Genomic DNA, 144,179 nt, shown 5'->3' on the forward strand with positions numbered 1-144,179 from the left:
CAACAGTGTCAAAGGCCGCAGACAAATCAAGAAGTATGAGAATAGAGTAGAGGCCGTTTGCCTTGGCCCGCAAGAGATAGTTTGAGATCTTGGTGAGGGCTGTCTCTGTAGAGTGCCATGGGCGGAAGCCAGACTGGAAAGGGTCCAGGATGGAGTTGGCTACAAGAAACTTAATACAGCGAGAATAAATGACCCGTTCTAGGACCTTAGAAAGAAAAGGAAGAAGAGAAATTGGACGATAGCTAGACAAAGAAGAGGGGCCGAGAGAGGGTTTCTTCAGAATTGGGGAAACGAGAGCATATTTGAAGTCAGAAGGGACGAAATTTATATAGTGCTGTTGAAAGCTGGGATTAATTATACATGGGGATATCCAGTATTTTTAAAATTCCAGAAGGCAGGAAGAAGATACAGGATAGAATCTGTGGAACAAGGACTGCAATTGTTAAAAGATTTGGGAATACATAAAGAAGAAGGAAAACCAGCTGGAAAATCTAAAGGACCTAGAGAAGAAGAATCAACTGGACAGTTTGGAAGATCTGGAGAAGTAGCTTTGATGGAAACATCTGGAAGAGGAGAGTTGTTGGGAGCATCTGGATTTGCTTAGGGGGGAAAAAGAAGAGATACTACAAAATGAAAAAGTTGAAATTATTATCAAAATAATGAGCACTCGGGGGGTGGGCAGAGTCTTTTTGGGCCTTGGAATGTTTCCGCCACCCCTCCCCACAGGAGCAGCTTCGGCAACCATGGCTAGAGCAAACTGCTCTAGCAAGAAGAAATGGGGAGGTAAATGGGACATGGGGGAGGTGGGAAGGAAGGGGGGAATAGGGGAGGGGATATGGGTTGCACAAATTGGAGCCATTGGAGAAGGGAGAAATTGTATTATGTTAGATAAACTAAAAATTTCAACTTTAAACACCAAAGGTCTTGGTTCTGTGATTAAAAGAAGAGTCAAAGAACTTTTGAGGGCGGACAAAGGAGATACAGTCCGTCTTCGCCTTACGCGGGGGATCCGTTCCGGATCCCTCCGTGTAAGGCGAATTCCGCCTATGCTCGAGCCCCATTGGAAACAATGGGGCTCGCGTGCAGCGGCGCGGCTGCGCACGGGGTGCAACAGGCGCGCGTGCCCATTCAATTGAATGGGACGCGCCGCCCCTTCCGCCCTGAGCGCGCCCTGCGGCTTGAGCGCGTATGCTCAAGGCCGCGTATGGCGCGCCCGCGTATGGCGCGGGCGCACTGTATCATCTTTCTTCAGGAAACACACCAACGGAAAGAGGGACAGAATGAATTGAAATTAAATTGGGCAAAATATTATGAAAAAGCATTTGGGAACTCTAAATCAAAGGGAGTGGCAATAATAATTGCAAAAAAATGTAATTTTGTAATAAATAATGTATTAAGGGATGATGAAGGAAGATATATAATAATACAGGGGGAATTAGGTGAAGATAAGTATGTATTAGTTAACACATATGTCCCAAGTGAATAACAAGAAGAATTTTACGAGAAAGTATTAAAAAAAGTGGATGATGTGCAAGAACAATATTTGGCAGGAGACTTTAATATGCAAATGGATAAGATTAAAGACAAATCTAATCCCTCAGCAAAGGATAAACATAGAACTATAACAAACTAACAAACTTAAATAAAATAATGAAAAAAAGGAATTTAAAGGTGTCTGGAGACTAGTAAAAGGGGATGAAAAGAAATATGCATATTATTCTGCTGTACATAAAACATATACTAGATAGATTACATTTTTGTTTCAAAATATATGATAAACAAAGTTTTAGATACTGAAATATCAAGTATAAAAGTAAGTGGCCATGCTTTGGTGAGTGCAGAAATTATTATTAAGAAGGATTATGAACAAATAAAGAGGTGGAGGTTAAATACCAAGATATTGAATTATAAAGATATAGTAGATAAAATTGGAAAGGAATGGCAAGAAACATGGGATATAAATAATAAAGATGTGACAAAGATTTGTTATGGGATACGATGAAGGCAATAACGAGGAATATGTATAAAAGAATCACATAACCTTCGAAAAAGACAGGATGAAAGAAAAAAGAAATTAGAAACATAGAACAATTAGAGAATAAATATATAGTTAATAGAAATAAACAGATTTATGTGGAATTAAGGGCAAAAAGGAAGGAATTGCAAAAGATAGAAATAGATGAAGTACAAGAAAATTTGATTTATTTAAGAAGGGAATATTTCAAATATAGTAATAAAAACTCAAAAATGCTGGCCAGGTCCAAACAGAAAAAGAAAATGGAAAGTATGATAAACACAGTGAAGGACAGATCTGGGACGATGTGTAGACTGATGAAAGAAAAAATAAAGATTTTTGAAGAATTTTATAAAGATTTATATCAAGCAGGAAAAAAACCATTAGATAAAATAGAAAATTATGTAGAAGAAAATTGGAGACAAACAATAAAGGTGGACGATAAAGAACTACTGGAACAACCCATTGAAAAGGTAGAGATAATTGAGGTAATTAGAAAATTAAAAAATGGGAAAAGTCCAGGAATGGATGGTTTGGGACCTGAATATTATAAAGTGTTTGAAAATATATTAATCCCAAAGGACGGCAGGGAACCGTCTAACTAAAAGATTGTATGTACAGCGCTGTGTAAATTTACAGCGCTTTATAAATAAAGGTTAATAATAATAATTATTATTATTATTATTATATAATGGAATACTACATGGGTCCCACAGGGCTCTGTCCTGGGCCCACTGCTATTCAACTTCTTTATTAATGACTTGGAGGACAAAATTGGGGGCCTACTTATCAAATTTGCAGATAACACCAAATTAGGAGCAGTAGCTAATACTCCATAGGACAGGATCAAAATTCAAGATGACCTGAATAGACTGGAAAGCTGGGCCAAAGCTAACAAAATGAAGTTCAACACAGAGAAATGTAAGGTACTGCACTTAGGGCGGAAAAATGAAAGGCACAGATACAGGATGGGCAACACCTGTCTGAATGAAACTACGTGTGAAAGGGATCTAGGAGTCCAAGTTGACCATAATTTGAATATGAGTCAACAGTGCAATGTGGCAGCTAACAAGGCCAATGCGATTTTAGGCTGCATCAATAGAAGTATAGTGTCTAGATCAAGGGAAGTAATAGTGCCATTGTATTCTGCTTTGGTCAGGCCCCACCTGGAATACTGTCTCCAGTTCTGGGCACCACAATTAAAAAAGGATGTGGAGAAACTGGAGCGTGTCCAAAGGAGGGCAACTAAAATGGTGAAAGGTCTGGAAACCATGCCCTATGAGGAACGACTGAGGGAGCTGGGGATGTTTAGCCTGGAGAAGAGAAGGTTAAGAAGTGATATGATAGCCCTGTTTAAATATTTGAAGGGATGTCATATTGAAGAAGGAGCAAGCTTGTTTTCTGCAACTCCAGAGACTAGGACCCGGAGCAATGGAAGGAAGCTCCAGGAAAAGAGATTCCACCTCAACATCAGGAGGAACTTCTTGACAGTAAGGGCTGTTTGACAGTGGAACACACTCCTTCCTCGGAGTGTAGTGGAGTCTCTCTCCTTGGAGGTCTTCAAGCAGAGGCTGGACGGCCATCTGTCGGGGATGCTTTGATTGTGATTTCCTGCATGGCAGAATGGGGTTGGACTGGATGGCCCTTGTGGTCTCTTCCAACTCTACGATTCTATGATTCTATGAATAGTTACTAAATGTATATTGTAATGGAGGAAAAAGAAGGAGATTAAATAAACAATTTTGGTACGAATCTCAGAAAAAAGGAAGGTTAGGCCTCCCTAATATAAAAGGATATTGTGAAGCCAACCACATAAGATATGTAATAGAAGGTATGTTGGATATACCAGATTTGGATTGGTTAGAAATGGTGGGAAAAGAGAGAGATATGAAAATAGAGAAAATTTTCCTTAAAGAAATTAGTAGGAAAGAAATTAAAGAAATTGAAAACCCATTTATGAAAAATATATTAGCAATTTGGAATAAATATAAAAAAGGATTAATGAATGAAAACTCAATGATAACACCAATAATAATGGAAAAATCTTTCCCAAAAATTTAAAAGACTAATTAGACAAAGAATTAAAGGAAAGGAAAATAGATAAAAAGGAAAATTGGATGGAATTAAAAATAGGAAAAGAAAATATAAAAGAAAAATTTAGGGGAATAAATATGTCTTGGTTACATTTTATGCAAATAGAACAATGGTTTAAAAATTGGAAGAAAAAATATAGAAAAAAGAAAATATAGACAATTTGAACAAATAGTTCAGAAAGGAAAAGAAATGGAGGAAAATGAAAATATGAAAGGTATAACTAGTAAAATTTATAAAATATTAATGGAGAATAAAAGGGAAAAATTAAATCAAACTATTTTAAAAGAAGTATGGGAAGATGAATTAGGATGTAAAATTTGTGATAATGAATGGAATAAGATTTGGGAACAAAGACATTTGAAAAATTTATTGGTGCGAATTAAGGAAAATTATAATAAATTGATTTGGAAATGGTATTTGACACCAGTGAGACTACATAATATAAATAAAGATAATTCAAAATATTGTTGGAGAGGCTGTCAGGAAGTAGGATCATATCTACATATAAAGTGGTGGCAATGTAAATATGTACAAAAATTTGGGCAATAGTAATATTAGAGATAGAAAATGTTATGAATATAAAGATAGATAGAAAACCAAACACAGTATTGTTATCAATATACAATAAAGTAGAATGGAAAGAAGAAAAAACCTTGTGACAAATTTCTTGACTGCTCCACGATTAATTATAGCAAGAAATTGGAAAACAAAACTAAATGTGAAATTGGAGGATTGGTATAAAGAAGTTTGGAAGTTAGCAATTAATGACAAATTAACATGTAAATTGAAAGTAAAAAAAGGATTATGGAAAAGAAATGGTTTTGATGAAATAAGGAAACAAATTATTGAAAATGTACTAAGAAAAGAAGATGGGAAATTACCTCCACAGGAGGAATTAAAATTTTGGATGGAGTATAAAGATGGGAATGGCTCTGGGGGGGAAAGGGGTGCACTGAGGGGATATTTAGGGGTTTTGTAAAAAAAAGATTAAGATATAAATGTACATATATGTATGGAAGGTAGATTAAATCTGTTTTGTTTTGTAAAATCTCAAAAATACTAAATAAATAATAAAAAAGAGATACAACTATTAACATCCCATCTGTATTATATAGGAAATGTTTTATTCCCTTGTTAACCTATTCATCCTCACTATGATGACACTGGTGTAGGAGATGGTTACTAAAGGATTATGTAAAGTCAAAGACTTTCATGGCCGGCATCCATAGTTTTTTGTGGGTTTTTCAGGCTATGTGGCCATATTCTAGCAGAGTTTCTTTCTGACGTTTCGCCAGCATCTGTGGCTGGCATCTTCAGAGAATGCTTTGCCTGGAAAAATTGGGTGTATATATACTGTGTGAGCCTTGGAATGCAGGGGTGATTTGCATGTGTATTGTTCTGTGCTGATGGCTGACCTCAGCCTGGGAGGCTAATGCAAACGAGGATTAACTTCTGCTAATTGGTGATCAATTATCTGCTGGGAAAGCCCCTGGCTCTGAATGGTTTCCCGTTTGCATTTGCTGAGTCCTTATTTTGCTATTCTTCAGGACTGGCAGCCAAAGTTTGTTTAAGGGTTTCTTCTTTCCGGTGGAAATTATCCAGATGTTTGTGGATCTCAATGGCTTCCTTGTGCATCCTGACATGGTAGTGGTTGGCATGGTCCACTGGTGGCGCAGTGGTTAAATGCCTGTACTGCAGCCATTCACTCAAAACCACAAGGTTGCGAGTTCAAGACCAGCAAAAGGGCCCAAGCTCGACTCAGGCTTGCATCCTTCCGAGGTCACTAAAATGAGTACCCAGACTGTTGGGGGCAAATTAGCTTACTTGCTAATTAGCTTACTTGCTGTTCACCGCTATGATCCTTGGAATAGCTGTATATAAATAAAATAAATTATTATTATTATCAGTGTTTTCAAACAGTATTTTATGCCCAGGATGGTTAGTGACATGTTCTGCTACTGCTGATTTTTCTGGCTGGCCCAGTCTGCAGTGTCTCTCGTGTTCCTTGATTCTTGTTTGTACACTGCGTTTGGTGCTCCCTATGTAGACTTGTCCACAGCTGCATGGTATGCAGTAAACCCCTGCAGCTGTGAGCAGGTCCCTCTGGTCCTTGGCTGAGCAAAGCATTTGCTGGAATTTCTTCATCGGTTTGTAAATCATTTGAAGGTTGTGCTTCCTCACCACTTTGCCTATTCTGTCTGTGACTCCTTTGATGTATGGTAAAAACACCTTCCCTTTGGGTGGCTGCTTGTCTTCACTTCTCTGGGTATTCCTGGGCCTGGCAGCCCTTCTGATGTATGACCTGGAATAACCATTGGCCTGTAGAGCCCGGTCCAGGTGCTTCAGTTCATCTTCCAAGAAGTGGGGTTCACAGATGCGTTTTGCTCGGTCTACCAGTGTTTTGATTGTGCTTCTTTTTTGTCCTGGGTGATGGCTGAAGGATTATGCTTTTAATCAAATATGATCAAGTTATATTCTAAATATATTGTCAACCTTCCCGACTTAATTACATAATGGAATCTTTTAGGATCTATTTGTCTAAGCTATGAACATATATGTCTATATTTTGATGGACTATAATGCATTAGGATGTCATGCATTATTTGTATTAATGTCTTGAACTATCTGTGATTGCTAATTTTGGCTGTTTGTAAGAACTGGTCATGTGTCATAAATAAACTTCATTCATTCATTCATTCATTCATATACAGAATTATGAATTGTATAATAATATTTGATGAAGGAATTTTAATTATAAAAAATTTAATTAAAAAAATGATGGAGACATGGCCATTAAAGTGGTGTCCAACTCCATTCTTTCTACAGTATAGATCATGGGTCGGCAACCTGCGGCCCGCGGGCCGGATCCGGCCCGCGGAGGCTTTTTAGCCGGCCCGCGGCATCAGCTGCCGCCGCCGCTGCCACTGAATGCGGCTTTTTGCCTCTATGGGCGCCGCCATTTTTTCTCCCAAAATGGCGGCGAAGTCTCGCGCGACCTTCCCTGAGGTCGCGTGAGACTTCACCACCATTTTGGGAGAAAAAATGGCGGCGCCCATAGCGGTGAAGTCTCGCGTGACCACAGAAAAGGTCACGCGAGACTTCTCTGCTATGGGCAGTGGGCCTTTAGGAGACCCGCTGCCGCCCCAGGAGTCCCCCAACGGGGCTCCGGAGGCGGCAGCGGGCCTTTAAGAGACCCGCTGCCGCCGCTGGAGTCCCCCAACGGGGCTCCAGAGGCGGCAGCGGGCCTTTAGGAGATCCGCTGCCACTGCTGGAGTCCTCAAACGGGGCTCCGGAGGCGGCAGCGGGCCTTTAGGAGACCCGCTGCCGCCGCTGGAGTCCCCAAACGGGGCTCCGGAGGCGGCAGCGGGCCTTTAAGAGACCCGCTGCCGCCCCTGGCTTCCCCAAATGGGGCTCCGGAGGCGGCAGCGGGCCTTTAGGAGATCCGCTGCCGCCGCTGGAGTCCCCAAACGGGGCTCTGGAGGCGGCAGCGGGCCTTTAAGAGACCCGCTGCCGCCGCTGGAGTCCCCAAACGGGGCTCCGGAGGCAGCAGCGAGCCTTTAGGAGACCCGCTGCTGCCCCAGGAGTCCCCAAACGGGGCTCCGGAGGCGGCAGCGAGCCTTTAGGAGACCCGCTGCTGCCGCTGGAGTCCCCAAACGTGGCTCCGGAGGCGGCAGCGGGCCTTTAAGAGACCCGCTGCCGCCCCTGGCGTCCCCAAACGGGGCTCCGGAGGTGGCAGCGGGCCTTTAGGAGGCCCGCTGCCGTCCCTTGAGTCCTCCAAGAGGCCTCCGGCGGAGGCAGGGGGTCTCCGAGGGGCCCGCTGCCGCCCCTGGAGTCCTCCAAGAGGCCTCCAGCGGCGGCAGGGGGTCTCCGAGGGGCCCGCTGCCGTCCCTGGAGTCCTCCAAGAGGCCTCCGGCGGCGGCAGGGGGTCTCTTAGAGGCCCGCTGCCGTCCCTGGAGTCTTCCAGTGCTGGCGGGCCCCACCGGCTTTTTTGCCAGCCTCTGATGGGGCCTGGGGCCCTGTCAGGGGCCGGCAAAGAGGGGGAGGCCTCCAGCGCTGGCAGCCCCCGCTGGCTTTTCTGCTGGCCTCTGACGGGGCCTGGGGCCCCGTCAGGGGCCGGCAAAGATGGGGAGGCCTGGCCCCTGGAGGGTGGAAGCTCCGCCCCGGCACATGGCCCCGCCCCTCGAGGGTGGAAGCTCTACCCCCGGCTTCGGCCCCCCAGTCGCCTGAGGGAAAGCAACCCGGCCCCCGGCTCAAAAAGGTTGCCTACCCCTGGTATAGATGCAGCCCTGGGGTCTAGCACTCTTTGCAGAAGAGCAGGAGGGGAATATGGAAAGAGCCATTCCTCAAATATTTCAGATGAAGGTGGTTTGGGGCAGAAGCGAAGCAGAAAAGCCTCCACTAGACCTACAACTACAGATTTCGGGGGTCTCATTGGCTCAGAGATGGAGACCCTCGTCTCTGGGGAAAGGGGGGCAGGAGCCCTCTCATGTGACCTGGCCTCCCTCTCTTGCCTGGAATTCCCTGCATGGTTTCATATTGATGTTCCTGGGCCTCCAAGTAATTTCTGACTTATGGCCACTCGAAGGTGCAGGGCTTTCTGGGGCTGGGAGTGTGTGGGTCTCCCAGTGGGTTTCCATGGCTGAGCTGGGAATCAGACCCTTGTCTCCAGAGTCAAACTCCCACACTCAAACCCTTCTGCTACACTGGCTCTCACTTTCATATTTATTCATTCTTGCTGCCTTCAAGTAGTTTCTGACTCACCTTACAATGAGGTTTTCTTGGCAAGAGTTGTTCAGAGGAGGTTTGCCATTACCGTCCTCTGAGGCTGAGAGTGTATGACTTGCCCAAGGTCATACACTGGGTTCAATGGCTGAGATGGGAGCCGAACCCTGGCCTCCAGAGTCATAGTCTCACACTCAAACCACCATGCCATGTTGGCTTTCTTTCTATTTTCCAAAGACCCCTGTTCTTTTAAACTGATTTTCATACAATGCACTTTTTTCAGTGTTGCATTATTTTAGCTTTATTCTCTTTGAAACTGTATTGTAAGCAACCTTGAAAGGGGAGGGACTAAAATGGTGAAAAGTCCAGAAACATGCCTTATGCCCTATGAATTGGCTCGGTTCTTGAAAACTCAGGCAGCCAATCTTTCCTTGATTGAATCTATTCGCATGGAATGGGCTCTTCCTTTTTTCTTACTTCCTTCAACTTTGCCTACTATTATAATTTTTAAAAACAAGTCCCATCATCTCATGATATGTCCAAAGGAAGACAACCTCAGTTTGGTCATCTTCACTTCTAATGAGAGTCTGGGCTAGATTTGCTCTAAGCCCCATTCATTTGTTTTCTTAGCTGACCATGGTATCCACAGAAATCTTCTCGAGCAAAGCATTTTGAATGAGTTGATTTTCATTCTCTTGGTTTTTCCTCACTGTCCATCTTTCATAACCGTTGATGGAAATGGGAAATACTATGGCCTGGATTATCCTGACTTTGGTATATAATTATATCTATTTATGCTTTAGGATGTTATTCCTTCGTGGCTGCCTTTCCCAGTCCTGGGGATTTGAAGGGACGGCACATTGCTGCCTCTTTCCTAGCCAGATTAGGGCTGCAGCAACTGCAAGCAATGGCCCTGATCTGGCCTTTCCCAGGTGCCATAAGCAGCTCCTTTTTGCACCCTCGAAAGGGTGCCATAGCCACGCTGCCACAGCTTGGCAACACTCTTTGGCACCAGAGGAGCACCATGATGCCACGCGTCGTATGGAGCAGCATGTGGCGTCATGGTGCCCTGAGTCAGAGTCAGCGCATGTGTCATCTGGAACAGGGAAAAGGATCATCCTAAAATAATAATAAATAAATAATAGAACTTTATTTATATACTGCTTTTCCAATGATCAAAGCGGTGTACAACAAGAATATAGGTACATACAGGTTAAAAATATAAAATCCACAAATCTCAATATACATAAAAACACACAGCCAAAAATCTTTTCAGTCAATGATGTGCAAGTCTATCAAGAATAGTGACTACAGAGAGTCAGATGGATATGCCAGTCGGAATAAATGTGTCTTCAGAGCCTTTTTAAAGGCATCCAAAGTGGAGCAAGCTCAGATTTCATCAGGAAGATTATTCCAGAGAGTAGGTGCTGTCGATGTGTATGACCTCTTGTGAGTTGTTGACACCCTCACTCTTGGACATTCTAATAAAAATTTCCCTGATGTTCTGAGAGTGCGGGGCGGATTGTGTGGGAGAAGGCACTCCTTCAAGTAGCTTTGGCCCAAGCCATGTAGGGCTTTATAGGTAATAACCGACACTTTGTATTGGGCCCGGAAGCTAATGGGCAGCCAGTGAAGAGATTTTAGTATCGGGGTTATATGGTCTGCCCTAGATGTTCCAGCGAACAGCCTGGCTGCCGCATTTTGCATTAACTGAAGCTTCCGGACCTGGAAGCCCCATGTAGAGCGCATTACAGAAATCTAACTGAGAGGTTACCAGTGCGTGTACTACCGTTTCAAGGTCCTTTTGGTCCAAACAGGGATGGGTGTATCAGCCGAAGCTGGTACCAAGCACTCTTGGCCATTGCATCCACCTGGGATGACAGTTGTAGGGATGAGTCCAAGAGTACTCCCAAACTGCGAACTTTGCCCTTTAGGGGGAGAATAACCCCGTCTAGGACTGGATGACAAATTTCCCTGCCTGGACTTGGGCACTAGTACCTCTGTTTTCTCTAGATTCAGCCTGAGTCTGTTTTCCCTCATCCAGCCCATTACTGACTCCAGGCAGGCATCCAGAGGAGAGATGCCATCCTTAGTCACTGTATCAGTCGGAGACATGGAGAAATAGAGCTGGGTGTCATCAGCGTACTGATAATACCGAGCTCCATGTCTCCGGATGATCTCTTCCAGCGGTTTCATGTAAATGTTAAACAGCATGGGGGATAAAATGGCGCCCTGTGGGACGCCCGATGTTAGCTCCCTTTTACGGGAGCAGCAATCCCCCAGCCTCACCATCTGGGACCTTCCCGAGAGATAGGATCGGAACCACTGGAGCGCAGTGCCTCCGATACCCAATTCCCCCAGGCGTCCCAGAAGGATACCATGGTCGATGGTATCAAAAGCCACTGAGATGTCCAAGAGCACCAACAAGGTCACATCTAAGGTCACGACTAAGGCGACCATAGCAGTCTCAACTCCGTATCCCTCCCTGAAACCTGAAGATGTCACTTATTCTCTTGGCATCAGGGTAAGTGCAACACAGGCAGCCATGGGCCTCTGCGGAAAGGCTCTGCCAGGTAAAAGCAGGGCACAAGGCCCATTTGGTTGGCACTTGCCAATGCACCCACAACCACAGAGGGACTTCTCACTTGCTCACTCTGCTGGTCTCCTTTGCCAGCCTAGGAAGGCAATGAATGAATTTTACTATGAAAATTAAATGGATACTGATAAAGACAGAATGGGTAAAGATGTAAGACTGGATACCTGGCTCCTCCAAACAAATTCAAGGCTCCAAGGCCAGAGGAATGACATCCAAGATCATTAAAAGAACTGGCAGAAGTAATCTCAGAGCCACATGCAATAATCTTTGAGATTTCTGGGAGAAGAAGAGAGGCCGGCTCTTCTTCTCAGCTCTGCTTTGGACCAGTCTAAGCGGCTGCAGTCCAGAAATAAAGGCCTAGCATCCCCATCAGAGGCAGGACTATGGCTCTCCATCTCTAGAAGGATGGCTGGGCACTAGAACTGTATTGCGCTGTGCTTTTAAGCTGTAAACAGCTTTCAGTCCCAGTTTTGGGAGAAAAGGGGATATAAGTTAAAATGGATTCACCTCATAGGTGAGAAGGATATGCTTAGGCTTCATTAAAAGAGGTTTAGTACCAATGATATCAATAACATGAAAATAATGGGGATACGTTCTTTCACCACAAAAAACAGAGGAGGGGTTCTGTTGTGGAAAACTGATAAAACACTGCAAGTTCTTCCACTTGACTCACAGCAAACCCGGTCTGACAGAATCAGAAAGGAGGGGACCAAAGATGAATTTGCAAAACACAGATTGTTTATTTTAGACAGCTGTCACTCTGGGAGGAATTCACATTCCAACAAAGATCCCAGAGCCCCGAATAAAGAAAAATGGCTCCTTTATATAGGATAGAAACAAAGAACTCTAGCTGGCATATCCCATTGGATATGGTAAAAGTTAAACATATAGGATTTTCGTACAATCAGGGTACAGATACATGAATACATTAAAGGTACATTTTAGCCACATTCCATTAGCCTATTAGTCTTATCTGTCTTTGCCCCCCTTCTAGTCCTTGCGGAGATATCTCTTCTCCAGGATTCATGTCTCTCTGCTAACTTCAACTAACAACAATCTCCAGAACCTCGAGGTCAGAGCCTTGGGTCACTCTGAGCTCTTATGTCTTAAATCTTACTCTTTTGCCTGCATTCCTGGGCCTCTCAAATTCATTCCAATGCATGTACCTTTATTTCTACAAACTACATTTATATGCATACTAAATATGAAACTTTAAAAATCTTCTATCTCAGTTCAACACGTTTCATCAAACATTTTATTTAAACTAACAATATGCAGGCATGAAATAAAAAGAAAACATTTTCATTCTTCTGAAGAGCATGAAAATTTTAAATAGTCAAATATCTTTAATGCCGATCTTCCATGTTTGGTGGAGTTGTGTAGAAATTCGGAAATTTTGGAGAGAGATTCACAAGACAATTCAGCAGATATTTGAGATAAAATTTGCAATGAACCCCAAACTATGGCGCGTAACAGACGCGCCTAAAGGGCGTATTAGGGTTAGGAAGGGGCGTATTTGTCAGGGGTTAAAGTTAGCACACTGGAAATGCTTAGATGTGTGTGTGTGTCTGACCATGAACAGCTAGCACCGAGAAAGACAAGGCTGATCAAGCACAGCTGATGCTCATAGGCTCAAGGACACCCTGGTGCCTGTGTGCACCTATGCCTGGATGATGAAACATCTGTCTGTATTGCACAGTGGGACACTTTACACTGTGGGACAGGAAGTGACTGAGTTTGGGAGACCACATGGTCTAAAGGCTATATAAACTCAGGAGCTTCCAGTGATTGTTTGTGGGTTGTAGTAGCAGTTGGTATTCGTGTGATCTGTATTATAGTGATTTGGTAAGCACTCGGTAAATAAAGAAGCACTTCAGGAGACTTGGCTTGTCTGGTCGTTTATCAGCAGGAGCCTGAGTCAGGGTTTGCTGGAGAGTTCCCAAAGCCTCTGCATTCTTCAGTTCCTGGAAGACATCCAGCTGCTGTTATCTCAACTGAGGGCTGTGAACCACATTTCTGAATTTGCCAGTCATACTCTGCTGTATGCCAGCATTGGCTATATGGCTCAGATGAGTTGCTGACATTATTTGGGTTGCGAAGGGGTGTCACTTCCTCATGCCCCTCAACCCTAGTACGGGCCGAGTCCGTACAAAATGGCGGCGCCCGTACACACGGGGGCCACCATTTTGACATCGTGGATGCGTAGCGTCCAGACGTCGCATGGCAGAAGTGACACCGCGAGTGCGCGACCAGTGCCTCACAGCGCCACTTCCGGGGCACAAAAAGAAGCACCATTTTGGCTCTTCTTTCTTGCTGCGCCCAGGAACCGCACAGTTAGGTTGCTGCGGCTCCCGGATGCAGTAACCAGTGGCGGCAGCAGACCGCCGCTTTTAGCCGGTCTGCAACACACCTATATTTGCTTAATATGACATCAATTCTGAATGTACAAGATGAAAGGAGGTTCTGGAGAATTATACTTTATTTAGTCACTGCGGCGAGGGTCTCAATAGCTAGACCCTGGAAATCTGAAAAATGTCCCACATGGGACCTCTGGATGAGGAAAGTAAACGAATACAGAGAGTTGGATAAGATTTCATGTCAGGTAAAAGAGCAAGATATGGTGGAAAGAAAATTGGGAAAAAGTCCTGAAAATTTGAGAATTGAAATGGAACATAAAAACAAACTTATTAGAGACTTAATAGCGGAATCTTCCTCTCTCTTTACTGTTTTCCCCCCTCTTTTTAAAAAATTGGACAGTAATGTCATTCCCCCTCCTTTTCGCTTATTCATATAACCCCTTTTTCTTTACTGCTGCAGGTTTGTTATCTGTAGAAACAACACCTCCGATAAAGCATCCTACTTAGAACCAGAGCTGAGGAGCTAAAAATTTAATTTGTATTACTACAATGTTAGTACATTGCCTCTTTTGAGGGGGAAAGAAAAAGTCAAAGAAGAGGGTTTTTTATTTTTGAATGTACGCTTAAATATATAATTTTTTTTATTTCCTCTCTGTACATGTTGCTTAATACATAGCAATATAGATGGTTCTCTACCCTTTTACTTTATAGGAGAAAGTACTCTTGAACAAATCCAGTGAATTAATAGGAAGATGATTTGTAATTAACAATGTAAAGTGAACAGAATGTAAATTTTTCTTTGTGTATTTCGAACTACATTGCAATTCTTTTTAACTTTATATGATTGAACAATAAAGACTATTTTAAAAAAAATTCCAACTGTCCTGTGAATTGGTTGATGGTTGTGAATGAAACCTTTTCCATACTCAAAGCATTTAAATGGCTTTTCTGTTGTGCGACTTTTTTGATGACAACTGTGGAATGCCTTCTGAATATACACTTTCCCACGTTTCAGGCATTGTGATGGTTTCTCTCCAGTGTGAATTTGTTGATAATGACGGAATTTTGTCTTCTGAGTGAAGCTTTTTCCACATAAAGGTAAAGGTAGTCCCTACTGATAAAGTTGTCAAGTTGTGTTTGACGGTAAGTAGCAGTCCTCATGTCCGTTACTAAGGCCTGTTACGGACGGGCGTAAAGTATGTCCCCAGGTCGTACTAGGGTTAGGAAAAGGCATGCTTTACGTATGCCTCTAACCCTAGTACATCCTGGGTACTTATAAAATGGCAGCGCCCGTTCTACACGGGCACCACCATCTTGACATAATAGACATGTAGCGTCCGCACGTCGTGCAGTGGAAGTGACAAAGCAAGTGCATGATTAGCAACTTGCGGCGACACTTCCGGGGAGCAAAATGAAGCCCCATTTTGGGGCTTCTTTTTGCTGCGTCCAGGAACCGCGTGGTTTGACCACTGCAGTTCCCAGATGCAGCAACCGGCGGTGCCGGCAGGCCGCCGATTTTGGGTGGACTTAATGCGCCTAAGTCAAAGAGCCAGCGTTGTCAGAAACTACTCTGTGATCATGTGGCAAGCATGTTTGCAAGGAATGCTGTTTACCTGCATTTAAAGGGTTTTTCTCCTGTGTGAGTTTTTTGGTGACGAGTAAAGACTCTTTTCACAAACCTTTTCCACACTCCAGGCATTTAAATGGTTCCTTTTCTTTGTGAGTTGCCTGGTGATGAGTGAGTTGTGTCTTCACAATGAAACATTTCCCACACTCTAGACATTTAAACGGTTTCTCTCCTGTGTGAGTTTTTTGATGATATGTGAGTTGTGTCTTCCCATTGAAGCCTTTTCCACACTCCAGGCATTTAAAGGGTTTCTCTCCTGTGTGAGTTGCTTGGTGAGAAGAGAGGTGTGTCTTCCGAGCGAAACCTTTTCCACACTCCAGGCATTTAAATGGTTTCTCTCCTGTGTGAATTACTTGGTGACGAGTGAGGTCTCTCTTCTGAACAAAACCTTTTCCACATTCCAGGCATTTAAAGGGCTTCTCTCCTGTGTGAGTTGTTTGATGACAAGAGAGATGTGTCTTCTGAGCAAAACCTTTTCCACACTCCAGGCATTGAAAGGGTTTCTCTCCTGTGTGAGTTACTTGGTGACGAGTGAGGTCTGCCTTCTGAATGAAACCTTTTCCACATTCCAGGCATTTAAATGGTTTTTCTCCTGTGTGAGTTGCTTGGTGAAAAGAGAGACGTGTCTTCTGAGTGAAACCTTTTCCACACTCCAGGCATTTAAAGGGTTTCTCTCCTGTGTGAGTTGCTTGGTGAAAAGAGAGGTGTGTCTTCTGAGTGAAACCTTTTCCACACTCCAGGCATTTAAAGGGTTTCTCTCCTGTGTGAATTACTTGGTGACAAGTGAGTTGTGTCTTCCAAGTGAAGCCTTTTCCACACTCCAGGCATTTACATGGTTTCTCTCCCGTGTGAGTTTTTTGATGAAATGTGAGTTGTGTATTCCGAGCGAAGCCTTTTCCACATTCCAGGCATTTAAAGGGTTTCTCTCCTGTGTGAGTTGTTTGATGACAAGAGAGGGATGCCTTCTGAGCAAAACCTTTTCCACACTTGAGGCATTTAAAGGGTTTCTCTCCTGTGTGAGTTGCTTGGTGAGAAGAGAGGTGTGCCTTCTGAGTAAAATCTTTTCCACACTCCAGGCATTTAAAGGGTTTCTCTCCTGTGTGAGTTACTTGGTGGCGAGTGACATGTGTCTTCCGAGTGAAGCCTTTTCCACACTCCAGGCATTTAAATGGTTTCTCTCCTGTGTGAGTTACTTGGTGGCGAGTGAGGTCTGGCTTCTGAGTGAAACCTTTTCCACATTCCAGGCATTTAAAGGGTTTCTCTCCTGTGTGAGTTGCTTGGTGAAAAGAGAGGTATGTCTTCCGAGTAAAACCTTTTCCACACTCCAGGCATTTAAAGGGTTTCTCTCCTGTGTGAGTTACTTGGTGAGAAGAGAGGTATGCCTTCTGAGCGAAACCTTTCCCACAGTCCAGGCATTTAAAGGGTTTCTCTCCTATGTGAGTTTTTTGATGATTTGTGAGTTGTGTCTTCTGAGCAAAACCTTTTCCACACTCCAGGCATTTAAAGGGTTTCTCTCCTGTGTGAGTTTTTTGATGATATTTGAGTTGTGTCTTCTGAATGAAGCCTTTTCCACACTCCAGGCATTTAAATGGTTTCTCTCCTGTGTGAGTTGCTTGATGACAAGTGAGTTGTGTCTTCTTAATGAAGCCTTTTCCACACTCCAGGCATTTAAAGGGTTTCTCTCCTGTGTGAGTTTTTTGATGATATTTGAGTTGTGTCTTCTGAATGAAGCCTTTTCCACACTCCAGGCATTTAAAGGGTTTCTCTCCTGTGTGAGTTTTTTGATGATATTTGAGTTGTGTCTTCTGAATGAAGCCTTTTCCACACTCCAGGCATTTAAAGGGTTTCTCTCCTGTGTGTGTTGCTTGGTGAGAAGAGAGGTATGCCTTCTGAGCGAAACCTTTCCCACAGTCCAGGCATTTAAAGGGTTTCTCTCCTGAGTGAGTTACTCTGTGACAAGTGAGTTGTGTCTTCCCAGTGAAGCCTTTTCCACACTCCAGGCATTTAAAGGGTTTCTTTCCTGTGTGAGTTTTTTGATGACAAGAGAGTTGTATCTTCCGATCGAAATCTTTTCCACACGCCAGGCATTTAAAGATTTTTTCCTCTGTGTAAGTTGATTGATGAGGAATGAGGGCTCTTTTCTCAATCAAACCTTGTCCACACTGTAGGGTTTTAAAACATTTCTCTCTTGTGTGAGTTTTTTGATGATCAGTAAGGGCTCTTTCCTCAATGAAACTTTTCCCACACTCCAGGCATTTGAATGGCCTCATTTTTTTGTTAAAATGTTTAACTGAAATAAAACTGGAGTTGTTTCCACACTCACCTCCTTTGATTGCTTGCCCTTTTGTCTGAATTCTCCTGCGAAGAGTAAGAGTTGCTTTAGAACTGAACCTTCTGTCATGTGCAAGGCAAAGATATTTACTTCTTTTCTTTTGTTTCTGTATTCTTCCTTGGATAGTGGTTCTCCTCTCGTTTTCTGTGGCAGTTTTTCTTTCCTTCTCTTTTACCTGTTTGCACAGGTCTCTTTGCATCAATGCTTGCCATGGCTTCTCTTTACACTCTTTCAGTTGCCCATCACTGCCTGGAAGGGAGAGAAAGTACTGCTCAGAAAAAAATGTATATCAGAAAACCTCATAAATATAGATCAGACTCCAGTACCTCTTCATTGGTTCACCTAAGAGTTAAGTTCTTTTTCATTGAAAGCAGGCATCCTTAAGGATTTTGGCTTCATAGAATCATAATGTTTTTTTTTAAAAAGAGTCATAGAGTTGGAATAGAACTAGGAACTAGTAATTTCAGTTCATCTCCTGTCTCACCCATCGTCTTAAACACAGTTATCTTGGTTTTCCTATTCTAATGTCCCTTTCCAAAGGTGAATGTGCATCACTGACACTGGCCGGTATTTCCTCAATGGCTTCTACGGCTGGGTGAACACAACTAACATTGGAAATTACAGAGCCTCATATATTTGACAGATTATCTAACTGAGTTGTCTCTTTATGTAATAAACCATTTTCTGAATTATCCAAATACAGCTGGCCCTTCTCTTACGCAGGGGATCTGTTCCGGACCACCAGCCCCACTGTACCTTATTTCTGTGCATGACAAGGGATTTAATTCTGCTGTCCATTTCCCATTGTAAGCCTCTGGACAAACAACGTCTGGATGGTTTCTGATCTTGAGTAAAATGTGCCAGGAAAGTAGGGGAACTTCTCACAAATGCAACAGATTGTGCTTGGCGGCATTAATGCAGAATCAGCATTGTGCAGCAAGTGGTCTTGCATTCATGGAGACTGGGGATTGGCTCCCAGCTCTTACATCCATCAGGTATTGTTGAAATACAGACTGATGTATTCATTTGAAGAAAGAACTTTAGAGCATCTGTCTGTGGACTTAATTTCTGGCACTTTTTCATTTCAGCAATTTTTAACTGTATGACGTATCTTAACAAGAAATTCTCAAGTCGTGTGAAAATTAGTTTGGGGAACAGCAAGATAAGGTCCCTGTAGGTACAAAACACACTACAACAGTGCTTCTCAATTATTTTCTGTCATGCCCCCCCTAGGAAGAAGAAAACATTTCGCGCCCCCCGCGCGACTGTAAATAGTATCATTTGTCTATAAAATTGTTATAAGTACACCTCTGCATAACATACCTTTACAGAGCCTCGCGCCCCCCCTGGGGGGGCCGCCCAACTATTTGAGAAGTACTGCACTACAGAAATGATCCAGTATGAGACTACTTTAAATGCCTAGGCTCAATGCTAGGGAATCCTGGGAATTTTCATTTTGTGAGACAATGAGCGTTCTCTGTCAGAGATATCCTTGGTGCCACAATAAATTACAGCTCCCAGAATTCCCTAGCATTGACCCAGGGCAGTTAAAGAACATCTGTACAACGTACAGTCGGTTTTTCATGGGCCTGTCATTTGCGGATTGAAGCATTCACAGCTGGTCCCATCGCATTCTCCCCAATGGCAGCATACACATGAGGTCTATCTGCAATTGGGAAGAATGAGACTTGAGGTCCTGGGTTTTTGCCATTCATGTGTTTTGGGGAATGTCCAGAACAGAACCCTCTCAGATATCAAGAGCCGGCTATACTAGTGTCCTAATAAACATTTTGAAAATGTTTGGAATTTCTAATCCAAAAATATCTACATCACAAAGTAGGTGCAGAGGACTATTGCTATCTTCTGGGATTGCTCAAGTCTTATTCAATACAGTAGTAGAGTAAAATGGTGCATCTAAAATAATTGGTAAAGTTTGCTGTCTGGCATGTATATGTTTTTCAACATTTTCAAGATATGAACGGTTGAATCCATGGATAAAGAATCTGTGGATCAGGAGGTCCAAGTCTACCTTCATTATCTTCAGTTTTATTTGGCCAGTCCCAAATTGTGTTCTTCCAATGAGAGCATGAGATCCCTTGCTATCTAAAGGGACCAAAGGAGAACCAGCTAAAAGTAGTTTGAGTGTTGGACTAAGATCGCTGGAGACCAGGGTACAAATGAACACCCTCTCAGCCTCAGAGAAAGGCAATGACAAACTGCCTTTGCACAAATCTTGATGAGAAACCCTATGACAGGTTCACATAGAGGTCGCTACATCAACATCAGGGCTTGGCTTTCTCCGTCTTTTGCCAAGAAGGTCTGGGAAAGAAATGGCAGCTACTTCCTCCAGATCCGGCCCTCCCCTCCCTGGAAGGCTCTCCCTCTGTATCCATTTTCAGAGGATTCAGTGGGAGGAACTGGACTAAGTGGGAGCAAGGAAGCAAGATGTGGCTGATTTCTACTTCCGCTTTCCCACTTGCCCTTAACAATCTAATCTTTCACTTCATGTTTAATGGTGGTTGGATGGGGCCACAGCGGCAATTGGAGGAGGCAAACTAGGCCCTTGGTGCAGGGGATACAGCTAGTGAAACCCTCCCCTTGCTACCCAGTGGTTTCTTGGCCAGAGAGGCCAGAGACCTAAGCAAAGCTGAAAGAAAACTACTCAGCCTGCTGTAATCTATCAAGATTGAAGAAGAACCCTCAGGGATACTTTTCAGCACTTCTAAGCTGCACAATCCCAAGAAAGAGGGAGCCTTACTCAGAGAGGACAGGGCCCCCAGAATCTCCTCCATCATTTCCCCATGAAGGGCCTTTTGGCCTGGATCCAGCAGGGCCCACTCCTCCTCTGTGAAATCCACAGCCACATCCTCAAAGGTCACCTGCAGAAAGAGAAAATTAATTCTTTCAGATTGCTCAAGAAAACTGAAATGCTTAAAAAATGCCATCCAAAGGTTCCTTACAGTGGCCACTTGTGATGGAAGCAAAGGGAAAGAACAAGATTCTGTGGGGACCAGGGAGTTTTCAAAGGGAGATAAGCACCCAATCCAGCCCTTCGTTGGCTCACTTGAGATCCTTTTCCTTACCTGATCTAGCCTCCCAGAAGGTGTTCTGAGTCCATCAGGGTGAAGAGATGTGCTTGTACACTTAGACCCAGTCCTTATTCCGCCTCCTGGCAAGAAGAGAAAAGGAAAGAGTATTTCTAAACCATCTCTCTCCTTCCAGTCTCTCCTACATGTGCAAATGCAGCATACAACATTTCCCACACCAGGCTTTATTACATTGTTTTCTGCAGACATGCCACTGTAACTGGATACTGAAACTGCCCTTCTCCTATCCTCCTTCACCATCTTTCAATCTTGCTTTTAAAAGCTAGCAACAAAGAGGATGAGGAGGAACAGGAAGGCTGGTCAAGTATAAAATGTCCTTGTAAAATATACTCCACTGTCAGAGGCTTTGAGGTATACATGTAATTTCAAAGTGCTAGTTAGCCTACATAAAGTGGTGCAATGGATAGAGTCCGGATATTTCAGACATATTTGAGAAGAAGGAATCAAAGCAGAAACTACCCTCTTAGCCCTTACTCATTGAGGAAGACATTTCTTCTCTGTACTGCGTGATCCACTTTGGCCGCTGCCTTTGACCGGATTCAAAAGGACTCTTCTCCTTCTCAGCCAACTCTTTCACAAACAAGTCCTGCAGCAGAAGCAGAAATGGGGAGGGAGGGGAAAGAGAGAATAATTTGTTAGCGCTGTGAGAAAAACTGATTCCATACACAGAAGACTGCCAGCCAGGAAAAGAAATGCCACGGCCAAGTCTGGAAGGAGCTGGAGACACAAACTCCTGCTCCTGAATAGAGTTTCACTCACGACTGCTGAGGTTCTTCAAAGAGGCATTCAATCTTAGGAGCTTTTTGCTTTACACTCTTAAAAGGGGGCTAGGGAGCTGTAAATACTATGCCTGCCTGCTGCTGCATTTTGGGGTTTGTAGTTCAGTAAGGCTTAAGAGCTCTCTGGATGAATAGTGTAAATGCCCCTTCCTAAACTCTCTGATCCGCCTTTTGACTGACCAGCAGCCCCTTTTTCTTCAGAGACATAGCTATGTAAGTCTGAAATATCAGTTTGCAAAGGGATCTTCTGGCACCTTTGAGACTAACTGCACAAAACACATTATAGCATAAGCTTTCATAGATTTGGTTTATATTCTCAAATCTACCAGAATTTATCTTACAACTTTTTTGCAGTTAATCCAAAGGTGCTACAAGATCACTTTGCATACCCTCTTTTTTGTTTACATTAAGCCTCAGTTTGTTCAAGAATTATCAAAATCCCTTCCAAAGAAATAGTGATGCCCAGAATATGGCCAGATGAAAATATCTCACCTGCTCCTCTTCCTACTCCAGATGAGCTTTACAGGACATAACCAGCACAATGAACTGGTCCTGGAGCTGAATCAATAACCAGCAAACTTGTTTCTAAAGGGAGTCATGGGTTTCCTGTAATCAAACCCAGTTAGTAATCTGGCTACAAACCGTGTCTTCCGCGTACAATACCATCCAAAATCTACAAAATAATAATAATAATAATAATAATAATAATAATAATAATATCCCCTCCAAATGTGCTCACCTGCTGCTCTCCCTGCTTCTCCTCCTCTGCCTGGCTCAGGAGGAAGCCCTCTGCCAAGGCCACTGCTTGGGAGGTTGTCTCTGCTCCACACTCTCGAACCCAGCTCCCCATCTTTGGGGGAAGGACGGCCAGGAACTGCTCCAGGATCACCAGGTCCATCATCTCAGCCTTGGTGTGTCTCTCTGGCTTCAGCCACTGATAGCAGAGATTGTGGAGATGGCTGCAAACCTTTCGGGGCCCCAAAGCCTCCTTTTGGAAGACAAACTGCCTGAAGTGCTGGTGCTGGACCTCAGAACTGAGCATCTTCTTCCCAAAGCTCCTCTGCATGGCTCTACCCAAAAGAAGCATGGAAAACAAGAGACTATGTAAACACTCTTTTACAACAAAATCCACATCCCTCAGATTCTCAATGCAGCATCCTTCCATTTGCCCTGTCCCTACTGCCTTTCCTATTCCTTTTCCTTGCCTCCTTTTAGTACATCTCTGTCAGCAGCAATCTTTCTACATTGCTTACAGACCATTTTGTTAACTGGAGTAAAGGACAAGGTGGCGCCCCATGTCAGTACACCCTGCAATGTATTTGGGCTCTCCATATTTTCAAATCTGCGGCCAACATGCTCTTAAGAGGTCCCAGGATGACCTTTGGAATCCCAGGTGTATTTCCCATGAGAAAGGAGCGGAGACTGAGGACATTTTTTTGTGGGTTTTTCGGGCTATGTGGCCATGTTCTTAAAGAGTTTCTTCCTGCCGTTTCGCCAGCATCTGTGGCTGGCATCATCAGATGCTGGTGAAATATCAGGAATAAACTCTTCTAGAACATGACCACATAGCCCGAAAAACCCACAAAAAATTATGGATGTCAGCTATGAAGGCCTTTGACTTCACACTGAGTACAGGGTTATGACCCAGGTAATGCTGCAACCAAGCTCAATAGAGACTCTGGCTGCTTCCTCAGCCCAGGCCCTTTGCCCTTTCCTCTTGCACCAGGAGACAAAGGAAAAAACAACTCTGCCCTCTGCCCTCTTCCAGCCAACAGCCCTCTCTATCCAGACATCCTGGGGCTGTCCTCATCCAGTCACTGCTTTTGCCCTGAATCCCAATGTCTTTTCCTGGGTCTTTGTTACCTTGCAAGATAGCCCACCCCTTGAGGGTAGGAGCTCAGATATCAATCTTGGTCCCAAAACCTGGCTCCCTTGTGGGCATAGAGAGAATCTCCCTCTCACTGTCTCACCCTCAGACCCCAGTCTGAACCTCTCCCAATTTCCATGGCCTCCTCTTGAGACTGGGAGTTATCACCCCTCTGCATCTCTCAAACTCCGCTCTCCAGTTTCCAGATTGCCATTTTGTTTAGCTCTCAATGCTGTTTATGTTTGAATTATTATTGTGCTTGATGGCACTCTTGCATATTTTGTAATAATAATAATAATAATAATATTGATTGATTAGCCCTTAGGCCATTTCAATATAACACAAAATAACGTTAAAACAAGTAAAACACACTATAAAACTATAGAAATTCTAAAGCAAATAAAAAGAACTAAAATGTAATAACATGGATTCTAAAATGTATATAGAGTACTGTATGGCTGTAAAACAATACATTAAAAGTACAGTACCTAAAAATGAGATATAGTGATAAAACTGATCATAAAAATCTACATCACAGGTTCAAGATACAAAAATGGATATTTCTTAATGAAACCTTCTTCATTCACCCAGACATGGAGTCCTCCTCAGTGAATTCTGCTATACACAGATGTCAATGATCCTAAAGGTACCCCGCTTCTTCCAAGCTTAGGAGAATTCCCTCAACAGTTTAAGGGATGCTCTGATAATTAGAGGCCTTAAATAATTAAAACAAAAAATCTATGGCCTGTTACAGACTGCCAAAATAAAGCTGCTTCGGGTCTCTTTGGAGGTATGCTATTTAAATGATGCATGGGTCCTAAGAGTCCAGAGGTCACGCCAAAGCCACACTCCATTCCTAAGCACTGGACTGCAGCTTTGGTGAAGCTTCCGGATTCTTAGGATGCATGCATCATTTAAACAGCATACCTCCAAAGAGACCCGAAGCAGCTTTATTTTGGCAGTCTGTAACAGGCCTATATGACTATTTAGTACCTGCTATAGCAAATTATATGGAAATCCCCTACCAGGATTTATTAAAGGATGTAAATAAAATATTCAGAGTAGATTCCATCATTGCTAAAGAAAAAGGCTTTCCTAGAGACGTGGTGATCTCTTTTATTTGGAAAAAATAAGAGGCGAACTGCTATTCCTCAGTTATGAAAACCCCATGGAAGTAGAAGGTTGTGAATTAAAAATTTTTAAAGACATCCCCAAGAGGATTTTCCAAAAAAGAGGAAATTACAAATGTATAACTTCTAATCTAAATAAATACAAGGTGCTTTATAAATGGGAGAAACTGGAAGGAATTTCTATTAAATGGAATCAAAAATAGGTTAAATTAAATTCAGCGCAGAAGGCAAAAGACTTTTGGAGGAAGCATGGGGGGAAAATAATGAATGTCAATGGAAGTGAAGATAAGAAAAATGACTCTGAGGAGGAGAGCAACGAAAAAACCTCCATTGGCTGCCCATCCGCTTCCGGGCGCAATACAAGGTGCTGGTGATGACCTATAAAGTCCTAAATGGCTTGGGCCCAGGATACCTGAAGGACCGCCTCTCCCCGTACATTCCGCCTCGCACCCTCAGAACATCTGGGCAGCAACTCCTTAGGGTTCCTGGGGCGAGGTTATCCTCCACTTCTAGGAGGTCTTTCTCCATCGCCGCCCCGGCCCTTTGGAACACGCTGCCCATAGAGCTCCGCTCAGTTACCTCCCTGGCCCAATTTAAACGGGAACTGAAGACCCACCTGTTTCAAGCCGCATTCCCCGATTAAGTCCGTATAGGCCCCCCCACCGCACAAGCCGCACGGGCAACGGTTTGGCTAACCCGGGGGCATTTGTTGTTGTTGGTTTTGTTTTTGTTTTATGTCATATTTGTAATTTTTGATGTGGCTTTTTAATGGAATTCTATGTATTTTAAATGCTGTAAACCACCCTGATCTTACGGAAGGGCGGTATACAAATAAAATGTTTATTATTATTATTATTAAGAGCAGACAAGTAACTTGAGGAGAGACGATGAGACCTCTGATGAAGACAAAGAGAACTTCTCCGATGAAGAAACTCCATTGGATGGGGCTAAAAAGGTAGATTTAAAAATTGTAAATTGGGGAGTGAATGGGACTAACATGAGAGGTAAAACAATAATTTTATCCCATTAAACTTAATTACAAATAGTATATGGATATTCTCTCATGGAATATAAAGGGACTCAACTCACTGATTAAGAGGAAAAAAATCTTTCATTATTTATCAAAATTAAAAAAAGATGTTGTTTGCCTATTGGAAACACATATAAAACAAGGTGAATTATTGAAAAATAAGAAGCTGGGCAATGAATTTATTTCATCTTCCAAAAAAAGGAAGAAGGGAATTGTTATGTATGTGAGGTCTACTATCGAAGCAAAGGAAATTTTTAACAATAATGAAGGTCATTATATTGGAGTAGAAATAAATTTACAGGGCCAAATAATTCTACTTGTAGGAGCTAATGGTCCCCAAGAGAGAAAAGATAAATTCTATCACTCCTTATATAAATTGATGTTGAATATGGAACACCCGGAGATAGTAATGATGGGAGACTGGAATGCGGTCATCAACCCAGAACTTGATAGACCCCAAAGTAATGGAAGGAAAAAAACACAAGGGAAGCTCCCCTCTTCTTTTTTTAAAATAATGGAGACTCGCACATTAGTAGATACATGGAGACACTTGTATGGAAAAGCAAGAGACTACACTTTCTTTTCCAGCAGACACAAGACTCTTTCTAGAATAGATTTTTTTCTGACCTCTAAGACAATTACAGTTCAATCTACCAAAATGGACATAGTCCCACGATCATTGTCGGACCATAACGCTATCGCTTTAAAAATCAAAAGAAAGAAAACTTCTTACAACTGGTCGCTAAATAAGAAACTTCTGCAGTCCCCTAAGATAATAGAAGAAGCCAAGGATACCCTTAAATGGTATTTTCAAGAAAATATGGGAAAGGGCACTAGAGATACAGTAGTTTGGGAAGCCTCAAAGGCAGTTCTAAGAGGCTTCTTTATAAAAACAACAACCATGCTGAATACAAAAAAAATCCAGCAAGAAAAACAGCAAGAAATACTAGATAAGATGAGAGAGAAAGAAGAGGAGCAAAATAGAAATCCTTTAAACTCTAAGATCACTACCGAGATTAAACTTTTGCAAAAACAACTTTCACTCTTGCTTACAGAAGTTAAGTTAAAATACCTTAAACTAAACAATTTTCTACACTCGAATAGACCAGGCAAATGGCTGGCTAACAGACTTAAAGAAAAGAGGGAGAAAAAAAATGATAACCAAGATCCAATATGAGGGTCATATGATTACTGACCAGAACAAAATAAAGAAAACCTTCTATAATTTTTACAAAAACTTATATAATCAACAATCAGAAAATTCTGAAAATATTGAACAATATATGTGTAAGATTAATTTGCCCCAAATAACGCCGGAACAAAAAGCTTTGCTTAACCAATCAATAACAACTGCAGGGGTTCTCCAAGCTATAAAGAACAGTAAAACAGGTAGTGCTCCAGGACCAGATGGTCTCTCCTCACAATACTATAAGACATTTCAGCAAGAGTTGTCCGAACCACTAAAAAACTTGATGAACAATTTGAAAGAAAACCACTTCCCTTCCACATGGAAAGAGGCAATGATTTCTTTAATCCCCAAGAAGAAAAAGATGTAACCCAAGTGGAAAATTATAGAGCTATTTCCCTTTTAAATAATGGCTATAAACTCTTTGCGAGCATCCTGGCAGAAAGACTAAAAAATATATATATATATATATTTCATCTGTGATTCACAAAGACCAAAAAGATATATCAGAGATAATATCAGACATTTTGTTAATTTGATTGAATATCATGAAATCAATGTAAATAAGAAATTGGCTGCCTTTTTTGATATAGAGAAGGCATTTGATAAAGTCTCTTGGAACCTCTTAAAACAGGTGATGAAAAAATTCGATCTGGGGGAAAGGTATATTAAATGGGTTGAAGGTATATATCAAGAACAATTTGCCAGAATACTCATCAATGGGGAGAAATCAGAAGTGCTACATATTACATCCTCCCCCCGACCGCCATCTTGAGGGGGAGAGGCAAGGCCTGGCCTGGAAAGACTAAGAGCCTTCCCCCCTGACCACCATCTTGAGAGGGAGAGGCGAGGCCTGGCCTGGAAAGACTAAGAGCCCTTTCCCCGACCACCATCTTGAGGGGGAGAGGCGAGGCCTGGCCTGGAAAGACTAAGAGCCCTTCCCCCGACCACCATCTTGAGGGGGAGAGGCGGGGCCTGGCCTGGAAAGACTAAGAGCCCTCCCCCCGACCACCATCTTGAGGGGGAGAGGCGGGGCCTGGCCTGGAAAGACTAAGAGCCCTCCCCCCGACCACCATCTTGAGGGGGAGAGGCGGGGCCTGGCCTGGAAAGACTAAGAGCCCTCCCCCCGACCACCATCTTGAGGGGGAGAGGCGGGGCCTGGCCTGGAAAGACTAAGAGCCCTCCCCCCGACCACCATCTTGAGGGGGAGAGGCGGGGCCTGGCCTGGAAAGACTAAGAGCCCTCCCCCCGACCACCATCTTGAGGGGGAGAGGCGGGGCCTGGCCTGGAAAGACTAAGAGCCCTCCCCCCGACCACCATCTTGAGGGGGAGAGGCGGGGCCTGGCCTGGAAAGACTAAGAGCCCTCCCCCCGACCACCATCTTGAGGGGGAGAGGCGGGGCCTGGCCTGGAAAGACTAAGAGCCCTCCCCCCGACCACCATCTTGAGGGGGAGAGGCGGGGCCTGGCCTGGAAAGACTAAGAGCCCTCCCCCCGACCACCATCTTGAGGGGGAGAGGCGGGGCCTGGCCTGGAAAGACTAAGAGCCCTCCCCCCGACCACCATCTTGAGGGGGAGAGGCGGGGCCTGGCCTGGAAAGACTAAGAGCCCTCCCCCCGACCACCATCTTGAGGGGGAGAGGCGGGGCCTGGCCTGGAAAGACTAAGAGCCCTCCCCCCGACCACCATCTTGAGGGGGAGAGGCGGGGCCTGGCCTGGAAAGACTAAGAGCCCTCCCCCCGACCACCATCTTGAGGGGGAGAGGCGGGGCCTGGCCTGGAAAGACTAAGAGCCCTCCCCCCGACCACCATCTTGAGGGGGAGAGGCGAGGCCTGGCCTGGAAAGACTAAGAGCCCTCCCCCCGACCACCATCTTGAGGGGGAGAGGCGAGGCCTGGCCTGGAAAGACTAAGAGCCCTCCCCCCGACCACCATCTTGAGGGGGAGAGGCGAGGCCTGGCCTGGAAAGACTAAGAGCCCTCCCCCCGACCACCATCTTGAGGGGGAGAGGCGAGGCCTGGCCTGGAAAGACTAAGAGCCCTCCCCCCGACCACCATCTTGAGGGGGAGAGGCGAGGCCTGGCCTGGAAAGACTAAGAGCCCTCCCCCCGACCACCATCTTGAGGGGGAGAGGCGAGGCCTGGCCTGGAAAGACTAAGAGCCCTCCCCCCGACCACCATCTTGAGGGGGAGAGGCGAGGCCTGGCCTGGAAAGACTAAGAGCCCTCCCCCCGACCACCATCTTGAGGGGGAGAGGCGAGGCCTGGCCTGGAAAGACTAAGAGCCCTCCCCCCGACCACCATCTTGAGGGGGAGAGGCGAGGCCTGGCCTGGAAAGACTAAGAGCCCTCCCCCCGACCACCATCTTGAGGGGGAGAGGCGAGGCCTGGCCTGGAAAGACTAAGAGCCCTCCCCCCGACCACCATCTTGAGGGGGAGAGGCGAGGCCTGGCCTGGAAAGACTAAGAGCCCTCCCCCCGACCACCATCTTGAGGGGGAGAGGCGAGGCCTGGCCTGGAAAGACTAAGAGCCCTCCCCCCGACCACCATCTTGAGGGGGAGAGGCGAGGCCTGGCCTGGAAAGACTAAGAGCCCTCCCCCCGACCACCATCTTGAGGGGGAGAGGCGAGGCCTGGCCTGGAAAGACTAAGAGCCCTCCCCCCGACCACCATCTTGAGGGGGAGAGGCGAGGCCTGGCCTGGAAAGACTAAGAGCCCTCCCCCCGACCACCATCTTGAGGGGGAGAGGCGAGGCCTGGCCTGGAAAGACTAAGAGCCCTCCTCCCGACCACCATCTTGAGGGGGAGAGGCGAGGCCTGGCCTGGAAAGACTAAGAGCCCTCCCCCCGACCACCATCTTGAGGGGGAGAGGCGAGGCCTGGCCTGGAAAGACTAAGAGCCCTCCCCCCGACCACCATCTTGAGGGGGAGAGGCGAGGCCTGGCCTGGAAAGACTAAGAGCCCTCCCCCTGACCACCATCTTGAGGGGGAGAGGCGAGGCCTGGCCTGGAAAGACTAAGAGCCCTTCCCCCGACCACCTTCTTGAGGGGGAGAGGCGAGGCCTGGCCTGGAAAGACTAAGAGCCCTCCCCCTGACCACCATCTTGAGGGGGAGAGGCGAGGCCTGGCCTGGAAAGACTAAGAGCCCTCCCCCCGACCACCATCTTGAGGGGGAGAGGCGAGGCCTGGCCTGGAAAGACTAAGAGCCCTTCCCCCGACCACCATCTTGAGGGGGAGAGACGAGGCCTGGCCTGGAAAGACTAAGAGCCCTTTCCCCGACCACCATCTTGAGGGGGAGAGACGAGGCCTGGCCTGGAAAGACTAAGAGCCCTCCCCCCGACCACCATCTTGAGGGGAGAGAGGCCTTGCAATTTTTTGTATTGTATTGCAATTTTTACTGTACACTGCTATGATCATTGCGGAATAGCGGTCTATAAATAAAACTTATTATTATTATTAGTAGTAGTAGTTGTAGTAGTAAGGGAACGAGGCAAGGCTGCCCGCTTTCTCCATTACTTTTCGTTCTGGTTATAGAAGTGTTAATGCAAAATATAAGAAACAACCAAAATATTAAGGGAATTCTGGTCAATGGGATAGAATACAAAATGAGAGCATTTGCATATGACCTAATGGTCACAATTAGCAACCCTATTAATGATTCACAACAAATGATAAGAGAATTTAAGAAGTTTGAAGTGGTATCTGGTTTGAAAATCAACAAGGAGAAGACGGCAATTATAACAAAAAATGTATCTTTGTCTGAGATAAGAAAGCTTGAACTAATCACAGGTTTCAGATCAACTTCTAAATTTAAATACTTAGGGATTTGGGTATTGAATAAAAATTCTGATTTATTCTCTAATAATTATGAGAAATTGTGGTATTCACTAAAAAAAGATTTAGACAATTGGAAAGATCTAAACTTGTCTCTGCTGGGAAGGATTTCAGCGGTCAAAATGAATGTGCTACCTAAGTTTATCTTCTTGTTTCAATCAGTACCAATTATTACGACAGACAAACCCTTTAGGGGATGGCAACAAGGGCTTTCAAAATTTATTTGGAAAGGCAAGAAGCAAAGAATAAAAATGAAATACCTTCAGGATGATATAGAAAGAGGAGGTCTTGCCATGCCAAACCTCAGAACCTATTTTGAAGCGACATGCCTCTTAGGGTTAAAGGATTGGATAACACTAATAATAATAATAATAATAAAATTTATTTATATCCCGCCCCTTTGAGGTCAATCAGGGCGGCTAACAGCAATAAAATACAATACATTATACATCAAAATTCCCTCCCCCCCTTAAAAAATTATTAAATCAATTATAATTAAAACCAGCAAATTAACAACATTAACACATACACATTACAAGACAAAAACAGAACAGAACAAAACAAAACAAGTAAAACAAAACAATAAACTATGGTGGCATTTCCAGGGAGGATAAGAAGAGAGTTCCTGAGGCTGGGGTTATCTATCCAGGAAAGGCCTGCCGGAAGAGATCCGTCTTGACAGCCTTTTTAAAGCTGTCTAAAGATGTCAATTGACGGATCTCGTCCGGCAGTCGTTCCATAGTCTGGGGGCGACAACAGAAAAGCCCTCTGGGAGGTAGCCGAAAGCCTAGATCTTTGAGGCTGCTGCAAATTCCTCCCAGAGGACCGGAGTGTGCGGGGAGGATTATATGGGAGGAGGCGGTCCCTGAGATAGTTTGGACCCAAGCCATTTAGGGCTTTAAAGGTGATAACCAACACCTTGTACTGGGCCCAGAAACTAATAGGCAGCCAGTGGAGGGACTTTAATAACGGAGTAATATGGTCCAACTTTCCACTAAAGGATGATGATCTACTAAATCTAGAAAATGTTAATCTGAGATTTGGATGGCATGCTTACCTCTTCTATGACAAGGAAGCGGCTAACCGAGACTTCAATAATCATTTCCTAAGAAGGCCATTGCTAAGGGTGTAGAAAAAAAATATAAGAGATTAATTTATACTAAGATGCCTTTGTGGGCCTCCCCTCATGAGGCCTTTTTCAAATACAACCCTAGAGAAGAAAGTTGGCTCCAATATAAAGATTTAGTTTCTCTAGTAAACAATATTTGTGAGTTCAAAACTTGGGAACAGCTTTCAAATCAAGGGAATGATTTATCATGGTTCTTCTATAGACAATTACGGGTAGGGTTGCCATAAGGCAGGACCTCCAAACCGGGACAAATGTAGGACAAATGTAGGGCCACATTTTCAAATGTAGGACGCGGTTTTTTTAAAAAAATGGAGGACACATGAAAAAATTGATAATTTTTTTAAAATGTGAATATAAATGCATGTTTCTTAGGCATGCTCAAAATGGAGGACATTTTGGCATTATTCCTAGACAGAAGGCTGAAATGTACTTCTCGTTCTGGCCAAACACCCCCCCCCCCAAATTCTACAAGAACATTTCCCACTTCCAAGCTAGCATTTGCAAGATCACAGGCAGTCCCTTGTGCCACTGAAAACTACATTTCTCACTCCCAAGCAGCCATAGCATTTGCAAGATCACAGGCAGTCCCTTGTGCCACTGCAAACTACATTTCCCACTCCTAAGCAGGCATAGCATTTGCAAGATCACAGGCAGTCCCTTGTGCCATTGCAAACTACATTTCCCACTCCCAAGCAGGCATAGCATTTGCAAGATCACAGGCAGTCCCTTGTGCCACTGCAAACTACATTTCCCACTCCCAAGCAGGCATAGCATTTGCAAGATCACAGGCAGTCCCTTGTGCCACTGCAAACTACATTTCCCACTCCCAAGCAGGCATAGCATTTGCAAGCTCACAGGCAGTCCTTTGTGCCTTTGAAAACTACATTTCCCACTCCCAAGCCTTCTTAGCAATTCCCCCTTCCTCCTTTTCCTTGCCCCCTCCAACCCCCCCAAACCCCTCACCCCCTCTTTTTCCCAGGTCTGTCTCAACTTAGGAGGGATTTATGGGACAGATCCAAAGCCTTTTTTCTTTTCTAATGGGGGCAAAGCCTTGAGAAGCCCTGGACCCCTGAGAAGAAGAGGAGGGGGGCTTAGAGAGAGGAAGAAAGAGAAAAAGAAGATGAGGAGGGGGAAGAAAGGAAGAAAAAGGAGAGGGGGAAGAGGAGGGGAAGAGGAGGAGAAGAAAAAAACGGAATAACAAGAAGAAGAGAAGGAGGGGAAAGAGAAAGAGAAAGAGAAAGAGAAAGAGAAAGAGGGGAAGCAGCTTGCCTGAATGCAAATTCCTCCCTGCTTGGATGTTGCCCAAATAAGGAAGCAGAGGGCTGGCCAATAGAGGCAGGGCAGTGCAGCAGACCCCGCCCCTGCTGGTTTCAGTCCTCCTGCTGCTGCTGCTCCAGACAAACTGCATAGGCAGCACTCTATAGAAGGCAGGCAGCAGCCCTGGGAGCTCAGAGTTGGGCAGCCACCCGGGAATGGGGGCGGGGCGGGACCGGGCACGCCCCCCAGGGGGCGGGAAAGTCCCGCCCACCACCGTGAAATGGCAACCCTAATTACGGGAACGCTTCCTTATGGACAAAAAACACAATGGGGTATAGGTAAAATGGATTCCGTATTAGAACAAGAATTACTATCAGATAAAGAGGCCCCTATTTCGAGACTGTATAAATGTATGCTCCGATACCAGATGGAGGAAGAGAGAATTAAAGACAACATGATTAAATGGTCTAGAAATTTTGGATTTGTAATTACACTAGATCAATGGGAAGTCACCTGGAAAAAAAGATTAAAATACACCTGTAGCCAGAGTATTAAAGAAAATTTCTATAAGATCTTCTTTCGCTGGTATCTGACTCCGGTGAGAATTAGTAAAATGTTTAATAATGGTAATAATTTATGTTGGAAGTGCGAAAAAGTCCAGGGCTCGCTTTTTCACAAGTGGTAGACATGTGAAAAGGCAATACAATTTTGGTAAATGATATATTTTGAAATCAAAAAAATTGTGAATATCAAGCTCAAATTCTCTCCTGATGTATTTTTACTTAATGTAATAGATTTTGAGTTGGAAAAAAATGTGGTAAAATACTTTTTTATATGCTATCAGCTGCAAGAATAATATATGCCCAGAACTGGAAATCGAAGATAATCCCAGCCAAAGAAGAATGGATTTATAAACTCCTAGATATGATGGAGATGGACAAGCTTTCAAGAGGTCTTAAAAATGAAAAATACAACATATTTAAAGAAGACTGGATTGATGTCCTCAACTTCCTTAAAAAGAAGTGGGGGAGAGATGTAGTGGTGGGAATAGAACCCCTGTAAGCATTGACTGTATTTGATATCTCTGTTAATTAATCATTGTCAGATCTGAACAAAAATTAGACTAACCTCGACGTCATTTATGTTTAATTTTAAAGTGGAATCTTCTGGCCTGGTGTACCCAAAAACAAAAGCTGTACAGAACTTGCTAGATGTTAAGCATGGTTATAAACCCTTATTTTTGCTTATTTGTTTAAAAGGTAATGTATGATTTAAAGTGTATGAGACTGCTAGCTAGGAAGTAATGAAAGAGGAAGGTAGTATATCTTTAATGCATCAAGCATCTTAAGCTTGGAAATTGAATAATTACTTGTTTTTATTATATATGTATGTTTTTATTTTTTAAAAAACTCAATAAAGACTATATTAAAAAAACAGTTTAAGGGATGCTGATAGTTGGTGGGGACCTTTGTCAGCACCCCCCTTTCTTTGGGTAACCCCTCTCATCCTTGGACAAACTGCAGTTGACAGGACTGCATCCTCCATCAAAGAGAAACAGCCACTGCTGTCTGCCAACATCTTATGCTTCAGGCAAGTGCTTCATTCAGCCTAAGGGTGGGATACAAACACTTAGTACTTTGCACTGACCCTCTGCTTCTACTGAGAGGCAAGAAGGAGCAGCAGACAGAGTGCTGGAAGGGAGGAATCCAGGTATAAACATCCCCAGAGCACCAATTAAAATAAATAAGCAAGGATTTATAGGGTTTTTTTTTGGGGGGGGGGTTGGGCTACGTGGCCATCTTCAGCATTCAGCATTCTCTGAAGATGCCAGGCATAGATGCTGGTGAAACGTCAGGAATAAACTCTTCCAGAACATGGCTACATAGCCTGAAAAACCCACAAAAAAACTATGGATGCCAGCCATGAAAGTCATTGACTTCACAAAACAAGGACTTCTAAGTAGGTTTTGGAAAGAACTTTGAATCCTCAAAGTGCTTGGATGACAGAATTGGGGGCATACTTATCAAATTTGCAGAAGGCACCAAATTAGGAGCAATAGCTAATACTCCAGAGGACAGGATCAAAATTCAAAATGACCTGAATAGACCAGAAAGCTGGGCCAAAGCTAACAAAATTAAATTCAACATGGAGAAATGTAAGGTACTGCACTTAGGCCGGAAAAAATAAAATGCACAGATAGAGGATGGGGGACACCTGGTTTAAGGAGACAACATGTGAAAGGGATCTAGGAGTCCAAGTAGACCACAAGTTGAACATGAGTCAACAGTGCGATGTAGCAGCTAAAAAGGCCAATGCGATTTTAGGCTGCATCAATAGAAGTATAGTGTCTAGATCAAGAGAAGTAATAGTGCCACTGTATTCTGCTCTGGTCAGGCCCCACCTGGAATATTGTGTCCAGTTCTGGGCCCCATAATTCAAAAAGGACATTGAGAAACTGGAGCATGTCCAAAGGAGGGCAACTAAAATGGTGAAAGGTATGGAAACCATGCCCTATGAGGAACGACTCAGGGAGCTGGGTATGTTTAGCCTGGAGAAAAGAAGGTTAAGAGGTGATATGATAGCCTTGTTTAAATATTTGAAGGGATGTCATACTAAGGAGGGAGCAAGCTTGTTTTCTGCTGCTCCAGAAACTAAGACCCGGAGCAATGGATGCAAACTGCAGGAAAAGAGATTCCACCTCAACATTAGGAGGAACTTCCCGACAGTTAAGGGATGTTCAACAGTGAAACAAACTCCCTTGGAGTGTAATGGATTCTCCCTCCTTGGAGGATTTTAAGCAGAGGCTGGATGGCTATCTGTCGTGGATGCTTTGATTGGGATTTCCTGCATGGCAGGGGGTTGGACTGGATGGCTTTTGTGGTCTCTTCCAACTCTATGATTCTATGCTGCCTCCAGTTAGTTAACAATCCTGAGCCTGATGGACCAATGGTCTGACTCAGTATAAAGCAAGTATAGAATCATATTCTCTATTGGTGGTGGTTGTGTGTTTTGTTGTTTTGGTATGCCTTGAGATCACTTCTGACTTATGGAGACCTTAAGGAAGACCTATCATGGGGAAAAGAGAATGTACCTCAACATTAGGAGGAGCTTCCTGACAGTAAGGGCTGTTCGACAGCGGAGCACACTCCTTCCTCGGAGTGTAGTGGAGTCTCCTTCCTTGGAGGTCTTTAAGCAGAGGCTGAATGGCCATCTGTCAGGGATGCTTTGATTGGGATTTCCTGCATGGCAGAATGGGGTTGGACTGGATGACCCTTGTGGTCTCTTCCAACTCTACGATTCAATGGCGGGGTACAGACCGCCGATTTGCGGCGGTCTGCCGCCGCCGCCAGTAGGTCCGCGGGGGAGCCGGAGCCTTCAGACGGCCCGACTCCCGCGCGGACCGAAAAAAGAAGCTCCAAAATGGAGCTTCTTTTCAAGTCGCGCTTGCGACGTAGCGAGGCGCCAGGGGCGCGCTCGCTACGTCAGAAGCGGCGCGACACGTCTGGACGCTGTGCGTCCAGTACGTAAAGATGGCGGCGCCCATGTGGAAGGGGCGCCGCCATCTTGTACGTATTCTATACGTACTAGGGTTAGGGGGGTGCGGAAGCACCGCCCCTTCCTAACCCTAGTACGTATAGAAGACGTACTAAATGGCGGTGTGTATCCCGCCTATGATTCCTTAGGATTTTGCCAAGTTTTGTTCTAAAAGGGTTTGGCCTTGCCTTCCTCTGAGGCTGAGAGAGTGTGACTTGGCAAAGGTCACCTTGTGGGCTTCCATGGCTGAAGGGAATGGGGATTCAAAGCCTGGTCTTCCAGAGCGCTAGTCCTACTCTCAAACCACTATGCTCCATTGCCTCCCTTTCTTGTGTATAGCCAAGAATATTTGGGAGGCTGGGAGTATCTTACAATACTTTGACTGAGAACAGCAAAGGTGGAATATGTAATAGACTTTAAGACCTTTTCAAAACATGCTCTACTTATTTCCAGAAGCAAAAATCCTGCTTCAGCAGAAATAGCCAGAGATGTAGATTGGCTGCTGCTAGACTGTGGAGTGACTTACTAGAGAAGATAGCCAGCTACACTCTCTGCGTTTAAAACAAGACGAAAGACCACTTTCCTCTGATAATCCTATCCAGATGGTTTTTAAATTACGAATGGGAAAGTGTTCATGGGTTGTTTTGCCATGTCTTGGTTTTATATGCTCTTTGAATTGGTAAGTGTCCAATGTGTTCTTGTTCCTGCCTTGATCCAGAGGCCCCAAGAAATATCACATGGAGGTGATGAGAGGTTTCTGGTGCTCTGGAGAGAACGTGAAGAAGTCAGCATTTGGACTACAAGTCCCAGAATCCTCAGCCAGCATCCCCATGTAGTGCTGTGGGATCATGGGAGCTTTGGCTCAATGAAGGACCTTTTCCCAACTCCCACATAGAGAACGGAAGAGGAAACAGATCTGGTTTGAAGGAACTGAAGATGCTGCCAGTTTAGTCCTGTGTGGTTTAGAGTCTGGGCCTCAGACTAAGAAGGCTCTGGTGTTATAGATAACTCTCAATTTGATAATGAAACCACGGGAACCTAGGAACCTGGGGCCTTCTCTCACAAAGCCTGAGGTCCGTGAAGAAACCAGGAATTGGCAAAGGACCCAGAAAGTTGGAAATTCCAAAGTTTTATTCTTAAAACCGGCAAAGAATAATGTCCTCAGTGGATTTCAAAATGCCAAAAACTGAGAGACCCCGAAAAAGACTCAATGGCCTAATCTTATACACAAAGAAAGGTTTTCATCACTTCTCATTGGCCAATTACAATTTAAACATACAGAATTCTTACAATCAAGACAAAGATACATGCGTATATTAAAACTATAGTTTCCACCCATTACTCCTCCCTCAGGAATTCAGCAGCCTTTTAGTAACGTTCCTTTTGAACATAAACAATGTCTCCTTATCTTAAATTGTGTGTATTATGTCTTCCTTGCTGGTGCCAACTTCCCCTACAGGTCATGAGGCACTTTTTGTGACTTTGCTCCAGTTTTCTAGGTTCACGCCTCATTTAAAAAAAATTAATTTTCTCTTAACCCAAGTGACTCCATCTTTCTATTATAACACCACTTCACTGGAGACCAGGGCTCCAATCCTCCCTCGACCAAGTCACACTCTCTCAACCTCAAAGGACGGCAATGGCAGCCCCTTCTGGGCAGCTCTTGCGGAGAAAGCTGCGCTCTCTCAGCCTGAAAGGACGGCAAGGGCAGCCCCTTCTGGGCAGCTCTTGTGGAGAAAGTCACACTCTCTCAGCCTCAAAGGACGGCAAGGGCAGCCCCTTTTGGACAGCTCTTGTGGAGAAAGCCCCACGGTGGGGCCACCATCCGTCGGAAAGGGCTTGGAGGCACAAAACAACCATATCATAGAACTGAAGAGTTGGAAGGGACCACAAGGGCCATCGAGTTCATCCCTGTTCTGCCATGCAGGAACTCTCCGTCAAAGCACTCTCTGTAAGAGATGGCCATCCAGCCTCTGTTTATTCTGCTTCCTTTCTTCTTCATGGCCTTCCTTCCGTATCGGTTGTCATTCTCTTGCCTTTTCTTTTGGGGATGAGAGGGAAGCCCTCTTTGAAGGGTTTCTGTGCCCCAGTTACTTTCATGGAAGGAAGACCGTGAAGAGGAGCAGAAGACACAGACCCTGATCCTCGTCTCCTCAAAACAAAAGGCAGACCAAGCCAACAATATCCTCATGTATCTCACAATGTCTCTATCTATCCATCTATCAATATAGCTCAAACTATCTCTCTTAGAGTATTTATGTCTCAGAATCTCTCTCTCTCATGATATCTTTATCAGAACTGATATATCTAAGAACATATACCCAAAGAGATCCCTTGAGGGGAAGTTGAAAGGCAGGCGCTTTCCTGGAGCTGAGCCTCCTTCCTCAGATGCATTTGGGTCTAAAGGCAAATATTACTCTTGGGTCCAAATGCCTCTGACTTAAATCTAGGGAAGCTCCTGCTGCTGCCCACTCCTTCCTTCCTTCCTTCCTTTCTTTGAGTCTCAAAGGGGCTGCAGGGTCTTCTTCTCTTTAGCTCCTGATTTTACAAACTGACAGAGCTCTGTCTTTGGAGTCTAAGAATAGACCTCTCTCTCTCTCTCTCTGTTTATACATAGCTACTTACCTTCTTCTTACTGGGGCCGGTCACGTGGCCGCCCCCAGCAACGCGACCTTTGCTGGCACCCGCCGGCACTTCTGCTGGCCCTGCGCGTGCCCTGCCGCCCTTTCAGGACCGCGCTCAGAGCTAAGGAGGAGGAGCTCCTCCCCTGAGGCTGAACAGCCCGCCCCTTCTGCAGGGCGGAGCCTGTGAGTGCTGGCAGGGGGCGGGGCAGTTCCAGCCCCAGTCTGCCCCCATTGGCCGGCCAGCCTCAAGAGGAGGAGCTCCTCTCTGTTTGGTCCCCCCAACGAGGGCCTTGCCTCTGCTGAGCCCTTGGTGAGCGAGGAGGAAGGCTGGGGGGCGGAAGGAAAGGGCCATTTCCTGGTGCCAAGGAGGAAGAGGAGGAGGAGGAGGAAGAGGAGGAGGAGGAGGAGGAAGAGGAGGGGGAGGGTGGGCATTTCCAGTATGAATTTTTGTATTTTTAACTGCATTTTTAGTGTATTTTTTCCAATATGTATTTTTCCCGAGTGTATTTTTGGTGCTTTTAATGCTAACAAGGCTGCCTTGTTTTAACAAGGATAGTGATGATGATGATGGTGATGATGATGATGGTGATGTTGCTATCAGTCAGCTTCAGAGGCCTGCGCTCACTGTTTCTGAAGCCAAGACAGTGTGACTTTCCAACGTCTGAAATATGCAAGACGTCATGTTAAATATAAGCCATGTTCAATGCCCAAATGTGCTGTTGTGTGTGTTTTGGAATGAGGAGGGGGTGTTTGGCCAGAAAGGGAAGTACATTTCTGCCATCTGTCTAGGAATGATGCCAAAATGTCCTCCATTTTGAGCATGCCTAAGAAACATGTGTTTATATTAATGCTTTTTTTAAAAAAATTAAGTTGTTCGCATGTCCTCCATTCTAAAAATATGTCCTACATTTGGGGTGTGTGTGTGTAAATTTTGTCCTACATTTGTCCTGGTTTGGAGCTTGACAGTTATGGCAACCCTACCCTCAGTACAATGTATATGTTCTAAATCACAGATAACAATAAACCATACACATTACGAATAACATATAAATGATGAAATAAAAGCTAATAACGACACAAGGCCCAACAGAATACAGGGAAAAATATCCAGTCATACCTGTACTGACCAACCAAAATGCACAATGTACATATACATATATAATTGTATTATATGTGTATATATATATATGTCTAAATCAATTTATAATATGGAATTATAGATGTAGAACTTATAAAGTGTGTGTGTGTGTGTATATATATATATAGAGAGAGAGAGCAGGGGTAGCTGTCTTGGCCATTGAACAAATCCTCCAGTGATCCCTTTATTGGCCAGTCGAAATGCACAATGTACATATACATATACATGTAACATCTTGCCTGATGAATGGAGCTTTATATACTTTATAAATTCTAAATCTGTAATTATATATTATATATTAATATATAATTAAATAGGTATATGGAATATACTCCAACACATTTGAGGTGTGATGCTGGAGAAGAGGGCTGAGGATCCCATGGAGAGCCAAGAAGAAGCCAAACCAATGGGTCCTAGAGCAGATCAAGCCAGAAATCTCTCTGGAAGCCAAGATGGCCAGACTGTTGGAATCTGGCTGTATTCCACCAGATATGTGTTTTCAATGTGTGGGGATGATGGGGGTTGGGATGCTTTTGCTATGGCTAGCTTAGATGTAGCATGTAGGAGCTGAGTGGTACCTGGTGGCTGTTATCTAGTGTCCTTGAAGGCCTCTCTCAGTCTTGGAATGCAAACTTTGAGCATAGAGGGATAGAAGCTACGGGGGAGTGATGGGGGATGAGTAACGGTGAGAAAGAGCTGGGGATTTTGCTGCGCAGGCTTTTGGCTGGGAGTGGAGTAGAAACACTTGGGGTTTTGTGTATTGCTTTGGCTGGGAGGGGTCAGTCTCAGCTTAAACGCTGAATGGAGTGGAATTGCTGATCTTGGAGCTATCAATAATGTTCTGTTTATTCTTCATAAAGCTGACTTGTTGATTGTCCTGGATTCTGGCCCCACATTCTGATACCAACTGAGGCTGCCTTCTTTGGCCACATCATGAGGAAGAGGCAGGGCTCACTGGGAAACAACGGAGTTTATCACACGGGAGGAATTTCTCTTAATTTTGAATGAAAAGAAAGTGGGGCCAGAACACATTCATATTTATTTGCTAGTTCAGCTAATTTACGTGAATTAGAATTGCATTCGAACTGACTTCCCATTGCCCGAAAATAACTTGCCTTTGCCCAAAATTGTGTGTGATCACCTCTCACGCAATAACGTAAAACCCCATGATTGCGTTCGGACTGACTTCCCATTGCTCGAAATTGCAAGTGGGAGTCTATCACGGAAAAACATTAAACCCCATGATTGCATTCAGATTGCCATTGGGTTATACTTCCAATTTCCCTTGTCTGATAACGTCCAATGCTAGGAAAGTTGGAGGGAAGCTGAAACAGAGGAAGGCCCCATGCCAGATGGAGGGACCCTGTGCCAAGAAAACCCCATGATATAGCCTTAGGGGCAATATAGCCTGGAACAGATTTGAAGGTGTACAACAATCATATATATATATATATATATATATATATAGAGAGAGAGAGAGAGAGAGAGAGAGAGAGAATGAATATATATGGAGAGCCCATTAGGCTAAAGGCCTTGTAAAACTACAACTCCCAGGATTCTACAGAATGGCACCACAGCACTTAAAGTACTGTCAAGCTGACTTCACATAAAATAGTTTTAGTTTTTACTTGATGATTGAGATACAACTATTAACATCCCATCTATATTATATGAGAGAAATAGATTTGAATCAAACATATAAGATTTAATAAACAAGTTAAACTTATAACATATGCTGGACTTAGTTATTTTAAACAGTATTTTTTCTGGCTCTGATAAAACTATCAAAATGGCTAAGTATTCTGTTTAATAAATAAGTAAATAACTAAATAATGAACTAGACTTGTATTATAATAGCAATTAAGTTGGACAAGAGAAGCATCAAAGACTGCACTGGAAGTCAAGGACAACTTTGCAAAGAGGGAGGCAAAGCAGTTTTTGGAGCCAACTAATAAGAGAGCTCCATCCTCATTAAATGTTAAGGACACCTTTTTTATTTGAGTTACTGAAAGTTCAAAAGGAGGGTGATTTAAAGTTCACACCAAAATCTAACTCAGCATGCCTAATAAATCGGATGAATATTGGTAAACACACCCAGGAATGTATCATGACTAATTTAAATGGTCATGAGATGTATGATGAGATATGTTCTGGGTGGAGTTTTTACATACTTGAAAAGGCGGTCTTCAAATTGATCACGTCTAGATCCGGCCAATGAAAACTGAGATAAAAATACTGTAACAGAAAATGTCTTATAAATACTGTGTAAAACCTCAGGCGGTGTGGCTCCTTGCCTGAGACACTCCTTCTTGCAAGACTGTAAGTAATAAGTTGGAAATTGCTGCTTCACTTGTTTTCTCCTGATTAATTTGATTTGGTACTTTGGTACTTAGAAAAAATCTATACCTCCCTCACATTATACAGGAAATGTTTTATATCCTTGTTAACCTGCTCATCCTCACTATGATGACACTGGTGTAGGAGACGGTTACTAAAGGATTATGCTTTTAATCAAATATGTTCAGGTTATATTCTGAATATATTGTCACCCATCCCAACTTAATTACATAATGAAATCCAGGCAAGACTTAATTACATAATAGGATCTAGTTGTCTAAACTATGAACATATATGTATATATTTTGATGGATTATAATACATTAAGATGCCATGCGTTATTTGTATTATTTGTATTAATGTCTTGAACTATCTGTGGCCTGTTACAGACTGCCAAAATAAAGCTGCTTCTGGTCTCTTTGGAGGTATGCTGTTTAAATGATGCATGCATCCTAAGAATCTGGAAGCTGCACCAAAGCTGCACTCCAGTCCTTAGGAATGGAGTGTGACTTTGGTGCGACCTCTGGACTCTTAGGACCCATGCATCATTTAAATAGCATACCTCCAAAGAGACCCAAAGCAGCTTTATTTTGGTAACAGGCCTGTGATTGCTAATTTTGGCTGTTTGTAAGAACTGGCCATGTGCCATAAATAAACTTCATTCATTCATTCATATACAGAATTATGTATTGTATAAAAAATTACTGTATGGATTTTAATTATAAAATTTTTAATTAAAAAAATGATGGAGACATGCCATTAAAGTGGTGTCCAACTCCATTCTTTCTGGGTCTAGCCCTCTTTGCAGAAGTGCAGGAGGCGAGTATGGAAAGAGCCATTCCTCAAATATTTCAGATGAAGGTGGTTTGGGGCAAAAGCAAAGCAGAAAAGCCTCCACTAGACCTACAGACTACAGATTTCAGGGGTCTCATGTGGGTCAGGGATGGAGACCCTCGTCTCTGGGGAAAGGACAGCAGGAGCCCTCTCTGTATGACCTGGCATCCCTCTCTTGCCTGGAATTCCCTGCATGGTTTCATATTGATGTTCCTGGGCATCCAAGTAATTTTGACATATGGCCACTCGAAGGTGCAGGGCTTTCTGGGGTTGGGAGTGTGTGGGTCTCCCAGTGGGTTTCCATGGCTGAGCTGGGAATCAGACCCTTGTCTCCAGAGGAGACCCTTGTCTCTTACACTCAAACCCTTCTGCCACACTGGCTCTCGCTTCCATATTTATTCGTTCTTTCTGTGGTGTGCCTTCAAGTAGTTTCTGACTCATCCTACAATGAGATTTTCTTGGCAAGAGTTGTTCAGAGGAGGTTTGCCATTGCCATCCTCTGAGGCTGAGAGCGCGTGACTTGCCAAAGGTCATACACTGGGTTCAATGGCTGAGCTGGGAGCCGAACCCTGGCCTCCAGAGTCATAGTCTCACACTCAAACCACCATGCCATGCTGGCTCTCTTTCTATTTTCCAAAGACACTTGTTCTTTTAAACTGGTTTTCATACAATGCACTTTTTTCAGTGTTGCATTATTTTAGCTCTATTCTCTTTGAAACTGTATTGTCAGCAACCTTGAAAGGGGAGTGACTAAAATGGTGAAAGGTCCAGAAACATGCCTTATGACCTATGAATTTGCTCAGTTCTTGCAAACTCAGGCAGCCAATCTTTCCTTGATTGAATCTATTCGCTTGGAATGGGCTCTTCCTTTTTTCTTACTTCCTTCAACTTTGCAAAACAAGTCCCATAATCTCATGATATATCCAAAGGAAGACAACCTCAGTTTAGTCACCTTCACTTCTAATGAGAGTCCGGGCGAGATTTGCTCTAAGCCCCATTTATTTGTTTTCTTAGCTGACCATGGTATCCACAGAAATCTTCTGGAGCAAAGCATTTTGAATGAGTTGATTTTCATTCTCTCGGTTTTTCCTCATTGTCCATCTTTCATAACCATTGATGGAAATGGGAAATATTATGGCCTGGATTATCCTGACTTTGGTATATACTTATATCTATTTATGCTTTAGGATGTTATTCCTTCGTGGCTGCTTTTCCCAGTCCTGGGGATTTGAAGGGACGGCACGATGTTGCCTCTTTCCTAGTTGGATTGGGGATGCAGCAACTGCAAGCCACAGCCCGGATCTGGCCTTTCTGGAGCGCAAAAGGAACCACAAAGGCAGCTCCTTTTTGCACCCTGGAAAGGGTGCCATAGCCACACTGCCGCAGCCTGGCAACATTCTTTGGTGCCAGAGGAGCACCATGATGCCACGCGCCATATGGAGCAGAATGTGGCGTTATGGTGCCCTGGGGCAGAGTCAGGGCGTGTGTCATCTGGAACAGGGAAAAGGATCATCCTAGGATGTCCCTTATTCTCTTAGCGTCAGGGCAAGTGCAACACAGGCAGCCATGGGCCTCTGCGGAAAGGCTCTGCCAGGTAAAAGCAGGGCACAGGGCCCATTTGGGCTGCACTTTCCAAGGCATCCACAGCCACAGAGTGAGTTCTCCTGAGGCACCTGCTCACTCTGCTGGTCTCCTTCGCCAGCCTAGGAAGGCAGTGAATGAATTTTACTATGAGAATTAAATGGATACTGATAAAGACAGAATGGGTAAAGATGTAAGGCTGGATACCTGGCTCCTCTAAACAAATTCAAGGCTCCAAGGCCAGAGGAATGACATCCAAGATCATTAAAAGAACTGGCAGAAGTAATCTCAGAGCCACATGTAATAATCTTTGATATTTCTAGGAGAATAGGAGAGGACCCAACAGACTGGAGGAGGACAAATGTTGTTCAAAGAAAAAAAAGGAGGGGGAGAACATAGACACTTACGATGAAGCAAGGTTGTTTTTTTGCTGCTCGAGACATATAGGCTCAAACAAGTGTCAAGGGTTAAAAGCCAGCAAACTAAAAAATGCTTAGATGTGTGTGTCTGACCATGAGCATGCAGCACCAGAAGGACAAGGCTAATCAGCCACAACTGATGTTCATAGGCAGAAGGTTACTCTGCTTGCCTATTGCAGAAAAGTCTGGATGGTGAAACATGTGTCTGCATTTTTGCTTGCGTCTTCAACCCTCTGGCACGGGAAGCCTCTCCTTCGACTCTGCAACCTCCCGCCGTTCGCGTACTCCAGAGCTCTGGTAATCTTTTCTTTTTGGAAGAACTGGATCCTCCCTATCCTGTAGCTTACTTTTTCAGCTTTAATTAATGTTTTGTTTAGGGGGAACCACCGCACGGAGATATTACCTCTCGGACTCTTTGTTCCTGGACTGCAGCCGCATAGACTAGTCCAGAGCAGGAGCTGAGAAGAAGAAGCCGAGAGGGGAGTGAGCCGGTTCTTCAAGACTCAGGAAGCCCTTTGGTTTAGAAGGAGAGAGTGGGCCACCACTTGGAATCATAGACTTGGAAGGGACCACAAATGCCATCCAATCCATCGTCCAAATTGATTTACAGAAATCAAGTGTCATTTGATGGCCCATGAGACTCCTTCAAACTTTATATGATGGTTTGATGGATTGATACTCCTACTATGTAGGAAGACGCAATGAAGCCCCCCTGACAGATGGCCACCCAGCCTCTGTTTCAGAACCTCTAAAGAAAGAGATTACAATACACACCAATTTAACCTGTTCCACTGTTGAATAGCCTCTGGAAATTCTTCTTCTTCCTAACGTTTAGGTGGAATCTATCTCCCAAAGTCTGAATCTAATGTCCTAGTTGTCAGGAACTGCTGAGCCCAATAGGCAATGGCAGAAAAACTGCTGGGCTCATAAACCAATTCTGGAATATAGCAGAGTAGCTGACAAATTTGCAGAAACGTGGTTCACAGTCCTCAGTGAAGATAACAGGCACTGGATGTCTTCCAGAAGTGAAGGAACTGCAAGGATCTCGGGAACTCTCCAGCAATCGCTGCTGCTCCAGCTCCAGCTGAATAAACGATTAGAGAAGCCAAGCTCCCAAAAGTGTTATCTTTATTTACAGAGTGCTAACCATAAATCACCAATGCTACTACTCAGATCAAACAAATACCAACTCCTACTCAAACCCACAAGCAATTACTGGAAGCCCTTGAGTTTATATACACACCAGACCATGCGGTCTCACAAACTCAGCCACTTCCTATCCCACACTGTAAAGTGCCCTCCTGTCCATGCAGACACATGTTTCACAATCCAGACTTTGCTGCAATAGGCAAGCAGAGTGACCTTGTGCCAATGAGCATCAGCTGTGGCTGTGAGTTTTTTGGTGATGAGTGAAGTCTCTTTTCACAATGAAACCTTTCCCACACTCCAGGCATTTAAAGAGTTTCTCTCCTGTGTGAGTGACTTGATGACGAGTGAGGTCTGTCTTCCGAGCGAAACCTTTTCCACACTCCAGGCATTTAAAGGGTTTATCTCCTGTGTGAGTTTTTTGATGATATGTGAGTTGTGTTTTCTGAGCGAAACCTTTTCCACACTCCAGGCATTTAAAGGTTTTCTGTCCTGTGTGAGTTACTTGGTGACGAGTGATGTGTGCCTTCTGAGCGAAATCTTTTCCACACTCCAGGCATTTAAAGGGTTTCTCTCCTGTGTGAATTGCTTGGTGACGCAAGAGGTGTGTCTTCCGAGGGAAGCTTTTTCCACACTCCAGACATTTAAAGGGTTTCTCTCCGGTGTGAGTTTTTTGATGATATGTGAGTTGTGTCTTCCAAGCGAAACCTTTTCCACACTCCAGGCATTTAAATGGTTTCTCTCCTGTGTGAGTTACTTGGTGACGAGTGAGGTCTGCCTTCTGAATGAAACCTTTTCCACACTCCAGGCATTGAAAGGGTTTCTCTCCTGTGTGAGTTACTTGGTGACGAGTGAGGTCTGCCTTCTGAATGAAACCTTTTCCACATTCCAGGCATTTAAATGGTTTTTCTCCTGTGTGAGTTGCTTGGTGAAAAGAGAGACGTGTCTTCTGAGTGAAACCTTTTCCACACTCCAGGCATTTGAAGAGCTTCTCTCCTGTGTGAGTTGCTTGGTGACGAGTGAGCTCTGTCTTTTGAGCGAAACCTTTCCCACATTCCAAGCATTTAAAGGGTTTATCTCCTGTGTGAGTTACTTGGTGAAAAGAGAGACGTGTCTTCCAAGTGAAGCCTTTTCCACACTCCAGGCATTTAAAGGGTTTCTCTCCTGTGTGAGTTGCTTGGTGAAAAGAGAGGTGTGTCTTCCGAGCGAAACTTTTTCCACATTCCAGGCATTTAAAGGGTTTTTCTCCTGTGTGAGTTACTTGGTGAAAAGAGAGGTGTGTCTTCCGAGCAAAACTTTTTCCACATTCCAGGCATTTAAAGGGTTTCTCTCCTGTGTGAGTTACTTGGTGACGAGTGAGGTCTCTCTTCTGAGAGAATTTTTTTCCACACTCCAGGCATTTAAAGGGCTTTTCTCCTGTGTGAGTTGCTTGGTGAAAAGAGAGGTGTGTCTTCCGAGTGAAACTTTTTCCACACTCCAGGCATTTAAATTGTTTCTCTCCTGTGTGAGTCACTTGGTGACGAGTGAGGTTTGTCTTCTGAACGAAACCTTTTCCACACTCCAGGCATTTAAATGGTTTCTCTCCTGTGTGAGTCACTTGGTGACGAATGAGGACTGGCTTCTGAGCAAAACCTTTTCCACACTCCAGGCATTTAAATGGTTTCTCTCCTGTGTGAGTCACTTGGTGACGAATGAGGACCGGCTTCTGAGCGAAACCTTTTCCACATTCCAGGCATTTAAAGGGTTTCTCTCCTGTGTGAACTGCTTGGTGAAAAGAGAGGTGTGTCTTCCGAGCGAAACCTTTTCCACACTCCAGGCATTTGAAGGGTTTCTCTCCTGTGTGAGTTACTTGGTGACGAGTGAGGACTGTCTTCTGAGCGAAACCTTTCCCACATTCCAGGCATTTGAATGGCCTCATTCTTCTGTTAACATGTTTAACTGAAATAAAACTGGAGTTGTTTGCACACTCACCACCTTTGATTGATTTCCCTTTTGTCTGGATTCTCCTGCAAAGAGTAAGAGTTGCTTTAGAACTGAAACTTCTGTCATGTGCAAGGCAAAGATATTTACTTCTTTTCTTTTGTTTCTCTATTGTTCCTTGGATAGTGGTTCTCCTCTCGTTTTCTGTGCCAGTTTTTCTTTCCTTCTCTTTTACCTGTTTGAACAGGTCTCTTTGCATCAATGCTTGCCATGGCTTCTCTTTACACTCTTTCAGTTGCCCATCACTGCCTGGAAGGGAGAGAAAGTACTGCTCAGAAAAAAATGTATATCAGAAAACCTCATAAATAGAGATGGGACTCCAGAACCTCTCCATTGGTTCTCCTAAGAGTTAAGTTCGCTTTCATGGAAAGCAGGCAGCCTTAAGGATAAGGCAGCCACTTCCTCCAGATCTGGCCCTCCCCTCCCTTGAAGGCTCTCTCTCTGTATCCATTTTCAGAGGATTCAGTGGGAAGAACTGGACTAAGTGGGAGCAAGGAAGCAAGATGTGGCTGATTTCTACTTCCACTTTCTCACTTGCCCTTAATCTAATCTTTCACTTCATGTTTAATGGTGGTTGGATGGGGCCACAGTGGCAATTGGAGGAGGCAAACCAGGCCCTTGGTGCAGGGATACAGCTAGTGAAGCCCTCCCCTCACCACCCAGTGGTTGCTTGGCCAAAGAGGCCAGAGACATAAGCACCGCTGAAAGAAAACCACTCAGCCTGCTGTAATCTTTCAAGATTGAAGAAGAACCCTCAGGGATACTTTTCAGCACTTCTAAGCTGCACAATCCCAAGAAAGAGGAAGCCTTACTCAGAGGGGACAGGGCCCCCAGAATCTCCTCCATCACTTCCCGACGAAGGGCCTTTTGGCCTGGATCCAGCAGGGCCCACTCCTCCTCTGTGAAATCCACAGCCACATCCTCAAAGGTCACCTGCAGAAAGAGAAAATTAATTCTTTCAGGTTGCTCAGGAAAACTGAAATGCTTACAGCATGCCATCCAAAGGCTCCTTACAGTGGCAACTTGTGATGGAAGCAAACGGAAAGAACAATGAGTTTTCAAACGGAGATAGGCACCCAACCCAGCCCTTCGTTGGCTCACTTGAGATCCTTTTCCTTACCTGATCTAGCCTCCCAGAAGGTGTTCTGAGTCCATCAGGGTGAAGAGATGTCCTTGTACACTTAGGTTCAGTCCTTATGCTGCCTCCTGGGAGGAAGGAAAAAAAAAAGGGAAGAGTATTTCTAACACTTCTCTCTCTTTCCAGTCCCACCTACATGTGCAAATGCAGCATACACCATTTCCCACTCCAGGCTTAACTGAATCCTGAATATCTATGCTTCTTCTGTGCTCCTTTACTATCTTCCTAGTGCCAATCTTGCTTTTAATAGTTAGCTACAAAGCGGATGAGGAAGAACAGGAAGGCTGGTCAGGCATTAAAAGTTCTTCTAAAATATACTTCACTGTCAGAGGCTTTGTTAACTTGAGGTATATGCCTGTAATTTCAAAGTGCTAGTTAGGTTATAATAATAATAATAATATGTTTTATTTATAAACCGCTATTCCAAATAGATCATAGCGGTGTACAAGAAAATTATAAAACAGTACAAGAAAAATCTACAATTAAGATACACTGTATCTTCAGGCTAGCCCCTGATGACATTGGGCCAGCCTGTTCTCTCCCTCAACGGCCGAAAGAAGACAGTTATGGAGGGAGGGCACTCAGTCTTCAGGCTAGCCCCTGATGACGCTGGGCCAGCCTGTTCTCTCCCTCAACGGCCGAAAGATGACAGTTATGGAGGGAGGGCACTCAGTCTTCAGGCTAGCCCCTGATGACGTTGGGTCAGCCTGTTCTCTCCCTCAACGGCCGAAAGATGACAGTTATGGAGGGAGGGCACTCAGTCTTCAGGCTAGCCCCTGATGACGCTGGGCCAGCCTGTTCTCTCCCTCAACGGCCGAAAGATGACAGTTATGGAGGGAGGGCACTCAGTCTTCAGGCTAGCCCCTGATGACGCTGGGCCAGCCTGTTCTCTCCCTCAACGGCCGAAAGATGACAGTTATGGAGGGAGGGCACTCAGTCTTAAAAAATATATAAAAAGGTCCAAGTGCTGCAATTGATAGAGTCTAGATATTTCAGGCATATTTGAGAGATGGAGTCAGAGAGGAAACTACCCTCTTAGCCCTTACTCCTTGAGGAGGACATTCTTTCTCCACTCAGCTCAACTCCACGTGGTGTACTGGAGCATTCTTCCTGCGTGATCCACTTTGGCTGCTGTCTTTGACTGGATTCAGAAGGACTCTTCTCCTTCTCAGCCAACTCTTTCACAAACAAGACCTGCAGCAGAAGCTGAAAAGGGGAGGGAGGGGAAAGAGAGAATAATTTGTTAGCACTGTGAGAAAAACTGATTCCATACGCAGAAGACTGCCAGCCAGGAAAAGAAATGCCACGGCCAAGTCTGGAAGCAGCTGGAGACACCAACTCCTGCTCCTGAATAGAGTTTCACTCACGACTGCTGAGGTTCTTCAAAGAGGCATTCAATCTTAGGAGCTTTTCGCTTTACTCTCTTAAAAGGGGGCTAGGGAGCTGTAAATACTATGCCTGCCTGCTGCTGCATTTTGGGGTTTGTAGTTCAGTAAGGCTTAAGAGCTCTCTGGATGAATAGTCTAAATGCCCCTTCCTAAACACTCTGATCTGCCTTTTGACTGACCAGCAGCCCCTTTTTCTTCAGAGACATAGCTATGTAAGTCTGAAATATCAGTTTGCAAAGGGATCTTCTGGCACCTTTGAGACTAATTGCACAAAAGACATTGTAGCATAAGCTTTCATAGATTTGGTTTATATTCTCAAATCTACCAGAATTTATCTTACAACTTTTTCACAGTTAATCCAAAGGTGCTACAAGATCACTTTGCATACCCACTTTTTTGTTTACATTAAGCCTCAGTTTGCTCAAGAATTATCAAAATCCCTTTCAAAGAAATAGTGATGCCCTAGAATATGGCCAGATGAAAATATCTCACCTGCTCCTCTTCCTACTCCAGACGGAGCTTTACAGGACATAACCAGCACAATGAACTGGTCCTGGAGCTGAATCAATAACCAGCAAACCTGTTTCTAAAGGGAGTCATGGGTTTCCTATAATCCTGTAAAACCATGTCTTCCACGTACAATACCATCCAAAATCTAAATCATAATCATAAACATATTCATAATATCCCCTCCAAATGTGCTCACCTGCTCCTCTCCCTGCTTCTCCTCCTCTGCCTGGCTCAGGAGGAAGCCCTCCGCCAAGGCCACTGCTTGGGAAGTTTTCTCCGCTCCACACTCTCGAACCCAGCTCCCCATCTTTGGGGGAAGGACGGCCAGGAACTGCTCCAGGATCACCAGGTCCATCATCTCAGCCTTGGTGTGTCTCTCTGGCTTCAGCCACTGACAGCAGAGATTGTGGAGCTGGCTGCAAACCTCCCGGGGCCCCAAAGCCTCCTCCTGGAAGACAAACTGCCTGAAGTGCTGGCACTGGACCTCAGAACTGAGCATCTTCTCCCCAAAGCTCCTCTGCATGGCTCTACCCAAAAGAAGCATGGAAAACGAGAGATCATGTGAATGAACTGTTCTGAAGATTCTCTTGAGAGATCTTTTACAACTAAATCCACATCGCTCATATTTTCAGTTCAGCATCTTTCCACTTGGTCTGTCCCTATTGCCTTTCCTCTTGCCCCCTTTTAGCACATCTCTGTCAGCAACAATGGTGTTGCTTTTTTATCTTTCTATATTGCTTGCAAGACATTTTGCAACCTTAAGTAAAGGACAAGGTGGCACCTCATGTCAGTACACCCTGCAATGTATTTGGGGTCTCCATATTTTCATATCTGGAGCCAACAAAGGAGAAGCCAACTCGGTCCACCTGCCCTCTGCCCTCTTCCAGCCTGGGGCTGTCCTCATCCAATCACTGCTTTTGTCCAGAATCCCAATGTCTTTTCCTAGGTCTTTGTTACCTTGCAAGGTAGCCCACACCTTGAGGGTAGGATCTCAGATATCAATCTTGGTCCCAAAACCTGGCTCCCTCGTGGGCATAGAGAGAATCTCCCTCTCATTGTCTCACCCTCAGACCACAGTCTGAACCTCTCCCAATGTCCATGGTCTCCTCTTGGGACAAGGAATTATCACCCCTCTGCACCTCTCAAACTCCACTTTCCAGTTTCCAGATTGCCATTTTGTTTCGCTCTCAATGCTGTATATGTTTGAATTCTTATCGTGTTTCATTGCACTCTTGCATATTTATTAATAAAACCTTCTTCATTCACCCAGACATGGAGCCCTCCTCAGGGAGTTCTGGTATACACAGATGTAAATGATCCTAAAGGTACCCATTCTCTTCCAAGCTTAGGAGAAATCTCTCAACATTTTAAGTGATGCTGATAGTTGGTGGGGACCTTTGTCAGTACCCCACTTTCTTTGAATAACACCTCTCTTCCTTGGAGAACCTGCAGTTGACACGACTGCATCCTCCATCAAAGAGAAAGTGCTTCTGCTATCTACTAACATTTGGTGCTTCAGGTAAATGCTTCATTCAGCCTAAGAATGGGTTACAAACCCTTAGTACTTTACACTTGTTGGGATATAGAGTTCCAAGGAAAATGTAAATGTGGGTTTTGATAGTGTCCAGGCATTAAAGGGTTTCTGTGAGCCATGGTGATTGGGCATTTAAACAGTGCATCATTGCGATGTTGATCCAACTGGCAACAACCAGAGTTCCAACTGTTAATTATCAACTGTCACTGAGTGCGATTGACACAGTGTGTGCCTCAGAGTGGGTTGTTACATGTTTGGATGGTGGATGGTGTCAATATATATAGTCTTGTATACAGTGGAATTTCTTCTATGAATAAAAGCCTCATCTGAGAGAAAATTACAGTGTCCCTTTGCTCACTGAGAAAGCGACAGGTGTTTCTCCAGCTCACAAGCTACTGACGAAGGTGGAAAATCTGGTGCCAAACGTTGAGGTGTTGCTTCACATGCTGCGCAACATCAAAAGTGTTTTAACAGCACTGGCCCACAGGTTCTACTGAGAGGCAAGAGGGCACAGCAGACAGAGCACTGGAAGGGAGGAATCCAGGTATAAACTCCCTTACGAGTGCCAATTTAAATAAATAACATAATTAAACAAGCCCCTTCTGGACACATCTTGCGGAGAAAGTCACACTCTCTCAGCCTCAAAGGAGGCCAATGGCAGCCCCTTTGGGCAGCTCTTGCGGAGAAAGCCGCCCTCTCTCAGCCTGAAAGGAGGGCAAAGGCAGCCCCTTCTGGGCAGCTCTTGCGGAGAAGCGCACGCTCTTTCAGCCTGAAAGGAGGGCAAGGGCAGCCCCTTCTGGGCAGCTCTTGCGGAGAAAGCCGCGCTCTCTCAGCCTGAAAGGAGGGCAAAGGTAGCCCCTTCTGGGCAGCTCTGAGGATCCCATGGAGAGCCAAGAAGAAACCAAACCAATGGGTCCTAGAGCAGATCAAGCCAGAAATCTCTCTGGAAGCCAAGATGGCCAGACTGTTAGAATCTGGCTGTATTCCACCAGATATATGTTTTCAGTGTGTGGGGATGATGGGGGTTGGGATGCTTTTGCTATGGCTAGCTTAGATGTAGCATGTAGGAGCTGAGTGGTACCTGGTGGCTGTTATCTAGTGTCCTTGAAGGCCTCTCTCAGTCTTGGAATGCAAACTTTGAGCATAGAGGGATAGAAGCTACGGGGGAGTGATGGGGGATGAGTAACGGTGAGAAAGAGCTGGGGATTTTGCTGCGCAGGCTTTTGGCTGGGAGTGGAGTAGAAACACTTGGGGTTTTGTGTATTGCTTTGGCTGGGAGGGGTCAGTCTCAGCTTAAACGCTGAATGGAGTGGAATTGCTGATCTTGGAGCTATCAATAATGTTCTGTTTATTCTTCATAAAGCTGACTTCATAAAGTCACCAATGTCAGAAAGGACTTGAAGACACACCACAACACACACACATCTCAATAAAGTAATAATAATAATAATAATAATAATAATAATTGGGAGACACATTAATTTTGGGAATGCAACAAAATTAGGATGTGGAGACTGGTAAAGTGCCACAGGGTCCATCAAGGCTCCTGTGGTCATGATATAGATGGGACACCAAAATCTTTTCAGTGCTTAGGGCCTCTGTGGGTCTTAATCTGGCCCCAAGTGTCACCAAATACTTATCGGGTCACAGTGCGATCCTCACCCCCAAAAAACATGGAAACGCACCCTAAACTCACCATCATTCTCAGGTGAGGCCCCTGTTGCTGTAGTTCCTTCCCATGGAATCCTAGGATTTGTAGTTTCACAAGGTCTTTAGCCTCCTCTACCAAAAGAGTTGGTGCCCCACAAAACTACACATCCCAGGATTATGCAAGATGGAGACATGACCATTAAAGTGGTCTCCAACTCCATTCTTTCTACGGTGTAGATCCAACCCTGGGGTCTACCGCTCTTTGCAGAGGTTTAGATATTTACTGTCTATTCATAGGTTCAAACACATTCTGTTGTCTTGGCCAAAGAATCATGGAGTTGGAAGAGACTCCAAGGGCCATCCATCTGACCCCATTCTGCCATGCAGGAACTCACAACCCAAGCCCTCCCTGTGAAAGATGGACGCCCAGCTGCCCTTTCAAAACAGCCTCCAAAGGAGACCTCCAACACCATCATTTTTCTTTCTTTCTTTTGTTGCATTTTTAACACTTTTGCCTGATGAAGACGTCAGTGGAGGTTTGAAAGCTTGCATCATACATTTTGTGCACTTTGGTTTGTGCTATAAAGGTATCACTGCCTTGTAGATTTTGGATGTTACTGTACTTGTGTGTATAATTTGTTAGCATAGAATGTTTTAATATGTGTGAACATTCTTGAGAAGTGTAACCCTGAAAGGTAGACCATGTGAAGAATCCTAATGACAATACTAGAAGGTCCAAAAGGTTGGAACTAACAAATAGAGTATGGGGCTATGTTCCACTGGTGACTCTGGGCAAGTCCTACTCTCAGCTCTCTCAGCCTCAAGGATAGATAGGTCAGGCAGCAAACCTCTTCAGAATAAAACCTTGTCAAGAGACCCTAGCATAGGTTTGCCTTATTATGGTCTGTTTCCAGACACAATTCAAAGTGCTTTTCTGTTATAAGACTCTGCTGCCACAGCCACTCTGCCAACTACAATTCCCCCATCCAGGCATTCCTAACACTGAACCAAAGGCAGCCTCTGCTGCCACAGCCACTCTGCAAACTACAATTCCCCCATCCAGGCATTCCTAACACTGAACCAAAGGCAGCCTCTGCTGCCACAGCCACTCTGCAAACTACAATTCCCAGATCAAGGCAGGGTTGTGATAAGTCAAAAAGGAATTGAAGGCACACAATAACAATAACAACAACAGAAGAGGAAGAAGAGGAGGCAGAAGAGGAAGAAAAAGAAGAAGAAGGGGGAAGAAGAAGAGGAGGAGGAGGAGGAGGAAGAAGAGGAGGAAAAAGAAGAAGGGGAAAGAAGAAGAGGAGGAGGAGGAAGAGGTAGAAGAGGAGGAGGAAGAGGAGGAAAAAAAGAAGGGGGAAGAAGAAGAGGGAGAAGAGGAGGCTGGATGGAGGAGACTGACTGATGAGGGGCTTTTTCTCCCTCCTCCTTCCCCTTTTCTCCTCTCCCCCAGAAGCCATAGCCACCCGCAGAGAGAAGCCCCAAAGGAGGAGGAGCAGGGAAGGCAAAGTCAGGAGAGTCCCTGGTGCCTGCCGCCTTGCCTTGCCTCTGCTGAGCCCCTGGTGAGCGAGGAGGAAGGCTGGGGGACGAGGCAGGCATTAACAAAGGTGGGCTGCCCCAGCAGAAAGCCCCCGCCATGCATCCTCTCCCTCGGCCTGGAGGCAGCCATCTTGGCTGCTGCCTGTCAGCTCCATCAGCTCCAGTGTCCAGACTCCAGCAGTGTTGCCAACAAGCCTCGAAGATATTCCCCGGCATGTTTTACCAAAATCCCCGGAATCCCCCAACATTACCCGGAATATTCAGCCAAAATCCCCGGAAGGTCCCCGTAATGTTAAAATGGCGGATCTTCTGCAAATAAACGTAACCCCAACTGAATAAAAATAATGGTAACTTATTTCAACTCTCAAAATTACCATTGAACCAAACAAACAATCTTCGGTCCTTCTAATACTTTAGAGATATTTATTTTGACATGAAGGGGCTCCAGGAAGCTTTGTGCCAAATAGAAACCTGTTGGGCTGCAACCACACTGCAGAAATAATCCAGTTTGTCACCCCTTTAATTGCCCTGGCTCAGTGCTAGGGAATCCTGGGAATTCTAGTTTTCAGAGACATTTAACCTCTCTCAGCAAACTCTGGTGTGATAACAAACTACAATTCCCAGGATTTCATAGCACTGGGCCATGGCAGTTAAAACGGTATGAAACTGGATTGTCTCTGGAGTGAAGAGGCAGCCTGAATTGGGTCCAAGACACACTGCAAAAATAATCCAGTTTGACACCCCTTTAATTGCTCTGGCTCAGTGCTAGGGAACCCTGGGAAATGTAGTTTTTGTGAGAAAGAGCTCTGGTGCCACAATAAACTACAATTCCCATGCATCTGAGGAAGGCTCATGGTGCCAACGTTTCTTTCAGTGAGTCCCAAAGGTGCTACAAGATCTACATCTCTGTCATCATCACCATTATTATTACCATTATTAAATCCAAATGCAGCTGAAGAAGTGGACTTAAGTTGGCAACACTGATGTAGACTCTTTCTCTGGGGCTGGGATCTGGAAGCATGGAGGCAATTCCCTTGTCAGACCAGGGAATACTGTTGCTGTGACATGTATGTGTGTTTATATGTGTGTGTGGGTTCGTATATATGCATATATGTGTCTGTATGTGTGTTAGTATATATATGTGTGTATGTATTTGCCCATGTGTGTGTGTGTGCATATATATATATATATATATGTATATCTGTCTCTGTGTTGTGCATATATATGTTTGTGTGTGTGTATATATATTACGTGTGTATGTGTCTCTCTGTGTGTGTATATATATATATATATATATCTGTGTGTTTGTGCATGTGTGTGTATATTTATATATATTACGTGTGTATATGTGTCTGTGTCTGTATGTGTGTGTGTGTATATATATCTGTGTGTGTTTGTGCATGTGTGTGTGTGTGTATATGTATATATATATATATATATATATATGTATATGTATATTAAATTAACGCAATTATCCTGGGTGCCTAGAAGAAGACAGAGCCCACAGTCTGAGATACCTCCAGGGGATCCAACCACCTTGAAGTCTGAAGAAGAGGCAAGGCAGCCCGAGAAGAAAGAGGGCAAGGCAGGCAGGCAGCTGGGAAGCCAAGCCAGGACTCCCTCACTCCTCCTCGCAGCAACAGGCTGCAACCCACTGTAGCCTCAGAGCCGCAGCACAAGGCAGTCAGGCAGCAGCAGCAGCAGCAGCCGCCTCCGGAGTCCCGCCTCCGCCCTGGCTGAGCTTTTCCTGAGGGAGGGGCGACCACTCTTCTCTCTGATTGGCTGAAAAAGGTTAGTGTGACTCCAGTCCAGACAGGATTGGTTGCTCTGTAGCCTCTCCCTCTCAGGGCTGGAGCTGAAAGGTCCCTGGATCTTTCCCAGAATAGAGCCAGACAGGAAAGCACTTAAAAACCCCAATTTCCAGGTAAAACCCCTGCAATTGGCAACACCCCAAGGCTGCCTCCGAGCTCTGATTGGCTCGTTCCTCCTGCCACTCAGGAGCCTGTCCACTGCCCTCCTCCGTGAGGCGGTTGGCGTTCATTGAGGGGAAATGGGCGGGGCCTGAGGGAAGGGGCGTGGCTTAGTCCCCTTGAGACTCAAGGCTCAGGCCGAGGGCAAAGATGGACAACAGACAGAAGGCGCCCCTCAATACAATTTATACGTTCTAAATAGTATATAATTACAAATCATATAAATTATGAATAACATATAAATTGTAAAATAAAATATAATGACGACACTAGACTCCCACAATACAGGGAAACAAACACACATTGTGTTATATACATATTATTATTATTATTATTATTAACCTTTATTTATGAAGCGCTGTAAATTTACACAGTGCTGTACATACAATCTTTTAGTTAGATGATTCCCTGCCCTTGGGCTTACAATCTAAAAAGACATGACACAGAAGGAGAAGGGAGTGATGGAGGGAAAGGTTAAGAGGTCCAGCAGTTCCTCTCTACCTCCAAGGCCTGGACCAAGGCAGATGGACTGGAGGGAGGGCTTGGCTTCAAAATGGAAGGTTAATCTTCATCCAGGGAAAATACATACTTTCAAGTAGGATAATACATATACAATACATAGCAATACAGGAAATGGTTCGATAAACAGGCACCAAAAAAACATCAAATAGCAAGCGACAATTATGCAATGCCTGGGAAGGCTTCTCTGAACAGGATGGTTTTCAACTCCGTTTTGAAGCTGGTAAAAGAAGTGATGGCTCTTGCTTGTGGGGGAAGAAGGTTCCAGGAGTGAGGGGCAGTGAGTGAAAAGGGGCGAATTCGAGATGGGGCAGAGGAAATCCTAGGCTGAGACAGCAGACCTTGACTACCAGAACAGAGGGCCCGAGTGGGAAGGTGAGGAGAAAGAAGGTCTGATAAGTAAGGAGGGGCAAGCCCATGGAAGGCTTTAAACGTTGACAGCAGGAGCTTATACTGAATGCGGAAAGGGAGGGGGAGCCAGTGAAGAAATGCCAACACAGGAGAGATGTGGTCAGAGCGGTGGGTGGAAGTGATGATGCGTGCAGCTGAATGCTGGACAGAGATTAAAGGACGGAGGTGAGAAAGAGGAAGTCCAGCCAGGAGGAGTTACAGTAATCCAGTCGTGAGATCACTAGGGCATGGACCAAGATCTTGGCAGTAGAGGCGGAGAGATATGGTCGGATTTTGGCAATATTGTATAAAAAGAATCTACAAGCCTTGGCTGTGGTCTGGATCTGAGGGATACACAACAGAGGAGAATCAAAGATAAAGCCAAGACTGCGGGCTTGTTGGACTGGTTGAATAGAAATGTTGTCCACAGAGACAGAAAAGGAGTGTTGAAGGGTGGGTTTAGGAGGAAAGACAAGAAGCTCCGTCTTGGACATGTTGAGCTTCAAATGCCGATGGCACATCCACTGCGAGACAGCTGTGAGGCAAGACAAAACTTGCTGTTCAAGCCTTGGAGAAAGGTCAGGGGCGGAAAGATACAACTGGGTGTCATCGGCGTACAGATGGTAGGAAAAGCCAAAAGAGCTGATGAGTTTTCCTAAGGACAGTGTATAGAGAGAAAACAGAAGGGGACCCAGAACAGAGCCCTGGGGAACTCCAACAGATAAGGGAACAGGAGAAGAAGTCTGACCGCCAGCAACCACTGCAAAAGATCTGCCAGACAAGTAAGATCTAAACCAGTCGAGAACAGAGTCTGAGAACCCAAGATCAGAGAGGATCTCAACTAGAAGACAGTGATCAACGGTGTCAAAGGCTGCAGACAGATCAAGAAGGATGAGAACAGAGTAGAGGCCATTAGCCTTGGCCTGTAAAAGGTCATTCGAGATCTTGGTGAGAGCTGTCTCTGTAGAATGCCTTGGGCGGAAGCCAGACTGAAAGGGATCGAGGATGGTGTTGGCTTCAAGAAACTCAAGACAGCGAGAATAGACAACCCGTTCCAAAACCTTAGAAAGAAAGGGAAGAAGAGAAATCAGAAGATAGCTAGACAAGGAGGAGGTGTCAAGAGAAGGTTTTTTCAGAATTGGGGAAATGAGAGCATGTTTGAAGTCCGACGGGAAGGAGCCTGTAGAGAGAGAGAGATTGAAGATATGGAGAAGCGAGGGCAGAAAGGAGGGAGCTATAGAGATTAGAAGACGAGTAGGAATTGGATCAAGAGAACAGGTTGCAGGTTTGGCAGAGTTCAGAAGTGTAGAGAGTTCATCCAAAGAAGCAGGAGAAAACACAGAAAATTTGTTAGGCGAAGGCGATAGAAGATTAAGAGCAGAAAAAGAATCAGGAGGGACTATCTCAGAGCGAATAGTGGTAATCTTAGAGATGAAATAGTTAGCAAAGTCATTAGGAGAGAATGATGAAGAGACAGGAGGAGAGGGAGGTTTAAGCAAAGTGTTGAAGGTGGAGAACAAACGCTGCGGGCTCCTCTCATTGGCGTGTACACACACACACACACACACACACAAATCCAGTGATAGCTGTATTGGCCAACCAAAAAGCACAATGTACATATACATATATAATTGTATTATATGTATATGTATATATATATGTGTGTGTGTGTGTGTGTGTGTGTGTGTGTGTGTGTGTAAATCAGTATAATATAGAATTATTGATATAGAACACATACACACACACATAGATATATATATATATATATATATACACACACACACACACACACACACACACACACACAAAAATGCAGGGGTAGCTGTGTTGGCCATTTAACAAATACAGACAAATATCCTCCAGTGATCCTTTATTGGCCAACCGAAATGCAGAATAGATTTTTGGAAGCTTTTGAAGCTCCATGGGCTTCTTCCTCAGGAAAGATGTTTCAAAGCAAACAGGAGAAGGAAAAGCAAAGGGATTGGAGATGTTAGTCAGATGCCTGGCTTTGGTTGTTTCTGTTCTTAGTAAAGATGTTATGAGGGAGAGTCCTTTACTAAGGACTGAATCAACATGAAAGCATCTGACTAACAGCACCAATTCCTTTGTTTTTCTTCGAAAAATGTTTTTCCTTGTCAAGATGAGCCTTCCCTTCCCTCTTCAGCTCCGGCCCAGGACAATGCCCAGGGGGAGAAGGAAGCCTTGCCTCTTCCCCTCTTCTTCTTCCTCTCTTCCTCCTGTTCTTCCTCCTGTTCTTCCTTCCCTCTTCCTCCTCTTCTTCTTCTTCTTCTTCTCTTCCTCCACCTCTTCTTCCCCCTCCTCCACCTCCTCCTCTTCCTCTCTTCCTCCTCTTCTTCTTCCTCTCTTCCTCCTTCTTCCTCTCTTCCTCCTTCCCCTCTTCCTCCTCTTCTTCTTTCCCTTTTCCTCCTCTTCTTCCTCCCCTCTTCCTATTCTTCCTCCTCTTCTTCTTCTGTTCTTCCTCATCCTCTTCTTGTTCCCCTCTTCCTCCTCTTATTCTTCCTCTCTTCCTCCACTTCTTCTTCCCCTGTTCCTATTCCTCCTCCTCCTCTTCTTCCTCTTCCTCCTCCGCTACTTCCTCCTCCACTACTTCCTCCTCCTCTTCTTCTTCCTCCTCCTCCTCTTCTTCCCCTCTTCCTCTTCCTCTTCTTCTTCCTCCTCCTCCTCTTCTTCCCCTCTTCCTCCTCCTCCTCTTCTTCCCCTCTTCCTCCTCCTCCTCTTCTTCTTCCCCTCCTCCTCCTCCTCCTCCTCCTTTAGTGCAGAATATGGCGGCCAGAGTAGTGTCAGGAACATCGAGGAGGGTCCATATTACTCTGGTATTAGTCCCTCCACTGGCTGCCTATTAGTTTCCGGGCCCAGTACAAGGAGTTGGTTATCACCTTTAAAGCCCTAAATGGCTTGGGTCCAAACTATCTCAGGGACTGCCTCCTCCCATATAATCCTCCCCGCACACTCCGGTCCTCTGGGAGGAATTTGCAGCAGCCTCAAAGATCTAGGCCTTCGGCTACCTCCCAGAGGGCTTTTCTGTTGTCGCCCCCAGACTGTGGAACGACTGCCGGACGAGATCCGTCAATTGACATCTTTAGACAGCTTTAAAAAGGCTGTCAAGACGGATCTCTTCCGGCAGGCCTTTCCTGGATAGATAACCCCGGCCTCAGGAACTCTCTTCTTATCCTCCCTGGAAATGCCACCATAGTTTATTGTTTCGTTTTCTTGTTTTGTTTTGTTCTGTTCTGTTTTTGTCTTGTAATGTGTATGTGTTAATGTTGTTAATTTGCTGGTTTTAATTATAATTGATTTAATAACTTTTTAAGGGGGGAGGGAAGGAGATTTTGATGTATATTGTATTGTATTTTATTACTGTTAGACGCCCTGATTGATCTCAAAGGGGCGGGATATAAATAAATTATTATTATTATTATTATTATTGTATTTTTATCTTCTTTTTCCTATTCTTTCTCCTCCTTTTCTTCTTATTCCTTCTCATTCATTTTTCTTCTCCCCCCTTCTTCCTCCTCTGCTGTTGTTGTTGTTGTTGTTGTGTGACTTCAACTCCTTTCCAACTTATGGTGACCTTGGCATGTTTCTTCGGGGGGGGGGGGGGTTGCCTTTAGCTTCCCCTGAGAGGCTGAGAGAGTGTGACTTGCTGCTCAAAGTCACCCAGTGGGTTTCCATGGCCAAGTTGGGGTTTGAACCCTGGTCTCCCATTGTCTTAGTCCAATACTCAGGCCACTACAGCATGCTGGACCCTCCACTGCACTTAAAGGTACAGCACTCAGTTGTTATTTATTGTTGTGTACCATCAAGTTGTTTTCCACATTATGGATACCTTAAAGCAAACCTATCCTGGGGTTTGCTTGGCAAGGTTTGTTCAAAGGAGTTTTGCCATGCTTTCTGCTGAGGAGGCTGAGAGAGTGTGACTTGCTTGAGCTTGAGGTCACCCAATAGGCAGGAAAATGAACCCTGGTCTGCAGAGTCCTAGCCCAACACACAAAGCTACATCCCAAACTTCTATCCAGGAAGAATGTCAAAATGCCCTCCATTTTGAGCATGCCTAAGAAGCATGCGTTTATATTAATGCTTTTTGAATTTATTATTTTTTTGTTTTGTCCTACATTGTGTCCTACATTTTTTCTACGTTTTGTCCTGGTTTGGTGGTAGCAAATTATGGCAACCCTGCCTGCCATGCAGGAATCGGTGATGCAGACTTGAGTCAATTGACTCAGACTTAAGTTGGACTCAAGTTGCTTCAGTGACTTGACTTGGACCTGACATGGCAAAAATGACACACTGACACTCGACTTGGGACTTGTATATTCTTAGTGACAGACTTGCTACTGCCATTCTTTGAGCACTTTGAGCAGCAGGCAAGAACTGCCACCAAAGTATGGAGCGCATTTCTCAGAAGGGAACAGTAAAAAGGCTATCAAGACGGAGCTTTTCCAACGGGCCTTGCCTGAGTAATTCACCCAGATACGCACCGATATGGACCTCCCTACTGATTATTTCAATATGCCCGTCTCCCTGTTTCTGACTGTTTTAATGATTTAAATTGTATTTTATTACTGTTATGCGCGAATTATTATGTATTTAAGGGAGGGAGGGGGCAGTGTAAGTTATTTTTCTACTATATGGATTTTACTACTGTTGTAAGCCGCCTCGATCATATCAGAGAGGCAGGATTATTATTATTATTATTATTATTATTATTATTATTATTAAATGTGTAGCACAGGCAGGCTGCCAAGCAGACCGCAACTAGGGTTGCCATAAGTCAGAACCTCCAAACTGGGACAAATGTAGGACAAGATTTTCAAATGTAGGACACCTTTTTTAAAAATGGAGGACACGCAAAAAATTGATGATTTTTAAAAAAATGTTAATATAAATGCATGTTTCTTAGACATGCTCAAAATGGAGGGCATTTTGGCATTATTCCTAGACAGATGGCAGAAATGTACAGTGCGCCTGCGCCATACGCAGCCTTGAGCATACGCGCTTAAGCTGCGGCGCGCGCGCGGGGCGGAAGGGGCAGCACGTCCCATTCAATTGAATGGGCACACGCGCCTGTTGCGCCCCACGTGCGCCTGCACCGCCGCGCACGAGCCCCATTGTTTCTAATGGGTCTCGAGCATAGGCGGAATTCGCCTTACGCGGAGGGATCCGGAACGGATCCCCCGCGTAAGGCGAGGACGGACTGTACTTCCTTTTCTGGATCCATTCCAAAACACACACACCAGCACATTTGGGCATTTCACATGGCTTTACTTAACATGGCTTCTTGCATATTTCAGAGGCTTATTCCATAACCAAACCCCTTGGGTTTAACACTTAGCATGGTTTAACATGGCTATGCATATTGAACATGTCAAGGTGGTTTCACAAGAAGTGGATTTGCCATTTCAGGTTTCTTGAACCAACTGTACTTCTCAGAAGTGTCTACTTGGTCAAGGGAAAGCACAAAAAATACACCAAAAACACACCTTGGAAGGTGACACTGTCTCGCCTTCAGAAAGAGTGAGCGCATGCCTCAGAAGCTGGTTGATATCAATATCACCATCAATATCAATATCACCACCAGAAGGCTGGGTTGTATATATTTAATAACAAAAATAAAATAAAAATAAGAAACCAAGGCTGGGTTTTATATATTCAAAAATAAAATAAAATAAAAAACTTTTCCCTCCCCCTGGCCCAGAGGCCTATCCTCCTCGGTCCTCCTCCTCTTCTTCCTCCCCCTCCTCCTCCTCATCGGTTGCATACTTACATTTGGCGCCAGGAAATGGTGCTTCCCCTCCCCCTGGCCCAGAGGCCTATCCTCCTCGGTCCTCCTCCTCCTTTGCATCCTCCTCTTCCTCCAAAGCTCTTGACACTGGCCAATGGTAGACTGGGGCTGCAAACTAGGCCAGCCCCTGCTCATCTGCCATTGGTCAGAAGGCTTAGGGCAGGGGTAGGCAACCTTTTTGAGCCAGGGGCCGGGTTGCTGTCCCTCAGACAACTGGAGGGCCGAAGTGGGGGGGGGAGCTTCCACCCTCCGGGGGCGGGTCCATATGCTGGGGGTGGAGCTGCCACCCTCTAGGGGCGGGGCCACATGCCAGGGGCGGAGCTTCCATCCTCTGGGGGCAGGGCTTTCTCTGCTCCCTTTCCCAATCTCCAGCTGTCTGAGAGACAGCTAGAAGTAAGGGGGGGTTGGGAGAGGGGGTGACAGGGGTGCGCCTGCTCCTGCAGCCCTTCCGTGGCCCCCAGCTGCCTCGCAGAGACAACTGAGAACCAGTAAGGGCCCGTGAGGGGCAGGAGCAAAAGGCGCGCGGCCCCTGCTCCTGTCCTCAGGCCTTGCCAGGCCTGAGGTGTCCTCCGAAGGACACCTCAGGGCTGCCAAAGCGCCGCGGGGAGGAGGAGGTGTGTACCTGCCCTCTCCTCCTCGGCCCCTTCCTTCAGCCGAACGGGCTCCAAGGGGCCCTTTCGGCCAAAGGGGAAGGCGAAACCACTCTCACTGTTAAAGCAGTTTTAGCATTGAAAGCACTGAAAATACACAGAAATGCCCTTTGGAAAGTCACACTGTCTCACCTTCAGAAAGACTGCATGTCTCCAAAACTGACATATCATCATCATCATCATCACTACCACTCTCATTGTAAAAGCAGACCTTTTAGCATTAAACGCACTGAAAATACACACTGCATTTTGGAAAATCACACTGTCTCACCTTCAAAAAGAGTATTCTTCTTCCTCCTCCTCCTCCTCCTGCTCCTTCCTTCCTCCTTTTTCCTCCTCCTCTTCGTTCCTCCCTCCCTCCCTCCTCCTCCTTCCTTCCTTCCTCCCTCCTCCTCCTCTTCCTTCCTTGTTCCTTCCTGCTCCTCCTCTTCCTTCCTCTCTCCCTCCCTCCTCCTCTTCCTCCGGGGCAAGGTGAGCGCCACCACCGGCAATCGGCAGCAGGGCTAGCCTGGGGCCAGTCCTACGGTGCCCGCAGGCCAGATCCGGCCCGCGGGCCGTAGGTTGCCGACGCCTGGCTTAGGGGATGAGTGCTGTCCTTTAAGCCCTGCGTGCGAGCGCGCAAGAGGGGCGAGCATGCGCTGCTGTGGCCACGGCTCGGGCAAGTGCCGTGGGGGGCAGCGCAGCAGCTGCGCAAGAGGAGGAGGAGCAGCAGAAGTGGCGGAGGGTGGCGCAGCCATGGAGGAGCAGGAGGAAGAGGAGGTGGGTGGCTGGCCAGTCGCGTTAGCGGCCACGACAATGGCCGCGTGAGTGCGCCCGGCCCGGAGGCTGGGCCCGGAACCAAAGCCGGGATTTAAAGCAAACCGGGCCGGGGCGGGCCCGGTGGCCCAAAAAGCGGGATTGTCCCAGGGGCCGCTGGGATATGACATCCCTAACCGCAACCCCTGTCTGAAGCCCATAGCCTAATGCAGATGCTGTTCCCTCCAAGAAATGCACCTCCTTTGTTCTGTTAAAAGTTGGCTCCCAGACTTGAGACTCAGCTTGAGACTTTGGACTTTATCACATGGAGGAAATCAGGGCTTTAAAAAGCCATTTTCCCAGGACATTATTAAAGAGGACTTATCCCAGGAAAAACCAGGAATGCTCCGTCAACAAACCATAGAGAGGGATAGTTTTTTGTGGGTTTTTCGTGCTATGTGGCCGTGTTCTAAAAGAGTTTATTCTGAACTCTTCTAGAACATGGCCACATAGCCCGAAAAACCCACAAAAAACTATGGATGTTGGCCACGAAAGCCTCAACATTCAGAGGGAAATCCTGTGAATGATTTGTTCCTGGTTCTTCCTAGGATAAATCCTCTCTAAGCACAATGTGTGGGAAAATCTTTCCCACCATCGCATGACTGTGTCAGGAATAAGACACAGAAACTCTGGCATGAAATGCTCAAATATTTTATTATTATATTATATTAATATTGTGTTATATATAAAATGCAATATATAATATCATAATGATATATAATATTTATAATAAGGCACATAAACCCTGACATGAAATGTTCAAATCTTTCCTGCCAAGTCAGCTTTCTTTCCAAAGCCTGAAAGAGTTAAAGAGAAAGAAATGGGACTCCCAGTTCCTAGAGAGGCCAGGGGGAGTGAATGTACATGTGAATGCTTGCCAATTGTGGCTGTGTGTTTGTGTGAAAAGGCTCCTTCCTGTCCTTCCTTTCTCCTTCTGGGGGGCAGCAGGTTCCTGGAGTTCAGATCCACCTCTGAGTAATGGTTAACCCCCCAAAAGAAGGTAAAGGGAAAGATGCACCACTTGGCATGAGCTGGGGAAAAGGGAGTCTTCACAGAAGAGGGGTGTCAGGTTTCCACTTCCCAAAATCTACAGACCTGGAAGATTCTAGCACTTCCATACCCCTTGAGTGGCTTTGTCCTATGTAATCCCAGGATTTGTAGTTTCAGGAGGTATTTAGACTTTGGAAAGAAAGCTGACCTGGCAGGAAATATCTGAATATTTCATGCCAGAGTTTCTGTGCCTTATTAGAAATATTATATAGAATTAATATATTATATTTATTATAATATAATATATATATTATACAGTATTATATATAATGTAATAATAAAATATTTGAACATTTATGTGCCTTATAAATATGATGTGTGCCCGTGTGTATATATAATTTAATCTATATATTATAGCAAATATAAATAATATACTGTGTGTGTGTGTGTGTGTGTGTGTATAATTTATATAATAGAATATATAATAGAATATAAGAATATATATAACCCCAGTGGTGTTCCTTGGAGTTCACTGGAGAAGGTTTAAATCCTTCGCTAAACTCCAAATCCCAGGCGTCCATAGAGTAGAGGCGTGACTGTTAAAGTGAGATCAAAGTGCTGTGATGGTGCAGTGTGGATATTTTGTTTGCTATTGTTATGTGTGCCTTCAAGTCATTCCCAACTTAACAGGGTTTTACTGGCAGGATTTGTTCAGAGGTTTGTCATTGCCTTCCCCTGAGGCTGAGAGAGTGTGACTTGCCCAAGGTCAGCCAGTGGGTTTCCATGGCAGCTTTGTATTAATTGAAGGATAGACAAAATGCAAACAAACTAATAAATGAGTAGCAGTAAACAAGATTGGCAGCTTATATGTGCAGGTAGTTCACTCTGTGTTTCAATTTTACTCATCAGCCTGTTTGGGTTTTTGTTTATTTGGCTGATTAAAAAATATAGCTTACTAAGAAATACGTTCCATTGGCTTCTGCTTGATTCACGGCAAGTAAAATGGTGAAAGGTCTAGAAACCATGTCCTATGAGGAACGACTTAAGGAGCTGCGGATGTTTAGGCTGGAGAAGAGAAGGTTAAGGGGTGATATGATAGCCCTGTTTAAATACTTGAAGGGATGTCATACTGAGGAGGGAGCTGACTTGTTTTCACTTGCTCCAGAGACTAGGACCCGGAGCAATGGATGCAAGCTACAAGAAAAGAGATTCCACCTCAACATTAGGAAGAACTTCCTGACAGTAAGGGCTGTTCGACAGTGGAACACACTCCCTCCTTGGAGTGTAGTGGAGTCTCCTTCCTTGGAGGTCTTTAAACAGAGGCTAGATGGCCATCTGTCGGGGATGATTTGATTTGGATTTCCTGCATGGCAGGGGGTTGGACTGGATGGCCCTTGTGGTCTCTTTCAACTCTATGATTCTATGATTCTAACTCTGCAAGGGATGGACAAAGCATAGCCTCATTTAACATTTTTGTTACTACCTGCTTATAAATTAAATTCGCATGTAGCCACCGTCTTGAAAATGAATCCTTGCTTTTTATATTTTGTCCTCATTGCCTTTGCATATTTGTGAGTACGTTTGGCCCTCCACATTTGTGTCTTTGACTTTCACGGATTTGATTATTTGCAGATTTGATTCGTATGTTCTCTCTAGGGATCCCAAACCCTCCAGCACAACTCTGCCAGAAATTAACCATAGAGTTGTGTTGGAGAACCTAGATGCTCCCAGAGAAAACACTTCTCTAGGCATTTTAGGTCCTCCAACATGAATCTATAGTTGATTTTGGCAGATGTTGGTCATAGAGTTGCACTGGAGGGCCTATAGTGTCCTAGAGCAGTGTCCTCATATTTGTGGTTTTCCCACATTCATGGGGGTTCCAAGCGAATGTGGAGGGACCAGTAGATATAACTTATTTAATACTGTGATGTATACCTTTTAAAAAAAGATTTATTTTATTATTAATGCAACATAGGGATAGCAGTAGCAAAAGCAAGTACATTTCTTTACAGGTTATCAATGCACTTAAGCACTTCAGTGTACCCTCCCTGCAACTATACCATTGATACCATTAGTGCTGTGTGCCTTCAGGTCATTTCCAACTTACAATGAACCTATTTGGCCTTTTATGCAGACTTTATTTAGAGAAGGTTTGTCTTTGCCTTCCTTGTACGCTGAGAGAGTGGGACATGCCCAAGGTCACCCAGTGGGTTTCCGCGGCTGTGTGGGGATTCAAACACTTGTTTCCTAGAGTCCTGGTCCAACAGTCAAGCCAGTAGTCCACACTGGGGATGCATCTACCGTAGAAATAATATTGTCTGACACCACTTTAAATACTGCAGCTCCATCCTATGGAATCCTGGGATTTGTAGTTTTACAGGGTCTTTAGCCTTTGCTGCCAAAGAGTGCTGGTGCATGACAAAACTATAAATTCCAGGATTCTCTCAGATGGGGCCATGGCAGTTAAAGTGATGTCAAACTGCATTATTTTTACAGTATTGATGCACCTTGGCTCTCCACTGATACAATTACATTTTCAATATTGCTCTTCCATGATCATGGTGCCTGGGGATGATGGAGGTTGGAGTCCAGCAGTTCAAGAAAGAGCCTTGGTTGCACAGTGGTAAAATTTCTATACTGCAGCCAGTCACTCACAAACCACAAGGTTGTGAGTTCAATTCCAGCCACGAGCTCAGGGTCGACTCAGACTGGCATTCTTCCATAGGTCACTAAAATAAGTACTGAGCTTATGGGGGGCAATTGGCTTACACATTGTAAACCACTTAGGGAGTGTTTAAGTACACTGATAAGCAATATAGAGATGTACTTGCTACTTGCTGGTAGGGGTCAAGTTAGGAAAAACTGTCATCAGTGTTAAAAAATATATTTTTATAAAGGCAACAATTTTGTGTTTTTCACTGACAGGGAGAGAAATGAGTTTGCATGTGGAACGTCCCTTCACAAGATGCAGTGAGGTTTGCCATTGGCTTCCAGTGAATATAGCAATATATTAATGGTTCAAGATCATCCTTTTGAAGAAATGTACATGCAAACATTAATCTGAGGCATTGTGGGGCCAGGAAGGCCACTAATATACTGGATGAGAAGTTGTTTCAAGAGGAACTGTGAGATTTGGAAACTGCCAATTGCCCTTGTAATGAAAGAGTAAGATGTCTCTTCTTGTGGAGGCATCTAAACTGGGATCAAAAGATGGCTTCCACCAAGAAGGAAATGAAGCTAAGAACCAAAGTGAAGGAACTGGTTTCAGAAGCTGATGACCAAGGTGATGGGTTGAAAGAAAATGAAGAAGAGGCAGTGTCGGCCATCTTCGTGGGACCTCAGGTTGTCCAGCGTGGACCTGATAAGGCCTCGCTAAGATGGCCGATGTTGCCTCAGGTGAAACAAGAAGCAGGCGATGAGTTGTCTGAACACTGGGAGGCTCAGTGGCAAGAATTCTTGAAAGCCACACCATCCCTTCGCTGGAGGTTGGAAAACCCACCAGCGACCAAGTTCCCATCGTGGAACGGCAGTGAGGCCTTCTTTGCTTCCTTTGGGGGAGCAACTGATGCCCGTTGCCCACTCAGTTGGGTGAGCCATCTTGTGCCAGCTCTCAACAGAGAAGCCCAGCTCATTTTTGGCCACCTTGATGTCACTGAGTTGTCCTCTTCTGCAAAGGCCATAGATGGCTCCGTGGGCACAGAGAAGCAGAGTCCACAGCCATGGTCTGAGAACGGACTGCAAGAGGTTTGCTGTAAGCTCCGGCAGATTTGCCAACAGTGGCTGAAGCCCAAGACACCCATGGAGGAGCAGGACCTGGAGTTGGTTATCCTGGAGCAGTTCCTCTCCATCTTGCCACCGGACATTCAGAGCTGGGTCAGGAAGCGCTGCCCGGAGGCCTATATCCAGGCAGTGTCCCTGGCAAAGGCCTTCCTACTGAGCAGGCAAAAGGCTGAGTGCCAGGAGCTGGAGGTGAGAGCATTTCTCGTGGAGGTAAACAAGGGCCAGCCCTACCATTGGGCATCATGTGGCAGACACCTCAGGCACCAGGTTTGGGGTGTCAGGAAAATAAAGCAAATGGTTAGTTGCCTAACTAAAGCCTTGTCTACATGGGGTATTTACACCGAGTTCCCCCTGGACTCACTGCATGGTCAAAACTCCGAATCGCATCTTGAGAGCCGCGTTTGATTTGAGGCTTCCTCTCCCTAACCTGCATTTAAATACCATATATACTCAACTATAAGTCGACCTCATGCATAAGTCGAGGCCATGTTTTGAGGCCAAAATTATGGATTTTGATCTCTCTCAAACCTTGGGACTGAAGGAAGAAGCGGCCAGCATGTGCTCCCCTGCCCTTCCAGCGCCTCAAACAACTTACCAGAGCTGTTTGAGGCTTTGGAAGGGAAATGTGCCAATGAACACTAGTTCCTCCCATTATTTGTGAATTTTTCAGATTTGCAAGAGTCCTCCGCTCATAAGCCCCGCGAATCCAGAGGGACGACTGTAAAAGATGAAACCAAGTAAAACGATACCAAAGAACTTACAAAATTCTGGCAGGCATAACTGTTTGTGCTTGGTGTTTCCTTTAGGTGCTGCCGAGATGGACTAAGCTGTCACCTTTCACCACTCTAGTCAGAGAAAGGGGGTGGTTCCTTTTTTGGATAAGTCGACCCAGTTTTTTGGGGTCAATTTCTAGACTTATACATGATATATACAGTTAGTCTAGAAATTTTCGGCCAAAAATGGACCCAAAAACCCTGGCTCAACTTATCCATGGGTCAATATAAGTACTGTACTTTTACACTCTTATATATATAAAGAAGGAACCATCCCCTGGTGAAAGGCAAAAGTACAATCCTGGAAACACTGATCCACTTCTACTCTCTCATGAGCACAAATCATTAATGCCTGCTGAGATTTTGTAAATTCTTTGGCACTGTTTTCCTTTGCTTCATCCTTTCGATCCTTTGTTACAGGATCCTAGATTTCACCCTTGATTTATCCATAGGACATATAAAAATCCATAATCTTGGCCCTCAAACCTGCCCTCAATTTATACATGAAGTTGATTTATATGTGACTTATACATGAAGTTGAATATATATGGTATCTTATTAAGTACCATAACTAATTTGTTTTATATGAGTTATATATTTTATATAAAATTGATATTTATATCATGAAAATTAAATGATAACGGTTTGGGCAAAGATTTTCTTTTCTTGTCTTTTCTTAGATTACAGTTCCCCAGCCACCAGCCCTGCTGCATAGGAGCTTCTGAGAGTTGTACTGGGCTTTAGATGAGTTTTGTCCCTTATCTCAGGTTGCTCTGAAGCAGCGATGTCCATACTCTGGCCCTCCAGGTGTTTTGAATTTCAGCTCCCAGAAGCCTCAGCCACCTTAGCCACTGGTCTGGGATGCTGGGAGCTGAAGTCCAAAACACCTGGAGAGCCAGAGTTTGGACATCACTGCTCTGTAGGGTATGATTTGCTACTCTGCCTCTGGCAGCAAAATGAATTGAACTGCCTTGGATTGGGAAGAAGGCCCAACCTTAGGAGATGGGAAGTGAAGGTTAAAATACCTGAAGCCAGCCATAGACATGTGAGGCCAAAGACTGGTATTACAACTGTGTATCCTGCCCTCAATCTTCTCCCATAGATAGCAGTGAACAGCAGTCTGTCCCATCTCATTTCAGATTCCTGATGAGGGGCTAGGGAGAAGGAATTTGATTTGTGTTGATACATAGGCACAGGACAGACCGTCCAAAAAGGATGGTCTCCTGATGCCCAGCTTTGGTCTGTGGGGAAGCCGCAGCCTCCAGACCGCGGGACTTTCCCATGGAGCAAAACCAATCCGCAAAAAGCTGGTTTTCTTGTGGCATGATTATGACGCCGCAAGAAGAACCCACTAGGAACCTCTGGAGTGCCCCATGATTCCCACTCCTTCTTGAGTGTATGACTGCTAGTGGTCTGTTCCTAGTGGTGTGAGAAATTGTGTGAGAAAATTTGGGAATTTATACAAGGAGACTGAGTGCAGAATCCAGCCATTGTCTACAGCTTTTATTTTTTCATCTCATGGTCTCCTACTTTGGAAGGCGATCCTTACTGCCAATGCTCTTGCAGGTCCCGGAGTCATTTGGAACAAGGACTGTGACTTTCCCAGTGGCAGAATGGACACTTTTGAACATCTGGCAGAAGCATCTTAGCAAGGAGGGCAAGCAAGAGAACAGCGGATCTGGCAGCTTGCTGGGTAAAGTTACAAGAACAATATTTGTCATTCAGTATAGTATGAAGCATGGTATAGTAGTTTTGAGTATTGGACTAGTATTGGAGACCAGGGTTCAATTCCACACTTAACCACGAATCCCACTGGGTGACCTCAGTCAAGTCACACTCTCTTGGTCTCAGAAGAAGGCAATGCCAAACATTCCCTGAAGAAATCTTGCCATGAAAGCCCCATGATAGGTTCTGCTTAGGGTCTTCGTAAGTCGGAAACTACTTCAAGGAATACAACAGCATAATATGAAGCTTCTTGAGAATTCTTGAGAATTCAGGCCTGAATGGGTAATGCTTGATGATTTCTCAGTATCCCATGAGTGGGGGAGCTGATCTTTTTCCCCCAGCAGTAACAGTTCCGTAGTCCAAGGGGGCTGGAGAGGCTCGTCTGGAAATGACAGACTGAAGCACAGGAAGACAGGTGGTGTCTTCCTGACACCACCTCTGTTTTCCAATGGTTTTATATGAGGATAGGCAGAGTGCAACCTTGGGGGTACATCTGACCTCCAGTGATGTTTTTATGGCCCTTAATTCCAACTCTAAGAGGAAGGCGATGCCTCTTTTTTCTTTGCTTCAGAAGTGCAGTAGATGATGGAGAGGAGCCCATCACCCTTTCTGGCCACAGATTATCCATAAGAGTGTGCCACTGAACCATAGAGCTGAGGAGGAAGGGTCATTGCATGGAGGAAGGGTCATTGCACAAAGAGGTACAGTTGGCCCTTCGTAATCTCAGGGGTTCCGTTTAGGACACACACACACTGGCGGATGTCAAAAACTACAGGACTCCAACTTCCATTGGTTTTAATGGTGGCATGCTGTGCACACGGCCACACTGACCAGATGTGTGCATGAGATGCCATTTAGGAGAGTGGGGTGGGGCCATTCATGGATGCTTCAATCTGTGATGGCAAGACCACAATTGGTGTGGGCCAACTATACTATATACTTCCTTCTACAGTGACTATTGTTGTTGTTGTGTGCCTTTCTGACTTAGGGTGACCCTACAGTGAATCTGTCATGGAGTTTTGTTGGCAACTCTTTCTTCAGAGAGATTTTGCCATTGCCTTCCCTTGAGGCTGAGAGCATGTTACTTGCCCAAGTTTACCCAGTGGGTTTCACGGCTGAGCTGTGAATTGAACCCTGGTTTCAGAGTCATAGTCTCATGCTCAAACCACTATGCTGGCTCTCTTTTATGTATATGCAGGCATGTATACCTAAAGTTTTAATGGTATCCTGTATGGCCTCACAATACTGTAGTCAGTCTCAGGGGCCCATTTATACTCTTGCCTCTCTGGACCCATGGCTACTGAGCTATGCCCTTCTGAATTTTTTTGTTGTGTGCCTTCAAGTCATTTCTGACTTATAGCTTACAAAAGGCAAACTTATCACGTGTTTTCTGAGTCTGAGAGTTTTCATGGCCAAGCAGGAAATCAAACCTTGCTCTCCAGAGTTGTATCCCAAAATTCAAACCACTATATTACATTGGGTCTCCCTTTTGAATTCCTTTTTAAAAAATAATAATCAGTTCACCTCTGTTTATTCCTCCTTGAGAAAAATCCCAACTATGCTTAATATTACATATATTGCATATAATTCACATGATGACTATTTTATTCCAGATGGGTGGAATAGTGAGAATGAAAAGAATTCTTCACTTGAAAGAAGAGAGCAAGTGGTGATGCCAAGCCAGGCCAGGAAGAACATAGATCAGTGTTGCAAGAAAGGGGAACCCTCTAAGAATTTGGATAAGACAGAGGGCAAGCAAGAATTCCTGAAAGGGGTGAGACTGAGTAGGTTGATCATCTGCAGACGAAAAAATGTTGACAAAGATGACTTCAGCACGGTGAAGAAAGAACAGAGACTTTGTGATGATGAGCAGGAAGAGATCTCAACTGTGGGCCCAGGTCATATTGTGCATGATGAAATAAACACCAGTGTAAAAATGTACCATTGTGTAGACTGTGGGAAGAGGTTTTCCCGTAGCTCAAACCTTATTAGCCACCAGAAAACTCATGCGAGAGAGAAGCCATACAAATGTTCAGACTGTGGGAAGGGCTTCACTCGCAGCTCGAACCTTATTAATCACCAGAGAACCCACACAGGGGAGAAACCATACCAATGTTTGGATTGTGGGGAGAGCTTCTCTCGCAGCTCTCAGGTCATCAGCCACCGCCGAATCCACACAGGTGAGAAGCCTTACCAGTGCCCAGAATGTCGGAAATCCTTCAGTCTACGCTCACTCCTTATTAGACATCAGAAAATCCACACAGGAGAAAAACCATACCAGTGCGCTGAGTGTGGGAAGAGATTCATTGAAAGCTCTGAGCTCATTACGCATGAGAGGACCCACACGGGCGAGAAGCCATACAAGTGTGGCATTTGTGGGATTGGTTTTTGTCAGAGCTCCAACCTGCTGGCACACATGCGAACCCATACTGGAGAAAAACCCTACCAATGTGCCAGCTGTGGGAAGAGTTTTAGTCGAAGCTCGAACCTCATTGTCCATGAAAGGACGCACACGGGTGAGAAACCCTATGAGTGTTCCTACTGTGGGAAAGGCTTCAGCCAGAACTCTCGCCTTATTAGTCACAAGAGAATCCATGCCAGAGAAGCCGTTTGAAAACCCTTCTACTGTCCACTCTTAGGGTACAAAAGTTCTACCAGCCAAGTGGTCATCCACAGCAAAGCTCTACACATTTCTGATGAGTGGAGGAGAAGCATGGAGAAATCCAGCTGCATTAGACTGACAGTATCGGTGCAGCAAAACATCCTAAAGCAGGCACAAGGCAACCTGTGGCCCATCAGGTAGCTCCCATCGGTCACCAAGAACAGTAATAGGGGATGATAGGAATTTGAGTGCAATGTGTAAAGGACTACAGGGCTTGCAGGGTTGATGCACCAGGTCAGCTGAAGAACATAATGATGGCTAGAGCACTAATCCTTCACAGTTGGCTCTCAACTTTCACTGGGGTTAAGAGTACAGCATCCCCGTGAAAGTGGAAAAACTGCCAATATAGGCCTGCTATCTTTTTAAAATTTGAGATAACGCTGTTCCAGCCGTTTGATGGTCCTCCAGAGCAACTCTGGTCAATGTCCAGTGGAAGTTGGCCATAGAATCATGCTGGAGGACTTTCAAATGCCTAGAGAGAACATATTTTTTTCAATAGAGGTGTAAATGCAGTAATCCATGAATAATCACATCTGCAGATGCTTGACCTGCAAATGTGGAGGGATGACTGTGTGGAACAATATGGCCTGGCAGATACTGTTGAACTGCAACTTCCAGTATTCCTCACTATCAGCTGTGTTGGCTAGGCTGCTGGGGGTTGCAGTCCAACAACATTTGAAGGGCCACATGATCCCAGCCTCTGCTTCAGCTTGCAGGAGCCATCAAAGCAGACTCTGGGTAACCTTCGATGTCATGTCTCCTAGAATGGCAAGGAGCAATGCCCTCTTTTTTATATCCTGCTACTCTAGGATGTGCTTCTGGCAGCTGGTCACACGTCTGGGGGTGGTTTTGACAGGTCTTGTGAGTGTGAGCCCTTTTTTCAAGTTAAAAAACCAAATCAAAACAAAAACAGGACTGAACAATACCAAAACATGACAATCCCTGATCGTAGAATTCAAAGATATAGCCACGTTAGTCTGTCGAATCAGTATATAGCGAGATCTTGTAGCACCTTTGAGACTAACTGAAAGAAAGAAGTTGGCAGCATGAGCTTTTGTAAGTAGACCGAACCCTACGAAAGCTCATGCTGCCAACCTCTTTCTTTCAGTTAGTCTGAAGGTGCAGCAAGATCTCTCTACATACAAGACAATCCTTGTAATGTAGGCACCCTGTGTAAGGGAAGCAGGAGCACCCACTTCACCCCCAACAATATGCAATGCGACATATTAACAAAACTTTTCTAACCACTTTAACAGGAGTATTCAAAGACGCATCTGTGTTTATCTGTTTCAGCATAAAAAGATATGGAGGAATTCTATAAAAGCAAAGCTTCTGCGATGCAAGAAATATAACAACTCTTTTTATTTGATATGGTATTTCATAGAAAGTGGATTTGGAAATAGAAATGCAATAAATATAAAATATTGTTCTTATTTATATAAAAAAAGAGAGGAAGGAATTCTGTTAACATCTACAAGAGTGGGGGAAAACACATTTCTGGCACAAGCTTTTGTGGATTCCAGGGGACTCTCTCCCATGTGTTTGCTGAATTGTCCATAAAGGTGTGTGTCTCTATGTGTGAGAAAGTAAAGAAGCATGCGTCATCTACTTCCCATGATGTCATGAAATTTCACAGAAAATAAAATAAGAAATTGTGATAGTAATTCTTACCATCCACCAGTGTGTCAGTTATTGAGAGTGGTTGGCTTAGATTAGGCAGAACTACTGCAGAAGAAAATGAGAGTTCGTAAGGTGGTTTTTCTTCTGGGTGAGCCAGGAATACTGTGGGCGATAGCACCAGGGCATGCAAAAGCGAGGGGAATTGGTAAATAGCTCTCCTTCCACTATTCTTTTTCTATCTACAGGTTTTGTTGGATCCAGCACTTGAATATCTGAATTTCTAACAAAACTACAAATCCCACAGTTTCATAGTATGTAACCATTGAACTGTTGTTGATTTGCAGCAGTTGGAGAAGTTTTTTTCCTTTGTGATCCTGTACCCAGCCAAGATTTGTTAAGTTTCTGCAGACTGTGAGGCTTCCCCCCAAAATCTGCCTGGGGCCATTTCGGATATGTAAATACCAGTACTGAGATCACCCTTTGTACACAATGAGAAAAATGAAGGATACGAAATGAACAAAGAAGCAAAAATGAAGAAAATGGAAATGACTAGGGAGTCTATCACGTCATGGGGACAATTGGAAGTGTAAACGGGGTTTATCCTGTAAAAATTGCACATTCGTGATTAAGATTTTCACATGACGCCGTGAATAAAGTACCATTATCCTGGGAATATCCTGTGAAAATCACTCAATTGCGATAAAGTTTTAGACACGAAATCGCGATCAAAAGCAATTAAAGCACCATTAAGCCAGGAGTAACCCAGGAAAATCCTGTGAATGATTTGTTGCTGTTTATTGCCTGTTTATTCCTGGGATAACAACCACTCTGCATGAAAAACTTAATTGCAATTTAATAGTAATTACGCAATTTTCACAGGATAAACCCCGTTTAAACTTCCAATTTTCCTTCATGTGATAAACTCTGAGATTAATAATAACTGTGTTTTTCTTTTTCTTTTTTTTACCAAACATCAAGGGATTGTGGAAACTTGGAATGGGGTAGGATGGGGGAGATTGAGGGCAAAACGTCCAGCAGATTTGCGCTGGGGGAGGTGACGAAACCAGATTTACCAAATAGCAGCCTCCTTAGAACTTGCTAAGTTTCACCAAGGTGGAACAAAGAATCCAGAAGTTGTTTTGTGTGTGTGTGTGTATATATATACACACATACATACATACACACACACTCGTCCCCCCACATTTGCGGATTTGACTTTTGCGGATTTGATTATTCATGGATTTTATTGATATGTTCTCTCTAGGAATACCTAGGTCCTGCAGCGTAGCTCTATGGTCAACTTTAACCAAAAATCGCACTGAAGGAGAGATACCTAGAGAGAGCCCCCCACTAGGCCTTTGTAGCTCCTCTAATGCAATTCTGTGGTCAGCTTTTGGCAGATGCTGACCACAGAGTTGCCCTGGAGGACCTAGAGATTCTTAGAGAGGTGTTCTCTCAGGTATATAATGTTTTTGTTATTTGTGGGTTTTCTACATTCACGGCCCGGGGTCTTGCGCCCCTAACCCTAGTGAATGTGGAGGGACAAGTATATATATTGTTGTTGTGTGACTATAAGTTGTTTCCAATTTATGGCGACCTTAAGGCAACACTATCATGGGGGTTTCCTGGTAAGATTGGGTCCAAGAATGTTTGTGATTGCCTTCCCCTGATGCTGAGAGAGTGTGACTTGCCCAACATCACCCATTTTCATTTTTCTTCCTTAGTGAATTCCATGAGATCGCTGTTCCATACACACACAAGGTGCATCTACAGTGTAGAAACAATCCAGTTTCACATTGCTTTAGCTGCCACGGCTCCATCCTACAGAATCCTGGAACTTGTAGTTTCGAGAGGCACCAGCACTCTTTGTCAGAGAAGATTAAAGACCTTGTAAAACTACACATCCCAGGTTTCCATAGGCTTAAAGGCTACAACACTTAGAGATGTGAAGTTGGAGGGGATTCTTGGTTTCTCTACCCAGATCCTACTCTTGTTCTCACCCACTATGTGGATGTAAGAGTCAGGGTGAGCCAGATGACCTTTTTGGACAACTCCTCTCCTGGTTCATTAATTTTGCAACAATGCCATGCACCTGATTTTATTGGGAACCAGTTCAAGTATCCCCAGATGATGTGTTTTACCTTTTGGGGCATCCCAGACACTGGGGATAATAACAATAATAGGATTTATTTATATGCCGCCCAATCACTGGGAATCTGGGCGACTTACAACAGAGAGGATAATACAAGGCAATAACAATAAACATGAATTTAAAAAAAAACCAAATGTAACATGCCTATACGTTAAACAATAACAATAAAATAAAATAGCAATTAACAATAACGGTAAATAACAAAAAATACATAACAATTATAGCAACAAAAACATAGTAATTATAACAATAAAATTAACAAAGCAAAATACATAACAATTAATAGAGCAAAACAAGTAAAAAAAAGAAAGAAGGGGATACATCCACACTGCAGAATTAGTCCAGTTTGACACCACTGTAACTGTCATGGCTCAGTGCTATGGAATTCTGGGATCTGTAGTTTTTGTGAGACATTTAGTCTTCTCTGTCAGAGAGCTCCAGATTATTTCTGCAGTGCAGATGCAGCCTTTATATACATACATATTAACATATACATATTAAACCCTTTCGGGGTAGATCTAAAGAGTTAAAGCCATAGAATACACACACATGAATGATATGTGATACACACATTTTTTAAAACTTTCAGGGGTAGATCTGAAGAGTTAAAGCCACAGAGTATATAAATGCACACACAACACACATGGATTAATGATATATGATACACACACACACACACACATTTTTAAAAACTCTTTCAGGGCTAGATCTGAAGAGTTAAAGCCATAGAGCTCAGTGTCTCAGAGAGGTTCCAGGCATTTGAAAAAGGGGGACTGTAAATCCAGCCAAGTCCCTTCCTGGCCCAGGGCTTCCCAGCTAAGCAGCCAGTCTGCAGTCTGGACCTATTGTTGTGTTGTTGCACTTCCAGGGAAGGGATGCCTGGGCTGCAGATCAGAGATGGGGGGTGAGTTGTCTTTTCCTGGGTTCATTGGGGAAGAGAGGGGTGGCTTCTTAAAAAAGCATCTTCCCCCCAGTATTTGCATTCCACGTTGAAAACAGGGTTGATGCATTTTTTTTCTTTAAAAAAACCCTCCTGCACCTGATACCAGGTTGAGTCTCCTTAATCCAACATGCCTTGGGACCAGAAGGGTTTGGGATTTTATTTATTTATTTATTTATTTATTTATTTATTTTTGCATATTTGCATATACAGAATGAGATAGCTTGGAGGTGGGATCCAAGGCTGCACATGACATTCATTTCTGTTTCTTTCTTTCAGAGAAACATAGGGGAATACTTGCCCACGGGGAATCATTGGAGAATACTTGCCCATAGGGAAACATAGGGGAATACTTGCCCATAGAGAATCATTGGGAAATACTTGCCCATAGGGAATCATTGGGGAATAGTTGCCTATAGGGAGTCATTGCTGAATAGTTGCCTATATGGCATCATTGGAGAACACTTGCCCGTAAGGAAACATAGGGCAAGTATTCAATGTTTCCCTATGGACAAGTATTCTGCAATGATTCTCTGTGGGCAAGTATGGTTTCACTATAGGCAAGTACTGTGTGCACTTATTTGCCCAAGTGTGGACTAAGCATTGGACTAAGACCCTGGAGACCAGGATTTGATTCCATGGCCATGAAACCCACTGGGTGACTTTACATCTTTATTATACTTTGGTTTCAAGATGTAGCGTGGCTTAGTGGTTTACATGTTTGACTAGGACTATGGAGTCCAGAGTTTGAATCCCTGCTGGTCCATGGAAGCCCACTGGGTGACTCTGGGCAAGTCTCAGCCTCAGGGGAAGACAATGGCAAATCTCCTCTGAACAAATCTTTCCAAGAAAACCCCATGATAGGTTTGCCTTAGGGTCACCATAAATTGGAAACAACTTGAAGGCACATTTGCCTGGGGGAATTGTGAGTGGAATTAATCTTCAGATAATCTCCACTTTCATTTTTAAAAACAAATTCTCTCCTGGGATTTTAGCCATTATTTACCTTTAATGACCAGTACTAATCACCCCTAACTTCTTTCAAAAATCACCTCACATTCTAACATCTCTCCATGGAAGTATGTGGGAATGTGAGATGCTTTTTGAAAGAATTTCAGGGGAAAGGATGATGAGAATTAAAACAAACAGTCCTTTCAGTATTGTATATTTGTCCTGTCATTCTGCTTTATGTCTATCTTCCCCTTCAGGATGATGTCTCCTCATGAATATCTGTCATAATATTCTTTTTATCGGAAATCACGCTTCTGTTTCTGATTGAAACTGGTGGACTCTACTGGCAGTCCTGGCATGTGTCAAGAACTCCAGTAAAATATTCACCCAAAGATATTTAGGATTTTTAAAGTATTTGCCCAAAGACTGTTGCGATAGGAAAACAGAGCAAGGGAGAAAGAGAGGGGACGTTGGAAAGCCTAGAGCCTGAAGCCATTCCTAGAGAAAATGGCTGCCCAGCAAAGGATTGTGGGAGACACCATTCCCTCATTCCCAGCTGGGCCGCAGTCCGGAGGACAAATGGTTGAGAAGACCCCTCTAAGCCTGAAAGCAGAGGAAGAATCCGAGAAAGAGAGAGGACCTTCTCCCAGCATCCACATTGGATGCCCTGAGGGATTTCAAAACAAAATGGCATCTCCACAGATCAAAGAGGAAGAGGATGGTTTAGCCCAGCACTGGAAATCCCAATGGCCAGATTTCCCAAAGGAGATGCAATCCTTCCACGCAGGATGGGGGGATCCCCCGAACACTGAATCTTCCTCATGGGGTCATAGTGATGATTTACCGGCCCATTTTCAAGATGCAACTAATGATAGTTGCCAACTGAGAGCAGAGCACACCGTCCACCTCTTGCCCAACTTTAGTAGAGATATTCGAGGTATGGACAATCAGCCATTAGCCAAAGAAGAAGTGGACTGTGAGAAGCCAGAGCAAAAGACACTTCTGGATGAGGAGACGGTCAGCATAGAGACGCACCGACAGCGCTTCCGGCACTTTTGCTACCTGGAGGCTGAAGGACCCCGGGAGGTCTGCAGCCGGCTCTGGTTCCTTTGCTACCAGTGGCTGAAGCCGGAGAGACACACCAAGGAGCAGATCCTGGAGCTGCTGATCCTGGAGCAGTTCTTGGCTGTCCTGCCGATGGAGATCCAGGGCTGCGTGAAGGAACGTGCTCCTGAGACCTGCGCCCAAGCCGTGGCCCTGGCAGAGGAATTACTCATGAGGCACCAAGAACCAACGAGAACGGTCTGCGAGGATGCTGAGGTTCTTGGAGCGGAAGAGGAGCACTTTGGGTCCTTGTTGCCTTTGCAACACATGGAAAAAGTGGTGAGGTCCATGCTTCACAAACACACTCTTCCCTCCTTTCTCCTCAGCATCCCCTCCATTCATTTCCCTTTTGATCCCTGAAGAAAAGGACATTCTTTGCACATTGCACACATCATCATCATAAATAACTCACTCCCACAAGGTTGTTTGAGGGGGTAGGTGAGCTTTCCTTTGAGGCTGCTGCCAGACAAAAAGGTCTTTCGTCCTGACCCCAATGGTTGTGATCTGGTGTGAAAGCATTGGTACTGATATTAAGCTTCTGTCCCACAACAAATAGCAGCTTCAGCAGGGTAGGTGGGGGATGGTGTTTGAGGAAGCTATATATTGTTATTTATCTATACCTTATATAAGTTGTTATGTGCCTTCAAGTCATTTCCGACTTATGGCGATGCTAAAGTCACCCTGTCACCCTGTTTTCTTGGCAAGTTTCTTCAGAGAGTATTTGCCATTGCCATCCTGTGAGGCTGGGAGAGTGTGGGTTTCGAAAGCCAAGGCAGAATTCAAACCTTGGTCTCTAGAGTCATAGTCCAACACTCAAACCACTACACCACACTGCCTCATATACACATGCACAGAGTGGGACTTCCACATTTGCTATGTATAGGGGCACAGCAGCCCCGTGACAGTGGGAAAACCACTTTTTTTTTCTTAGAAAACACTTCTATGGGAATCTCTAGGTCTTCAGTAGACATTGTGGTCAACATCTGCCAGATGTTGACCATAGAATTGTGCTGGAGGACCTGGAAATGCCTAGAGATGTGTTCTCTCTAGGAATCTCTAGATCCTCCAGCACTACATTGATCATGCTGGAGACTCTAGTGATTCCTAGAAATAATATATTAATCAAATCCATTAGGAATTAAATCGGCAGGAGTCAAAGCTGCAAATGTGAAGGATCTACCGTGTGTGTGTGTGTGTGAGAGAGAGAGAGAGAGAGAGAGAGAGAGAGAGAGAGAGAATGTTGGATTGTGGTATGGGAAGGAAGGATAAGTTTTCTCGTCTCCACAGTCCTAATGCTGATTGATGGGTGAGAGAGCTGGGGCTGGAGAGGGGGAAAGGCTCACCTATATGTGGACAACAGGAGATCTCAGCTGGCCCCACTCTCTCCACAACATCCCATTGCAAAACCTTTTGTGTCCCAGATTGCCTCCAAACAACCCAGGAATCATGCTGAAATAATGCCCCAAGACAATTCCACCAGCTCCAGAGGACTGGGCATTCCCATCCCTGTCTGACCATGAAGAAGGAAGGAAACCAGAAGTTGATTTCTGGTTTACTGCCTATTCTGGTTACTAGTGGCTCGCCAACTTTTCTGAGCACATGATAATGTTACTTTTCTGGAATGCAAATTCCAGAATCCTTTATCTAGCATAGCTACTGGTCATGCCAATTGCGGAAGTGTGCTGAATACACTGCCTCAGATTGTGGAGGCCCCTTTTTCTTTTGAGGTTTTTAAACAGAGGCTGGATGTCCATCTGTCAGGAGTGCTTTGATGGAGTTGGATTGGATGACCATTGGGGTATCTTCTGTAGTCCCCAGAAGCAATTTTTCCCAAGCTCTGGATTTTCTCACCTTTCTCATCTAAGCTCCTTTTAACTTCTGTGGATTTCAGACTTTGATCCTCTAGCTGTTTTGGACTCCAGCTGCCAGAATCCCTGACAATTGGCCCAGCTGGCTAGGGATGCTAGGAGTTAAAGTCCAAAATACCTGGAGGACCAAAGTTTGAGGACAACTACTTTTACTTGAGCTTTCTAAGTATTGCACCAAGGTGCTCCTTCCCAACACTCTCATTGTACCCTGATTGTGCCTTGCTGTTAATTTCAGGTATCTGGGTTATTGGCAGAGGTGGGCCTGTATTCCTCCGCAACAAAAGGAGCTACACTAGGTGCCAACAAGGAGGGCAAACAGAAGGGTGGCCCTTTGCTGGGTAAGTAGTTCTCATGCCTTGTTTCCTGGCATGGTTGCAGCTGTTTCCAAAGAAGAACGGGAAAAGCTCAGTGTTGGTTAGTTTATTGAATATATAGCTCTCATTTCTTCCAAAATGAGGAGGCTTACAACAAATGCATCTGAGGAAGTAGACTGAAGTCTACGAAAGCTCATACTGCCAATTTCTTTCTTTCAGTTTGTCTCAAAAGTGCTACAAGATCTCTCTACGTACTGAATCTACAGACTAACATGACTATATCTTTGAATTCTAACATTTGCTACGGTGCATCTAAACTGTAGAAATAATGCAGTTTGACATCACTTTAAGTGTAACTGCATCCTAGGGAACCCTGGGGACTTCTTCAGGTGCTCACAGATAGAGGGCTACCTGCTGAGGGAAACAGAAACATTAGACAAGGTAGATCAAGGGAAGTAATAGCACCACTCTGTTTTGCTTAGATCAGACCTCACCTGGAATACTGTGTCCAGTTTTGGGCACCACAGTTCAAGAGAGATATTGACAAGCTGGATCATGTCCAGAGGAGGGGGACTAAAATGGTGAAAGGTCTGGAAACCACCAAGCCCTATGAGTAGCAGCTTAGATAACTGAGTATGTTTAGCCTGGGGAAGAGGTTAAGAGGTGACATGCTAGCTATGTTTAAATATTTGAAAGGATGTCTACTGAGGCTGGAACAAGCTTATTTTCTGCTGCTCCAGAGACTAGGACACAAAGCAATGGTTTTGAACTATACAAAAAGAGTAATGCTTAAGTACACTTAAACATTAGGAAGAACTTCCTGACACCAAGATCTGTTTGAGAGTGGAATACGCTGTCTCAGATCATGGAGGGCCCTTTTTCTTTTGAGGTTTTTAAACAGAGGCTGGATGGCCATCTGTCAGGAGTGCTTTGATGGTACCTTCCTGCATGGCAGGAGGGAGGCCATTGGGGTCTCTTCGAAATCTGTGGGTCTGTGGTTTAATTGGATTGGTTGTTTAATTCTTTTTTTAAAAAATATCTTTATTGAAAGTTTAAAATTTACATAAATATAAAAGAAAGACAAAAAGAAGACAATTACATCACCAGACATCAACCCACATTAACACACCCACCAACCAGACATTAACAATATTCACATAAAGTTAACTTCCTGAGTTTCAATAGTAATCTTGTAAAAAACTAATAAAAGTGATAATTCAATTTAATGCTTTTAAAACTTTCGTTCTACACATTGTTTTAGCTATTTTGTTTTAACCGATATTGTAAACTGCTTTGAGTGCCATATAGGGAGAACATCAGAATAATCATTCAATCAATCAGTCAGTCAGTCAGTCAACCTTATGATAATTAGAGTCCTGCCCACCTTCCAGTTCTCTTTGTATTCTAACAGATTGTGAACAATCAAGCAAAAATGCAAAGCCTTTGGAGGTGAAAATTTCTACAAAAGAGGATCATCTAGGAGACTGTGGGTCAGACTTGGGTGCAGATGTTGCTAATGCAGAAAAGTCTTCCCTACTTGGCCTGAAACCTCACAAGTGCTCTGAGTGTGGGAAACGGTTCCACCAAATATCCCACCTTAACAGACATCTGAGAATCCACACTGGAGAGAAGCCATACAAGTGCTTGGATTGCGGGAAAAGCTTCACACAGGGCTCTTGCTTGCTTGGGCACCAAAGGATCCACACAGGCGAAAAAGCATATTCATGCTCCTATTGCAACAAAAGTTTCATCTGGAGCTCCGGCCTGCATCAGCATGAAAAAATCCACCTGGGAGAGAAACCTTATAAGTGCTTAGAGTGTGGGAAGAGCTTCCATCGGAGCTCAGCTCTCACTGACCACGTGAGGTCCCACACCGGAGAGAAACCGTACACTTGCTCCGATTGTGGGAAAGGCTTCAGCCAGCATTCCAACCTCATTGTGCATCGGAGAGTCCACACAGGAGAGAAACCGTACACATGTTCCGTCTGTGGGAAAAGCTTTACTCGGACCGCATTGCTTATGGCACACCTGAGAATCCACACAGGGGAGAAGCCATACAAGTGCTTGGTCTGTGAGAGGAGCTTCAGGGAGAGACCTGCTCTTACAAAACATAAGAAAATCCACATGAGAGAGAATTTGTAGCAAGTGTGGAATTTAGGGAAGACCTAGCTTTCCTCTTTTTTTTTTAATGCACACAGTTGGCTTCTACCTGTGGTCAACTCTAAAATTATATTGGTATGTTGCTTGGAAAAGAGTGAATGCTACCCTGTCATAGGCTGGAAATGATGTGATGATATGGAGGAAATAGGACTTCTTCTCTTTGTTGAAAGGAAAAGAGAGGGTAGGGTGGCAGGTGTGTGTGTGTGCAGAGAGGATATCATAGTGGGCACAAGAAGAGAAACTTGCAGGGAGCCAGAGGTGAAATGAGCTCAACCAGATGTTTGAGAAGGATTTTGACATGTTTTTGTTTTTCCCAAGGCTGTTTAAGCCCAAGAGAAGAACTGAACAAAAGAAAAACTGGAAAGCATGTATTCAGAGTAGAAGAGAAAAAAGAAACAAAGTCCCACGTGCTGTGCAATGGTCCAAAAAATGTTATTATCTTAAAAAGCCCAATGCATTTTGGCCTTGTCATCTATTTGCCTTCTTCAGGAGCTATTATAAATAAAAGTACATTTATTATAGTTGTGGTATTGGGACAACATATAAACCACCTCTAAAAATATAATTTCTTAAAAACAAATAGCATCTATTATCCATATTATCATATACATACCTATTACCAGAAATTTCTGGAGTTACAGTCTGTACTTTCAACAAAGGGAAAGGACTAGGACTATCAGTGGGTTCATATTTATGGATTTTTTGAAATAGCATCAAGTAGCATTATGGTACTTTAAAAAAATTCATAAATATCAACCCATTGGTAGTCCTAGTCCCTTCCTTTTAATACCCAGTGTCCACTTTGTTGAGAGTGCAGACTGAAACTCCAGAAATTTCTGATAATAGGTATGTATAGTGGACCCTGGTGTTTGGTTCCAAGATCCCCTGTGGATAACAAAATCCGTGGATGTTCAAGTCCCATTAAATATAATGACATAGGAAAATGATGTCCCTTATAAAAAATGGAAAATCAAGGTTTGATATTCGAAATTTATACTGTTTTTGAATATTTTTAAACCGTGGATGCTTGAATCAGTATATAAGAAGGGCCAACTATATGATAATATGGATAACAGATGCTATTTGATTTTTAAGAAAGTATGTTTTCAGAGGTGGTTTATGTGTTGTCCCAATACTATAAGTATAATAAATATACTTTTATTTATTTTATAATAGCCCCCGAAGAAGGCCAATTGGTGATAAGGCTGAAATGCTTTATACTTTTAAAGATAATAATGTTTTTGGACATCATACAGCATGTAAGACCAGGGGGAAAGACCTATAGTGGGCCATAAATTATCCGATGAATGCCAGAAAGATGGCAAAATGGCTCCATCACCCTCTGGAGAGTGTTGGGTGTATTTGAATCTAATTCTTTCTGGGTGCAGTAGTGGAATATGATCCTCCAAGGTCTTGTGGGGCCCCAAAATGGCCCCTAGCCTTCAATATTTGTCCATCTATGAGTTGTGTTGGAATGAGCCTATCTATGCAAATATTCAAAAATCTGAAAAAAATCCAAAATATTTCTGGTCCCAAGCATTTTGGATAAGGGAGACTCAACCTGTATATGCATTGAAAAGGGGATGGGTTGCTATTTTGTCCTTTGTCTCAGGCAGCAAAATAGCTGGGGTCAGCCCTGCCGTCTCTTTTAACCCTTTCAGCCTGTAGCCCTTCAGAACTGCAACTCACACCATCCCTGTCTATGGGCCGTGCTGGCTTGGGATGATGGAACCTGGAGCACCATGACCAAATCTGAAGAGCTACCCCTACTTCAGTCATCACATGCCACTGTCATCTTCTATCCAGGGCATCCATGTTTGCAAGGACAACAGATCCACTTTGGGTTTTTGGTTGAATTTTAAAGGACCCATCCAAGGTGCTGAAACATACCCCCAAAATGGATTGACCACCTTGAATAGCTTGTTAAATGTTTGGCCTAAATCCTGGAATAAATTCACCGTTGCACTGACATGGGAGCCACCAACCACCTCCGATTTTACTCCAACCCAGGTTTATACCCCCTTGAACTCTTCATTCATTCATTCATTCATTCATTCATTTAAAGGGTTTTTATTCCACTTTTCACCCACAGTGACATTCATGTGGCTGAGCTAGGAGCACACCCTCACCTGCATTTTCTAACCATGGTTTCTTTTGATGCTGCCTCCCATTTTGCTGTATGCTTCTTATTTTTCCACAGCTGGCATCCAAAAGTGTGACAAAAATGGAAACAAAAATATTGGGGGGAAATGGGAAAAAATTGAAAGCCTAACATATATTGTTAGTGTGCAGATTTGCCATTTTGTTCAAGCTCAGACGGGCAGAGCATACACACCTCTCCAGATGTTGGAGTCAGCTTGCAGCTCCCATCATCCTTGGCCATCAACTGTGTTGGCTGTGGGTAGTTGGAGTCCCACAAAATAACATTTATAAACCCTAGAATCTGAAATTAGGGACTTGGAGGAATTGCTCATCATTTATTGAATTTTGGAAAGGTTTTATTTTATTTTTTTAGTAGTATCTTGCTTATTCCCCCCCCCCCCATGTTTTGTTAAGCAACATTTTTCACCATTGTTTTTGTTCCAAGTTGTGAATGAGGACTCTGTCTGTTTGGTTTCTAATGATAATATATACATAAATATATTTATAATTAAATGTTGTTTGCAGACTCTTTGGGTCATACACTTCTGCTGTATTATTAATTGAGAGCAGTCATGCACATTTGCATGGGAATAATTCAGAAATAACTTGAAGGCGCACAACCGCAACGACAACAACAACAAAGTGTCACTGAATTCAGTGTAACCTCTGAGTAGACATGCAGAGGATGGTTCAATAAAAATTCTCAGAATAAATTTATTGGACAGAACTTGTTTTAAAACCTCACAAATGATGCAAGATGGAGATGAGACTCAGTCATGGAGTGAAATGACTGGGCTGGAGCTGGACCAGAGGTCAGAGGGACATAGATTTCCCCTTGCAGTCTGAACTCGCCTCCTGAGGGAGGGAATCTAAGAGTTTTTAAAGGCAGAAACTAAACCTTTGGCAAAGGGTGAGTAATTGCTTGGGTGCCACCTCATCAGAGGTGTCCTATTGTGTTGGGGGACTTGATCTGGTCTGACAACAGTCTGAGGAAGGGGGTAAGCTGACCAAGGTGGGCAAACATTGCAAATTTTCTTGATTATTTGGATAGAATGATAGTCTCATTAGCGACTCCTAGACTGTCTGGAAGGCATTGTTTGCTGAAGCTGACCTCGCCTTAGGTGCAGTGTGTACATGTCCCCTAGCTTTGGGGATTATGGATGACAGTAGACCAGAGTCCATCTGGGGCCATGTGGGATATCATCTATATCCAACATTCAGAAAAAGAGCATTTTTTGGTAACAGGGCTGGGGCAGCTAAATGATAACCTACGGGGGGGGGGGGGTAATTGTGGAAAGTAGAAGAGCATGCCAACTTTCATACGACATACATAGGAGTAAGGTGGACTTAGATCTATATATGCCACCAAGAAAATGCCAGCCTTTACTAGCTCCACAAAGAAGTATGTATGGGTGTCACTTCAGGGCCTCTCTGTGGAGCGGAGAAGATGCTGCTGCTGTTCCAAGATGTGGCGCAAGAGTGTGTAACCTGCAACCCAGTATAAGGACCTTGGCATAGTTTGAACCAACGATGGATCTTGCTCCAGCCACAAGTGAACTGTAGGCTCCCGCAGGTTTCAACTAAGGTGAATCTGGGCAAGTTGCACTCTCTCAGCCTTGAGAAGGCATTGGCAAAACCCCTGTGAACAAATCTTGCCAAGAAATCCCCACGATAAGTTTGTCTTTGGGTCGCCATAAATTGGAAATGGATTGACGGCACGCAACCACAATATGGACCTCAACAGGTCAAAGGACCTTAATCCATAGAACGGGAGACTGCCAGACTGGTTTCTTTGTAACTCCCCTGCCCCAGGTTTGCGCAGCCCAACTATCCCTGATGGTCTGAAAAGTTGAGGCTCACCTAGAATGGAGAGCAACTGTCCTCTCTTCTGACTGGCTGTGATGGGTGCAGGTGGCTTGGCTGCTATGTGTGTGTCTTCACACACTTCTCTAATAATAATAATAATAATAATAATAATAATAATAATAATAATAATATAGTTTATTTGTATTTTCCCACCTCTCCCAAATGGATCGAGGCGGGATTACAACCAGTTAAAACAGATACATCAGTATAAATTACATTTAAAATACATCGATAAAATAGTACAATTGATATAAAACTGAGTCCATCGAGTGGTAATGCAACAATTTGTCCAGTGGTATAATGGTATAATTATGGTATAATAGCTAGGCATTTGTAGGTCCTTCAGCATGATTCTATGATCAACCTCTGGCAGATCTTCACCATAGATTTGCACTGGGAGACCTGGAAATTCTTAGACAGGTGTTCTCTTAGGTAAAAAGAATTGTGTGGGGTTTTTTTTTGAGATTTTTCCACATTAATGGGGGTCCTTCACCTCTAACCCCAGCAAATTCGGAGGGGCCACTGTATAGCGCTATCCATGTACCTGCTATTTCACAAACAGTTACAGAATAAAATATTTATGATTTATTATATAGTCTGACTGTATATATATTATATATGTATATGTGGATATACGTATATGTCAACATGAAGGGGTGACTATATATAGTATTATATTATAATAACATATATATATATATATATATATATATATATATGATGTATTTACAGTCATCCCCCATATCCACGGATTCTTTATCCACAGATTCAAGCATCCACTGCTTGAATATATTTTTTAAAAATTCTAAAAAGCAAAGCTTGATTTTGCCATTTTATTTAAGGGACACTATTTTACTATCCGTTGTAGTTAATGGGACTTGAACATCCATGGATTTTGGAATCTGCAGGTCCTGGAACCAAACCCCAGTGGATATCAAGGACCCATTGTATGTATGTATACTCTCTCTCTCTCTCTCTCTTATAATAAAATAATAAGATCAACAATAATCATAAATTTCTAAACTGCAGAGATTGGTGGAGCCTCCTTCTTTGGAGGTCTTTAAACAGAGGCTGTCACTGGGAGTGCTTGGATTCTGTGTAGTCCTGCATGGCAGAATGGAGGGTTGGACTGCATGGCCTTTGGGAGTCTCTCCCAGCCCTATGATTCTATGATTTGATTCTCTTGCTATCCACTTTCTCCGATGCCCAGTTTTCACAGCCATACATAGAAATCCTGTCTTTATATGATATATGATATTTCTTCTATGATTCTGTGTATTCCTGCATGGCTGATGGGGGTTTGGATAGCCTTTGAGGGGGATCTCTCCCAGGTCTATGATCCTGTTTCATCATAGCACCTTTGCTTGAGCTTCTGCAACCACAGACTTACCTATCCCTTAAATTTAAAATATAATAATTTGTTTCTGAAAATAAAAACCACTCAAGTTTATGGGGGGACTGTAAAAAGGGACGGCCACTTCCTGTTCCTTCCTCTCTTCCCTCCCTCTTTCCCCAGCCACCCTGCCTTTGCAATTGGTGCAGCAAAGCTTGGGATCCTTTAGGAAAGGTGCCAGAGGAGCTCCAGACCTTGCAGCTGAGAAGTAATTCATTTTTATTTTTAATTCTTATTAATTTTTTTGGATGCATCTTTCCATTGGGGAGGGTGACTTGAGTGCAGGTGGGAATTGTTGCTTACATTTTCTTTCTTTCTCTCTCTCTCATATTTTGGGGCTTTCTTTCTCTTGTATGTGTTTGCTTGACTGGAAAGACAAAAGAAACAGCCCCCAAAAAGGGGAGAAATGGGTGGGAAAGGGAAACGCTGCTTCTTTTTGCTGTTTCTGGGAAGGATCTGAATTGCAAATGTTTTTCAGATCCAATTCTTTTAGATCCAAGGAAGAAAGTGGGGTAAAACTGTATTATTTTCTTTCCTCCTTGTTTAAAATATGCTTATAGGTGTTTTTCCCTTTAAGGTTGCCAACTGACTAGGAAGAACACCTGATTTTGCTCCTGGGTTCCCAACATAGGAGTCATGGGCTGCATCCACCGCTTTAAAGTGTCAGAGCTCCATGTTATGGCACCTTGGCATTTGAAGTTTGTAGTTACACCATAGCTCTCTGATTGCTGTTGTTTTTGTTGTGTCTCCATATGTCTAATCTGCACTGCAGAAATAATGCAGTTTGGCACTGCTTTAAGTGTCAGGGCTCAAGGCTGTGGCACTCTGGGATTTGTAGTTTGTTATGGCACCAGTGCTCGTTGTTGTTGTTGTTGTTGTTTTGTGCCCATATATCTGATCTGCACTGCAGAAATTATGTAGTTTGACGCTGCTTTAAGCGTCAGGGCTCAATGCTATTTTATTCTGGGATTTGTAGTTGTGGCACCAGGGCTCTCAACAGTAGTGTGCCCATATGTCTGTTCTGCACTGCAGAACTAATGCAGTTTGACACTGCTTTAACTGCCACAGCTCCATGCTGTGGAGTCCTGGAATTTGTAATTTGTAGTGGCACCAGAGGTTTCCAAAAGGGAAGGCTGGATGTCTCACCAAACTATAAATCCCAGCATTCCGCAGCACGCAGCCATGGCAGTGCAAGCGGTGTCAACCAGGGTTATTTCTGCAGCCATGATTGGGAAGTGAAGCAAGAGCCAGATGTGAAGCATTTTGGTGGACAGCGGCAATAAAACAATTCCCTTCTTAGATTGGCTCAGCAGGATGCTTTTAAAGGCATAGCTGTGGGAGAGGACTGAGAACTTGGCTACCCTGTTATCCTAAAAAATTTTCAAGGGTGTTTCTTATTTAGCCCTTGCTTCAGAGCCAGCATGGTGCAGTAGTTTGAATGTTGGACCATGACTCTGGAGACCAGGGTTTGATTCCCCCGCTCAGCCATGGAAATCAACTGGGTGACATTGCACAAGTCACACTCTCTCAGCCTCAGGGGAAGGCAATGACAAACATCCACTGAACAAAGTGGACAACTTTTGGCAACAAGAACCACATTCCTTTGGATATAATCTGTCATGTGGTGAATGCCGTTGCAGAGCCAGACGTACACATAGGTATCCCTTCTCTCTGATGACTCTAACTTTCCATCTCATGGGTTCTTAGAGAAGGGGCTGATCACTCTTGGGAATGTAGGAAATCCTCCTTGAGCCACCTAGCCCAGTATTGCCAACTCCGATTGGCAGCAGTATCTCTCCAGCGTTTCAGATGGGAGTCTTTCCTGGTCCCACTTGGAGATCCCTGCGATTCCTCCTCCAAATAGGAACCAGGCTTGAGCTAGCTTACATCATCATCATCATCATCATCATCATCATCATCATCATCATCATCATCTCATCCTATAATAGAAAGGCGAGAATCATGCATCCCTCCAGATGTTGAGTTACAACTGCCACCATTCCTTACCATGGCTACACTGTGGGATGGCCACATGATGCCCACCCCTATTACAGTCAGCCTTTCCCTTACGCGGGGGATCCATTCCAGACCCCGCTCTGTAAGGGGAAAACCATGTATGCGCATTGAAAACAACGGGGTGCATGCACATGGCGCACGTCATTCATTTAATTGTAGTGTGGCTGTATAATGATACAGGGTGAAGTGTACATTGTTTAAGGTGGTTAGCAGATGGGAGACCTCTTAGTAGTGGTTCCCTATGTTGCTGCAAGTTCCTCCTAGAAAGGCTTGACTGGCACTTGCTTTTCTGTGCTTACGGCACAAGACAAAGCAAGTCACCTCAACTCCCAACTTTGGGGAAAAGGGAGGATATAAATAAACCAGTACTCAGTCTCTCTCTCACAAACATCATTTGGCAGCTTTTAACTGATTGAACAGAATGCTGGACTAGAGAGGCCCTAGAGAGACAACAGGTCTCTTCTGTTGTCTTACAGAATCCTAGAGTTGGAAGAGACCACAAGGGCCATCCAATCCAACCCCATTTTGCCATGCAGGGAGACACAATCAAAGCACTCCTGACAGATGGCTATCCTGCCTCTGTTTAAAAACCTCCAAAGAAGGAGACCTCACCACTCTTCGAGGGAATGTGCTTATTTCTTCCTAATGTTAAGGTTGAATCTCTTTTCCTTTAGTTTGCATCCATTGCTCTGTGTCCTAGTCTCTGGAGCAGCAGAAAACAAGCTTGCTCCATCTTCAGTGTGACATTCCATTAAACATTTAAACAGGGCTATCTGTTCTTATTTTGAATTTTACTTTGAATTCTCTTGTTGTAAACTGTCTAGGGAATACAATGGGTTTATAGTAATTATTGTTTGTTTATTGTTGATAGTAATTATTTATTTCTCTGTCAACAGGTGAGGCTGTGGGTCGGTAGTGAATCACATCACTTTCAATGTAGGCACCTTCAGTCCTTGGCATCTCCAACTGAAAGTATCAGGTAACAGAGAGCAGAAGGGATGTTCTTACCATCAGACTCCAAGGAGACACTGCTAAATTAGAGAAGAAGGGGGGTCTCCAGCATTTTGAGGCCTGTGGTCACATCTTGAAATTTGAGAAGCACTTGAGGAGACCACCACAAAATGGTTGCCCTGGGAGTCTGGCTAGTGACAAAGTTTTTAAACAGAGGCTGGATGGCCATCTGTTGGGAGTCCTTTGATTATGAGTCCCTGCATGGCAGGGGGTTAGACTGGATGACCCTTAGGGTCTCTTCCAACTCTAGGATTCTAAATTCATTGCCCAAGACATTGATTAGAAAGCAGAGGGTGGCTGGGTCTGAGTTACATAGAGCAGGAAAAGTCACTTTTTGGGCCTACAGCTCCCAGAATGATATAGCCACTTTTTCCAAGCTTTGTGTCAAACAACATGTTTGAGTCTTGACTCCAAATTCCAAACCACATGCTTGACATTATCAACAAATCCATTCCTCAGAAGGAAAATAGATAATTCAAGCCTTCATCTACACACTCATACAGGAACCCCCTCTCCAAAGTCACAATTCCAGGCAGACCCCACAAAAAATAAAATATACTTGGTCCTCCATATCCATGTATTCGTTAACTACAGATTCAATCGACAGCTTGAAAATATTCCAAAATAATACACATTTCAAAAAAGCCATCTTTGATTTTGCTGTTTTATTTAAGGGAACCATTTCACCACACCATTGTAATTAATGGGACTTGAGTACCCATGGATTTTGCTATCTATGTAAGGTCCTCAAACCAAACTTCAGTGGATACCAAAGGCCCACTGGAATTATTGTTATGAAAACTAAGGTTCCCAGATTAAAAACTGGAGAAGGTAGTTGTGTATGTAGAAAAGGGAATTTCAGCTGATGTTGCTGATCACCCAGTGAGTTAAGAAACAACGCTTTTTCAAATTCATTCTTCTATACAATCTGTCAATCATCTTGAGTTTTCATTCTGACAAATCTAACAAAAACCCAGGCAATACACAAACATTCCTCCTAAGAAACTCAGGCAAAACAAGCATTCCTAACATTCAAGACAATGTTCCCATTCCGCTTTGGATGTACCCCCGTCTACTCATAGAGCTATCAAAAGGCTGGATAAGTAGCAGGTCTTTCTGTCTTTTGTTTCCTTTCTATGATAATTTAAAAGGTAGCTCTGTTCCAGGTCTACCAAACACTTCTTTGGCCACATCCACAAGGACCAAATGCCACATCATCCCTTCATCTTCCCAGTGATCAGTCCAGATGATGCAGGGCCCAATCTCCAGTTCTAGTGAGAAGTATCTAGATAATGCCCAGCCAGTTCACTACCAAAGCTACAGTATACTCCCCAGAAGCTGAATTTAAAAACTCACCTTTTGCTCCGGATCTTCCCAGGAAGTTCAGAGCAGTGCTGGTCTGGGTGGCTGTTGCGACGGCTCCCACTGTGCTGCCCATCACCCCACTACTATGGGTTGCTTCCTTTGAGGTTAGAATGAGGAATTCAGCCACAGGATCGACGCTGGGCACCTTGTTTTGCTCAAAGAGAGTGACCTGTGGCATTGGCAGTATTTGGCATGGTGGCATGTGCATGCATCACTTCAGAGATTCAGTAGTGAGGGGACATTGGGACAGTTTTGAAGCCAAAATATCCTGGGCTGCTCCCAGAATATTCTGGTCCATGCAGAAATAACCTTTGGTTTTTTTCCATAAGAATGCCTCTTGGCATTGTAGGGGTGCAGAAATGTCTGGATGGAAGCTGGGGTTTCCTTCTAAAAAGTTGCTGAAAGAAAGAAAGAAAGACAGAAAGCATTTTTCAGAAACCACAATCAAGAAGGTGACAAGAGGCCTTTGGGGTTTATTGTTTATATATTTATTATATTAATTTGTATCCCGCATTTCTCCCAAGATTGAGATCCAAAGCAGCTTACTGTCTACAAACTTACAATTAAAAGCTTTAAAAAGTGACAATTAAAATGGCATTAAACTATTGCAAAATTAAAACAGATCATTTGTTTAAAAATAGAATGCAATTAAAAGGTAAAAGCACTTAAAACCAAGGTTATCAAGGGATCTAGTGGAGGGAGAAGCCATGGTGGTTGGGGATGATGGGAGTTATAGCTGAACCATATCTAGAGGGCCACAAGCTCCCCACCTGAAACAGAGATTGATTATTGATTTGGTTTGTCTTTCTCTGCCCCACCCTTTTTTTTCTTTTTCTCAAAATTTCAGGCAGTGGTGGGCAAATGAGCAAAATCAAGAAAATTACTGATCCAAAAGGTCCAGAGCACATGGAACCATGTGGGTCAATACTAGGAAATGCTGAAGACGTTTCTGGACTCCACAAAGTGGAACAGACCTGTGAGATTCAACCCAAACCAGAGGGTCTACCAGGGATCATTCCAGGTATAGAGGAATGTGGCTCTGTTGAAGGGACTTCCTATATCTGCTCTGACTGCGGGAAAAGTTTCTCCAGTATCTCTAGCCTCATCAGCCATCAGAAAAGAAACCACTCGGGGGAGAAGCCATACAAATGTTCTGACTGTGGGAGGAGCTTCCACCAGAGTTCAGATCTTGTTAAGCATGAGAGGATCCACACAGGAGAAAAACCATACCAGTGCACCATCTGTGAGAAGAGATTCAATCAGCGGTCCTATCTTATCGTTCATGAAAGGTTCCATATGGCAGAAAAGCCATATAAATGTTACTTGTGTGGGAAAAGCTTCTGTTCCAATGCACATCTCATGACTCATCAAAGAACCCACACTGGGGAGAGACCATATCAGTGCCCTGATTGTGGTAAAAGGTTCACAACCAGTTCGAACTTTGTCAACCATAAGAAGACACATACAGAAGAAAAACCATACAATTGTTCTCTCTGTGAGAAAAGTTTCAAGCGGAGCTCAAACCTGATTCAGCACGAGAGAACCCACACAGGTGAGAAGCCCTATACTTGTCTAACCTGTGGGGAAAGCTTTGCTTCAAACTCGGGTCTGGTGAAGCACCAGAGAAGCCACACGGGTGAGAGACCTTACAAATGCTCCTACTGTGGCAAAAGCTTCAGTCAGAGCATGATTCTCACACAACACGAGAGAACTCACACGGGAGAGAAGCCGTGCAAGTGCCCGGCTTGTGGGAAAAGCTTCCGTTCCAGTTCGGACCTTGTCAAACACAAAAGAATCCACACAGGGGAGAAGCCTTATAAATGCTCGCTGTGTGGGAAAAGCTTCACGACCAGTTCAGATGTGGTGAAGCATGAAAGAACCCACACGGGCGAGAAGCCGTATAAGTGTGGCACCTGTGGGAAAAGCTTCAGTCAGAGTGCACACCTTATGCAACACCAGAGAATCCACACAGGAGAGAAACCATACATGTGCCTCATCTGTGGGAGATGCTTTACTTGCAGTGCGCACCTAGCGGTCCATAAAAGAACCCACAAAGAAGGGGAGGCCTCAAAAACGTCAATCTCTTCTGGTTGGGGTGGGGAGAACAAGGAGACTTTATTATCAGGCCTGATGTAGTTGAGTATGAATTATTCCATGCAAAAAGAGACTCTGAATTTCTATGCATGGGCAGTGAAAGAAAAATCAGCTAAGTAACTGACCGTTTTCCCCCTTAAATTGTGCATGAAAATAAAAATAAAACAGCAACTAGGAGAGAAGCCATACACTCTTCAGACCATGAGAACAAGAATGAGCATGTTCCTGTGATCTGCTGAAGCTAAACCCAAGACAAGTCTATTGCGGTATCCTACTGATTTGGGCATGTGTAAAATTGGTGTAAGATCAAAGTATGATTTAGGCAAAGGCCATGGCATTCATGTCTTATTTCAAGAGTTGGTTGACAAGGTTTCCATGGGTCTGTCTAGCAGAGCAAAGCCTGCCTTGATAATTTTTTTTTTTAATTTAGCTGTAGAGGTGAGAAGCAGCTGACAGAAGAACTGCAGGGAGAAAATGCCTCATCAAACCATAATCATTGATGCAGAATTAAAATGTGTTCTTTTTCATGCATTATTGTATGTAGTTCTTTTGTAATAAATAGATGGCAGTTTGTGTCCTTTGTATGGGGCTTACTTTAGTAAGAGCACGAAGATTACACACAAGAGCACGATTACCATTGGATCTCAGGGTGGCTTGTCTCATGGACTCCGAATCAATGGGGGCTTCCTATTGCTACCTGCCCTGACAGACCTGATGATGATGATGATTTCTTACCCACCTCCCCCATGGATTCAGGCAGGGGACAACAACAATTAACAAACACTATCACTTAAAATATGTAGGTTAAAATACACATCAATTTTAAAAGACAAAATATACACATGGTAAAATAATCCACATTTAAAATCCATCATTTAAAATTCACAATTTAAAGTCATCTGGATAAGCCTGCCGGAAGAGATTGGTCTTTAATGCGCTTTTAAATTCAGACAATGTATTCAGCTGTTGAATATCTTCCAGCAGGTTATTCCACAGTCTAGGGGTGGCTGAAGAAAAAAGTCCTCTGGCTGGCCATCGCCAACCTAGTCCTGGCTGACTGAAGCAAATGTCCACTAGAGGACATGGGTGTATAGGGCAGATTATATGGTAGGAGGCAATCCCATGTAGGGCTTTAAAGGTAATAACCAACACTTTGCAGAAACTGACTGGCAGCTAGTGGAATAATTTTAATATTGCTGTAATATGATTGCTCCTGGATGTCCCAGTAATCATTCTGGCAGCTGAGTTTTGAATTAAGTGAAGTTTCCAAACTTGATACAAAGCTAGCCCCATGTACAGCACATTGCAGAAGACCAACCTTGAGGTTACCAGTCTGTGCACTATCATCTTTGGTGATGATAGTCTTAATTTGGGGGTGGGCACTGTATTTCTTGCCTCAGCTCCCCCCCCCCCAGTATACCACACTACGCTGTTATAACACAATCATTCCACTTTTATTGTTATGGCTGGCTCTGGTGACATTCTGGGGTTTGTGATTTAGTGAGGCCTAAGAGCTCTCTAGCTAAGATTTCTAAATCCCTTCCCTAAACTGCAAATCACAGGACTCCCATATAACTGGCTGAGCCATTGAGAATCCTTTTGCTTATGCTGTCCTTGTGGCAGAGGCGTCACTGGGGGGCATGTGGGGTGTGGGCATCATAAGTGGGGTAATGGCACAACAACCACCCTAGCAATGCCACTTTTGCTTCCTAAATATCTGCCCTTTTGGAAGAAATGGGGTGTAGCAATAGAATAAAGCTAGAAGTACCAATGCAATTTTAGGCTGAATCAAGAGGTCTGGTGTCTAGATCAAAAGAGGTAATAATATCACTCTATTCTGCTTTGGTCAGGTCCAGTTCTGGGCACCACAATTCAAAAAGGATGTTGACAAATCGGAGCGTGTCCAAAGGAGGACCACCAAAATGGTGAAAGGTCTGGAAACCATGCTTTATGATGAAAGACTTAGGGAGCTGGGCATGTTTATCCTTGAGAAGAGAAGGTTAAGAGGTGATATTATAGCCCTGCTGAAATATTTGGAGGGATGTCATATTGAGGAGGGAGCAAGCTTGTTTTGTGCTGCTCCAGAGAATAGGACCTAGAACAATGGATGCAAGCTACAGGAAAAAAAGATTCCACTTCAACATTAAAAACTTGCTGACAGTAAGAGCTGTTTGACAGTGGAACACACTCCTTTGAGGGTGGTGGTCTCCTTCTTTGGAGGTCTTTAAACAGAGGCTGAATGGCCATCTCTTGGAGGTGCTTTGGTTGTGTGTTCCTGTATGGCAGGAGGTTGGAATAGATGATTCTTGTGGTCTCTTCCAACATTTGATTCTATACCCTGTAAGACAGGGGTAGGCAACCTTTTTGAGCCGGGGGCCAGGTTGCTGTCCCTCAGACAACTGGGGGGCCGAAGCCAAAAAATAAATAATTAAATATTTTTTTTAAAAAAAAATTAAATATATAAATAAACCAGGACAAATGTAGGACAAAATTTTCAAATGGAAGACACTTTTTTTTTTAAAAAAATGGAGGACACGTGAAAAAATTTGCTGATTTTTTAAAAAATGTTAATATAAATGCATGTTTCTGAGGCTTCTCTAGACAATTGCCCTCCAAAGGCCCCGGTGGCAATCGGCGGCAGGACCAGGCTGGGGCCGGTCCCAAGGCCTTGCCGGGCCGCATCCGGCCCGCGGGCCGCAGGTTGCCTACCCCTGCTGTAAGATATAAGGAGCTCAGTGAAAGAAAAGATGTGGCCAGGAAGTGGGACAAACAAAGCCGTTCCTCCTGACTGCTGAGCTTCAAACACCCTCTGGATAAAGAGGAGACAGGGCAGGACTTTCTGGGTGTCTCTGTCTTCCTTGTATGGCCTGGCCCCATCCGTGAGAGATGGAGTATCAGGCAGGAGAATGAGGGAGCCAGTGTGTGTGAGGAAGGCTATTGAAACAAAAGCCTCCAGCTTCAGCAGCAGGCTGCAGGAGGAATCCAGGGATTCTTCCTTAATTCCTGAGGCAGAAAGCTGTTTTAGAGCCTCCAGCTTGAGGTGCAGTAGAAATCCAGGGATTCTGCTTAGGGAGCTGGGCATGTTTAGCCTCGAAAAGAGAAGATTAATAGGTGATTTGATAGCCCTGCTGAAATATCCCAGAATAGCATTGCTCCAAACCACAGAAGGGATGCCCTGCACCCAGGATACATGAGAAATTCCCAACATCCACTACTAATGAAAGACCTGGTTAAGGGAGTGAGCTTGTGTGGGGACGTGACAAGCAGGAGACACCACCTCACAAAGCAATCAGTGCGGCTGTGCGGTGGCATCTGAAGGAGCAGACTAGTCTAGAAAAGCTGATGCTGCCAACTTTTCTTTCAAAGATATAGCAGTGTTAGTCCAGTATGTAGAGATCTTGTAGCACCTTTGAGACTAACTGAAAGAAAGAAATTAGCAGCATGAGCATACATAAACTAAAGTCTACTTTCTCAGGTGCATTATTTATAGTCTCAAAGGTGCTACAAGATCTAAGTCCTGAAAAGAAGCCTCATGCAACCCTCATCTCCACCATAGTCCTAAAGGCGCTGGTTCCCATTGTCTTTCTTGTACCCCAATACTTTAACTGAAGCACTCCCTGCCTCCGCCTTTCCCCCGCACTGCCCCCCAGGGTTCTTCCACTGCTCCTCGGACTCCCCACTTTGGGAATCACTGTTCTAAGGGGACAGGACTCTTGCAGAGAAGTGAGCTGCTAATTGGTTGGAGGTGCAACTAGCATTTGCTGGCTTTACCAAGCTACTGCATCAAATTCTGGAACTCAACTAAAAGGAAGAAAACAGGTTTTGTCTGAGTATTTTGGGGGGAAACAGAGAGGGCTGAAGTGCCAGCTGCTGCCTACATAGGACAACAAACATGGATAGTGAGAGAGGTGTTGCAGTGAACTGCAACATGTGTCCTGTCTGTTTTCTTGATTTGGGGGGCGGGTATACCTGCAGAAAATGTGAGTAATCTGGTTGCTCTGCTGGAAGAGAAGGTGCTCTGGATTGCTAGGGGAGATTAAAATTTAAAAAGGGGTTACAGGGAAACGTAGAAAAGAATGCTGTGATTATTATCAGCCAGTACTGGTTTCTCAAAATTAGTCTGGCATGACTTGTTTTTAAATTATTTTATTTTATTGGTTGATAAAATGTTACACATTTGTCTGATGAGGGGAATGCTTTGGTTATAGGATATCTTGATTTCAGTAAGAATTATTTGAGAAGCCCCCCCCCCCCCCCCCCAACTGTTTTGCTGATAAACTGGCAAAATGCAGGCAAGGCAGTGCTATTGTTTGGTGGATCAGACCAAACCCAGAGAGTGCTCAGCAATGGTTCCCCTTCATCTTGGAGACATGACAAGGGAGATACCACAAGGTTCTGTCCTAGGCCCTATATTGTTTTAACACTCATCTAAATGACTTGGATGATGGAACAGAAGGCATACTTATCAAATTTACAGACAATACCAAATTAGCAAGGGTAGCTGATGCCCAAGATCAGGACTAGAATTCAAAATGATCTTAACAGACTAGAGAGCTGGGCCAAAAGTAACAAAAAGAAATGTCAACAGAGATCCATGTAAGACACACTATTTAGGCAGGAAAAATGTAATGTACACACACAGTTTGGGTAATAGCTAGTTTGAGAAAAGTACTAGGGTGCCTTAGGAGACAACAAACTAATCACGCGTCAACAGTATGATGCAGTGATAAAAAAATGCCTGTGCAATTCTAGGCTGTATCACAGGATCATAGTGTCCAGACTCATGAATATCACAGTCTCACTTTTTTCTGCTTCTGCCAGATCTCTTGGACGAAAAGGTTGCTTACCTGTAACTGTAGTTCTTCAAGAGGTCATTTATAAAGTCACACAACTGGATATTTCTGTGCCTGCACAGAGTATGTTCAAAACCTTCTAGAATAGATAGGCAATTCTCTCTCTCTCTCTCTCTCTCTCTCTCTCTCTCTCTCTCTTTTTTTTGGCGGTAACTCCACCTACCCTATATATACCTGGAGTTTCCTGCTTATTTTCCTTGGTTCCTATGGACACTACGTAGCAGTATCAGAGCAAGTATATAAGCCAACAACATTTTTATTAGGCAGAAAAAAGGCAAATGTTACCACCAAAGGGTGGTATTACCATGAGTCGTTCCAAAATGGAAAGCAAAACTGCCCTTCCAAAAGCTGCCTCAGTTCTGGACCAAGCATTCAGTCCTATAATACAGGATAAATGTAGACGGCTTGGACCACACAACAACATGACAGATTTTGTCTAGTGGTACTCCTGACAGAGAAGGCCAAGACAACTACCGTCCTGGTGGAGTGAACACAGGGGGCTCCTTCGTGGCCAATTCATAAGCAGATACAGGCAAGCCTAACTCTGAATTCGAGTAGCAGACAAAGAGTTTATTTGATTTCCCCAAATTCAATGTTCTGTCCACAAACATCCAGTGTATGAAGGCCTTATTCAAAATCAGAAGTTGGATTCTGCATAAACACAGGTATAATAATGTTTTAGTTCAAATGGAATGAAGAGACAACCTTTGGCAGGAATTAAATGTCCGAACAGAGAACCATTTTGTCACGATATGGAGGCTCAATACGAAGTGCACAAAGCTCCCCCAAACTCCTTGCTGTAGTGACTACTGTCAGGAAAGTAGTCTTCCAGGTGAACAGTGTGAGTTCACACGTAGATGTGAAACACGATTACCTCAGCCACCATAGAGTGGTAAGAATGGCATTAGTGTGATCATCTCTCAGCTTTGCTACAACCTCTGAAATCAGCGGAAAGGGGGAGAAAGCATAGTGCACAGATGAATCGTCCACTCGTGGCACGAATCTGAGGGACAGTCTGCTATCATGTTCTCTTGTTTGGGAAGATGGATCACATGAATCCAAATGTCCCTGTTGACACTCCAGATTCGAATCAACAATTCAAGTAGTATTTGAGACGTTGTACATCCTTTGTAGTTCAAAGGACGCCCCCTTTGCCTCCTCACCGGAGCCCGCGGCCGAGCCGCGCTACAGCCGGGTGGCCTCCTCCCGGGGTGTCGGAGGTGCGCATCTGCGCACCGCCCCGGGAGTGCCACCCACGGACTGCGGAGCACCCAGCGGGACTCTTTGCTTCGGGCAGCTTTGGCCCTTTGGCGGCACCGGAGAGAGGGCGCTTTAAGACTCTGGGGGGAAGGCTAGGAGTGGAGCTCGCCAGGTGAGAGCGGCGGGCTCATAAGCCGGACTCCGGACCTCCTCGTCACGCCCCCTTTGCCTCCTCACCGGAGCCCACGGCCGAGCCGCGCTACAGCCGGGTGGCCTCCTCCCGGGGTGTCGGAGGTGCGCATCTGCGCACCGCCCCGGGAGTGCCACCCACGGACTGCGGAGCACCCAGCGGGACTCCGAAACTGCGCAGCTGCGCAGCTGCGGAGCTTTTACGGGGTTAGGGAGGCTGTGGGTTAGATTGGGCAGAGGATGCCTGTAGTGGCTTACCTCTGCCCTTTATTTGTTTGTGTAGGGTGGGTGGGGGGAGGTCATGGACGGGGGGGATGCGTGGGCTGGGGAGGAAGGGGATGACATCATTCTGAGCGGAGCTCCTATTGAGGTTGTGTGGGGCAGGGGGAGGTATGGCGGTGGGAGGAGGGACTTGCGTTCCAGGGGAAGGCGAGATAGATGCTTCATATCCATCTCTCCTTCCGGTCCCCCTCCCAACCTAAGGGACCTGAGGGTCGCTCCAACCGTGCCACAAACCCTGTCGCTGCTCCTGTGCAACGCCAGATCAATTAACAACAAGACCCACATCCTCCACTACTTGTTGGAGGACCGAAGTTGTGATCTGGCTTGCATTACCGAGACCTGGCTGGGGCCTGAAGGGGATGCAGTGTGGGCTCAGGCCCTGCCTGCCGGGTTCTCGGTGAAGGACCAGCCCAGGTTAGGTGGGCGGGGGGGTGTGTGGCCTTGATACATAGGAACACCGTGTCCCTCACTAGGAACCACATTAGACAGACGTCCTATATCGAGTGTATTTACCTGACCCTTAAAGCTAGGGACAGTCTAGGGATTCTGTTGGTGTATCGGCCACCCCGTGCGCTAACGGACTCCCTTAACGAGCTGACACAGCTGGTCGCTGAGCTGATGCTGGAGACGCCCAGGCTACTTGTCCTGGGCGACTTCAACATCTCTCTCACGGCCAGCTATGTTCCACCCGGTGCGGCTCGCGAATTCATGGACACCATGGCTGCCATGGGCCTGTCCCAGCTAATCCAGGGTCCTACGCATTGTGCGGGTAATACCCTCGATTTGGTCTTCTGTTCTGATGTGGAAAATCAGTGGGTGGAAATATCTGACATTTCCCCCTTGCCATGGACGGATCACTTCCTGGTTGAGGTGAAAATCAAGGTCTTCACCCAGACCCCTCCCGGGGGTGGTGGACCTATTAGGATGGTCCACCCTCGAAGGCTAATGGAACCTGGCCGGTTCCAGGAAGCCCTAGAGGGATACATGGTTGGAAACGACGGCGATTCTGTTGATGCCCTGACTGGTATCTGGAATACCGGTCTTTCGAGGGCTATACACAGTATCGCTCCCAAGCGCCCTCTCAGACCCGCTTCCAAACGTAAGCCCTGGTATACGGAAGATCTCCGGGCAAGGAAGCGGGAGCTGCGACGGCTTGAGTACCGTTGGCGGAAACACCTTCGCTTAGACGACAAGACTCTCCTAGCCCAACGGTTAGAGGACTACGGAGAGGCGATACGAGCAGCAAAGAATTCGTTCTAAGGTGCTCGTATCGCGTCCGCGGAGTCGCGTCCAGCAGAGTTGTTCAGGGTAGTCAGGGAGCTAACTCAGCTCCCTCCTGCCCCAAACCAGATCCTTGAACCTTCTAAGGCCTGCTGTGACTTATTTAACGACTTTTTCGTGGATAAAACTTCTCGTATAAGCGAAGGTCTTAACGCCGACATTCAGGCAGAACCTAATGTAGAGGCATCCAGGGCCTCCGTGGACTTAGTTAAGCTGGATCAGTTCGAGTTGGTTAGTACCGAGGATGTGGACAAGATCCTCGGAAGCGTTCGGAAGACAACCTGCTCTCTCGATCCCTGTCCTTCGTGGTTAGCAGCCCAGGGGGGACCGGCTGTAACCTCTTTGTTGCACCGGATAATTAATACATCTCTGAGGGAAGGGCAATTTCCATCTGTCCTTAAATTGGCCGTGGTAAAACCTTTGTTAAAGAAGCCCTCCCTCGACCCCCTGGTGTATAATAATTATCGGCCTGTTTCACTGCTGCCATTTCTAGGGAAGGTGATCGAGAGGGCGGTTGCAATCCAGCTTCAGGGGGTCTTGGATGAAACGGATTATCTGGACCCATTTCAAACTGGCTTTCGGGCAGGTTATGGGGTTGAGACGGCCATGGTCGCCTTGGTCGATGATCTCCGTCTGGGCATCGACAGGGGAAGCGTGTCCCTGTTGGTGCTCTTGGACATCTCAGCGGCTTTCGATACCATAGACCATGGTATCCTTCTGGGACGCCTGGCAGAGGTGGGAATCGGGGGCACTGCACTCCAGTGGTTCCGGTCTTACCTCTCCGGGAGGTCCCAGATGGTGCAGCTGGGAGACGTGTGCTCCGATGAGAGGGCCCTTAAAACTGGGGTCCCTCAGGGAGCCATTCTGTCTCCCATGCTATTTAACATTTACATGAAACCGCTGGGAGAGATCATCCGGAGACATGGGGCGTGGGGTTATCAGTACGCTGATGACACCCAGATCATTTTCTCTATGTCTCCGACAGATGCAGTGACCGAGGATGGCGTCTCTCCTCTCGTGGCCTGTTTGGAGTCAGTAATGGGCTGGATGAGGGAAAACCGACTAAAGCTGAATCCAGAGAAAACGGAGGTACTCGTGATAGGTTCCCCTGGTCCAGGAATGGCGGTGGTTCCACCTGTTCTGAACGGGGTCACGCTCCCTGTGAAGGACTCCGTGCGCAGTCTGGGGGTGCTTCTTGACTCGTCGCTTCACCTGACTGCTCAGGTGAGTGCGACGGTCAAGAGCACCTGCTATCAGCTTCGGCTTATTCACCAGCTGCGCCCATACCTGGCCCAGAGGGACCTTGAAACTGTGGTACATGCCCTGGTAACCTCGAGATTGGATTTCTGCAATGGACTCTACATGGGACAGCCCTTGTACCTAACCCGGAAGCTTCAATTGGTGCAGAACATGGCCGCAAGGCTGGTCACTGGCACGTCCAGGGCCAGCCATATAACACCGGTTTTAAAAAACCTCCATTGGCTGCCCATTCGCTTCCGGGCGCAATACAAGGTGCTGGTAATGACCTATAAAGTCCTAAATGGCTTGGGCCCAGGTTACCTGAAGGACCGCCTCTCCCCATACATTCCGCCTCGCACCCTCAGAACATCTGGGCAGCAACTCCTTAGGGTTCCCGGGGCAAGGTTATCCTCCACTTCCAGGAGGTCTTTCTCCATCGCCGCCCCGGCCCTTTGGAACACGCTGCCCATAGAGCTCCGCTCAGTCACCTCCCTGGCCCAATTCAAACGGGAGTTGAAGACTCACCTGTTTAACATCGCATTCCCCGATTAGTCCTCATAGGCCCCCCCGCCATAAAGGCCGCACAGGCAATGGTTGGCTAACCCGGGGGCATTTGTTGTCGTTTTTCTTTTGTACTGTTTTGTAATTTTAATATTGTATATTGGAATTTTTATGTAATTTTAACTGTTGTAAACCGCCCTGATCCTACGGAAGGGCGGTATACAAATAAATCATTTATTATTATATTATTATTATTAAATAATATATAACTGTCACATTGTCAGTGAAAATTAGTATGGATCCTCCATGGAGGAACAATTTACATTACATTATGGCCCACTCTAAGGCACAACGACGAGGTTCGAGGTCAGGCTGCCATCCAATCCGTAAGACTCTAGACAGAGTCATGGACAGATGAGGGTGAATATTATGCTGCAAGCGAGTCGGTACGACTCTGTAACGTCATGAACGGATGAATATTGAAATTCGGCACCTATCCAATTGGTATGAGCCAGGAGAGTCAGAAACCGACGAAGTTCAAAGTCAGGCTGCCATTCAATCGGTAAGACTCGAGAGAGTCAGAGACCGATGAGGGTGAATGTCAGGCTGCAAGCCAATCAGTACGACTCTGGAACGAAATGAACGGATGAATATCGAAATCAGGCACCGATCCAATTGGTATGACGCAGGAGAGTCATGGAACGACGAGGTTCAAAGTCAGGCGGCCATGCAATCGGTAAGACTCCAGAGAGTCAGGGACCGATGAGAGTAAATGTCGGGCTGCAAGCCAATTGGTAGGACTATGGAACGTCATGGACGGATGAATATCGAAATCGGCCACCTATCCAATTGGTATGACCCAGGAGAGTCAGGGAACGACGAGGTTCGAAGTCAGGCTGCCATGCAATCGGTAAGACTCCAGAGAGTCAGGGAACGATGAGGGTGAATGTCAGGCTGCAAGCCAGTCGGTATGACTCTGGAACGTAATGAACGGATGAATATCGAAATCAGGCACCTATCCAATTGGTATGACCCAGGAGACTCATGGAACGACGAGATTCAAAGTCAGGCGGCCATGCAATCGGTAAGACTCCAGAGAGTCAGGGAACGATGAGGGTGAATGTCAGGCTGGAAGCCGATCAGTACAACATTGGAAGGTCAAGGATGGATGAATATCGAAATCAGGCACCTATCCAATTGGTATGACCCAGGAGAGTCAGAAACCAACGAGGTTTGAAGTCAGGCTGAAATCCAATCCGTAAGACTACAGAGAGTCAGGGACCGATTTGAGTGAATGTCAGGCTGCTCGCCAAACGGTACGACTATGGAACGTCATGGAGATATGAAAATTGAAATCAGGCACCTATCCAATTGTTATGACCCAGGAGAGTCATGGAACGACGAGGTTCGAAGTCAGGCTGCCATGCAATCGGTAAGACTCCAGAGAGTCAGGGAAAGATGAGGGTGAATGTCAGGCTGCAAGCCAGTTGGTATGACTCTGGAACGTAATGAACGGATGAATATCGAAATCAGGCACCTATCCAATTGGTATGACCCAGGAGAGTCATGGAACGACGAGATTCAAAGTCAGGCGGCCATGCAATCGGTAAGACTCCAGAGAGTCAGGGAACGATGAAGGTGAATGTCAGGCTGGAAGCCGATCAGTACAACATTGGAAGGTCAAGGATGGATGAATATCGAAATCAGGCACCTATCCAATTGGTATGACCCAGGAGAGTCAGAAACCAACGAGGTTTGAAGTCAGGCTGAAATCCAATCCGTAAGACTACAGAGAGTCAGGGACCGATTTGAGTGAATGTCAGGCTGCTCGCCAAACGGTACGACTATGGAACGTCATGGAGATATGAAAATTGAAATCAGGCACCTATCCAATTGTTATGACCCAGGAGAGTCATGGAACGACGAGGTTCGAAGTCAGGCTGCCTTGCAATCGGTAAGACTCCAGAGTGTCAGGGACCGATGAGGGTGAATGTCAGGCTGCAAGCCAATCAGTACGACTCTGGAACGTAATGAACGGATGAATATCAAAATCGGGAACCTATCCAATTGGTATGACCCAGGAGAGTCAGGGAACGACGAGGTTCGAAGTCAGGCTGCCATGCAATCGGTAAGACTCCAGAGAGTCAGGGAACGATGAGGGTGAACGTCAGGCTGCAAGCCAATCGGTATGACTCTGGAACATAATGAACGGATGAATATAGAAATCAGGCACCAATCCAATTGGTATTACCCAGGAGAGTCATCGAACGACGAGGTTCGAAGTCAGGTTGCCATGCAATCGGTAAGACTCCAGAGAGTCAGGGAACGATGAGGGTGAATGTCAGGCTGCAAGCCAATCGGTATGACTCTGGAACGTAATGAACGGATGAATATCGAAATCAGGCACCGATCCAATTGGTATGACCCAGGAGAGTCATGGAACGACGAGGTTCAAAGTCAGGCGGCCATGCAATCGGTAAGACTCCAGAGAGTCAGGGACCGATGAGAGTAAATGTCGGGCTGCAAGCCAATTGGTAGGACTATGGAACGTCCTGGATGGATGAATATCGAAATCGGCCACCTATCCAATTGGTATGACCCAGGAGAGTCAGGGAACGACGAGGTTCGAAGTCAGGCTGCCATGCAATCGGTAAGACTCCAGAGAGTGAGGGAACAATGAGGGTGAATGTCAGGCTGCAAGCCAATCGGTATGACTCTGGAACATAATGAACGGATGAATATCGAAATCAGGCACCTATCCAATTGGTATAACCCAGGAGAGTCATGGAACGACGAGGTTCGAAGTCAGGCCGCCATGCAATCGGTAAGACTCCAGAGAGTCAGGGAACGATGACGGTGAATGTCAGGCTGCAAGCTAGTCGGTATGACTCTTGAACGTAATGAACGGATGAATATCGAAATCTGGCACCTATCCAATTGGTATGACCCAGGAGAGTCATGGAACGACCAGATTCAAAGTCAGGCGGCCATGCAATCGGTAAGACTCCAGAGAGTCAGGGAACAATGAGGGTGAATGTCAGGCTTGAAGCCGATCAGTACAACATTGGAACGTCATGGACGGATGAATATCGAAATCAGGCACCTATCCAATTGGTATGACCCAGGAGAGTCAGAAACCAACGAAGTTTGAAGTCAGGCTGAAATCCAATCCATAAGACTACAGAGAGTCAGGGACCGATTTGGGTGAATGTCAGGCTGCTCGCCAAACGGTACGACTATGGAACGTCATGGTGATATGAAAATTGAAATCAGGCACCTATCCAATTGTTATGACGCTGGAGAGTCATGGAACGACGAGGGTCGAAGTCAGGCTGCCGTGCAATCGGTAAGTGTCAGGGACCGATGAGGGTGAATGTCAGGCTGCAAGCCAATCAGTACGACTCTGGAACGTAATGAATGGATGAATATCGAAATCGAGCACCTATCCAATTGGTATGACCCACGAGAATCAGGGAACGGCGAGGTTCAAAGTCAGGTGGCCATTCAATCGGTAAGACTCCAGAGAGACAGGGAACGATGAGGGTGAATGTCAGGCTGGAAGCCGATCGGTACAACACTGGAACGTCATGGACGAATGAATATCGAAATCAGGCACCTATCCAATTGGTATGACCCAGGAGAGTCAGAAACCAACAAGGTTCCAAGTCAGGCTGAAATCCAATCCGTAAGACTCCAGAGAGTCAGGGAACGATGAGGGTGAATGTCAGGCTGCTCGCCAAACGGTACGACTATGGAACGTCATGGAGATATGAAAATCGAAATCAGGCACCTATCCAAATGTTATGACCCAGGAGAGTCATGGAACGACGACGTTCGAAGTCAGGCTGCCATGCAATCGGTAAAACTCCAGAGAGTCAGGGACCGATGAGGGTGAATGTAAGGCTGCAAGCCAATCAGTACGACTCTGGAACGTAATGAACAGATGAATATCGAAATCGGGCACCTATCCAATTGGTATGACCCAGGAGAGTCATGGAACGACGAGGTTCAAAGTCAGGCGGCCATGGAATCGGTAAAACTCCAGAGAGTCAGGGAACGATGAGGGTGAATGTCAGGCTGGAAGCTGATCGGTACAACACTGGAACGACATGGACGGATGAATATCGAAATCAGGCACCTATCCAATTGGTATGACCCAGGAGAGTCATGGAACGACGAGGTTCGAAGTCAGGCTGCCATTCAATCGGTAAGACTCCAGAGAGTCAGAGACCGATGAGGGTGAATGTCAGGCTGCAAGCCAATCAGTACGACTCTGGAACGAAATGAACGTATGAATATCGAAATCAGGCACCGATCCAATTGGTATGACCCAGGAGAGTCATGGAACGACGAGGTTCAAAGTCAGGCGGCCATGCAATCGGTAAGACTCCAGAGAGTCAGGGACCGATGAGAGTAAATGTCGGGCTGCAAGCCAATTGGTAGGACTATGGAACGTCCTGGATGGATGAATATCGAAATCGGCCACCTATCCAATTGGTATGACCCAGGAGAGTCAGGGAACGACGAGGTTCGAAGTCAGGCTGCCATGCAATCGGTAAGACTCCAGAGAGTGAGGGAACAATGAGGGTGAATGTCAGGCTGCAAGCCAATCGGTATGACTCTGGAACGTAATGGACGGATGAATATCGAAATAAGGCACCTATCCAATTGGTATGACCCAGGAGAGTCATGGAACGACGAGGTTCGAAGTCAGGCCGCCATGCAATCGGTAAGACTCCAGAGAGTCAGGGAACCATGAGGGTGAATGTCAGGCTGCAAGCCAGTCGGTATGACTCTTGAACGTAATGAACGGATGAATATCGAAATCAGGCACCTATCCAATTGGTATGACCCAGGAGAGTCATGGAACGACGAGATTCAAAGTCAGGCGACCATGCAATCGGTAAGACTCCAGAGAGTCAGGGAACAATGAGGGTGAATGTCAGGCTTGAAGCCGATCAGTACAACATTGGAACGTCATGGACGGATGAATATCGAAATCAGGCACCTATCCAATTGGTATGACCCAGGAGAGTCAGAAACCAACGAAGTTTGAAGTCAGGCTGAAATACAATCCGTAAGACGACAGAGAGTCAGGGACCGATTTGAGTGAATGTCAGGCTGCTCGCCAAACGGTACGACTATAGAACGTAATGGCCGTATGAATATCGAAATCAGGCACCTATCCAATTGTTATGACCCAGGAGAGTCATGGAACGACGAGGTTCGAAGTCAGGCTGCCATGCAATCGGTAAGACTCCAGAGTGTCAGGGACCGATGAGGGTGAATGTCAGGCTGCAAGCCAATCGGTATGACTCTAGAACATAATGAACGGATGAATATCGAAATCAGGCACCTATCCAATTGGTATGACCCAGGAGAGTCATGGAACGACGGGCTTTGAAGTCAGGTTGCCATGCAATCGGTAAGACTCCAGAGAGTCAGGCAACGATGAGGGTGAATGTCAGGGTGCAAGCCAATCGGTATGACTCTGGAACGTAATGAACGGATGAATATCGAAATCAGGCACCTATCCAATTGGTATGACCCAGGAGAGTCATGGAACGACGAGGTTCAACGTCAGGCGGCCATGCAATCGGTAAGACTCCAGAGAGTCAGGGAACGATGAGGGAGAATGTCAGGCTGCAAGCCGATCAGTACAACATTGGAAGGTCATGGACGGATGAATATCGAAATCAGGCACCTATCCAATTGGTATGACCCAGGAGAGTCAGAAACCAACGAGGTTTGAAGTCAGGCTGAAATCCAATCCGTAAGACTACAGAGAGTCAGGGACCGATTTGGGTGAATGTCAGGCTGCTCGCCAAACGGTACGACTATGGAACGTCATGGAGATATGAAAATTGAAAACAGGCACCTATCCAATTGTTATGACCCTGGAGAGTTATGGAACGACGAGGGTCGAAGTCAGGCTGCCGTGCAATCGGTAAGTGTCAGGGACCGATGAGGGTGAATGTCAGGCTGCAAGCCAATCAGTACGACTCTAGAACGTAATGAATGGATGAATATCGAAATCGGGCACCTATCCAATTGGTATGACCCAGGAGAATCAGGGAACGGCGAGGGTCAAAGTCAGGTGGCCATTCAATCGGTAAGACTCCAGAGAGACAGGGAACGATGAGGGTGAATGTCAGGCTGGAAGCCGATCGGTACAACACTGGAACGTCATGGACGAATGAATATCGAAATCAGGCACCTATCCAATTGGTATGACCCAGGAGAGTCAGAAACCAACAAGGTTCCAAGTCAGGCTGAAATCCAATCCGTAAGACTCCAGAGAGTCAGGGAACGATGAGGGTGAATGTCAGGCTGCTCGCCAAACGGTACGACTATGGAACGTCATGGAGATATGAAAATCGAAATCAGGCACCTATCCAAATGTTATGACCCAGGAGAGTCATGGAACGACGACGTTCGAAGTCAGGCTGCCATGCAATCGGTAAAACTCCAGAGAGTCAGGGACCGATGAGGGTGAATGTAAGGCTGCAAGCCAATCAGTATGACTCTGGAACGTAATGAACAGATGAATATCGAAATCGGGCACCTATCCAATTGGTATGACCCAGGAGAGTCATGGAACGACGAGGTTCAAAGTCAGGCGGCCATGGAATCGGTAAAACTCCAGAGAGTCAGGGAACGATGAGGGTGAATGTCAGGCTGGAAGCTGATTGGTACAACACTGGAACGTCATGGACGGATGAATATCGAAATCAGGCACCTATCCAATTGGTATGACCCAGGAGAGTCATGGAACGACGAGGTTGAAAGTCAGGCAGCCATGGAATTGGTAAGACTCCAGAGAGTCAGAGACCGATGAGGGTGAATGTCAGGCTGCAAGCCAATCAGTACGACTCTGGAACGAAATGAACGGATGAATATCGAAATCGGCCACCTATCCAATTGGTATGACCCAGGAGAGTCAGGGAACTACGAGGTTCGAAGTCAGGCTGCCATGCAATCGGTAAGACTCCAGAGAGTGAGGGAACGATGAGGGTGAATGTCAGGCTGCAAGCCAATCGGTATGACTCTGGAACGTAATGGACGGATGAATATCGAAATCAGGCACCTATCCAATTGGTATGACCCAGGAGAGTCATGGAACGACGAGGTTCGAAGTCAGGCCGCCATGCAATCTGTAAGACTCCAGAGAGTCAGGGAACGATGAGGGTGAATGTCAGGCTGCAAGCTAGTCGGTATGACTCTTGAACGTAATGAACGGATGAATATCGAAATCTGGCACCTATCCAATTGGTATGACCCAGGAGAGTCATGGAACGACCAGATTCAAAGTCAGGCGGCCATGCAATCGGTAAGACTCCAGAGAGTCAGGGAACAATGAGGGTGAATGTCAGGCTTGAAGCCGATCAGTACAACATAGGAACGTCATGGACGGATGAATATCGAAATCAGGCACCTATCCAATTGGTATGACCCAGGAGAGTCAGAAACCAACGAGGTTTGAAGTCAGGCTGAAATCCAATCCGTAAGACTACAGAGAGTCAGGGACCGATTTGAGTGAATGTCAGGCTGCTCACCAAACGGTACGACTATGGAACGTAATGGCCGTATGAATATCGAAATCAGGCACCTATCCAATTGTTATGACCCAGGAGAGTCATGGAACGACGAGGTTCGAAGTCAGGCTGCCATGCAATCGGTAAGACTCCAGAGTGTCAGGGACCGATGAGGGTGAATGTCAGGCTGCAAGCCAATCAGTACGACTCTGGAACATAATGAACGGATGAATATCGAAATCAGGCACCTATCCAATTGGTATGACCCAGGAGAGTCATGGAACGACGGGGTTTGAAGTCAGGTTGCCATGCAATCGGTAAGACTCCAGAGAGTCAGGGAACGATGAGGGTGAATGTCAGGGTGCAAGCCAATCGGTATGACTCTGGAACGTAATGAACGGATGAATATCGAAATCAGGCACCTATCCAATTGGTATGACCCAGGAGAGTCAGGGAACTACGAGGTTCGAAGTCAGGCGGCCATGCAATCGGTAAGACTCTAGAGAGTCAGCGACCGATGAGGGTGAATGTCAGGCTGCAAGCCAATCAGTACGACTCTGGAACGTAATGAACGGATGAATATCGAAATCGGGAACCTATCCAATTGGTATGACCCAGGAGAGTCAGGGAACGTCGAGGTTCGAAGTCAGGCTGCCATGCAATCGGTAAGACTCCAGAGAGTCAGGGAACGATGAGGGTGAATGTCAGGCTGCAAGCCAATCGGTATGACTCTGGAACATAATGAACGGATGAATATCGAAATCAGGCACCTATCCAATTGGTATGACCCAGGAGAGTCATGGAACGACGAGATTCAAAGTCAGGCGGCCATGCAATCGGTAAGACTCCAGAGAGTCAGGGAACGATGAAGGTGAATGTCAGGCTGGAAGCCGATCAGTACAACATTGGAAGGTCAAGGATGGATGAATATCGAAATCAGGCACCTATCCAATTGGTATGACCCAGGAGAGTCAGAAACCAACGAGGTTTGAAGTCAGGCTGAAATCCAATCCGTAAGACTACAGAGAGTCAGGGACCGATTTGAGTGAATGTCAGGCTGCTCGCCAAACGGTACGACTATGGAACGTCATGGAGATATGAAAATTGAAATCAGGCACCTATCCAATTGTTATGACCCAGGAGAGTCATGGAACGACGAGGTTCGAAGTCAGGCTGCCTTGCAATCGGTAAGACTCCAGAGTGTCAGGGACCGATGAGGGTGAATGTCAGGCTGCAAGCCAATCAGTACGACTCTGGAACGTAATGAACGGATGAATATCAAAATCGGGAACCTATCCAATTGGTATGACCCAGGAGAGTCAGGGAACGACGAGGTTCGAAGTCAGGCTGCCATGCAATCGGTAAGACTCCAGAGAGTCAGGGAACGATGAGGGTGAACGTCAGGCTGCAAGCCAATCGGTATGACTCTGGAACATAATGAACGGATGAATATAGAAATCAGGCACCAATCCAATTGGTATTACCCAGGAGAGTCATCGAACGACGAGGTTCGAAGTCAGGTTGCCATGCAATCGGTAAGACTCCAGAGAGTCAGGGAACGATGAGGGTGAATGTCAGGCTGCAAGCCAATCGGTATGACTCTGGAACGTAATGAACGGATGAATATCGAAATCAGGCACCGATCCAATTGGTATGACCCAGGAGAGTCATGGAACGACGAGGTTCAAAGTCAGGCGGCCATGCAATCGGTAAGACTCCAGAGAGTCAGGGACCGATGAGAGTAAATGTCGGGCTGCAAGCCAATTGGTAGGACTATGGAACGTCCTGGATGGATGAATATCGAAATCGGCCACCTATCCAATTGGTATGACCCAGGAGAGTCAGGGAACGACGAGGTTCGAAGTCAGGCTGCCATGCAATCGGTAAGACTCCAGAGAGTGAGGGAACAATGAGGGTGAATGTCAGGCTGCAAGCCAATCGGTATGACTCTGGAACATAATGAACGGATGAATATCGAAATCAGGCACCTATCCAATTGGTATAACCCAGGAGAGTCATGGAACGACGAGGTTCGAAGTCAGGCCGCCATGCAATCGGTAAGACTCCAGAGAGTCAGGGAACGATGACGGTGAATGTCAGGCTGCAAGCTAGTCGGTATGACTCTTGAACGTAATGAACGGATGAATATCGAAATCTGGCACCTATCCAATTGGTATGACCCAGGAGAGTCATGGAACGACCAGATTCAAAGTCAGGCGGCCATGCAATCGGTAAGACTCCAGAGAGTCAGGGAACAATGAGGGTGAATGTCAGGCTTGAAGCCGATCAGTACAACATTGGAACGTCATGGACGGATGAATATCGAAATCAGGCACCTATCCAATTGGTATGACCCAGGAGAGTCAGAAACCAACGAAGTTTGAAGTCAGGCTGAAATCCAATCCATAAGACTACAGAGAGTCAGGGACCGATTTGGGTGAATGTCAGGCTGCTCGCCAAACGGTACGACTATGGAACGTCATGGTGATATGAAAATTGAAATCAGGCACCTATCCAATTGTTATGACGCTGGAGAGTCATGGAACGACGAGGGTCGAAGTCAGGCTGCCGTGCAATCGGTAAGTGTCAGGGACCGATGAGGGTGAATGTCAGGCTGCAAGCCAATCAGTACGACTCTGGAACGTAATGAATGGATGAATATCGAAATCGAGCACCTATCCAATTGGTATGACCCACGAGAATCAGGGAACGGCGAGGTTCAAAGTCAGGTGGCCATTCAATCGGTAAGACTCCAGAGAGACAGGGAACGATGAGGGTGAATGTCAGGCTGGAAGCCGATCGGTACAACACTGGAACGTCATGGACGAATGAATATCGAAATCAGGCACCTATCCAATTGGTATGACCCAGGAGAGTCAGAAACCAACAAGGTTCCAAGTCAGGCTGAAATCCAATCCGTAAGACTCCAGAGAGTCAGGGAACGATGAGGGTGAATGTCAGGCTGCTCGCCAAACGGTACGACTATGGAACGTCATGGAGATATGAAAATCGAAATCAGGCACCTATCCAAATGTTATGACCCAGGAGAGTCATGGAACGACGACGTTCGAAGTCAGGCTGCCATGCAATCGGTAAAACTCCAGAGAGTCAGGGACCGATGAGGGTGAATGTAAGGCTGCAAGCCAATCAGTACGACTCTGGAACGTAATGAACAGATGAATATCGAAATCGGGCACCTATCCAATTGGTATGACCCAGGAGAGTCATGGAACGACGAGGTTCAAAGTCAGGCGGCCATGGAATCGGTAAAACTCCAGAGAGTCAGGGAACGATGAGGGTGAATGTCAGGCTGGAAGCTGATCGGTACAACACTGGAACGACATGGACGGATGAATATCGAAATCAGGCACCTATCCAATTGGTATGACCCAGGAGAGTCATGGAACGACGAGGTTCGAAGTCAGGCTGCCATTCAATCGGTAAGACTCCAGAGAGTCAGAGACCGATGAGGGTGAATGTCAGGCTGCAAGCCAATCAGTACGACTCTGGAACGAAATGAACGTATGAATATCGAAATCAGGCACCGATCCAATTGGTATGACCCAGGAGAGTCATGGAACGACGAGGTTCAAAGTCAGGCGGCCATGCAATCGGTAAGACTCCAGAGAGTCAGGGACCGATGAGAGTAAATGTCGGGCTGCAAGCCAATTGGTAGGACTATGGAACGTCCTGGATGGATGAATATCGAAATCGGCCACCTATCCAATTGGTATGACCCAGGAGAGTCAGGGAACGACGAGGTTCGAAGTCAGGCTGCCATGCAATCGGTAAGACTCCAGAGAGTGAGGGAACAATGAGGGTGAATGTCAGGCTGCAAGCCAATCGGTATGACTCTGGAACGTAATGGACGGATGAATATCGAAATAAGGCACCTATCCAATTGGTATGACCCAGGAGAGTCATGGAACGACGAGGTTCGAAGTCAGGCCGCCATGCAATCGGTAAGACTCCAGAGAGTCAGGGAACCATGAGGGTGAATGTCAGGCTGCAAGCCAGTCGGTATGACTCTTGAACGTAATGAACGGATGAATATCGAAATCAGGCACCTATCCAATTGGTATGACCCAGGAGAGTCATGGAACGACGAGATTCAAAGTCAGGCGACCATGCAATCGGTAAGACTCCAGAGAGTCAGGGAACAATGAGGGTGAATGTCAGGCTTGAAGCCGATCAGTACAACATTGGAACGTCATGGACGGATGAATATCGAAATCAGGCACCTATCCAATTGGTATGACCCAGGAGAGTCAGAAACCAACGAAGTTTGAAGTCAGGCTGAAATACAATCCGTAAGACGACAGAGAGTCAGGGACCGATTTGAGTGAATGTCAGGCTGCTCGCCAAACGGTACGACTATAGAACGTAATGGCCGTATGAATATCGAAATCAGGCACCTATCCAATTGTTATGACCCAGGAGAGTCATGGAACGACGAGGTTCGAAGTCAGGCTGCCATGCAATCGGTAAGACTCCAGAGTGTCAGGGACCGATGAGGGTGAATGTCAGGCTGCAAGCCAATCGGTATGACTCTAGAACATAATGAACGGATGAATATCGAAATCAGGCACCTATCCAATTGGTATGACCCAGGAGAGTCATGGAACGACGGGCTTTGAAGTCAGGTTGCCATGCAATCGGTAAGACTCCAGAGAGTCAGGCAACGATGAGGGTGAATGTCAGGGTGCAAGCCAATCGGTATGACTCTGGAACGTAATGAACGGATGAATATCGAAATCAGGCACCTATCCAATTGGTATGACCCAGGAGAGTCATGGAACGACGAGGTTCAACGTCAGGCGGCCATGCAATCGGTAAGACTCCAGAGAGTCAGGGAACGATGAGGGAGAATGTCAGGCTGCAAGCCGATCAGTACAACATTGGAAGGTCATGGACGGATGAATATCGAAATCAGGCACCTATCCAATTGGTATGACCCAGGAGAGTCAGAAACCAACGAGGTTTGAAGTCAGGCTGAAATCCAATCCGTAAGACTACAGAGAGTCAGGGACCGATTTGGGTGAATGTCAGGCTGCTCGCCAAACGGTACGACTATGGAACGTCATGGAGATATGAAAATTGAAAACAGGCACCTATCCAATTGTTATGACCCTGGAGAGTTATGGAACGACGAGGGTCGAAGTCAGGCTGCCGTGCAATCGGTAAGTGTCAGGGACCGATGAGGGTGAATGTCAGGCTGCAAGCCAATCAGTACGACTCTAGAACGTAATGAATGGATGAATATCGAAATCGGGCACCTATCCAATTGGTATGACCCAGGAGAATCAGGGAACGGCGAGGGTCAAAGTCAGGTGGCCATTCAATCGGTAAGACTCCAGAGAGACAGGGAACGATGAGGGTGAATGTCAGGCTGGAAGCCGATCGGTACAACACTGGAACGTCATGGACGAATGAATATCGAAATCAGGCACCTATCCAATTGGTATGACCCAGGAGAGTCAGAAACCAACAAGGTTCCAAGTCAGGCTGAAATCCAATCCGTAAGACTCCAGAGAGTCAGGGAACGATGAGGGTGAATGTCAGGCTGCTCGCCAAACGGTACGACTATGGAACGTCATGGAGATATGAAAATCGAAATCAGGCACCTATCCAAATGTTATGACCCAGGAGAGTCATGGAACGACGACGTTCGAAGTCAGGCTGCCATGCAATCGGTAAAACTCCAGAGAGTCAGGGACCGATGAGGGTGAATGTAAGGCTGCAAGCCAATCAGTACGACTCTGGAACGTAATGAACAGATGAATATCGAAATCGGGCACCTATCCAATTGGTATGACCCAGGAGAGTCATGGAACGACGAGGTTCAAAGTCAGGCGGCCATGGAATCGGTAAGACTCCAGAGAGACAGGGAACGATGAGGGTGAATGTCAGGCTGGAAGCTGATTGGTACAACACTGGAACGTCATGGACGGATGAATATCGAAATCAGGCACCTATCCAATTGGTATGACCCAGGAGAGTCATGGAACGACGAGGTTGAAAGTCAGGCAGCCATGGAATTGGTAAGACTCCAGAGAGTCAGAGACCGATGAGGGTGAATGTCAGGCTGCAAGCCAATCAGTACGACTCTGGAACGAAATGAACGGATGAATATCGAAATCGGCCACCTATCCAATTGGTATGACCCAGGAGAGTCAGGGAACTACGAGGTTCGAAGTCAGGCTGCCATGCAATCGGTAAGACTCCAGAGAGTGAGGGAACGATGAGGGTGAATGTCAGGCTGCAAGCCAATCGGTATGACTCTGGAACGTAATGGACGGATGAATATCGAAATCAGGCACCTATCCAATTGGTATGACCCAGGAGAGTCATGGAACGACGAGGTTCGAAGTCAGGCCGCCATGCAATCGGTAAGACTCCAGAGAGTCAGGGAACGATGAGGGTGAATGTCAGGCTGCAAGCTAGTCGGTATGACTCTTGAACGTAATGAACGGATGAATATCGAAATCTGGCACCTATCCAATTGGTATGACCCAGGAGAGTCATGGAACGACCAGATTCAAAGTCAGGCGGCCATGCAATCGGTAAGACTCCAGAGAGTCAGGGAACAATGAGGGTGAATGTCAGGCTTGAAGCCGATCAGTACAACATAGGAACGTCATGGACGGATGAATATCGAAATCAGGCACCTATCCAATTGGTATGACCCAGGAGAGTCAGAAACCAACGAGGTTTGAAGTCAGGCTGAAATCCAATCCGTAAGACTACAGAGAGTCAGGGACCGATTTGAGTGAATGTCAGGCTGCTCACCAAACGGTACGACTATGGAACGTAATGGCCGTATGAATATCGAAATCAGGCACCTATCCAATTGTTATGACCCAGGAGAGTCATGGAACGACGAGGTTCGAAGTCAGGCTGCCATGCAATCGGTAAGACTCCAGAGTGTCAGGGACCGATGAGGGTGAATGTCAGGCTGCAAGCCAATCAGTACGACTCTGGAACATAATGAACGGATGAATATCGAAATCAGGCACCTATCCAATTGGTATGACCCAGGAGAGTCATGGAACGACGGGGTTTGAAGTCAGGTTGCCATGCAATCGGTAAGACTCCAGAGAGTCAGGGAACGATGAGGGTGAATGTCAGGGTGCAAGCCAATCGGTATGACTCTGGAACGTAATGAACGGATGAATATCGAAATCAGGCACCTATCCAATTGGTATGACCCAGGAGAGTCAGGGAACTACGAGGTTCGAAGTCAGGCTGCCATGCAATCGGTAAGACTCCAGAGAGTGAGGGAACGATGAGGGTGAATGTCAGGCTGCAAGCCAATCGGTATGACTCTGGAACGTAATGGACGGATGAATATCGAAATCAGGCACCTATCCAATTGGTATGACCCAGGAGAGTCATGGAACGACGAGGTTCGAAGTCAGGCCGCCATGCAATCGGTAACACTCCAGAGAGTCAGGGAACGATGAGCGTGAATGTCAGGCTGCAAGCTAGTCGGTATGACTCTTGAACGTAATGAACGGATGAATATCGAAATCTGGCACCTATCCAATTGGTATGACCCAGGAGAGTCATGGAACGACCAGATTCAAAGTCAGGCGGCCATGCAATCGGTAAGACTCCAGAGAGTCAGGGAACAATGAGGGTGAATGTCAGGCTTGAAGCCGATCAGTACAACATTGGAACGTCATGGACGGATGAATATCGAAATCAGGCACCTATCCAATTGGTATGACCCAGGAGAGTCAGAAACCAACGAAGTTTGAAGTCAGGCTGAAATCCAATCCGTAAGACTACAGAGAGTCAGGGACCGATTTGAGTGAATGTCAGGCTGCTCGCCAAACGGTACGACTATGGAACGTAATGGCCGTATGAATATCGAAATCAGGCACCTATCCAATTGTTATGACCCAGGAGAGTCATGGAACGACGAGGTTCGAAGTCAGGCTGCCATGCAATCGGTAAGACTCCAGAGTGTCAGGGACCGATGAGGGTGAATGTCAGGCTGCAAGCCAATCAGTACGACTCTGGAACATAATGAACGGATGAATATCGAAATCAGGCACCTATCCAATTGGTATGACCCAGGAGAGTCATGGAACGACGAGGTTTGAAGTCAGGTTGCCATGCAATCGGTAAGACTCCAGAGAGTCAGGGAACGATGAGGGTGAATGTCAGGGTGCAAGCCAATCGGTATGACTCTGGAACGTAATGGACGGATGAATATCGAAATCAGGCACCTATCCAATTGGTATGACCCAGGAGAGTCATGGAACGACGAGGTTCGAAGTCAGGCCGCCATGCAATTGGTAAGACTCCAGAGAGTCAGGGAACGATGAGGGTGAATGTCAGGCTGCAAGCTAGTCGGTATGACTCTTGAACGTAATGAACGGATGAATATCGAAATCAGGCACCTATCCAATTGGTATGACCCAGGAGAGTCATGGAACGACGAGATTCAAAGTCAGGCGGCCATGCAATCGGTAAGACTCCAGAGAGTCAGGGAACAATGAGGGTGAATGTCAGGCTTGAAGCCGATCAGTACAACATTGGAAGGTCATGGACGGATGAATATCGAAATCAGGCACCTATCCAATTGGTATGACCCAGGAGAGTCAGAAACCAACGAAGTTTGAAGTCAGGCTGAAATCCAATCCGTAAGACTACAGAGAGTCAGGGACCGATTTGAGTGAATGTCAGGCTGCTCGCCAAACGGTACGACTATGGAACGTAATGGCCGTATGAATATCGAAATCAGGCACCTATCCAATTGTTATGACCCAGGAGAGTCATGGAACGACGAGGTTCGAAGTCAGGCTGCCATGCAATCGGTAAGACTCCAGAGTGTCAGGGACCAATGAGGGTGAATGTCAGGCTGCAAGCCAATCAGTACGACTCTGGAACATAATGAACGGATGAATATCGAAATCAGGCACCTATCCAATTGGTATGACCCAGGAGAGTCATGGAACGACGAGGTTTGAAGTCAGGTTGCCATGCAATCGGTAAGACTCCAGAGAGTCAGGGAACGATGAGGGTGAATGTCAGGGTGCATGCCAATCAGTATGACTCTGGAACGTAATGAACGGATGAATATCGAAATCAGGCACCTATCCAATTGGTATGACCCAGGAGAGTCATGGAACGACGAGGTTCAAAGTCAGGCGGCCATGCAATCGGTAAGACTCCAGAGAGTCAGGGAACGATGAGGGAGAATGTCAGGTTGCAAGCCGATCAGTACAACATTGGAAGGTCATGGACAGATGAATATCGAAATCAGGCACCTATCCAATTGGTATGACCCAGGAGAGTCAGAAACCAACGAGGTTTAAAGTCAGGCTGAAACCCAATCCGTAAGACTACAGAGAGTCAGGGACCGATTTGGGTGAATGTCAGGCTGCTCGCCAAACGGTACGACTATGGAACGTCATGGAGATATGAAAATTGAAATCAGGCACCTATCCAATTGTTATGACCCAGGAGAGTCATGGAACGACGAGGTTCGAAGTCAGGCTGCCATGCAATCGGTAAGACTCCAGAGTGTCAGGGACCGATGAGGGTGAATGTCAGGCTGCAAGCCAATCAGTACGACTGTGGAACGTAATGAACGGATGAATATCGAAATTGGGAACCTATCCAATTGGTATGACCCAGGAGAGTCAGGGAACGACGAGGTTCGAAGTCAGGCTGCCATGCAATCGGTAAGACTCCAGAGAGTCAGGGAACGATGAGGGTGAATGTCAGGCTGCAAGCCAATCGGTATGACTCTGGAACGTAATGAACGGATGAATATCGAAATCGGGCACCTATCCAATTGGTATTACCCAGGAGAGTCATGGAACGACGAAGTTTGAAGTCAGGTTGCCATGCAATCAGTAAGACTCCAGAGAGTCAGGGAACGATGAGGGTGAATGTCAGGCTGCAAGCCGATCAGTACAACATTGGAAGGTCATGGACGGATGAATATCGAAATCAGGCACCTATCCAATTGGTATGACCCAGGAGAGTCATAAACCAACGAGGTTTGAAGTCAGGCTGAAATCCAATCCGTAAGATTACGGAGAGTCAGGGACCGATTTGGGTGAATGTCAGGCTGCTCGCCAAACGGTACGACTATGGAACGTCATGGAGATATGAAAATTGAAATCAGGCACCTATCCAATTGTTATGACCCAGGAGAGTCATGGAACCAACGAGGTTTGAAGTCAGGCTAAAATCCAATCCGTCAGACTACAGAGAGTCAGGGACCGATTTGGGTGAATGTCAGGCTGCTCGCCAATCAGTACGACTATGGAACGTCATGGAGATATGAAAATTGGAATCAGTCACCTATCCAATTGTTATGACCCAGGAGAGTCATGGAACGACGAGCTTCAAAGTTAGGCTGCCATGCAATCGGTAAGACTCCAGAGTGTCAGGGAACGATGAGGGAGAATGTCAGGCTGGAAGCCGATCAGTACAACATTGGAAGGTCAAGGATGGATGAATATCGAAATCAGGCACCTATCCAATTTTTATGACCCAGGAGAGTCATGGAACGACGAGGTTCGAAGTCAGGCTGCCATGCAATCGGTAAGACTCCAGAGTGTCAGGGACCGATGAGGGTGAATGTCAGGCTGCAAGCCAATCAGTACGACTCAGGAAGGTAATGAACGGATGAATATCGAAATCGGGAACCTATCCAATTGGTATGACCCAGGAGAGTCAGGGAACGACGAGGTTCAAAGTCACGCTGCCATGCAATCGGTAAGACTCCAGAGAGTCAGGGAAAGATGAGGGTGAATGTCAGGCTGCAAGACAATCGGTATGACTCTGGAACATAATGAATGGATGAATATCGAAATCAGGCACCTATCCAATTGTTATGACCCAGGAGAGTCATGGAACGACGAGGTTCGAAGTCAGGCTGCCATGCAATCGGTAAGACTCCAGAGAGTCAGGGAACGATGAGGGTGAATGTCAGGGTGCAAGCCAATAGGTATGACTCTCGAACGTAATGAACGGATGAATATCGAAATCAGGCACCTATCCAATTGGTATGACCCAGGAGAGTCATGGAACGACGAGGTTCAAAGTCAGGCGGCCATGCAATCGGTAAGACTCTAGAGAGTCAGCGACCGATGAGGGTGAATGTCAGGCTGCAAGCCAATCAGTACGACTCTGGAACGTAATGAACGGATGAATATCGAAATCGGGAACCTATCCAATTGGTATGACCCAGGAGAGTCAGGGAACGTCGAGGTTCGAAGTCAGGCTGCCATGCAATCGGTAAGACTCCAGAGAGTCAGGGAACGATGAGGGTGAATGTCAGGCTTCAAGCCAATCAGTACGACTCTGGAACGTAATGAACGGATGAATATCGAAATCGGGCACCTATCCAATTGGTATGACCCAGGAGAATCAGGGAACGGCGAGGTACAAAGTCAGGCGGCCATTCAATCGGTAAGACTCCAGAGTGTCAGGGAACGATGAGGGTGAATGTCAGGCTGGAAGCCGATCGGTACAACACTGGAACGTCATGGACGGATGAATATCAAAATCAGGCACCTATCCTATTGGTATGACCCAGGAGAGTCATGGAACGACGAGGTTCAAAGTCAGGCGGCCATGCAATCGGTAAGACTCCAGAGAGTCAGGGAACGATGAGGGTGAATGTCAGGCTGGAAGCCGATCAGTACAACATTGGAAGGTCATGGACGGATGAATATCGAAATCAGGCACCTATCCAATTGGTATGACCCAGGAGAGTCATGGAACGACGAGGTTCAAAGTCAGGCGGCCATGCAATCGGTAAGACTCCAGAGAGTCAGGGAACGATGAGGGAGAATGTCAGGCTGGAAGCCGATCAGTACAACATTGGAAGGTCATGGACGGATGAATATCGAAATCAGGCACCTATCCAATTGGTATGACCCAGGAGAGTCAGAAACCAACGAGGTTTGAAGTCAGGCTGAAATCCAATCCGTAAGACTACAGAGAGTCAGGGAACGATTTGGGTGAATGTCAGGCTGCTCGCCAAACGGTACGACTATGGAACGTCATGGAGATATGAAAATTGAAATCAGGCACCTATCCAATTGTTATGACCCAGGAGAGTCATGGAACGATGAGGTTCGAAGTCAGGCTGCCACGCAATCGGTAAGACTCCAGAGTGTCAGGAACCTATGAGGGTGAATGTCAGGCTGCAAGCCAATCAGTACGGCTCTGGAACGTAATGAACGGATGAATATCGAAATCGGGAACCTATCCAATTGGTATGACCCAGGAGAGTCATGGAACGACGAGGTTCGAAGTCAGGCTGCCATTTAATCGGTAAGACTCCAGAGAGTCAGAGACCGATGAGGGTGAATGTCAGGCTGCAAGCCAATCGGGACGACTCTGGAACGAAATGAATGGATGAATATCGAAATCAGGCACCTATCCAATCGGTATGACCCAGGAGAGTCATGGAACGACGAGGTTCGAAGTCAGGCGGCCATGCAATCGGTAAGACTCCAGAGAGTCAGGGACCGATGAGAGTAAATGTCGGGCTGCAAGCCAATTGGTAGGACTATGGAACGTCATGGACGGATGAATTTCGAAATCGGCCAACTATCCAATTGGTATGACTCAGGAGAGTCAGGGAACGACGAGGTTCGAAGTCAGGCTGCCATGCAATCGGTAAGACTCCAGAGAGTCAGGGAACGATGAGGGTGAATGTCAGGCTGTAAGCCAATTGGTATGAGTCTGGAACGTAATGGACGGATGAATATCGAAATCAGGCACCTATCCAATTGGTATGACCCAGGAGAGTCACAAACCAACGAGGTTTGAAGTCAGGCTGAAATCCAATCCGTAAGACTACAGAGAGTCAGGCACCGATTTGGGTGAATGTCAGGCTGCTCGCCAAATGGTACGACTATGGAACGTCATGGAGATATGAAAATTGAAATCAGGCACCTATCCAATTGTTATGACCCAGGAGAGTCATGGAACGACGAGGTTCAAAGTCAGGCTGCCATGCAATCGGTAAGACTCCAGAGAGTCAGGGAACGATGAGGGTGAATGTCAGGCTGCAAGCCAATCGGTATGACTCTGGAACGTAATGAACGGATGAATATCGAAATCAGGCACCTATCCAATTGGTATGACCCAGGAGAGTCATGGAACGACGAGGTTCGAAGTCAGGCTGCCATGCAATCGGTAAGACTCCAGAGTGTCAGGGACCGATGAGGGTGAATGTCAGGCTGCAAGCCAATCAGTACGACTGTGGAACGTAATGAACGGATGAATATCGAAATTGGGAACCTATCCAATTGGTATGACCCAGGAGAGTCAGGGAACGACGAGGTTCGAAGTCAGGCTGCCATGCAATCGGTAAGACTCCAGAGAGTCAGGGAACGATGAGGGTGAATGTCAGGCTGCAAGCCAATCGGTATGACTCTGGAACATAATGAACGGATGAATATCGAAATCAGGCACCTATCCAATTGGTATGACCCAGGAGAGTCATGGAACGACGAAGTTTGAAGTCAGGTTGCCATGCAATCAGTAAGACTCCAGAGAGTCAGGGAACGATGAGGGTGAATGTCAGGCTGCAAGCCGATCAGTACAACATTGGAAGGTCATGGACGGATGAATATCGAAATCAGGCACCTATCCAATTGGTATGATCCAGGAGAGTCAGAAACCAAAGAGGTTTGAAGTCAGGCTGAAATCCAATCCGTAAGACTACAGAGAGTCAGGGACCGATTTGGGTGAATGTCAGGCTGCTCGCCAAACGGTACGACTATGGAACGTCATGGAGATATGAAAATTGAAATCAGGCACCTATCCAATTGTTATGACCCAGGAGAGTCATGGAACCATCGAGGTTTGAAGTCAGGCTAAAATCCAATCCGTCAGACTACAGAGAGTCAGGGACCGATTTGGGTGAATGTCAGGCTGCTCGCCAATCAGTACGACTATGGAACGTCATGGAGATATGAAAATTGAAATCAGTCACCTATCCAATTGTTATGACCCAGGAGAGTCATGGAACGACGAGGTTCAAAGTCAGGCTGCCATGCAATCGGTAAGACTCCAGAGTGGCAGGGAACGATGAGGGAGAATGTCAAGCTGGAAGCCGATCAGTACAACATTGGAAGGTCAAGGATGGATGAATATCGAAACCAGGCACCTATCCAATTGGTATGACCCAGGAGAGTCATGGAACGACGAGGTTCAAAGTCAGGCGGCCATGCAATCGGTAAGACTCCAGAGTGTCAGGGAACGATGAGGGTGAATGTCAGGCTGGAAGCCGATCAGTACAACATTGGAACGTCATGCACGGATGAATATCGAAATCAGGCACCTATCCAATTGGTATGACCCAGGAGAGTCAGAAAACAACAAGGTTCCAAGTCAGGCTGAAATCCAATCCGTAAGACTACAGAGAGTCAGGGATCGATTTGAGTGAATGTCAGGCTGCTCGCCAAACGGTACGACTATGGAACGTCATGGAGATATGAAAATTGAAATCAGGCACCTATCCAATTGTTATGACCCAGGAGAGTCATGGAACGACGAGGTTCGAAGTCAGGCTGCCATGCAATCGGTAAGACTCCAGAGAGTCAGGGAACGATGAGGGTGAATGTCAGGCTGCAAGCCAATAGGTATGACTCTGGAACGTAATGAACGGATGAATATCGAAATCAGGCACCTATCCAATTGGTATGACCCAGGAGAGTCATGGAACGACGAGGTTCAAAGTCAGGCGGCCATGCAATCGGTAAGACTCTAGAGAGTCAGCGACCGATGAGGGTGAATGTCAGGCTGCAAGCCAATCAGTACGACTCTGGAACGTAATGAACGGATGAATATCGAAATCGGGAACCTATCCAATTGGTATGACCCAGGAGAGTCAGGGAACGTCGAGGTTCGAAGTCAGGCTGCCATGCAATCGGTAAGACTCCAGAGAGTCAGGGAACGATGAGGGTGAATGTCAGGCTTCAAGCCAATCAGTACGACTCTGGAACGTAATGAACGGATGAATATCGAAATCGGGCACCTATCCAATTGGTATGACCCAGGAGAATCAGGGAACGGCGAGGTTCAAAGTCAGGCGGCCATTCAATCGGTAAGACTCCAGAGTGTCAGGGAACGATGAGGGTGAATGTCAGGCTGGAAGCCGATCGGTACAACACTGGAACGTCATGGACGGATGAATATCAAAATCAGGCACCTATCCTATTGGTATGACCCAGGAGAATCATGGAACGACGAGGTTCAAAGTCAGGCGGCCATGCAATCGGTAAGACTCCAGAGAGTCAGGGAACGATGAGGGTGAATGTCAGGCTGGAAGCCGATCAGTACAACATTGGAAGGTCATGGACGGATGAATATCGAAATCAGGCACCTATCCAATTGGTATGACCCAGGAGAGTCATGGAACGACGAGGTTCAAAGTCAGGCGGCCATGCAATCGGTAAGACTCCAGAGAGTCAGGGAACGATGAGGGAGAATGTCAGGCTGCAAGCCGATCAGTACAACATTGGAAGGTCATGGACGGATGAATATCGAAATCAGGCACCTATCCAATTGGTATGACCCAGGAGAGTCAGAAACCAACGAGGTTTGAAGTCAGGCTGAAATCCAATCCGTAAGACTACAGAGAGTCAGGGAACGATTTGGGTGAATGTCAGGCTGCTCGCCAAACGGTACGACTATGGAACGTCATGGAGATATGAAAATTGAAATCAGGCACCTATCCAATTGTTATGACCCAGGAGAGTCATGGAACGATGAGGTTCGAAGTCAGGCTGCCACGCAATCGGTAAGACTCCAGAGTGTCAGGAACCGATGAGGGTGAATGTCAGGCTGCAAGCCAATCAGTACGGCTCTGGAACGTAATGAACGGATGAATATCGAAATCGGGAACCTATCCAATTGGTATGACCCAGGAGACTCATGGAACGACGAGGTTCGAAGTCAGGCTGCCATTTAATCGGTAATATCCAGAGAGTCAGAGACCGATGAGGGTGAATGTCAGGCTGCAAGCCAATCGGGACGACTCTGGAACGAAATGAACGGATGAATATCGAAATCAGGCACCTATCCAATCGGTATGACCCAGGAGAGTCATGGAACGACGAGATTCGAAGTCAGGCGGCCATGCAATCGGTAAGACTCCAGAGAGTCAGGGACCGATGAGAGTAAATGTCGGGCTGCAAGCCAATTGGTAGGACTATGGAACGTCATGGACGGATGAATTTCGAAATCGGCCAACTATCCAATTGGTATGACTCAGGAGAGTCAGGGAACTACGAGGTTCGAAGTCAGGCTGCCATGCAATCGGTAAGACTCCAGAGAGTCAGGGAACGATGAGGGTGAATGTCAGGCTGTAAGCCAATTGGTATGAGTCTGGAACGTAATGGACGGATGAATATCGAAATCAGGCACCTATCCAATTGGTATGACCCAGGAGAGTCAGAAACCAACGAGGTTTGAAGTCAGGCTGAAATCCAATCCGTAAGACTACAGAGAGTCAGGCACCGATTTGGGTGAATGTCAGGCTGCTCGCCAAATGGTACGACTATCGAACGTCATGGAGATATGAAAATTGAAATCAGGCACCTATCCAATTGTTATGACCCAGGAGAGTCATGGAACGACGAGGTTCAAAGTCAGGCTGCCATGCAATCGGTAAGACTCCAGAGTGTCAGCGACCGATGAGGGTGAATGTCAGGCTGCAAGCCAATCAGTACGACTCTGGAACGTAATGAACGGATGAATATCGAAATCGGGAACCTATCCAATTGGTATGACCCAGGAGAGTCAGGGAACGACGAGGTTCGAAGTCAGGCTGCCATGAAATCGGTAAGACTCCAGAGAGTCAGGGAACGATGAGGGTGAATGTCAGGCTGCAAGCCAATAGGTATGACTCTGGAACGGAATGAACGGATGAATATCGAAATCAGGCACCTATCCAATTGGTATGACCCAGGAGAGTCATGGAACGACGAGGTTCAAAGTCAGGCGGCCATGCAATCGGTAAGACTCTAGAGAGTCAGCGACCGATGAGGGTGAATGTCAGGCTGCAAGCCAATCAGTACGACTCTGGAACGTAATGAACGGATGAATATCGAAATCGGGAACCTATCCAATTGGTATGACCCAGGAGAGTCAGGGAACGTCGAGGTTCGAAGTCAGGCTGCCATGCAATCGGTAAGACTCCAGAGAGTCAGGGAACGATGAGGGTGAATGTCAGGCTTCAAGCCAATCAGTACGACTCTGGAACGTAATGAACGGATGAATATCGAAATCGGGCACCTATCCAATTGGTATGACCCAGGAGAATCAGGGAACGGCGAGGTACAAAGTCAGGCGGCCATTCAATCGGTAAGACTCCAGAGTGTCAGGGAACGATGAGGGTGAATGTCAGGCTGGAAGCCGATCGGTACAACACTGGAACGTCATGGACGGATGAATATCAAAATCAGGCACCTATCCTATTGGTATGACCCAGGAGAGTCATGGAACGACGAGGTTCAAAGTCAGGCGGCCATGCAATCGGTAAGACTCCAGAGAGTCAGGGAACGATGAGGGTGAATGTCAGGCTGGAAGCCGATCAGTACAACATTGGAAGGTCATGGACGGATGAATATCGAAATCAGGCACCTATCCAATTGGTATGACCCAGGAGAGTCATGGAACGACGAGGTTCAAAGTCAGGCGGCCATGCAATCGGTAAGACTCCAGAGAGTCAGGGAACGATGAGGGAGAATGTCAGGCTGGAAGCCGATCAGTACAACATTGGAAGGTCATGGACGGATGAATATCGAAATCAGGCACCTATCCAATTGGTATGACCCAGGAGAGTCAGAAACCAACGAGGTTTGAAGTCAGGCTGAAATCCAATCCGTAAGACTACAGAGAGTCAGGGAACGATTTGGGTGAATGTCAGGCTGCTCGCCAAACGGTACGACTATGGAACGTCATGGAGATATGAAAATTGAAATCAGGCACCTATCCAATTGTTATGACCCAGGAGAGTCATGGAACGATGAGGTTCGAAGTCAGGCTGCCACGCAATCGGTAAGACTCCAGAGTGTCAGGAACCGATGAGGGTGAATGTCAGGCTGCAAGCCAATCAGTACGGCTCTGGAACGTAATGAACGGATGAATATCGAAATCGGGAACCTATCCAATTGGTATGACCCAGGAGAGTCATGGAACGACGAGGTTCGAAGTCAGGCTGCCATTTAATCGGTAAGACTCCAGAGAGTCAGAGACCGATGAGGGTGAATGTCAGGCTGCAAGCCAATCGGGACGACTCTGGAACGAAATGAACGGATGAATATCGAAATCAGGCACCTATCCAATCGGTATGACCCAGGAGAGTCATGGAACGACGAGGTTCGAAGTCAGGCGGCCATGCAATCGGTAAGACTCCAGAGAGTCAGGGACCGATGAGAGTAAATGTCGGGCTGCAAGCCAATTGGTAGGACTATGGAACGTCATGGACGGATGAATTTCGAAATCGGCCACCTATCCAATTGGTATGACTCAGGAGAGTCAGGGAACGACGAGGTTCGAAGTCAGGCTGCCATGCAATCGGTAAGACTCCAGAGAGTGAGGGAACGATGAGGGTGAATGTCAGGCTGTAAGCCAATTGGTATGAGTCTGGAACGTAATGGACGGATGAATATCGAAATCAGGCACCTATCCAATTGGTATGACCCAGGAGAGTCAGAAACCAACGAGGTTTGAAGTCAGGCTGAAATCCAATCCGTAAGACTACAGAGAGTCAGGCACCGATTTGGGTGAATGTCAGGCTGCTCGCCAAATGGTACGACTATGGAACGTCATGGAGATATGAAAATTGAAATCAGGCACCTATCCAATTGTTATGACCCAGGAGAGTCATGGAACGATGAGGTTCGAAGTCAGGCTGCCACGCAATCGGTAAGACTCCAGAGTGTCAGGGACCGATGAGGGTGAATGTCAGGCTGCAAGCCAATCAGTACGGCTCTGGAACGTAATGAACGGATGAATATCGAAATCGGGAACCTATCCAATTGGTATGACCCAGGAGGGTCATGGAACGACGAGGTTCGAAGTCAGGCTGCCATTTAATCGGTAAGACTCCAGAGAGTCAGAGACCGATGAGGGTGAATGTCAGGCTGCAAGCCAATCGGGACGACTCTGGAACGAAATGAACGGATGAATATCGAAATCAGGCACCTATCCAATCGGTATGACCCAGGAGAGTCATGGAACGACGAGGTTCGAAGTCAGGCGGCCATGCAATCGGTAAGACTCCAGAGAGTCAGGGACCGATGAGAGTAAATGTCGGGCTGCAAGCCAATTGGTAGGACTATGGAACGTCATGGACGGATGAATTTCGAAATTGGCCAACTATCCAATTGGTATGACTCAGGAGAGTCAGGGAACGACGAGGTTCGAAGTCAGGCTGCCATGCAATCGGTAAGACTCCAGAGAGTCAGGGAACGATGAGGGTGAATGTCAGGCTGTAAGCCAATTGGTATGAGTCTGGAACGTAATGGACGGATGAATATCGAAATCAGGCACCTATCCAATTGGTATGACCCAGGAGAGTCAGAAACCAACGAGGTTTGAAGTCAGGCTGAAATCCAATCCGTAAGACTACAGAGAGTCAGGGACCGATTTGGGTGAATGTCAGGCTGCTCGCCAAACGGTACGACTATGGAACGTCATGGAGATATGAAAATTGAAATCAGGCACCTATCCAATTGTTATGACCCAGGAGAGTCATGGAACCATCGAGGTTTGAAGTCAGGCTAAAATCCAATCCGTCAGACTACAGAGAGTCAGGGACCGATTTGGGTGAATGTCAGGCTGCTCGCCAATCAGTACGACTATGGAACGTCATGGAGATATGAAAATTGAAATCAGTCACCTATCCAATTGTTATGACCCAGGAGAGTCATGGAACGACGAGGTTCAAAGTCAGGCTGCCATGCAATCGGTAAGACTCCAGAGTGTCAGGGAACGATGAGGGAGAATGTCAAGCTGGAAGCCGATCAGTACAACATTGGAAGGTCAAGGATGGATGAATATCGAAACCAGGCACCTATCCAATTGGTATGACCCAGGAGAGTCATGGAACGACGAGGTTCAAAGTCAGGCGGCCATGCAATCGGTAAGACTCCAGAGTGTCAGGGAACGATGAGGGTGAATGTCAGGCTGGAAGCCGATCAGTACAACATTGGAACGTCATGGACGGATGAATATCGAAATCAGGCACCTATCCAATTGGTATGACCCAGGAGAGTCAGAAAACAACAAGGTTCCAAGTCAGGCTGAAATCCAATCCGTAAGACTACAGAGAGTCAGGGATCGATTTGAGTGAATGTCAGGCTGCTCGCCAAACGGTACGACTATGGAACGTCATGGAGATATGAAAATTGAAATCAGGCACCTATCCAATTGTTATGACCCAGGAGAGTCATGGAACGACGAGGTTCGAAGTCAGGCTGCCATGCAATCGGTAAGACTCCAGAGAGTCAGGGAACGATGAGGGTGAATGTCAGGCTGCAAGCCAATAGGTATGACTCTGGAACGTAATGAACGGATGAATATCGAAATCAGGCACCTATCCAATTGGTATGACCCAGGAGAGTCATGGAACGACGAGGTTCAAAGTCAGGCGGCCATGCAATAGGTAAGACTCTAGAGAGTCAGGGACCGATTTGAGTGAATGTCAGGCTGCTCGCCAAACGGTACGACTATGGAACGTCATGGAGATATGAAAATTGAAATCAGGCACCTATCCAATTGTTATGACCCAGGAGAGTCATGGAACGACGAGGTTCGAAGTCAGGCTGCCATGCAATCGGTAAGACTCCAGAGTGTCAGGGACCGATGAGGGTGAATGTCAGGCTGCAAGCCAATCAGTACGACTGTGGAACGTAATGAACGGTTGAATATCGAAATTGGGAACCTATCCAATTGGTATGACCCAGGAGAGTCAGGGAACGACGAGGTTCGAAGTCAGGCTGCCATGCAATCGGTAAGACTCCAGAGAGTCAGGGAACGATGAGGGTGAATGTCAGGCTGCAAGCCAATCGGTATGACTCTGGAACATAATGAACGGATGAATATCGAAATCAGGCACCTATCCAATTGGTATTACCCAGGAGAGTCATGGAACGACGAAGTTTGAAGTCAGGTTGCCATGCAATCAGTAAGACTCCAGAGAGTCAGGGAACGATGAGCGTGAATGTCAGGCTGCAAGCCGATCAGTACAACATTGGAAGGTCATGGACGGATGAATATCGAAATCAGGCACCTATCCAATTGGTATGATCCAGGAGAGTCAGAAACCAACGAGGTTTGAAGTCAGGCTGAAATCCAATCCGTAAGACTACAGAGAGTCAGGGACCGATTTGGGTGAATGTCAGGCTGCTCGCCAAACGGTACGACTATGGAACGTCATGGAGATATGAAAATTGAAATCAGGCACCTATCCAATTGTTATGACCCAGGAGAGTCATGGAACCATCGAGGTTTGAAGTCAGGCTAAAATCCAATCCGTCAGACTACAGAGAGTCAGGGACCGATTTGGGTGAATGTCAGGCTGCTCGCCAATCAGTACGACTATGGAACGTCATGGAGATATGAAAATTGAAATCAGTCACCTATCCAATTGTTATGACCCAGGAGAGTCATGGAACGACGAGGTTCAAAGTCAGGCTGCCATGCAATCGGTAAGACTCCAGAGTGTCAGGGAACGATGAGGGAGAATGTCAAGCTGGAAGCCGATCAGTACAACATTGGAAGGTCAAGGATGGATGAATATCAAAACCAGGCACCTATCCAATTGGTATGACCCAGGAGAGTCATGGAACGACGAGGTTCAAAGTCAGGCGGCCATGCAATCGGTAAGACTCCAGAGTGTCAGGGAACGATGAGGGTGAATGTCAGGCTGGAAGCCGATCAGTACAACATTGGAACGTCATGGACGGATGAATATCGAAATCAGGCACCTATCCAATTGGTATGACCCAGGAGAGTCAGAAACCAACGAGGTTTGAAGTCAGGCTGAAATCCAATCCGTAAGACTACAGAGAGTCAGGGATCGATTTGAGTGAATGTCAGGCTGCTCGCCAAACGGTACGACTATGGAACGTCATGGAGATATGAAAATTGAAATCAGGCACCTATCCAATTGTTATGACCCAGGAGAGTCATGGAACGACGAGGTTCGAAGTCAGGCTGCCATGCAATCGGTAAGACTCCAGAGAGTCAGGGAACGATGAGGGTGAATGTCAGGCTGCAAGCCAATAGGTATGACTCTGGAACGTAATGAACGGATGAATATCGAAATCAGGCACCTATCCAATTGGTATGACCCAGGAGAGTCATGGAACGACGAGGTTCAAAGTCAGGCGGCCATGCAATCGGTAAGACTCTAGAGAGTCAGCGACCGATGAGGGTGAATGTCAGGCTGCAAGCCAATCAGTACGACTCTGGAACGTAATGAACGGATGAATATCGAAATCGGGAACCTATCCAATTGGTATGACCCAGGAGAGTCAGGGAACGTCGAGGTTCCAAGTCAGGCTGCCATGCAATCGGTAAGACTCCAGAGAGTCAGGGAACGATGAGGGTGAATGTCAGGCTTCAAGCCAATCAGTACGACTCTGGAACGTAATGAACGGATGAATATCGAAATCGGACACCTATCCAATTGGTATGACCCAGGAGAATCAGGGAACGGCGAGGTTCAAAGTCAGGCGGCCATTCAATCGGTAAGACTCCAGAGTGTCAGGGAACGATGAGGGTGAATGTCAGGCTGGAAGCCGATCGGTACAACACTGGAACGTCATGGACGGATGAATATCAAAATCAGGCACCTATCCTATTGGTATGACCCAGGAGAGTCATGGAACGACGAGGTTCAAAGTCAGGCGGCCATGCAATCGGTAAGACTCCAGAGAGTCAGGGAACGATGAGGGTGAATGTCAGGCTGGAAGCCGATCAGTACAACATTGGAAGGTCATGGACGGATGAATATCGAAATCAGGCACCTATCCAATTGGTATGACCCAGGAGAGTCATGGAACGACGAGGTTCAAAGTCAGGCGGCCATGCAATCGGTAAGACTCCAGAGAGTCAGGGAACGATGAGGGAGAATGTCAGGCTGCAAGCCGATCAGTACAACATTGGAAGGTCATGGACGGATGAATATCGAAATCAGGCACCTATCCAATTGGTATGACCCAGGAGAGTCAGAAACCAACGAGGTTTGAAGTCAGGCTGAAATCCAATCCGTAAGACTACAGAGAGTCAGGGAACGATTTGGGTGAATGTCAGGCTGCTCGCCAAACGGTACGACTATGGAACGTCATGGAGATATGAAAATTGAAATCAGGCACCTATCCAATTGTTATGACCCAGGAGAGTCATGGAACGATGAGGTTCGAAGTCAGGCTGCCACGCAATCGGTAAGACTCCAGAGTGTCAGGAACCGATGAGGGTGAATGTCAGGCTGCAAGCCAATCAGTACGGCTCTGGAACGTAATGAACGGATGAATATCGAAATCGGGAACCTATCCAATTGGTATGACCCAGGAGAGTCATGGAACGACGAGGTTCGAAGTCAGGCTGCCATTTAATCGGTAAGACTCCAGAGAGTCAGAGACCGATGAGGGTGAATGTCAGGCTGCAAGCCAATCGGGACGACTCTGGAACGAAATGAACGGATGAATATCGAAATCAGGCACCTATCCAATCGGTATGACCCAGGAGAGTCATGGAACGACGAGGTTCGAAGTCAGGCGGCCATGCAATCGGTAAGACTCCAGAGAGTCAGGGACCGATGAGAGTAAATGTCGGGCTGCAAGCCAATTGGTAGGACTATGGAACGTCATGGACGGATGAATTTCGAAATCGGCCAACTATCCAATTGGTATGACTCAGGAGAGTCAGGGAACGACGAGGTTCGAAGTCAGGCTGCCATGCAATCGGTAAGACTCCAGAGAGTGAGGGAACGATGAGGGTGAATGTCAGGCTGTAAGCCAATTGGTATGAGTCTGGAACGTAATGGACGGATGAATATCGAAATCAGGCACCTATCCAATTGGTATGACCCAGGAGAGTCACAAACCAACGAGGTTTGAAGTCAGGCTGAAATCCAATCCGTAAGACTACAGAGAGTCAGGCACCGATTTGGGTGAATGTCAGGCTGCTCGCCAAATGTTACGACTATGGAACGTCATGGAGATATGAAAATTGAAATCAGGCACCTATCCAATTGTTATGACCCAGGAGAGTCATGGAACGACGAGGTTCAAAGTCAGGCTGCCATGCAATCGGTAAGACTCCAGAGTGTCAGCGACCGATGAGGGTGAATGTCAGGCTGCAAGCCAATCAGTACGACTCTGGAACGTAATGAACGGATGAATATCGAAATCGGGAACCTATCCAATTGGTATGAACCAGGAGAGTCAGGGAACGACGAGGTTCGAAGTCAGGCTGCCATGCAATCGGTAAGACTCCAGAGAGTCAGGGAACGATGAGGGTGAATGTCAGGCTGCAAGCCGATCAGTACAACATTGGAAGGTCATGGACGGATGAATATCGAAATCAGGCACCTATCCAATTGGTATGACCCAGGAGAGTCAGAAACCAACGAGGTTTGAAGTCAGGCTGAAATCCAATCCGTAAGACTACAGAGAGTCAGGCACCGATTTGGGTGAATGTCAGGCTGCTCGCCAAATGGTACGACTATGGAACGTCATGGAGATATGAAAATTGAAAATAGGCACCTATCCAATTGTTATGACCCAGGAGAGTCATGGAACGATGAGGTTCGAAGTCAGGCTGCCACGCAATCGGTAAGACTCCAGAGTGTCAGGGACCGATGAGGGTGAATGTCAGGCTGCAAGCCAATCAGTATGGCTCTGGAACGTAATGAACGGATGAATATCGAAATCGGGAACCTATCCAATTGGTATGACCCAGGAGGGTCATGGAACGACGAGGTTCGAAGTCAGGCTGCCATTTAATCGGTAAGACTCCAGAGAGTCAGAGACCGATGAGGGTGAATGTCAGGCTGCAAGCCAATCGGGACGACTCTGGAACGAAATGAACGGATGAATATCGAAATCAGGCACCTATCCAATCGGTATGACCCAGGAGAGTCATGGAACGACGAGGTTCGAAGTCAGGCGGCCATGCAATCGGTAAGACTCCAGAGAGTCAGGGACCGATGAGAGTAAATGTCGGGCTGCAAGCCAATTGGTAGGACTATGGAACGTCATGGACGGATGAATTTCGAAATCGGCCAACTATCCAATTGGTATGACTCAGGAGAGTCAGGGAACGACGAGGTTCGAAGTCAGGCTGCCATGCAATCGGTAAGACTCCAGAGAGTCAGGGAACGATGAGGGTGAATGTCAGGCTGTAAGCCAATTGGTATGAGTCTGGAACGTAATGGACAGATGAATATCGAAATCAGGCACCTATCCAATTGGTATGACCCAGGAGAGTCAGAAACCAACGAGGTTTGAAGTCAGGCTGAAATCCAATCCGTAAGACTACAGAGAGTCAGGCACCGATTTGGGTGAATGTCAGGCTGCTCGCCAAATAGTACGACTATGGAACGTCATGGAGATATGAAAATTGAAATCAGGCACCTATCCAATTGTTATGACCCAGGAGAGTCATGGAACGACGAGGTTCAAAGTCAGGCTGCCATGCAATCGGTAAGACTCCAGAGTGTCAGCGACCGATGAGGGTGAATGTCAGGCTGCAAGCCAATCAGTACGACTCTGGAACGTAATGAACGGATGAATATCGAAATCGGGAACCTATCCAATTGGTATGACCCAGGAGAGTCAGGGAACGACGAGGTTCGAAGTCAGGCTGCCATGCAATCGGTAAGACTCCAGAGAGTCAGGGAACGATGAGGGTGAATGTCAGGCTGCAAGCCAATCGGTATGACTCTGGAACGTAATGAACGGATGAATATCGAAATCAGGCACCTATCCAATTGGTATGACCCAGGAGAGTCATGGAACGACGAGGTTCAAAGTCAGGCGGCCATGCAATCGGTAAGACTCTAGAGAGTCAGGGAACGATGTGGGTGAATGTCAGGCTGCAAGCCAGTCGGTATGACTCTGGAACGTAATGAACGGATGAATATCGAAATCAGGCACCTATCCAATTGGTATGACCCAGGAGAGTCATGGAAAGACGAGATTCAAAGTCAGGCGGCCATGCAATCGGTAAGACTCCAGAGAGTCAGGGAACGATGAGGGTGAATGTCAGGCTGGAAGCCGATCAGTACAACATTGGAACGTCATGGACGGATGAATATCGAAATCAGGCACCTATCCAATTGGTATGACCCAGGAGAGTCAGAAACCAACGAGGTTTGAAGTCAGGCTGAAATCCAATCCGTAAGACTACAGAGAGTCAGGGACCGATTTGAGTGAATGTCAGGCTGCTCGCCAAATGGTACGACTATGGAACGTCATGGAGATATGAAAATTGAAATCAGGCACCTATCCAATTGTTATGACCCAGGAGAGTCATGGAACGACGAGGTTCAAAGTCAGGCTGCCATGCAATCGGTAAGACTCCAGAGTGTCAGCGACCGATGAGGGTGAATGTCAGGCAGCAAGCCAATCAGTACGACCCTGGAACGTAATGAACGGATGAATATCGAAATCGGGAACCTATCCAATTGGTATGACCCAGGAGAGTCAGGGAACGTCGAGGTTCGAAGTCAGGCTGCCATGCAATCGGTAAGACTCCAGAGAGTCAGAGACCCAAGAGGGTGAATGTCAGGCTTCAAGCCAATCAGTACGAGTCTAGAACGTAATGAACGGATGAATATCGAAATCGGGCACCTATCCAATTGGTATGTCCCAGGAGAATCAGGGAACGGCGAGGTTCAAAGTCAGGCGGCCATTCAATCGGTAAGACTCCAGAGTGTCAGGGAACGATGAGGGTGAATGTCAGGCTGGAAGCCGATCGGTACAACACTGGAACGTCATGGGCGGATGAATATCAAAATCAGGCACCTATCCTATTGGTATGACCCAGGAGAGTCATGGAACGACGAGGTTCAAAGTCAGGCGGACATGCAATCGGTAAGACTCCAGAGAGTCAGGGAACGATGAGGGTGAATGTCAGGCTGGAAGCCGATCAGTACAACATTGGAGGGTCATGGACGGATGAATATCGAAATCAGGCACCTATCCAATTGGTATGACCCAAGAGAGTCATGGAACGACGAGGTTCAAAGTCAGGCGGCCATGCAATCGGTAAGACTCCAGAGAGTCAGGGAACGATGAGGGTGAATGTCAGGCTGGAAGCCGATCAGTACAACATTGGAAGGTCATGGACGGATGAATATCGAAATCAGGCACCTATCGAATTGGTATGACCCAGGAGAGTCAGAAACCAACGAGGTTTGAAGTCAGGCTGAAATCCAATCCGTAAGACTCCAGAGAGTCAGGGAACGATGAGGGTGAATGTCAGGCTGCAAGCCAATAGGTATGACTCTGGAACGTAATGAACGGATGAATATCGAAATCAGGCACCTATCCAATTGGTATGACCCAGGAGAGTCATGGAACGACGAGGTTCAAAGTCAGGCGGCCATGCAATCGGTAAGACTCTAGAGAGTCAGC

General features: G+C 45.7%; 4 protein-coding genes across 5 annotated transcripts; 2 read left to right on the forward strand and 2 right to left on the reverse strand.

The window, feature by feature from the left end:
- Nucleotides 1-12,065: 12,065 nt before the first annotated feature.
- LOC149320757 (uncharacterized) lies at nt 12,066-32,243 on the reverse strand. The gene is made up of 6 exons (XM_089503044.1): nt 31,719-32,243; nt 22,368-22,698; nt 21,324-21,435; nt 20,826-20,911; nt 20,501-20,621; nt 12,066-17,991 (listed from the first exon to the last, which is right to left on the reverse strand). Exons 2-6 carry the CDS (start codon nt 22,692-22,694, stop codon nt 15,455-15,457), a joined length of 3,183 nt encoding a protein of 1,060 aa, XP_089359170.1. The 5' UTR covers nt 22,695-22,698; nt 31,719-32,243; the 3' UTR covers nt 12,066-15,454.
- Nucleotides 32,244-45,184: 12,941 nt separating this feature from the next.
- Nucleotides 45,185-53,394, reverse strand: LOC149320758 (uncharacterized). Of its 2 annotated transcripts, XM_089503202.1 has the most exons (6): nt 53,233-53,394; nt 51,873-52,203; nt 50,825-50,984; nt 49,761-49,846; nt 49,453-49,573; nt 45,185-48,889 (listed from the first exon to the last, which is right to left on the reverse strand). In XM_089503202.1, the coding sequence occupies exons 2-6, from the start codon at nt 52,197-52,199 to the stop codon at nt 46,893-46,895; spliced, it is 2,691 nt and encodes an 896-aa protein (XP_089359328.1). In that variant the 5' UTR covers nt 52,200-52,203; nt 53,233-53,394; the 3' UTR covers nt 45,185-46,892. The 2 variants fall into 2 exon arrangements, with proteins under 2 accessions (XP_089359328.1, XP_089359325.1); XM_089503199.1 differs by lacking the exon at nt 53,233-53,394 and having other exon boundaries at nt 51,873-53,178.
- A 14,054-nt stretch (nt 53,395-67,448) lies between these two features.
- On the forward strand, nt 67,449-100,031 carry LOC149320759 (uncharacterized). The gene is made up of 6 exons (XM_089504965.1): nt 67,449-67,532; nt 70,448-71,491; nt 73,642-73,768; nt 75,414-76,408; nt 95,889-95,967; nt 98,212-100,031. The coding sequence occupies exons 2-6, from the start codon at nt 70,733-70,735 to the stop codon at nt 99,498-99,500; spliced, it is 3,249 nt and encodes a 1,082-aa protein (XP_089361091.1). The 5' UTR covers nt 67,449-67,532; nt 70,448-70,732; the 3' UTR covers nt 99,501-100,031.
- On the forward strand, nt 82,338-88,016 carry LOC149320760 (uncharacterized). The gene is made up of 3 exons (XM_089505012.1): nt 82,338-83,508; nt 85,333-85,435; nt 86,823-88,016. The coding sequence occupies exons 1-3, from the start codon at nt 82,633-82,635 to the stop codon at nt 87,551-87,553; spliced, it is 1,710 nt and encodes a 569-aa protein (XP_089361138.1). The 5' UTR covers nt 82,338-82,632; the 3' UTR covers nt 87,554-88,016.
- Nucleotides 100,032-144,179: the final 44,148 nt, after the last annotated feature.

This window comes from Sceloporus occidentalis, unplaced genomic scaffold, assembly GCF_023333645.1.
Source record: "Sceloporus occidentalis isolate IW3139 unplaced genomic scaffold, rSceOcc1.0.p SCAF_1, whole genome shotgun sequence".
Lineage (NCBI taxonomy): Eukaryota > Metazoa > Chordata > Lepidosauria > Squamata > Phrynosomatidae > Sceloporus > Sceloporus occidentalis.

Excerpts from the sequence above, each read along its gene's own strand:
- LOC149320757 (XM_089503044.1), bottom strand. The coding sequence starts at position 22,694 with ATGCAGAGGAGCTTTGGGAAGAAGATGCTCAGTTCTGAGGTCCAGCAC. Across the intron at positions 21,436-22,367 it reads AGAAGCAGGGAGAGCAGCAG|GACTTGTTTGTGAAAGAGTT; the intron begins GTGAGCACATTT and ends CTTCTGCTGCAG. Across the intron at positions 20,622-20,825 it reads CTTCTGGGAGGCTAGATCAG|GTGACCTTTGAGGATGTGGC; the intron begins GTAAGGAAAAGG and ends CTCTTTCTGCAG.
- LOC149320758 (XM_089503199.1), bottom strand. The coding sequence starts at position 52,220 with ATGCTTCTTTTGGGTAGAGCCATGCAGAGGAGCTTTGGGGAGAAGATG. Across the intron at positions 50,985-51,872 it reads AGAAGCAGGGAGAGGAGCAG|CTTCTGCTGCAGGTCTTGTT; the intron begins GTGAGCACATTT and ends TCCCCTTTTCAG. Across the intron at positions 48,890-49,452 it reads GGGGGCCCTGTCCCCTCTGA|GCAGTGATGGGCAACTGAAA; the intron begins GTAAGGCTTCCT and ends TCTCCCTTCCAG.
- LOC149320759 (XM_089504965.1), top strand. The coding sequence starts at position 70,733 with ATGGCTTCCACCAAGAAGGAAATGAAGCTAAGAACCAAAGTGAAGGAA. Across the intron at positions 73,769-75,413 it reads CGGATCTGGCAGCTTGCTGG|ATGGGTGGAATAGTGAGAAT; the intron begins GTAAAGTTACAA and ends ATTTTATTCCAG. Across the intron at positions 76,409-95,888 it reads GAATCCATGCCAGAGAAGCC|GGCTGTGGGTCGGTAGTGAA; the intron begins GTTTGAAAACCC and ends GTCAACAGGTGA.
- LOC149320760 (XM_089505012.1), top strand. The coding sequence starts at position 82,633 with ATGGCTGCCCAGCAAAGGATTGTGGGAGACACCATTCCCTCATTCCCA. Across the intron at positions 83,509-85,332 it reads TGCAACACATGGAAAAAGTG|GTATCTGGGTTATTGGCAGA; the intron begins GTGAGGTCCATG and ends TGTTAATTTCAG. Across the intron at positions 85,436-86,822 it reads GAAGGGTGGCCCTTTGCTGG|ATTGTGAACAATCAAGCAAA; the intron begins GTAAGTAGTTCT and ends GTATTCTAACAG.